Source organism: Dendrobates tinctorius, unplaced genomic scaffold, assembly GCF_039654945.1.
Source record: "Dendrobates tinctorius isolate UK_male_01 unplaced genomic scaffold, ASM3965494v1 ptg000159l, whole genome shotgun sequence".
NCBI lineage: Eukaryota > Metazoa > Chordata > Amphibia > Anura > Dendrobatidae > Dendrobates > Dendrobates tinctorius.
In genome coordinates, this window is record NW_027361826.1 from 10,720,405 (window position 1) to 10,844,630 (window position 124,226).

General features: G+C 46.7%; 1 protein-coding gene across 4 annotated transcripts; it reads left to right on the forward strand.

The window, feature by feature from the left end:
• The first annotated feature begins 9,184 nt into the window (after positions 1-9,184).
• On the forward strand, positions 9,185-97,980 carry TMEM184B (transmembrane protein 184B). Of its 4 annotated transcripts, none has more exons than XM_073549510.1 (11): positions 9,185-9,267; positions 16,076-16,228; positions 68,505-68,737; positions 74,555-74,720; positions 75,350-75,440; positions 81,532-81,607; positions 82,876-82,967; positions 83,197-83,366; positions 92,944-93,138; positions 96,294-96,317; positions 97,628-97,980. In XM_073549510.1, exons 3-11 carry the CDS (start codon positions 68,510-68,512, stop codon positions 97,864-97,866), a joined length of 1,281 nt encoding a protein of 426 aa, XP_073405611.1. In that variant the 5' UTR covers positions 9,185-9,267; positions 16,076-16,228; positions 68,505-68,509; the 3' UTR covers positions 97,867-97,980. The 4 variants fall into 4 exon arrangements, with proteins under 4 accessions (XP_073405611.1, XP_073405610.1, XP_073405609.1 ...); XM_073549509.1 differs by lacking the exon at positions 9,185-9,267 and adding an exon at positions 13,375-13,620; XM_073549508.1 differs by lacking the exon at positions 9,185-9,267 and adding an exon at positions 13,375-13,586.
• Positions 97,981-124,226: the final 26,246 nt, after the last annotated feature.

Consider the following 124,226-nt stretch of genomic DNA (forward strand, 5'->3'; position numbering starts at 1 on the left):
GCTACCATAGGCGATCACTCTCTCCCGGCCGCCATGCACCTGTGACAACACAGCTCCTAGTCCCTGAAGGCTCCCGTCGGTATGTAGGATGAACGGTTGCAAGAAATCCGCATATGCCAATACCGGGGCGTCCGAGAGCGCAACTTTAAGATCTTGAAACGCATCCTCTTGCAGTAGCTGCCACTGGATCTTCTGACCATTCGCCCCGGCGGGAGCCCCCTTCAGCAGGTCCTGCAGGGCTCGAGCTCGGCGTGCAAAATTTTTCACGAACCAGCGGTAGTAGTCGGCCAGCCCCAAGAAGGCCCGCACGTCCTTCACCGTCTCGGGGTAGGCCACCCCTGGACGGCAGCGACCTTTTCCAGGGATGGTCAGACGCCCTCCGCCGAGACGGTATGCCCCAGGTACTCGATTTGGGTGCGGAACAGGTGGCATTTCTGGGGCTTTACCTTTAACCCGTACTTCTGCAGCCGGCCGAGCACCTGCCCCAACCGCTTCAGGTGGTCCTCGAATGTGGCGGAGTAGATGATAATATCGTCCAGGTATATCAACGTGGCTTCAAACTTGAGGTCTCCTAGACACCGCTCCATCAACCGCTGGAAAGTTCCTGAGGTGTTGAAGCAGTCTTCGCGCTCTCCGGCACGCTGAGGACACTGGAGCCCCACAGGCCCTGGCGGAGTCCTTGGACGGATGGGCCACAGCGCTCGGACCTGGGCAGGCGGCAGCGATGTATAGTGGCGAGTGACAGGCCACCTGCGCAGCTAACGGCTGCGACGGGGAGTCCGCGACCAAGAGAGGCCCGGCTCCTGCTGCGGACTGAAGCGGGACAGTCGTGGCCGCTGACGGCGCGGTGCTGGCCGCGGCCACTGGTGAAAGCCGGGCGGCCGCAGGTGACAGGGAACAGGCTGCGGTCATGAGCTCAGGGGAGGCGGCCCGCGGGAGACCGCGGGTAGGCCGCAGCCGCGGGCAGAGGGGAGGCGACAGCGGCCGCGGGCTGTGCTGGGGCCACAGTGGCCGCGGTCTGGAGAGGGGCAACAAGTCTCGGACGGCTCTCTGGGTACCATCCCTCTGGAGTCCTCAGTCAGCGTCCTCCCTGGCACTGGTGAGTCGCTCTAGCTGGCAGTTGCTCCCACGCTCTCCTGCTGTGTCTGTCCCGGTCTGCTGACTCATCGTCTGGGGAATTCCCCGCCTCCTTTATACCGGTCCCTCCCCCAGCCCACCTGTCAGTCACAATGGTCCGTCCTCGAATCCTGTCCCCTGGGAACAGTTTCCCTCGGGACCCAGATGACGGCTCCTCCGGTTCCGGCCTGGACACTCGACGGGGGGCCGTTCCTCCCACACTCCCCCAACCTGTATGCGCGCCAGTCCTTGGGCGAGGGATTCTGTAGACTCGTGTTAGTTCCTTGGGATGACAGTCCTTGTCGCCATACAAACTGGTCCTGTTCGTAACGTTCAGGGGGTTTGCCAGCTGTTGACCGCTCGGAGCGTTGAAGCTCGGGTGTAGTGGAGTCTTCTGGGGTGGTGGAGGGTGGTCGACTAGTTGGTTCTAGTGGGATTTCCGGGTCTACGGTAGTGCCACTGCAGGGGCGCCCCGCAGATGTGACGGGGAAGTCCTCTTTGTCATCCAGGTCCCAGACCATAGGCAGGGGGTCAGGGACCTGGGGGTCGGTTCGGGTCACGGGGGATCGGTAGACGTACATGGTCGTAACATGTTATAGTGCACAACCCGAGTGATGGGCGCGTTGTTTCCTTCAGATTGTATTTCGTACACTGGCCCGTCGGGGCTTATTCGGCGCAACACTCGGTACGGGTTCGCCTCCCACTGGGGTTCTAGCTTGTTTTGGGGGCGTTGATCAAGTACAAGTACCCGATCCCCAGCTTGAAAGTCAATGGGTGGGGGTAGTGCTCCTCCTTGGTGTTCTAGATCCTGGAGCTTCGTATGGACGATACGGTGGAGGGTCTGCAGCCGATGCCGGTGGTTTCGGACCCATGAGGATACCCCGGTCCAGGGTTGTGGTTCCTCCGGGTTCAATTCCACCTCCGTAATGCCTTTGCCTTCTCGTCCGAAAAGCAATGAGTAGGGGGTGTAACCAGTCACTCGATGTACCCGATTGTTATACACCCACACAAGCTCGGGGACATATTCAGGCCAGCGGGCCTTGCGGTCGCTCTCTAGGGTGCGCAGCATTTGGATTAGCGTACGATTGAATCGCTCGCAAGCTCCATTTCCCTGCGGGTGGTATGGCGTAGTCCGCGATTTATCGATCCCGTAAAGATGGTGTAGCTCCTCCATGACTTTTCCCAGGAAGCACGCCCCTTGGTCCGAATGTATTTATTGTGGACAGCCGTACTCTTGAATAAAGTTCTTACAAATCGCATAGGCGGCCGACTCCGCTGTTTGGTCTTGGGTGGGGGTGACCACGGCAAACTTGGTGAAATGGTCCATCATAACGAGGCAATGTGCATACCCCTGATAGGCAGGACCTATGGTTAGATAGTCCACCATAAGAAGCTCCAGAGGGGCTGATGTTACAATAGTTTGCACCGGGGCTCGTTGCTCGGGGGGTTTAGCGAGCTCACACGAACGGCAGGTTCAACAAACTTCTTCTACAGCAGCGTGCAAGCGTGGGTGGTACACTATCTGCTGTAGCCATTGTAAAGCCATTGTAAAGTCTTTTGAGCATCAAAATGAGCCCCTTTTTCATGGGCTTCCCGGGCCAGTTGGTTGAGATGGGCTCCGGGCACGATCACCTGCCATATCGTAGCTGATGTGGTTCGTGACGTGGCTTTTCGATATAAAAGTCCTTTTTTGATGGCTAGTTTTTCCCACTGGCGCAACATCAGCAGCATATCTTGGGTCAACGTCTGTCTTTGTGAGCCCGTGGGCAATTTACCGGTGGCCACCCATCGGCGCAGGAGTCCAATTTCTGTATCTTCTTGTTGCGGGGCTGTTCCAACATCCCATCTAGGAGTCCTGGATGAGGCGCTTCCTGCGTGTTGATTGTAGGCGCGGCGGTGGTGAGGGCGAAAGGCGTCTCGTCTGCCTCTAATTCGTCGTCTCGACTTCTCCCTGGGGTGGTGTGTCGGATTCTGGAGAGCGCGTCGGCGTGCACGGTTTCAGCTCCCCGTTTGTAGATGATCTTATTGAATTTGGCCATCCAAGACACCCACTGTAGCTCGAGGGCCCCCAGTTTGGCGTTCTCCAAATGGGCCAACGGGTTGTTATCGGTCCGCACTACTACCTCGGAGCTTGCCAGGTACTCTGCGAATCACTCCGTCATTGCCTACACCACCGCGAGGAGCTCGAGCTTAAAGGAGCTGTAATTGTCCGGGTTGCGTTCTGAGTCATGCAGGTCCTGCAGGGCTCGAGCTCGGCGTGCAAAATTTTTCACGAACCGTCGGTAGTAGCCGGACAGCCCCAAGAAGGCCCGCGTGTCTTTCACCGTCTCGGGGGTAGGCCACCCCTGGACGGCAGCGACCTTTTCCAGGGATGGTCGGACTCCCTCCGCCGAGACGTTATGCCCCAGGTATTCGATTTGGGTGGCATTTCTGGGGCTTTACCTTTAACCCGTACTTCTGCAGCCGGCCGAGCACATCCCCCAACCGCTTCAGGTGGTCCTCGAATGTGGCAGAGTAGATGATAATATAGTCCAGGTATATCAACGTGGCTTCAAACTTGAGGTCTCCTAGACACCGCTCCATCAACCGCTGGAAAGTTCCTGGGGCGTTGGGCAGCCCAAACGGCATCCGATTGAACTCGAACAGTCCCATGGGAAGGATGAATGCCGTCTTGGCCCTGTCTTCCTCCGACATCGGCACCTGCCAGTACCCACTGGCCAGGTCAAGGGTTGAAAAGTACATTGCGTTCCCCAAGGCGGACAGAGACTCTTCTATGCGGGGCAGTGGATACGAATCCTTGATGGTGCAGGCGTTCAATTTCCGATAATCCACGCAAAAACGCAAAGTGCCATCTTTCTTCCGAACCAGGACAATAGGGGCCGCCCAAGGGCTTTGGCTCTCTCGTATGACCCCCTTTCAAAGCATTTGGGCTAACAGAGTTTTTATTTCCTGGTATAGCTGCGGTGGTATTTGCCGATATCGCTCCCGGATGGGGGCCGCTCCTGCCGTGGGGATCCCATGCGTGATGGCCGTGGTACATCCGAAGTCGTCCTCGTGGCTGGCGAAGACACTGTAAAATTGTCCAAGAAGTGTCTCTACTTGGAGAAGCTGGGCTGGCACTAGGCCGGACAGTTCTGCCCGCATTCTCTCCTGGATGACTCAACCTTTTTCTTGGGTCGAGGATGCGGCAGCCTGTTGGGTTTGTACCGTCACTGCCCAGGGATCTTCGGGTTGCACCCTCAACTGGACCGTGGGGTCCGGCAGCATCTCCTCCAATGGCCTCACTAGTTTGGTCATCTCGGCTCGGGGCTTCAGGGCGATATCCTGATCTTCCAGGTTGACACAACGTACCAAGACAGTCCCTTCCCGCACTGTGGCCAGGGAGCGGGCCACCAGGATGCCAGGGTGCAGGCGCTCCGAATAACATGGTTCGATCTGCACCTCCACGCCCTCCAGTGGTATCGGGGCGCGGATCGGCAGAGCCACCAACGTCTGCCCCGGAGGAAGCACGAGCGGAGGGGCCGCCGCTGCGATGACCTTGCCCAGCACCTTACCCTCCTGACACTCCTGGGGCACTCGCGCCTCCCACACCAACTGCTGGAAGATCTGCCCCTGGGCCGTGCGAGAACCCCACTGACCTGGGTCTCCTGCGTGGTATCGTTGAGGAGTAGACTGCAGAACTCCCACAGTATGTTCATGCCCAAGATGATCGGGTGACGGTTGTTAGTCTCTCCTTGGGTTGGACCACTCCCCGGCGACCGAGGGAATTTCCACACAATGTCATCTGAAGCCACACCACCCCGGCAACAGGTACCGGCAGTTGGTTTGCGGCCACTAGTCGTATTATGGGCCCCCACTGGGGCCTTGCCGCTTCCGGGAAATGCTGCCGGAAGTACGTTGCCGGCATGGTCGTCACCTGTGACCCCGTATCCACTAGGCACCGCACAGCACAACCCTCAACTTCAGCCCATACTAATGGGCACTTTGCGATCAGTTCTTCGGGACTTCCACCACCCCTCGTTGTGGCTTCCGGCTCCGAGTGGCGTCCCCCATGCCCGGAGCCCTCTAGTTTAATGTCCGCCGGGGTGGGTATCTCCCATGGAGTGGACACTCCCGTGCGAAGTGGCCCAGTTCTCCACACTCATAACACCGGGGTGGTGAGGCTTGGCCACCCCGGGTATTGCGAGTCCCCCAAGGCCCGGACTTGTAGCCAGGTCGGCCGGGCGCGGGCTCTGTTCTCTTCTTCACTTCGGCCAGCTTACCCCGGATACTCTTCAGTTCCTGTCTCATTTCCTCAATCTATTGAGGTTCTTCGACCACGCTTACGGAGTACTCCATGCTCCGGGCCTTCCCCACAGGAGCCGTCATCCCCTGCTCTTGCTCTCGCACCCGGGCCTGACTCCCCACTTCGGAGAAGGCTAAACGTGGGTTCACTCAGACCTGTTCCCGCATTGCCTGCTTGATTAGTGGGTCCCGGAGTCCTGTCACTAACAGGTCACGCAATGTAATGTCGATGGGCCCTACCCCCATTCCGTCCTTCCTTTCTATGGCGGTGTGTAGCTCCTGGAGGGCGTTCATATACTGGGTGATGGTCTCCCCCTTCCCCTGCATCCGACTGAACAACCGGGTTCTCAACTCCCCCACGTCTGTTGGATCCCCATGGGGTCTGTTCCAGGATCTGTAAGACCCTGGCGAAGGTGTTGCGACGCTCCGGGGGTCTCAACCGATTTCCGGGCCTCCCCATCCAGCGCCATAAGGGCCACCTCAGCCTCTAGATCGGGGGTCATGGGGTGCATACGGAAGAGGCCCCGCATGCGTTCGGTCCAGCTCCACAATAGGGTATCAGAGCCAGAAAACTGGGGCAAGTTACTTAGCATAGCCCCCAGGGAGATGCTGTAGCGGGGACCCCCATCATCTACAGGGCCCGCAGCCCTACTCTGATCAGGCGCACTGCCATCAGCGCTCGGAGACTGCATCCTGCCGACTACGCCAAATGTGGTGCTCGCAGGTATGCAGGATGCAGTGTCGAGTCACGAGACAACTACGGTGCTTTTTAAGAATACGTTTATGGGACTTGAGGGGACTTTCCTCAGTCACGGCCTGATCACCGAAACAGGAGAAACACTGGTTGCCCACGCAGGGGCTCTAAACAAGTAAACACAGTAACGCAGCACATGACTACTCCCGGCAACGGATGGTCACTATAGGGCCGCGGTTTGGCCGACTACGGGTCCTTAAGTCTAGAGTCTACTTAGCCGTTCAGATGTCCCTCGCCGTTCTGGCTGGTGGTCTTTCGGCGAAATAGTTGCTGGGCCCAGTTGTTGAGATGTTGACGCAGAAGCGAAACGCGCGTTGGGGCGACGGGGAAGAAAGCGCCATACACTTTAATCATGTAAAGAAAAAAGAGGGGGAGAAGCCAGCGCTGCTTGTGGTCAGAACGTAATACAAGAAGTGTGAAAACACACATAGGTTTCAATCTGTATTCAAAAATGAGACATTTAGCAAAAAATTGATCAATTGTTTGAGCTACCCCGCCACGTCAAGGCAGTCTCGTATGGGGAGTCCTACTCTACGTTTTTTATATTCGCTGTGCCATTACGGCCTCCTAAATGTATAAAAGCAAGACCTCATTACATGCACACTGTACCTCAAGCATTTCAGAATCGCTCCTATGGCACCAGAGAAGACAAGCGCAGATAAAGATTAGCCAGGTCCATGCAGACATTTCAGGTCCAACCTCCACACTGCCTGTCCAGCACCACATGATAAAGGACGATCCAGGCCCAGATACAGGTGCGTAATCAAATAAAGCCTAGGGCAGGGCAGGGCTGCCGTTTAATGTGAACAGCAGCCTAGATCAATCACTGAGAAAACAGAAAGAATGGCGTACATGACCCAGCGCGCACGGCTACAGTGGTGGTCAGCCACAAAACCAATATCAAGAAAAAAGAGGGGGAGAAGCCAGCGCTGCTTGTGGTCAGAACGTAATACAAGAAGTGTGAAAACACACATAGGTTTCAATCTGTATTCAAAAATGAGACATTTAGCAAAAAATTGATCAATTGTTTGAGCTACCCCGCCACGTCAAGGCAGTCTCGTATGGGGAGTCCTACTCTACGTTTTTTATATTCGCTGTGCCATTACGGCCTCCTAAATGTATAAAAGCAAGACCTCATTACATGCACACTGTACCTCAAGCATTTCAGAATCGCTCCTATGGCACCAGAGAGGACAAGCGCAGATAAAGATTAGCCAGGTCCATGCAGACATTTCAGGTCCAACCTCCACACTGCCTGTCCAGCACCACATGATAAAGGACGATCCAGGCCCAGATACAGGTGCGTAATCAAATAAAGCCTAGGGCAGGGCAGGGCTGCCGTTTAATGTGAACAGCAGCCTAGATCAATCACTGAGAAAACAGAAAGAATGGCGTACATGACCCAGCGCGCACGGCTACAGTGGTGGTCAGCCACAAAACCAATATCAAGAAAAAAGAGGGGGAGAAGCCAGCGCTGCTTGTGGTCAGAACGTAATACAAGAAGTGTGAAAACACACATAGGTTTCAATCTGTATTCAAAAATGAGACATTTAGCAAAAAATTGATCAATTGTTTGAGCTACCCCGCCACGTCAAGGCAGTCTCGTATGGGGAGTCCTACTCTACGTTTTTTATATTCGCTGTGCCATTACGGCCTCCTAAATGTATAAAAGCAAGACCTCATTACATGCACACTGTACCTCAAGCATTTCAGAATCGCTCCTATGGCACCAGAGAGGACAAGCGCAGATAAAGATTAGCCAGGTCCATGCAGACATTTCAGGTCCAACCTCCACACTGCCTGTCCAGCACCACATGATAAAGGACGATCCAGGCCCAGATACAGGTGCGTAATCAAATAAAGCCTAGGGCAGGGCAGGGCTGCCGTTTAATGTGAACAGCAGCCTAGATCAATCACTGAGAAAACAGAAAGAATGGCGTACATGACCCAGCGCGCACGGCTACAGTGGTGGTCAGCCACAAAACCAATATCAAGAAAAAAGAGGGGGAGAAGCCAGCGCTGCTTGTGGTCAGAACGTAATACAAGAAGTGTGAAAACACACATAGGTTTCAATCTGTATTCAAAAATGAGACATTTAGCAAAAAATTGATCAATTGTATGAGCTACCCCGCCACGTCAAGGCAGTCTCGTATGGGGAGTCCTACTCTACGTTTTTTATATTCGCTGTGCCATTACAGCCTCCTAAATGTATAAAAGCAAGACCTCATTACATGCACACTGTACCTCAAGCATTTCAGAATCTCCCCCTCTTTTTTCTTGATATTGGTTTTGTGGCTGACCACCACTGTAGCCGTGCGCGCTGGGTCATGTACGCTATTCTTTCTGTTTTCTTAGTGATTGATCTAGGCTGCTGTTCACATTAACAGCGGCCCTGCCCTGCCCTAGGCTTTATTTGATTACGCACCTGTATCTGGTCCTGGATCGTCCTTTATCTGTGGTGCTGGTCAGGCAGTGTGGAGGTTGGACCTGAAATGTCTGCATGGACCTGGCTAACCTTTATCTGCGCTTGTCCTCTCTGGTGCCATAGGAGCGATTCTGAAATGCTTGAGGTACAGTGTGCATGTAATGAGGTCTTGCTTTTATACATTTAGGAGGCCGCAATGGCACAGCGAACATAAAAAACGTAGAGTAGGACTCCCCATACGAGACTGCCTTGACGTGGCGGGGTAGCTCAAACAATTGATCAATTTTTTGCTAAATGTCTCATTTTTGAATACAGATAGAAACCAATGTGTGTTTTCACACTTTATGTATTACGTTCTGACCACAAGCAGCGCTGGCTTCTCCCCCTCTTTTTTCTTGATATTGGTTTTGTGGCTGACCACCACTGTAGCCGTGCGCGCTGGGTCATGTACGCTATTCTTTCTGTTTTCTTAGTGATTGATCTAGGCTGCTGTTCACATTAACAGCGGCCCTGCCCTGCCCTAGGCTTTATTTGATTACGCACCTGTATCTGGGCCTGGATCGTCCTTTATCTGTGGTGCTGGTCAGGCAGTGTGGAGGTTGGACCTGAAATGTCTGCATGGACCTGGCTAACCTTTATCTGCGCTTGTCCTCTCTGGTGCCATAGGAGCGATTCTGAAATGCTTGAGGTACAGTGTGCATGTAATGAGGTCTTGCTTTTATACATTTAGGAGGCCGCAATGGCACAGCGAACATAAAAAACGTAGAGTAGGACTCCCCATACGAGACTGCCTTGACGTGGCGGGGTAGCTCAAACAATTGATCAATTTTTTGCTAAATGTCTCATTTTTGAATACAGATAGAAACCAATGTGTGTTTTCACACTTTATGTATTACGTTCTGACCACAAGCAGCGCTGGCTTCTCCCCCTCTTTTTTACTTTAATCATGTAAGTGCTTTGTTGGAAACATCCTTTTATTCACATACTTCTTTTGGGTACATACTTTAATGCACTATGGTCGAGGTACTTAGTAATAGCTGAGTAGTACAATATGGATGCCTAGGATCCATATGAACTTGTTGATTGGCTATGCCTGTTTCCACTGTGGAAAGTTCTTTTCAGTTCAGATGCATTTTTATGGATGTAACCCCAATATGTGTTATTAATATAGCATATGTATAATGTTTTTTATGCACTTATTCAATTAGTATATGCTATTTTGGGCAATTGTGCAATATAGGCTCCCTTTTTGGATAGCAGTGTCCTTTTTTTATTAGTGTTCTTCATTAAGTAATGTATATTATGCTATTGCATTCAATAAAATTTGTATATTTGGCAATTTATACTTATTTCTTGTGGTGTATGAATTGAGCCTTACAATGCAGCCTAATCACCACCAGCGCCAGAGGCGTATCTAGGCTTCCTGGCACCCGGGGCAAGAATTTGGTTCGGCGCCCCCCCCCCACACCAAGTACATATGCGACTTGCACACTTAGCCATGTACCCACGAGCTGCTCTCCCTAATGCTCTCAATGTTCAGTAAAAAACTGAAAGCAGGAGGAGAAGCTCATTGTCAAGTATGAAAATCGCATATGAGTGAAGTGTCCGTGTGATGACTACTGGAACCTGCAGAGCTAAATTCTGACATTGCAGCTTCTGAATTCTCACAACGAATGCACTGCAAACTTTTAGGATTCTCCCTTGCTGATGTACAGTCATGTCAGCACAAGTATGTGATTTGTATACTTCTGGCCACACTCCGACTAGACGTGCCCGGCCTCGCTCCGTTCATTTTCATTGAGTGAGGCCACACATGTCTAGTCAGCATGTGACCGCATGTATGTAAATTACAGGCACAAGAAAATCCTAACAGCATTCAGTGCGCACTGTGAGAATTCAGAAGTCTGCAGTCACATAGAATGACAGCAGACTCATCACAAACCTGGACAACCCCTTTAATGCTCCTAACAAATAAAACTTGAGAACAAGTCAGTATCACAAATAACATTTACATCCAGGTACCTTATAGATGACGTCTCTGAAGTCGTTCTCCTTTTCTTCTTCTTGTCCAAACCCCATGATGAGTTTTCTCATCCACAGCGGCCTCTGCAGACTTCCATCTTCTCCGGTCTTCTGCAGCAAATCTCCACACGATCCCCTTAAAGATAGAAGTGTCATTATAATGCTCCTAAATAAAAATGTCTGCAATATACTGTCGCCTCACACTATTCCCCTCCCTCCTCTAACATCCCTCCTGTTCACCATACTGTCTCATCATATATTTACCCCCTCACTCTCTATACTGTCTGCTCACACATACCCCTGACTCCCTATACTGTGTCCACATACATTAACCCGTTCGCTCCCCATACTGTCTGCACCCAACCCCCATACTGTTTCCTCATACATACTCTAGGTGTCCTCAAATCTCCCCACACACATTAAATCCCCCATCCCCACTCCAAATCCCTCACACACATTAAATAACCCCCCATCCACACTCCAAATCCCTCAGACACATTAAATACCCCCCATCCATACTCCAAATCCCTCACACACATTAAATAACCCCCCATCCCCACTCCCAAATCCCCCCCCACACATTATGTACCCCCCACTCCAAATCCCCCACACATTAAATAACCCCCATCCCCACTCCCAAATCCCCCCCCACACATTATGTACCCCCACTCCAAATCCCCCACATATTAACCCCATCCCTACTCATTAACCCCCCAAACAATAACCCCCATCCCCACTCATTAATTCCATCCCCACTCATTACCCCCCGTCCATACTCCCAAATCCCCCAACACATTATGTACCCCCCACTCCAAATCCCCCACACATTAACCCCCATCCCCACTCATTAACCCCCCAATTAATTCCATCCCCTCATTAACCCTCCACAAATTAATTCCATCCCCACTCAATAACCCGCCACACATTAACCCCATCCCCACTCATTAACCCCCCACACATTAATTCCATCCCCACTCATTAACCCCCCCACACATTAATTCCATCCCCACTCATTAACCCCCATCCCCACTCATTAACCCCCCACACATTAATTCCATCCCCACTCATTAACCCTCCACAAATTAATTCCATCCCCACTCATTAACCCCCATCCCCACTCATTAACCCCCCACACATTAACCCCATCCCCACTCATTAACCCCCCACACATTAACCCCATACCCACTCTTTACCCCCCACACAGTAACCCCCATCCCCACTTATTAACCCCACTACACATTAACCCCATCCCCACTCATTAACCCCCATCCCCACACATTAACCCCCATCCCCACTCATTAACCCCCACTCTTTAACCCCCCCACACATTAATCCCCATCCCCACATTAACCTCATCTCCACTCATTAACCCCCCCCCCCACGCATTGACCCCATCCCCACTCATTAACCCCCATCGCCACACATTAACACCCCCCATCTTCGGTGGTTTCTTCAGCTCCACATTGGAGCACACTTACCACCAGCGCTGAGCGTTCACACTGGGCGCCGGGGAGTGACGTCAGCAGCGTGATCACGACATGTCACGCTGCTGACGTCGCTCTGGCTCGGCGGTCAGAGCTGCAATAGTACTGGCGTCTATACAGACGCCAGTACAATTGTTCCCTGGGAGCCGACACGCGCACCTTCTCTGCGCCAGCTGTCAGCTTGACAGCTGACACAGAGAACCGCTGACTCTCAGGCCAGGGGGGGCGGCAGAACGCAGCCACCAGGGAGGACACTGCGGACCGCTGCATTAGGCGGCCCGGACTGCGCCCCCTGCCGGCTGCGCCCGGGGCAACTGCCCCCCCCCCTAGATACGCCCCTGACCAGCGCTGCTGCACACAAAAATCCTCCCCTTTCACTGCACACTAACTGTACAGTGAAAAGCGCTAGCAGCAGAAGCAGTTTTTTATTTTCTTCTTCCCTGCCTAACGCTCTCCCTGTTCAGAATCAGCAGCAGCACCTCTCCGTATTGTAAGATCGGCAGTAGTAAGATGGCGGTCGGCGTTCACAGCCTTTTATAACCACTGTGACGCCACACAAAGCCAGCCAATCACTTCAATGCCCTTCTCTAAGATGGTGCTGGCCACTGCGCATGTCATCGCGTTGCCCACAGTGTGCGTCCTCCATCATTGGCTGAGAAAAGGCGCTGGAAGCATCATTTGAAACGCGACTTTGGCGCTCTGATCGGCGACCTCATGTTAGGGTTGGGTTTCGATCGGCGAAACCCGACTTTGGCGAAAGTCGGCGATTTTTTAATCTGACCAACCCGTTTTGCTCAACTCTAGTTAGGACCCCTCTCACTTGTGGTCGGGCATAATGCAGACCCTAAAGTTCCAGATCACTCGCTGTCATTTCTAATAGGAAAGCTGTTGCCCTTAGCAACCAATCACAACACGGCTTCCTTGCTTCATGAGTAACATAAAATGAGAGCTGCGCTGGGACTGGTCGCTATGGGCAACAAGACAGTTTAAACCCTCCAGCCCCATTATCTACACAGGAAGAGCACAGAGGGCTGCGGATGCGTCTGTCGCACGTCGCTAATACCAGCTACAATGACGTGACGCATCTGCTGCCTCACATAGATCTAACAACTGCAGCTATGCCAGCCATTACCATCCCGGCCGTCCGGCCACACAAGACACATTACTGTCATAGTAGTCACGGGCAAGGCACAGGCACAGCAACGTGCACATCCCTTTAAAAAGAAACTGACGTCACACTCTGGCCGCGCCCACCAGTGCGGGTGGGCGGAGACTGCAGGGAAGCGATGACGTCGCCACCTCCCCGTCTTCCCCTGACGTCGCCGTGTACACAGAGCCAGGCAGCCACGGGCTGTGGGATGCCAGCTTGCGGCGCATGCGCGGAATAGCGGATCAGGAGCCGCACATCACACACAGCTGCCTGGCTCCCGTACGCGCTGTTCGTGGCCGGGCGGTACCGCAGTGCGATTACTGCTGGGTGTGAGGGTCGCTGCTGCTGACGGTGAGGACAGACAGGATCTGTAGTGCGGGCTCAGGTGAGGGAGCGGCACGGGGGACGGCGCCTGATTGGCTGCTCCGTGCAGGCGACCTGTTGGCGCTTTTACTTGGGGTCTGGAGGAGCCGGGTGCCCCTTACAGCGCTGTGATTGGCTGGCGCTGTGCGGGGGCCGAGTCCGGGGTCACATCCCTCCACATCACCTGTGGCCGAGCTGCTACAACCGTGAGGAGCCCCCTGGGGGATGATGTCATATGGTGGGCGCCGCACTGGGGGGCTTCCTGGCGCTGTGGGCACCGCACTGGGGGCTTCCTGGCGCTGTGGGCACCGCACTGGGGGCTTCCTGGCGCTGTGGGCACCGCACTGGGGGCTTCCTGGCGCTGTGGGCACCGCACTGGGGGCTTCCTGGCGCTGTGGGCACCGCACTGGGGGCTTCCTGGCGCTGTGGGCACCGCACTGGGGGCTTCCTGGCGCTGTGGGCACCGCACTGGGGGCTTCCTGGCGCTGTGGGCACCGCACTGGGGGCTTCCTGGCGCTGTGGGCACCGCACGGGGGGGCTTCCTGGCGCTGTGGGCACCGCACGGGGGGCTTCCTGGCGCTGTGGGCACCGCACGGGGGGCTTCCTGGCCCCTGACCGTACACATCATTCTGGATTTTACAGCCCTCACCCCCCACAACCTGACATAACTAATGTCCAGATTCTCCTGCCCTGTAACCTACCATCCAATCAACAGTGATTTATCTGCATTCGACCAGCACTACAGGTGCTGGAACTGCCATCGCACTTCCCAGTATGCATTGTGCCTGTCATTTTGCTATGCCTTGACCACAGGCAGTGGACAACAGGTTAGAAGGGAGACCCCTAGTGGCTGCTGTGTTGGATGGATTTTTCTGGTGTGAGACATCATAATGTTGAGATAAACAACCTGCAGATCACGTTATTAAGCTGCCCATAATCTCAGGGACCATTCAGATTTTATTCACTCTGCCGCAGTGCCGTGATACGTCGTCCTGACTGCAGATCAGATCTGTTGGACAGGAACGTGGGTGAAAATGGACCCAAATCTCTCAGTAAAAATATCTGCAGACTGTTCGCCCTATCCTGGGAAGCTGCTGGTGCTGTGCGGGCACATGGAGGAGCAGTGGATGGAGCTGAACAGCTCTGCCAGGGGCACATGGAGGAGCAGTGGATGGAGCTGAACAGCTCTGCCGGGGGGGGGGGCACATGGAGGAGCAGTGGATGGAGCTGAACAGCTCTGCCGGGGGGGGCACATGGAGGAGCAGTGGATGGAGCTGAACAGCTCTGCCGGGGGGGGCACATGGAGGAGCAGTGGATGGAGCTGAACAGCTCTGCTGGGGGGGGGCACATGGAGGAGCAGTGAATGGAGCAGAACAGCTCTGCCGAGGGGGGGCACATGGAGGAGCAGTGGATGGAGCTGAACAGCTCTGCCGGGGGGGGCACATGGAGGAGCAGTGGATGGAGCTGAACAGCTCTGCTGGGGGGGGCACATGGAGGAGCAGTGAATGGAGCAGAACAGCTCTGCCGAGGGGGGGCACATGGAGGAGCAGTGGATGGAGCTGAACAGCTCTGCCGGGGGGGGCACATGGAAGAGCAGTGGATGGAGCTGAACAGCTCTGCCGGGGGGGGGCACATGGAAGAGCAGTGGATGGAGCTGAACAGCTCTGCCGGGGGGGCACATGGAGGAGCAGTGGATGGAGCTGAACAGCTCTGCCGGGGGGGGCACATGGAAGAGCAGTGGATGGAGCTGAACAGCTCTGCCGGGGGGCACATGGAGGAGCAGTGGATAGAGCTGAACAGCTCTGCCGGGGGCACATGGAGGAGCAGTGGATGGAGCTGAACAGCTCTGCCAGGGGCACATGGAGGAGCAGTGGATGGAGCTGAACAGCTCTGCCGGGGGGGGGGGGGCACATGGAGGAGCAGTGGATGGAGCTGAACAGCTCTGCCGGGGGCACATGGAGGAGCAGTGGATGGAGCTGAACAGCTCTGCCGGGGGCACATGGAGGAGCAGTGGATGGAGCTGAACAGCTCTGCCGGGGGCACATGGAGGAGCTGTGGATGGAGCTGAACAGCTCTGCCGGGGGCACATGGAGGAGCTGTGGATGGAGCTGAACAGCTCTGCCGGGGGCACATGGAGGAGCTGTGGATGGAGCTGAACAGCTCTGCCGGGGGGGCACATGGAGGACCTGTGGATGGAGCTGAACAGCTCTGCCGGGGGGCACATGGAGGAGCAGTGGATGTACCACGTCATCCAAGGCATGTCTGATAGCCTCTTGTTCCTGACCGCTGCAGCCAATCGCAGACCTCAGGGATCATCAGACTGAAATACGGGATGTCACTGCTGCAGAGATCGCCAGAGTGTCCTGTGCTGGAGCGGGAGGGGACACATTTGATCATTTTTTTAAGCTTAATTTTGTATTATTATTTTTTAGCTCTAGCTTTATTTTCGTCCTTGTTTATATTTTTTCTCTTCTTAGGCACCCAGGACAGCTTTCTGCAGTGAGGGGCATACTTTGGCCCCCGGTGATGGGGCCCTGATGTACTTAGGACGCAGGATCCGCTCTTGGCAGGGCTAACTAATGCTTTTCTTGCTCTCTTTGTGGGAACTGACTGAGCAACCAGACTTCCAGGTACGTTCCTACAGGGCCTGTCTTTGGCTCCCAGAGTATTTACCAGATTACATTGTTTTTTTTCATTCATTCCCCATTGATCATGATTCATATAACGTATTTTTACACAAACACGGAGGGCACCATCAAAATAGTAACACTTATTAGATGGGATCCAACCACAGTATGTCTTAAAATCAACAGACATAACAAACCAGAGGCAAAGAAGACATACATCCAAAGCAGGGATCACCATAGAAAATTACAATTTTTATTTCAAGGGCAATACAAAACACCAAAAAGCAGAAGAATATAAAACCATTAAAAATATACAGAGGTTTTTAACCAAGATCTGTATAAATGAAAGCAGCTACACACCCTATAAGTAATCCACTAGATGTTCATGAAGATCAGTGTATTTACCAGGTTACATTGTTTTGTTTTGTTTTTTTTCAATTCATTCCCCATTGATCATGATTCATATAACCTGATCATCAGTTTGGTTATTGGCATGGCAGCGGGTTCGGCTTTGTCTACATCCCTGGTACCAGCGCGGCTCACAATCTAAGTGCTTAAAACCTCAGAGATTTCCTATGAGATGGACCCATCGGCATGGTTCTGTGGCCTTGTGGAACGGTTGCCCCCTGTTCTCGCAGCCCTGGACTGATCCTTGTAGGTCGGTGGGTTGTGTATTGTCTTCCCATGGCGTTAGTGTCACACACGGTGTATGGTAAGTGACACACGTACAGCAGGAGGGACCTGACCTTGACGCTTGCGGCTCCAAGCTCTCTCATGATCAGAGGTGACCACGTCCACCCTCTTCACTCCGCAGTGATAATTTCAGGTTAGAAGAATACTTATCTCATGACCATGTGGATCTTAAGAGCCTGTTAAATGCTAATGACCCTTCCCCCAACTAAAATGTTCTGTGTATGAAGCTGCAAAATAATCATGAACAAGTGTTAAAACCGCTCGTTTTACGATTATGTAGCTGCCGATCACTGATCTACCCACTCGTTCATCTGACAAACTGATCCTTTGTGCAGCGTAAGAGATCTTTATTTTTGGAGGTGGATCGTCCTGTTTAAACAGGACTTGCATGGCCGAGAACTGCGGCGTAGATCGGGTAGTGAGCTTCGTTTGCTTTTGGGAATGACTGCCAATCAGGATAAGCTTACCAGATCGGAGGCCGCATCGTGCCGCCGGTTGGTTGGTGTAAACAGACATTAAAGGCTGTCATACACATTAGACGGCTGGTTGTTTGACCGACGTCCGTCTCGGCTGCTTCTCCAAAACACAGGAACGCTCGTTTAGTCAAGCACTCCTGCGTTCTCTACAAGAGTCGTCGCCAGGCGCGTTTTATACCGTCGGCAGGCCGAAATCAGACATGCCAGATCAGGATTTCCCCCTACAATAAGTTTCCCTTACACATAAGACTGTTGGCTGTATGGGAGGGCTTGACTTAAAAATCATTGGGGGAGATTTAGAAGAAGAAATACCTAGAAGATCAGCAGGTCTGTGTGATTGCGACCAGACGTTATGTTGAGCTTGTGCACACCCGCTCCGTAGAGCAGGCTGGGCGGACGTCATGGGTCAAGTCTTGAGTTGGATAAGACCACCCTTTTCAATATAGCACTGTAAGTGAAGAAACAGGAATCTGAAGCATTTATCGCCCACACACTGGACTGTTCAGATTGGTGGGGGTCCGCCAGCTCAAGCCGTTACCCATGGGTGCAGGATGGGTGAGCACGCGTATGGTACTGGCACTGATGGAAAAAGGGGAGCACCATCCTAGTGCAGAAACCAAGGCTGCAGAAGTATTCACACCCCACACTAGATGTCAGGTTTTATGTTAAAACATTTTGACGTTCATTTTTTATTCTTTTTAAGTACAAGTTGTACTCAGCACTTTCTTATAAAAAAAAAAAAAGAAAAAAAAATTATATATATATACACATTATATATAATATTCTGAGCTTTATACTTTCTATTAAGGAGATAAAATCCTATAGCTGATTCTCCCCCTAGTTCTGTGTAACCATTGTGAGTTTTGTGTCATGTATTCCCATTGTGTCAGGACAAAGCTGAAACGATGATCGGAGTGTTGTCTGGCGGCCGCGGCTTTAGCTCACCTGTCGGCTAATTGTCTCGTGTAGCTTTTATTACCTGGCGTCTCGGAGGTAATATGGAACAGGTCTGTATAAGTTACAGCGGCGCCTGTGTAAGCACTGCGCACTCAGCTGTGACCGGACGACAGAGTCCGCCTGCGGTTAATCCTCTGTGTGCGGCCTGCTGTCATCTCGCCCTTTGTGTGCACAGCATGTTTTTTTTTTTTTTAAAGAAAATATTAATAGAAAAGGCAAACTTTTTTTTTTTTTTCAGACGTGTTGGATATATTCCTGTTACCAGGTAACATTGGTCTGCTGTTTTTTTTTTTTGTTTTTTTCTTTTTGTTTTTTTTATTTGGCAGCAGGGATCTTTTGACAAAGCATTGTACCTATCCTTAGGAAATTCCCGGCCCAACCGCAGGTCTCCGGACTGAACTGGCAGCAGGCACAAAGGCATAAATGAGGCTGTTGGATCAGGAGGTCCAGAATTACAACACAAAATACAGCATTGAATGGCTAGGTGAATATTAGATCTGCTCAGATCAGGTCTGTGTGAATGGAGCGGAGGTCGATCTTGCACGTTGCATCTCCATTCATTCTTACGGGAGCGCCGACGACCAGCCGAGCACCGCTCTCAGCTCTCTGCGATGGTCTTGTTAAAGTGAATCCGGCACCAGGTTTTTGTTATGTAATATGAGAGTAACATAATATGAGGGAAGAAACCCCCGATTCCAGCCATTGGGTGCTGCAGTTTTGATATTACTGTTTACTCTGCTGCAGATCTAGCAGTTCTCTGAATGCTGAGCTCCAGGGTGGATTTGATTTAAATCAAAGTTTCTACCTAAACTAGTTCTTGCTACTTTAACATGCAAGTAGATGAAGATTTTTAGAATCACTTTTTATATTACTTTTTTCTCCCCAGTTTAATGGGTTAATCATTCATATTTGGACACCACTGTTCTGTTGTACTTAGGAAGGAGAAAAATAATCCTGACCTTAATAACAATTTAAATAGATTTATTCAACTGAAACAATAACAACATTACAGCATAAGTTATTTGCTTAAACAAACATCCATGTTTGTTAACTAATTTGGCTAAACAAAATATATATATATTTTAAGAAACTTAGACTGTCAGCCCAGCCGACACATGAAAAACTTAAATACTACTGTCCCTGCTGTCCTCTGCAGCTCACTTGTCGTCATCTTCATCATCATCATCTTCTTCTTTGTTCCTATTCATAATCTGGAAAAGAAAAACAAGCTTTCCTGCTTTATTGGGTCCCAACCGATTTCTCAATTTAGAATGAATGAGTCCAAAGGAAGAGAATATTCTTTCAACGCCTGCAGAAGAAGCTACTGCTGTTAAAAGTGAAATCATTACTTGAACAGTCTCTAAATCCAAGCGCTTAAGTGACTTCCACCAGTTTACTGGTGTGACCTTCCTTAAAATATCTTCAGCAAACATATATTTCTTGAATGGTTCCCCCTTAGCTCTGAAGTTTATTATAGTTGGCATTAAAGATGGATGATTGCTGGATACCCATGTCATAGCTAACTCCTCTTCCTCAGCACTTAGGTTTTGACCCTGATATTGGATATTGACAATATTTGCCAAAAAATGAGCTGGAGTCAGTGCTTGTCCCATTTGTTTGTTTACTGCTTGTAATTTAATTCTGTCCATGTGTAGTTCTGTTTTTAAGTGTTCACTCAGTTCCTTCCAAATTTCAACAGCATCCGCTAGAAAACAGCTATTTTTCTGTATTTTGTTTAAAGCTTGAGAGATGGGTTTCAGGAAGCTCAGCATATGTTCATCATTTCTCTTAAGCCCAATGTTGAGGATTTTGGCCGTGACAGTGCCATCTATTTTATCTCGATTTTCTTCACAAAGTGTCATCAGAATAGGCCAGTTTTTGATATACTGCTCAAAACAGTCCACCACAGAGTTCCATGTAACATCTTGTGGGAGCGTTAGCTTGGTTCCACCCATCCTTTTCAGAGCTGCTGCAGCAAAATGATTATTACGGAAGTATTTAGCAATTTCAACAACATTAGCCTTTATTTCTGGAACACTTAAGTCTTTGGCTAAGAGGTGCAGCAAATGAGCACTGCAACCATATGTTATTAGCAGCTTTGTATTCCCTCCCTGCTCTTCTAAATCTCTTCTCATCTTGGATACGTTTGCAGCATTGTCAGTGACCAAACTGCGTACTAGACATTTGAATTTTTGTTCACATGTCGTTATAGCTTTTACTGCCACTTCTTGTAAATATTCTGCTGTGTGTGCATTTCCTGACGTATCAGTTGTTTGTGCAAGGAAGACTTTACCTTCTTCTGTTGTTATACAAGCACATACAATAGGATCATTGTGGACATTACTCCACCCATCAATACTTAGGTTAACAATTTTACCCTCCAGAGCTGTTGCACATTGCTCCATTTCTCTGTCATACACTTGATCCAGCAGTTTCCCTGCAACATCAGCTCTGCTGGGTGGACTGTATCCTGGTCTCAGTGACTGAACCATATTAATGAAATGTGGGTTCTCAGTCAGACGGAAAGAAGAGTTCGTTGTATAAATAAACTGGGCAATTTTTTCATCAATCAACTCTTTTTCTAATCTGCAAGTTCTTATCACAAACCTATCTATGGTGGTTCCAGGAGGTAAAGGTTTTTTCTTCCTTTTGGGTGATGGTGATATGTGGCTGTGGGTGTCTGATGATGATGATGCTGCTGCTGCTAATGAAGCACTATCCTGGATGGATAACTCTGAAACTGTAGAACAGGATGATGGTGATCTTGGAGGTGGATAGTTTCCAGAATCCATGAATTCCCCTAAACAAAAAAAGTCAATGCTGTTATTTTATTGGTTATACAATTTCTGCTTATTGTACACAACACATCACTGCCCCTGCCCCAAAAGGAATATTTGTTTTTCTTCATAACTGTACCAAATGACAGTAACATGCAGTAATAATAAGAAATATAATTTTTCTCACACATGACAGTTCAGTCTTTAGAAATAGGATTCAATAAAAATGTTTACCAACCTGAAGATCCTGCCTGTTCAGAAGTGTTTCTTTGGTCATCTTCATCACCGCACTTCTCATGATGTTGCCTCATTCGCGCCACCAGGCCTTGCATCTCTTTGTTGCATCGTTTGCATTTTGCACGCATGCCTGCCTTACCGATAGGCGAAGGAGCTTCATTAAAATATTCCCAAACTGGGTCTCTTTTACGGCCTGCTGCCATTATAAGGAAAGAATGTAATAAACCTCAGATCGTACACACAAACAGATCCAGACTTGTCTGTCTGTGGCTATGCTGCAGTATTGTGCTCAAAGTTTCACTTTCATCTTCTTGTCTGCTTGCCCTTCCTCCTCCTCACACTTAGATTCACATTCTTCTTGTGTTGTGCAGATCTATTCCACTCCAAACAATCAAACATATTGTCTAACTTCTTGGACTTCCCACTGAAGGGGTTGATTCTGTATTCATAGGTTTGTAGAACAATAGGATTAAGGTCTTTTTCTCAACTCTGTTCATGTTGTAACATTTTTGCCGTGAAGAAGAGGCTGGGACCTCTGCGGAGTCAAATTCAGTTTTGAGAACTGCGTAAGTAAAGCGAGCGTCTGTGATAATATAGGAGAGAAACTGCCCACTAATCCTACAGAAACCTCTGGAAGAGCATGGCATTGTGAATGTTACACATATACAGCCTTTATTCTACTGAGTTAAACAACTCAGCTTTATCTCATGATGGAAGAACCTTTGGATGGTAAAATATTTTCCTCAAAAAGCAGTTTATTGTAAAAAATCCGATTTAAATAAAAAAAAATCCGATTTTTTTTTTTTTTTTTTTTATTTTTTTTAAAAAAAAACATTGATTTTTATCCACCCTGCTGAGCTCTGTATAACCCCGCCCACACCACTGACTGGCCACTTTCTGCTTTTGCAGTGTACACAGCTGCCAATCGGTGGGGGGCCGGGCAGGAGGACTGCATGACAGATGACATCTAGTTCTCTTGTGATAATCGCCTGCTTGATAAAACTGATTTTATTGAAACTACATCAAGCAGCCCTGTAAGTGACACATCACTGGAGTCAGAGTCTTTGCCCCTACATCAAGCTGCTCTCAATTAGGTAGTGAAAACCTGGTGTCAGATTCCTGTTAACAATGAATGGTGCTGCTGTGTGGATTATCAATCTGTGCTCCATTCACTCTTCCAAACGCCAATTCTTGGGATCTAGGGGAATCCCAAAAGTTGGACCCCCCGGTGATCGGGAAGTTATTGCGTGTATGGAGGATAACCTTCGAATTTGAGAATAACCCTTTAAGTGGACAATAGACAAACTTTTAGTAATTTGTTTCCAAACCTGAGGAAAACCCTGATTCTATGGTTGTTTACAAATGGATAACATTGGCTGCGTTCATACTAACGGTACTGTCACACTTAGCGATGTACCAGCGATCCCGACCAGTGATATGACGCGGTCAGGATCGCTGGTACATCGCTAAGTGGTCGCTAGTGAGCTGCCACACAGGCAGATCTCACCAGCGACATCGCTGGGGACGGGGGTCGCTACTTACCTGTCAGACGAGGCGATCCTGACGTCCTCCCGCCCGGCTCCACGCGTCGCTCGTCCTCACAGCAGGAAGCGCCACAGGAAGCTGACGACGAGAAACAGTCCTGGATGTTCTCGCGCGATCAGCGATAACCAGCGGGGGAGCGGTCGGAGGTAAGTATCAGACATAGCGATATCGCTAGCAATATCGCTATAACGTCACAAGTTATAGCGATATTGCTAGCGATATCTCTTAGTGTGACAGTACCTTAAGGTTTTGCCTCCTGTTAAGAGTTGCTGGATATTAGATAACATGCATGTTTTAGTGCAGGATACATCTGGATGGGTATCTCACTGCACAATGTTGCTGATGACTTAGATCTCCGCAGGACAGGAGCTAGTACCTTTCTGGGCAAAAAAACTCAGCAATGTCCTATACGCAGGGTGTGAGCCGTGCTGTGTGGATTGTAATGTCCTGTACGCAGGGTGTGAGCCGTGCTGTGTGGATTGTAATGTCCTATACGCAGGGTGTGAGCCGTGCTGTGTGGATTGTAATGTCCTGTACGCAGGGTGTGAGCCGTGCTGTGTGGATTGTAATGTCCTGTACGCAGGGTGTGAGCCGTGCTGTGTGGATTGTAATGTCCTGTACGCAGGGTGTGAGCTGTGCTGTGAGGATTGTAATGTCCTGTACGCAGGGTGTGAGCCGTGCTGTGAGGATTGTAATGTCCTGTACACAGGGTGTGAGCCGTGCTGTGTGGATTGTAATGTCCTATATACAGGTTGTGAGCCGTGCTGTGTGGATTGTAATGTCCTGTACGCAGGGTGTGAGCTGTGCTGTGTGGATTGTAATGTCCTGTACGCAGGGTGTGAGCTGTGCTGTGTGGATTGTAATGTCCTGTACGCAGGGTGTGAGCCGTGCTGTGTGGATTGTAATGTCCTGTACGCAGGGTGTGAGCCGTGCTGTGTGGATTGTAATGTCCTGTACGCAGGGTGTGAGCCGTGCTGTGAGGATTGTAATGTCCTGTACGCAGGGTGTGAGCCGTGCTGTGAGGATTGTAATGTCCTGTACGCAGGGTGTGAGCCGTGCTGTGTGGATTGTAATGTCCTGTACGCACGTTGTGAGCCGTGCTGTGAGGATTGTAATGTCCTGTACGCAGGGTGTGAGCTGTGCTGTGAGGATTGTAATGTCCTGTACGCAGGGTGTGAGCCGTGCTGTGAGGATTGTAATGTCCTATATACAGGTTGTGAGCCGTGCTGTGTGGATTGTAATGTCCTGTACGCAGGTTGTGAGCCGTGCTGTGTGGATTGTAATGTCCTGTACGCAGGTTGTGAGCCGTGCTGTGAGGATTGTAATGTCCTGTACGCAGGTTGTGAGCCGTGCTGTGTGGATTGTAATGTCCTGTACGCAGGGTGTGAGCCGTGCTGTGAGGATTGTAATGTCCTATATACAGGTTGTGAGCCGTGCTGTGTGGATTGTAATGTCCTGTACGCAGGTTGTGAGCCGTGCTGTGTGGATTGTAATGTCCTGTACGCAGGTTGTGAGCCGTGCTGTGAGGATTGTAATGTCCTGTACGCAGGGTGTGAGCCGTGCTGTGAGGATTGTAATGTCCTGTACGCAGGGTGTGAGCCGTGCTGTGAGGATTGTAATGTCCTGTACGCAGGGTGTGAGCCGTGCTGTGTGGATTGTAATGTCCTGTACGCACGTTGTGAGCCGTGCTGTGAGGATTGTAATGTCCTGTACGCAGGGTGTGAGCTGTGCTGTGAGGATTGTAATGTCCTGTACGCAGGGTGTGAGCCGTGCTGTGAGGATTGTAATGTCCTATATACAGGTTGTGAGCCGTGCTGTGTGGATTGTAATGTCCTGTACGCAGGTTGTGAGCCGTGCTGTGTGGATTGTAATGTCCTGTACGCAGGTTGTGAGCCGTGCTGTGAGGATTGTAATGTCCTGTACGCAGGTTGTGAGCCGTGCTGTGTGGATTGTAATGTCCTATACACAGGTTGTGAGCCGTGCTGTGTGGATTGTAATGTCCTATATACAGGTTGTGAGCCGTGCTGTGTGGATTGTAATGTCCTGTACGCAGGTTGTGAGCCGTGCTGTGTGGATTGTACTGTCCTGTACGCAGGTTGTGAGCCGTGCTGTGTGGATTGTAATGTATGGGGTTGTAATTCTCCGTTAGTGCTTTTAGGTAGTTAGCGTCTGTCCTGGGCCTCAAAGTGTTAGTTATTCGGTTTATTCCTGGTTAATTCAGCTCAGAGCGCCTTGTACTCAGAGCGTCTGTTATTGGCAGCCATGCGCGGTGTAACATCTTGGTGCTAGGCAGTGGCAAGGCTTCTGTGTATTGTGTGGCAGCGTGCCCTCTTGGGGATCTGTTCTCCTACAGGTTAGTTGTTCCAGCATCGCTTTGCTCTATTTACCCAAGGCTTCGGGGGGGCGGCTTGGATGTGTTGTGGCCAAGGGGCCTGAGTCCTCGAGGCATTGGAATATGTATGTATGGTTGGACAATGGCAGTCTTGTTAGATCCAGCTATAAGTTGCTTTAAGTTTCAATCACCATAATACTTGATGTTTTTTTTGTTTTTGTTTTTTTTAAATAAGGTCATTATTACATTTCCAAATTGGCATATTGCATAGGACTTGGAAGCTCTGTCCAATCTGCAATTATCAGAAAAAGTAGTTCCGAGCTTCACAAGTATGGCACCGCACACAACCTGAATGTGACTGATGAGAATATGGTGCGGATGCATGGATAATAATGTATCCATGTGCATGCACTGGGGCAATGGTGGGCTCTCCATTATCACATCGGGTACAAGCAGGGTCACATTCATGTGCTTTACAGCAGCCATTTTCAGTGACACGTTATTTTCCTGATCTATAGTCAATTGGAAAAGGCTGCTAGGTGCTGGCCCTGCCGCCGCGCACCTTGCCCCCTGGGCCCTGCCGCCGCATGCCTTGCCCCCTGGGCCCTGCTGCCGCATGCCTTGTCCCTGGGTATATTCTATTCTACTGTGTGTTAATAAGAGTTCATAAGGGCTCATGCAGACGTCTGTGCAACATGGTGTAAGCACGGATCCTAATGCTCAGCCTGATCCATGGAATTCCGACCTGAGCGTAACTGCTTCATATATTTCTATAAGGGCGGTCATGCTCTGGTTAGGAGTCCCCCCATGGCCAGTCCGGGCATTAGGGTGTGTGCACACGTTGCGGATTCTGCTGCGGAAATTTGTCTAAATCCGCAGGTCAAAAGACCTGGGGTTTATCTGCGGATTTATTGTGGATTAGCCTGTGGTTTTCCCATGCGGTTTGACACCTGTCATGGAGCAGGTGCCAAACCGCTGTGGAATCCGCATAAAGGATTGACATGCTGCGGATTTAAATCCGCACGGAAAATTCCGCAACGTGGGCGCTGCGTTTTTCAATTTGTATTGACTTAAATGGTACTGTACACTGCAGCAGAATCCGCAACGTGTGCGCACACCCTTAGGCCTGTTTCACACTTCGTTTTTTTTGGGTCAGATCAAATCCGCCAAAATGGTGGAAAGCGGATCCGTTGCTAACTGATGTGAATGGATGCCACCTGATCCGTTTTCTGACGGATCCGATGAATGAAGAATTTTAAAGGAGCCGCTGCCCGAGAAAGAGAGAGAGAGATTTTTTTCTTCCGCCAGAAAGGATTTCAGGGTTAAATTTCCGGCTGACTTCCTTTCTCCGGGCATGCGCACTGTAAAATGCGTATCCTGCAGCAAAAAAAACGTTGCAGGGTCCGTCCAGGCATGTCGGCGGACGCAAAAAACTTGGCGGATGCAACTCAATGGCGGATGCAACTCAATGGGGAAAAAAACGGATCCGCCAAAACAAATGGCGGATCCGTTTTTTTAAAAAACCGGCGCATTTTGACGGTCAAAAACGGAAGTGTGAAACAGGCCTTAGGGTCCATGCTCGGACAGTGTGGCACTGACATCTCCATCAGCTGTTAGAGAGTCACTCTGGAGGTTCAGCCTCGGAGACCATCACTGGTAGGAAGAAGACTGGGCTCGTACTCCTTGTGATCGGCTGGAGAGCGGAGGATGCAGGCAGTCTCTATTGTAGTTGATGGGAGTAATGTAAATGTATGAGACCATCAGGTGCTTATAACATGAATGTCTGCTCGTGAGCGTGCATGATAATCGGACTGATCCTGTCCTGCAGGAAGTCTTGTGGTAGAGCCACATTTCTGTGGCCATTACGTTGTGTAGACCTGGTATGGTACTTACTAATGTTATTATTCTGATCAGTCTGACTCCTGCATCGCCGCTCTACAGGATGAGTCACAGCCGGCGCTGCTGCTGATCTAAAGGAGCACATGATATTTCGTGTCTACTGAGGCTGATGAGGTTCTAGTGGGCTGATGCCACAGTGCATTGCTGGAGCTGCACGGCCTGTGCACATCCAGTCGGTAGGTGTAGACTGGGGCTCTGTACATTATACGTCTGCTCGCAGCAGCAAATGGATTACATGGGCACTTTACACTCTCTTGGTGGCACCCTTCTGTGTGTTTTTGTTTGTCTTGGGAATCTGTCAGCAGGTTTTTGCTACCCTGTTTGAAAGCAGCATGATATAGGGGCTGAGACCCTGATTCCAGCGATGTGTCACTTACTGGGCTTCTTGCTATCATTTTACTAAAATCACAGTTTTCCCTGCTGCAGATGTAGTAGTGCTCTAAATGCTAAGCTGTGTATAACCCCGCCCCCACCACTGATTGTCAGGTGTGTACAATATGCATAGGTCAGAAAGCTGCCAATCAGTGGTGGGGCCGGGGTGATGCGCCGCTCATAACTATGGAGGACTACCTGGCAGCAGGTTTCCTGGTGACACAGGATCCACCAATCACAGTAGGCAATGTCACAGCTCACCTGCTCCCTCTCCCCTCATCATGACCATTGCATATGATTGAAAAAAAATCTAATCCTGCAGAGGGTTTATTTCAGGTCCGTGATAAATGCAGCAGCTGACGTCTCGGGGCTTTCTCCTCAGCCCCAGCGTCCTCTCCTTTGTGTCAGTCCAGTTCTGGGTTAGTGAATGCTTCGATGCTAACGAGTGACAGCACTTATTGTGAAGAAGCCTGGAGCGCGGTGCTTGTTAGACTACATGTTGAAAGCTTTCCTCCGCTGCTCTGGGAGGGGAAGACTAAAAGAATTGTGCAATTCCTTGCTCTTCCGCCATATCTGACATCTGGTGTGAAGAGACTGTACGGCGGCCGGAGCCCTGCAGGTATTGTGCACGTGGCCTATTAGTCAGAACAGCACACGTGCATGACACCGACATACAGCGGCGTCTCTCCACGGCCAGTGTCAGATCAGGAAAAGTGCACTTTTTATTGTCTTTTTTTCTTATTTCTTGTCACTCTGATTCTCGCCCTCTTTATGTATGTACAGTGCTGATTGTAGTTACCTTTCCATTCTTTACAGCAACATTACAAAGCAAATTTCCAATGTTTATTACCTCTAATAATGTGGTGGCTTTACCTGATTTATATCCACAAGCTATTTTATTGTTGCCTCATTATTAACCCCTTTAAAAATTAACCCTTCTTTACATTTTAATAGATCACATGAAAATAAGAAGCGTTGTAATATATCGTCTCAGAGCAATCTACGGTACTTCTTTCTCCTCCTGGACTGATCATTTATTCTTCAGCGAAGACAGAATTTCATGTTGGCCAGATAGGAAGTTTCATTTGGTACTTCTAAAATCCTAGGGAGGAGCTAGACACAGACGGTCTGCCGAAATGGCAGTTACGGATCTTCATTGAACATCATAAGCACCAATGGTCATCTCCTATATCAATAATGGGAAAGTATATTCACTGAAGAGATATAGATATATACAGTTAGGTCCATATATATTTGGACAGAGACAACATTTTTCTAATTTTGGTTCTAGACATTACCACAATGAATTTTAAGCAAAACAATTCAGATGCAGTTGAAGTTCAGACTTTCAGCTTTCATTTGAGGGTATCCACATGAAGGGTTTAGGAGTTTCAGCTCCTTAACATGTGCCACCCTGGTTTTAAAGGGACCCAAAGTAAGTGGACAATTGACTCCAAGGCTATTTCATGGACAGGTGTGGGCAATCCCTTCGTTATGTCATTCTCAATTAACCCCTTCACCCCCAAGGGTGGTTTGCACGTTCATGACCGGGCCAATTTTTACAATTCTGACCACTGTACCTTTATGAGGTCATAACTCTGGAACGCTTCCATGGATCCCGGTGATTCTGACATTGTTTTCTCGTGACATATTGTACTTCATGTTAGTGGTAAAATTTCATTCAAATAACTTGCGTTTATTTGTGAGAAAAACGGAAATTTGGCGAAAATTTTGAAAATTTCGCGATTTTCCAACTTTGAATTTTTATGCCCTTAAATCACAGAGATACGGCACACAAAAAACTTGATAACTAACATTTCCCACATGTTTACTTTACATCAGCACAATTTTGGAACCAAAATTTTTTTTTGTTAGGAAGTTATAAGGGTTAAAAGTTGACCAGCGATTTCTCATTTTTACAACACCATTTTATTTTTAGGACCACATCACATTTGAAGCCACTTTGAGGGGTCTATATGATAGAAAATACCCAAAAGTGACACCATTCTAAAAACTGCACCCCTTAAGGTGCTCAAAACCACATACAAGAAGTTTATTAACCCTTTAGGTGCGTCACAGGAATTTTTTTGAATATTTAAAAAAAAATGAACATCTAACTTTTTTTCATAAAAAAAATACTTCAGGTTCAATTTTTTTTATTTTACCAAGGGTAACAGGAGAAATTGAACTGCAAAAGTTATTGTGCAATTTGTCCTGAGTACGCAGACACCTGAAATGTGGGGGGGAACGACTGTTTCGGCGCATGGCAGAGCTCAGAATGGAAGGAGTGCCGTTTGACTTTTTCAATGCAAAATTGGCTGGAATTCAGATTGGACGCCATGTCACGTTTGGAGAGTCCCTGATGTACCTAAACAGTGGAAACCCCCTACAAGTGACCCCATTTTGGAAACTAGACCCCCCAAGGAACTTATCTAGATATGTGGTGAGAACTTTGAACCCACAAGGGCTTTACAGAAGTTTATAACGTACAGCGGTACAATTAAAAAATCATATTTTGTCCACAAAAATGATCTTTTCACCCCAATTTTTATTTTCCCAAGGGTAACAGGACCCTAAAAGTTATTGTGCAATTTGTCCTGAGTACGCTGATACCCCACATGTGGGGGTAAACCACTATTTGGGCGCATGGCAGAGCTCGGAAGGGAAGCAGCGCCATTTGACGTTTTTGGCTGGAATTGAGATCGGACACGATGTCGCGTTTGGAAAACCCCTGATGTACCAAAACAGTGGAAACCCCACACAAATGACACCATTTTGGAAACTAGACCCCCTAAGGAACTTATCTAGATGTGTGGTGAGCACTTTGACCCCCCCAGTGCTTCACAGAAGTTTATAACACCCGGGCGTGAAAATAAAAAATTCGTATTTTTTCCACAAACATGATCTTTTAATCACCATTTTTTTATTTTCCCAAGGGTACCAGGAGAAATTGGACCCCAAAAGTTGTTGTCCAATTTGTCCTGAGTATGCTGATACCCCATATGTGGGAGAAAACTACTGTATGGGCACACGTCGGGGCTCGGAAGGGAAGTAGTGACGTTTTGGAATGCAGACTTTGATGGAATGGTCTGCGGGTGTCATGTTGCCTTTGGAGAGCCCCTAATGTACCTAAACCGTGGAAACCCCCCACAAATGACACCATTTTGTATACTAGACCCCCCAAGGAACTTATCTAGATGTGTGGTGAGCACTTTGAACCCCCCAGTGCTTCACAGAAGTTTACAACGCCCGGGCGTGAAAATAAAAAATTCGTATTTTTTCCACAAACATGATCTTTTAGTCACCATTTTTTTATTTTCCCAAGGGTACCAGGAGAAATTGAACCCCAAAAGTTGTTGTCCAGTTTGTCCTGAGTACGCTGACACCCCATATGTGGGAGAAAACTACTGTATGGACACACGTCGGGGCTCGGAAGGGAAGCAGTGACGTTTTGGAATGCAGACTTTGATGGAATGGTCTGCGGGTGTCATGTGCGTTTGGAGAGCCCCTGATGTACCTAAACTATTGAAACTCCCCACAAGTGACCCCATTTTGGACACTAGACCCCCCACGGAACTTATCTAGATGTGTGGTGAGCACTTTGAACCCCCAAGTGCTTCACAGAAGTTTATAACACTCGGACGTGAAAATAAAAAAAATCATTTTTTTCCACAAAAATGATATTTTTGCCCCCAATTTTTTATTTTCCTAAGGGTAACAGGAGAAATTGGACCCCAAAAATTGTTTTGCAATTTGTCCTGAGTAGGCTGATACCCTACATGTGGGGGTAAAACACTGTTTGGGCGCATAGTAGAGCTTGGAAGGGAAGGAGCACCATTTGACTTTTTCAACTCAGAATTGGCTGGAATTGAGATCAGATGCCATGTTGCATTTGGAGAGCCCCTGATGTGCCCAAACAGTGGAAGCCCCCAATTCTAACTCCAACCCGAACCCCAACACGCCCCTAACCCTAGCCCTAGCCCTAACCCTAACCCTAACCCTAGCCCTAACCCTAATGGAAAAATGGAAATAAATACATTTTTTTTATTTTATTATTTTTCCCTAACTAAGGGGGTGATAACGTGGGGTTTGATTTACTATTTATGGCGGTTTTTATGTTTGGCGGCTGTCGCACGCTAAAAGACGCTTTTTATTGTAAAAATAGTTTTTGCATCACCACATATTGAGAGCTATAATTTTTCCGTATTTTGACTCACCGAGTCATGTGAGGTCTTATTTTTTGCGGGATAAGTTGACGTTTTTATTGGTACCATTTTCGGGCACATGAAATTTTTTGATCGCTTTTTATTCCGATTTTTGGGACGCAGAATGAACAAAAACCAGCGTTTCATGAATTTCTTTTGGGGGGGTGCGTTTACACCGTTCCGCGTGCGGTAAAATTGATAAAGCGGTTTTATTCTTCGGGTCAGTACGGTTACAGCGATACCTCATTTAGGTCGTTTTTTATGTTTTCGGTTTTATGCAATGAAAACTATTTTATATAAAAAATAATTATTTTTGCATCGCTTTATTCAGCGAGCTATAACTTTTTTATTTTTTCGCTGATGATGCTGTGTGGCGGCTCGTTTTTTGCGGGACAAGATGGCGTTTTCAGCGGTACCATGGCTATTTATATGCGTCTTTTTGATCGCGCGTTATTACACTTTTTGTTTGGCGGTATGATAATAAATCATTATTTTTTGCTTCGTTTTTTATTTTTTAAGGGGTTCGCTAAAGGGGTTAACTAATGGGACAGTTTTATAGGGCGGGTCGTTACGGACGCGGCGATACCTAATATGTGTACTTTTATTGTTTGTTTTTTTTATTATTTCCAAAAAATGGATTTATTGGGGGAATATTTTTTTTTTTTTTTCTAATTTATTTGGCGATTTTTTTTTTTTTATTTTTTTTTTAAATTATTTTTACACTTTTTATTTTTTTTTTTTTACTTTATTAAATAGTCCCAGGTGGGACATCACTGTCCTGTGACAGATCGCTGACAGCGATCTGACACAGGCACTGCAGAAGGCTTCCTCATGCCTGCGCTTTGCAGGCACTGAGGAAGCCAGCTTCCGCAGGCCCCCGAAGGCCCCCGTTGCCATCTTGGATTCGGGGGCCTGGAGGAAGGGAGTCCCCCGCAGCAGCGCTGCACATTGCGCTGCCGTTGGGGGCTCAGGGAAGCACGGAGGGAGCCCCCTCCCTGCCGATGCTTCCCTTTAACCCCCGGTACACCGCGATCGTGTTTGATCGCGGTGTGCAAGGGGTTAACGTGTCGGGGGCGGTCTGTGACCGCCCCTGACACATTGTGCCGGGTGTCAGCTGTGATAATCAGCTGACACCCGGCCGCGATCAGTGGCGCTCACCACGTGGGCGCCGCTGATCGCGCCGACGTACTATCCCGTCCCCGGTCATACGGGCCCGGGTACCGTGGACGGGATAGTACGTCGGATGGCAGAAAGGGGTTAAGCAGATAAAAGGCCTGGAGTTGATTTGAGGTGTGGTGCTTGTATTTGGAAGGTTTTGCTGTGAAGGAAACATGAGGTCAAAGGAGCTCTCCATGCAGGTGAAACAAGCCATCCTTAAGCTGCAAAAACAGAAAAAACCCATCCGAGAAATTGCTACAACATTAGGAGTGGCAAAATCTACAGTTTAGTACATGCTGAGAAAGAAAGAAAGCACTGGTGAACTCATCAATGCAAAAAGACCTGTGCGCCCACGGAAGACCACAGTGGTGGATGATCGCAGAATAGTCTCCATGGTGAAGAGAAACCCCTTCACAACAGCCAACCAAGTGAACAACACTCTCCAGGAGATAGGCGTATCAATATCCAAATCTACCATAAAGAGAAGACTGCATGAAAGTAAATACAGAGGGTTCACTGCATGGTGCAAGCCACTCATAAGTATCAAGAATAAAAAGGCTAGACTGGACTTTGCTAAAATAAACATCTAAAAAAGCCAGCACAGTTCTGGAAGAACATTCTTTGGACAGATGAAACCAAGATCAACCGCTACCAGAATGATGGAAAGCGAAAAGTATGGCGAAGGTGTGGTACAGCTCATGATCCAAAGCATAGCACATCATCTGTAAACCACGGTGGAGGCAGTGTGTTGGTTTGGGCATGCATGGCTGCCAGTGGCACTGGGTCACTAGTGTTTATTGATGATGTGACACAGGACAGAAGCAGCCGAATGAATTCTGAGGAATTCAGAGCCATACTGTGTGCTCAGATCCAGCCAAATGCAGCCAAACTGATTGGTCGTCGTTTCATACTACAGATGGACAATGACCCAAAACATAAAGCCAAAGCAACCCAGGAGTTTATTAAAGCAAAGAAGTGGAATATTCATGAATGGCCAAGTCAGTCACCTGATCTCAACCCAATTGAGCATGCATTTCACTTGTTAAAGACTAAACTTCAGGCAGAAAGGCCCACAAACAAACAGCAACTGAAAACCACCGCAGTGAAGGCCTGGCAGAGCATCAAAAAGGAGGAAACACAGCGTCTGGTGATGTCCATGAGTTCAAGACTTCAGGCAGTCATTGCCAACAAAGGGTTTTCAACCAAGTACTAGAAATGAACATTTTATTTACAACTATTTAATCTGTCCAATTACTTTTGTTCCCTTTAAAAACAGGGTGGCACATAAGGAGCTGAAACTCCTAAACCCTTCATCCAATTTTAATGTGGATACCCTCAAATGAAAGGTGAAAGTCCGAACTTCAACTGCATCTGAATTGTTTTGTTTAAAATTCATTGTGGTAATGTCTAGAACCAAAATTAGAAAAATGTTGTCTCTGTCCAAATATATATATGGACCTTACTGTATGTATTTGTGTGTGTGTGTGTGTGTGTGTGTGTATGTATGTATATAATATTGTGAGACAGCGACCGGAGTCATATGTGAGGGTCGCTATGTGTCCCCCAGAATGCGCTCAGAAGTGTATTATATCCGCTGGAGTGCCCTGTCGTCGCAGCATTGTGCCTGTGACTCACAGCGCAGAATAAAAGTGAGTTTGAGCCTGGTCAAGTTATTTGGACCAAGGAGTTTATTCAGGAAAACCCGGCATGGGCTTTTATTTTTTAAATAGACTGCAGGAAGGTAGTGGGGTCCAGTCCGTTTCCTCCAGCCCAGGTCTTATAAGTAACATAGTAATTAAGGTTGAAGGAAGACTTTAAGTCCATCTAGTTAAACCCATATCCTATCCTAACCTGCCCTAACATGTTGATCCAGAGGAAGGCAAAAAAAACCCATGTGGCAAACAGTAAGCTTCACATTGAGGAAAAAAATTCCTTCCCAACTCCACATACGGCAATCAGACTTGCTCCCTGGATCAACGCAATAGTAAGGAAACTAGTGTATATACCCTGTAATATTATACTTTTCAAGAAAGCCATCCAGTCCCTTCTTAAATTTTAGTAGGGAATCACTCATTACAACATCATATGGCAGAGAGTTCCATAGTCTCACTGCTCTTACAGTAAAGAATCTGCGTCTGTGATTATGCTTAAACCTTCTTTCCTCCAGACGTAGAGAATGCCCCATTGTACACGTCACAGGTCTAAGAGTAAAAAGATCATTAGAAAGGTATTTGTACTGTCCCCGCATATATTTATACATTGTAATAAGATCACCCTAAGCCTTCGATTTTCCAAACTAAATAACCCCAAGTGTAATAACCTGTCTTGGTATTGCAGACCCCCTAGTTCCCTAATAACCTTGGTCGCTCTTCTCTGCACCCGCTCCAGTTCAGCTATGTCTTTCTTGTACACCGGAGACCAGAACTGTACACAGTATTTTAAGTGTGGTCGCACTAGTGACTTATATAGAGGTAAAATTATGATCTCGTAATGAGCATCTATGCCTCTTTTAATGCATCCCATTATTTTATTTGCCTTTGCAGCAGCTGCCTGACACTGGCCACTAAATGTGAGTTTGTTGTCCACCCATACACCCAGGTCTTTTTCAGTGACCGTTTTGCCCAGTGTTTTACAATTAAGCCCATAATTATACATCTTGTTCGTTCTACCCAAGTGCATGACCTTACATTTATCCCCATTAAAGCTCATTTGCCATTTATCGGCCCAAGCTTCTAGTTTACATAAATCCTCCTGTAATATAAAATTGTCCTCCTCTGTATTGATTACCCTGCAGAGTTTAGTGTCATCTGCAAATATTGAAATTCTACTCTCCATTCCCCCTACAAGGTCATTAATAAATGGTAAAAAGAAGCGAGCCCAAAACTGACCCCTGTGGTACCCCACTGCTAACCGTGACCCAGTCCGAGTGTGCGCCATTAATAACCACCCTTTGTTTCCTATCCCTGAGCAAGCTCTTTACCCACTTACACATATTTTCCCCTATCCCCATTGTTCTCATTTTATGTATTAACCTTTTGTGTGGCACCGTATCAAAAGCTTTTGAAAAGTCCATGTACACCACGTCCACTTCATTCCCTTGATCCGGAACTTACCTCTTCATAAAAGTTTATCAGATTAGTCTGACAGGAACAGTCCCTCGTAAACCCATGTTGATATTGGGTCATGAGGTTATTCTTCTTCAGATACTCCAGTATAGTATCTCTTAGAAAACCCTCCAGGATTTTACCCACAGTTGAGGATAAGCTCACCTATAATTTCCAAGTTCAGTTTTTGTCCCCTTTTTGAATATTGGTACCACATTTGCTATACGCCAGTCCTGTGGTACAGACCCTGTTATTATGGAATCTTTAAAGATTAAAAATAATGGTCTATCTATGACTGTGCTTAATTCCTGCAGTACTCAAGGGTGTATCCCATCCGGGCCCGGGGATTTGTCAATTTTAGTGATTTTTAGACGCCGCCGTACTTCCTGCTGGGTTAAGCAGGTGACATTTAATGGAAAATTTTTTTATCCCTGATCATGTTATCAGTCATGGGATTTTCTTGTGTAAATACTGTTGAAAAAAAGTCATTTAGCATATTGGCTTTTCCCTCATCCACCATTTCACCCAGACTATTTTTAAGGGGGCCAACGCTATCATTTTTTAGTTTCTTACTATTTATGTAGTTAAAGAATATTTTGGGATTATTTTTACTTTCTCTGGCAATGAGTCTCTCTATCTCAATCTTTGCTGTCTTGATTTGCTTTTTACAGAATTTATTTAATCTTCTGTATTTATTTAATGCCTCATCACTACCTACTTGCTTTAATTCTCTAAATGCTTTATTTTTATCTCTTATTGCACCTCTTACAGCTCTATTTAGCCATAGTGGTTTCCTCCTATTTCTCGCATGTTTATTCCCATACGGTATATATTGTGCACAGGTCCTATTCAGGATGCTAATAAACGTCTCCCATTTTCTTTGTGTATTTTTATGTCTCAGGATATCGTCCCAGTTAATTGCACCAAGATCATCTCTCATCCGTTGGAAATTTGCCTTCCTGAAGTTTAGTGTCCTTGTAACCCCTCTACTACACATCTTATTAAAGGATACATGAAAACTTATTAATTTGTGATCACTATTACCCAAGTGACTCCCAACCCTTACATTTGATATGCGGTCTGGCCTGTTGGTTAATATTAGGTCTAGTGGTGCCCCTCTTGTTGGGTCCTGAACCAGTTGTGAAAGGTAATTGTCTCTCATCGTTGTCAGAAACCCATTACCTTTGCTGGAACTGCAGGTTTCGGTTCCCCAATGTATTTCAGGGTAGTTGAAGTCCCCCATAATAATGACTTCTCCTTGAGTCGCAGCTTCATCTATTTGCTTTATGAGGATATTCTCTGTTGCTTCCATTATTTTTGGAGACTTATAACAAACCCCTATCAGTAATTTATTATTTTTTTCCCCCTCCCCTTATCTCTACCCACAGGGACTCTACATTTTCATTAGATTCATATATATTATCGCGAAGGATGGGTTTTAAGGATGATTTTACGTATAAACACACGCCTCCCCCTCGCTTATTTGTACGGTCATTTCTCAACAGACTCTAGCCCTGTAAATTAACCGCCCAGACATGGCTCTCATCCAGCCATGTCTCAGATATCCCCACCATGTCAATATTATGTTCCAACAAAATTCTAATTCCTCCATTTTTCTTGGTGAGGCTTCTGGCATTAGTATACATGCACTTTATGTATCTCTCTGTACCTCTGTTCTTTCTTAAATTATTAACTGTTCTAACCCCAACCCCCATGCCACCCCCAATTTCATTGTTTGTGCCCAGATCTCTATCTGCACTGTCTTCCCCTCCTATAATAGGAATACCCCCCGCCATCCCTACTTTAAACACTCCTCCAACCTTCTAGCCATTTTCTCCCCCAGCACAGCTGCACCCTCCCCCTTGAGGTGCAGCCCGTCCCTAGCGTAGAACCTGTAGCCAACTGAGAAGTCGGCCCAGTTCTGCAGGAACCCAAACCGCTCCTTCCTACACCAATTCCTGAGCCACTAATTAACCTCCCTAATCTCCCGTTACTTCCTGTACCACGCCAGAGAGGCATTTCCGAAATTACCACCTTGGAGGTTCTTGCTTTAAGCTTCCAGCCTAATTCCCTGAAATCATCTTTAAGGACCTTCCACCTACCTCTAACTTTGTCATTTGTGCCAATGTGCACCATGACCGCTGGATCCTCACCAGCCACTCCCAGTAATCTGTCAACTCGATCAGCGATGTGTCGGACTCGAGCGCCAGGTAGGCAGCACACTGTTCGACGATCCCTGTCTTTGTGACAGATTGCCCTATCTGTTCCCCCTAATAATTGAGTCCCCCACTACCAACACCTGTCTGGCCTGCCCTGCTCTCCTATTTCCCCCCTTACTGGAGCAGACACTCCTCCGGCTTTCAGAGGACATGCCTTGCTGTGCCTATGGCCACAGATTGGAGAGAGGAAAAAAAAACCCTGCAGAAAGGGTTTGGGTGTGTCAGTTCTGACGTGCACAGAGAGAGAGCAGTAGTCTGCAGAGCTCCCTGTGTGAGGCAACACAGGGCCAAGCTGAGCCAAGGTCTGGCACTCCTTTCATACCCGGGCAACGCTGTCCCTCACGGCAACTGGCCACGGACTGTTTTGTTGCTTCCCGGCTGCGATCCGGAGAATACAGCCTATTGTGCACTGTGAGTGTTTTTTTTGTGGACAGTAACCCCTTTCTGGCATCTGACGAACTATCCCGTCCACGGGACCCGGGCCCCTATGCCCATGGACGAGATAGTACGTCATAGCAATCAGCGGCGCTCAAGGGGTGAGCGCCGCTGATTGCGGCCGGGTGTCAGCTGATTATCACAGCTGACACCCGGCACTATGTGTCAGGCCCCCAACACGTTAACCCCTGGCACACTGCGATCAAAAACGATCGCATGATCGCTGCGCTGCTCCAGGGTCCTCCCTCCCTGCAGGTCCCTGGAATCCATATGGCGACGGGGACCTTCGGGGGCCTGCAGGGAGCCGGCTTCCTCAGTGCCTGCAAAAGCGCAGGCATGAGGAAGCCTCCAGCACTGCCTGTGTGAAATCGCTGATGTGTCACAGCGATCTGTGATGTGTCAGATCAGCGATCTCACACATGACAGTGATGTCCCCCCTGGGACAGTATAATAAAGTTACCGTATATACTTGCGTATAAGCCTACCCGTGTATAAGCCAACCCCCCTAATTTTGTCACAAAAGACTGGGAAAACTTATTGACTCGCGTATAAGCCTAGGGTGGAAAATGCCGAAGCTACTGCCCTTATAATGCTGCACAGTGAGCGGCCCCTTACAATGATGCACAGTTATTAGTGGCCCCTTATAATGCTGTACAGTGAGCGGCCCCTTACAATGATGCACAGTTATTAGTGGCCCCTTATAATGCTGTACAGTGAGCGGCCCCTTACAATGATGCACAGTTATTAGTGGCCCCTTATAATGCTGCACAGTGAGCGGCCCCTTACAATGATGCACAGTTATTAGTGGCCCCTTACAATGATGCACAGTTATTAGCGGCCCCTTACAATGATGCACAGTTATTAGTGGCCCCTTACAATGATGCACAGTTATTAGCGGCCCCTTACAATGATGCACAGTTATTAGTGTCCCCTTATAATGCTGCACAGTGAGCGGCCCCTTACAATGATGCACAGTTATTAGCTGCCCCTTACAATGATGCACAGTTATTAGTGGCCCCTTATAATGCTGCACAGTGAGCGGCCCCTTACAATGATGCACAGTTATTAGTGGCCCCTTATAATGCTGCACAGTGAGCAGCCCCTTACAATGATGCACAGTTATTAGTGGCCCCTTATAATGCTGCACAGTGAGCGGCCCCTTACAATGATGCACAGTTATTAGTGGCCCCTTATAATGCTGCACAGTGAGCGGCCCCTTACAATGATGCACAGTTATTAGCGGCCCCTTACAATGATGCACAGTTATTAGTGGCCCCTTATAATGCTGCACAGTGAGCGGCCCCTTACAATGATGCACAGTTATTAGTGGCCCCTTACAGTCATGGCCAAAAGTATTGACACCCCTGAAGTTCTGTCAGATAATATTCAGTTTCTTCCTGAAAATGATTGCAAACACAAATTCTTTGGTATTATTATCTTCATTTAATTTGTCTTAAATGTAAAAACACAAAAGAGAATGAAGCAAAACATTGATCATTTCACACAAAACTCCAAAAATGGGCCGGACAAAAGTATTGGCACCCTCAGCCTAATACTTGGTTGCACAACCTTTAGCCAAAATAACTGCGACCAACCGCTTCCGGTAACCATCAATGAGTTTCTTACAATGCTCTGCTGGAATTTTAGACCATTCTTCTTTGGCAAACTACTCCAGGTCCCTGATATTTGAAGGGTGCCTTCTCCAAAGTGCCATTTTTAGATCTCTCCACAGGTGTTCTATGGGATTCAGGTCTGGACTCATTGCTGGCCACCTTAGAAGTCTCCAGTGCTTTCTCTCAAACCATTTTCTAGTGCTTTTTGAAGTGTGTTTTGGGTTATTGTCCTGCTGGAAGACCCATGACCTCTGAGGTAGACCCAGCTTTCTCACACTGGGCCCTAAATTATGCTGCAAAATTTGTTGGTAGTCTTCTTCATAATGCTATGCACACAGTCAAGCAGTCCAGTGCCAGAGGCAGCAAAGCAACCCCAAAACATCAGGGAACCTCCGCCATGTTTCACTGTAGGGACCGTGTACTTTTCTTTGAATGCCTCTTTTTTCTCCTGTAAACTCTATGTTGATGCTTTTGCCCTAAAAGCTCTACTTTTGTCTCATCTGACCAAAGAACATTCTTCCAAAATGTTTTAGGCTTTTTCAGGTAAGTTTTGGCAAACTCCAGCCTGGCTTTTTTATGTCTCGGGGTAAGAAGTGGAGTCTTCCTGGGTCTCCTACCATACAGTCCATTTTAATTCAGATGCCGACGGATAGTACGGGTTGACACCGTTGTACCCTCGGACTGCAGGGCAGCTTGAACTTGTTTGGATGTTAGTGGAGGTTCTTTATCCAACATCCGCACAATCTTGCATTGAAATCTCTTGTCAATTTTTCTTTTCTGTCCACATCTAGGGAGGTTAGCCACAGTGCCATGGGCTTTAAACTTCTTGATGACACTGCGCACGGTAGACACAGGAACATTCAGGTCTTTGGAGATGGACTTGTAGCCTTGAGATTGCTCATGCTTCCTCACAATTTGGTTTCTCAAGTCCTCAGACAGTTCTTTGGTCTTCTTTCTTTTCTCCATGCTCAATGTGGTACACACAAGGACACAGGACAGAGGTTGAGTCAACTTTAATCCATGTCAACTGGCTGCAAGTGTGATTTAGTTATTGCCAACACCTGTTAGGTGCCACAGGTAAGTTACAGGTGCTGTTAATTACACAAATTAGAGAAGCATCACATGATTTTTTGCACAGTGCCAATACTTTTGTCCACCCTCTTTTTTATGTTTGGTGTGGAATTATATCCAATTTGGCTTTAGGACAATTCTTTTTGTGTTTTTTCATTTAAGACAAATTAAATGAAGATAATAATACCAAAGAATTTGTGTTTGCAATCATTTTCAGGAAGAAACTGAGTATTATCTGACAGAATTGCAGGGGTGTCAATACTTTTGGCCATGACTGTATAATGCTGCTGCTGCCTCTATTAAAAAAAAAAACCTATATACTCACCTCGTCCCTGCTGCAGCTGCTTTCTCAGCGTTGCCGGCTCTGCAGTGACTGTTCAGGCAGAGAGCGCCTGCTAACTACATCATGGCGCCCTCTGACCTGAACGTCACTGCCAGAGGAAGCAAGACAGCAGAGCGACGCGCAGCGGTGGAACGGGGGACAGGTGAATATGGATTCCTCCGCTATACTCGCCTCTCCTAGCATGTCTCTTGCAGGCCCTGTGCTTATTCCATCTTCTCAGCGCTGTTCTTCCTGCTTTCAGCGGTCACGTGGTTACGCTCATTACATATGTGCATATGTAATTAGCCGCTCATTACATATGTGCATATGTAATGAGTGGCACCGCGTGACGGCTGAAAGCAGGAAGAACAGCGCCGAGAAGATGGAATAAGCATGGGGGGCTGCAAGAGACATGCTAGGAGAGGTGAGTATGATCTCCTACACCCCCGCCCGGCCGACCCCCGGTATATGACTCACGTATAAGCCGAGAGGGGGGCTGAATATCTCAGCTTATATGCGAGTATATACGGTAAAAAAAAAAAAAGTGTAAAAATAATTTATAAAAGATCGCTAAATAAAAAAAAAAAAAATTCCCTAATAAATTCATTTTTTGGAAAGAAATAAAAAATAAAAGTACACATATTTAGTATTGCCGCGTCCGTAACGACCCGCCCTATAAAACTGTCCCATTAGTTAACCCCTTTAGCGAACCCTTTAAAAAATAAAAAACAAAGCAAAAAATAATGCTTTATTATCATATCGCCGAACAAAAAGTGCAATAACGCGTGATCAAAAAGACGGATATAAATAACCATGGTACCGCTGAAAACGTCATCTTGTCCCGCAAAAAACGGGCCGCCACACAGCATCATCAGCGAAAAAATAAGTTATAGCTCGCAGAATAAAGCAATGCAAAAATAATTATTTTTTATATAAAATTGTTTTCATTGCAGAAAAGCGCCAAAACATGAAAAAAGACAAATGAGGTATCGCTGTAATCGCACTGACCTGAAGAATAAAACCGCCTTATCAATTTTACCGCACACGGAACGGTGTAAATGCACCACCCAAAATAAATTCTTGAAATGCTGGTTTTTGTTCATTCTGCGTCACAAAAATCAGAATACAAAGCGAACAAAAAATGTCACGTGCCCGAAAATGGTACCAATAAAAACGTCACCGCGTCCCGCAAAAAAATAAGACCTCACATAACTCGGTGGGTCAAAATATGGAAAAATTATAGCTCTCAAAATGTGGTGATGCAAAAACTATTTTTACAATAAAAAGCGTCTTTTAGCGTGCAACAGCTGCCAAACATAAAAACCCGCCATAAATAGTAAATCAAACCCCCTGTTCTCACCCCCTTAGTTATGGAAAAATAAAATTCAAAAAATGTATTTACCGTATATACTCGAGTATAAGCCAACCCCGCTAATTTTGCCACAAAAAACTGGGAAAAGTTATTGACTCGCGTATAAGCCTAGGGTGGAAAGTGCAGCAGCTACTGGTAAATTTAAAAAATAAAAATAGATACCAATAAAAGTAAAATTAATTGAGGCATCAGTAGGTTAAATGTTTTTGAATATCCATATTGAATCAGGAGCCCCATATAATGCTCCATACAGTTCATGATGGCCCCATAAGATGCGCCATACAAAATACACCCCATATAATGCTGCACAAAGGTTAATAATGGCCCCATAAGATGCTCCATAGAATAGGCCCCATATGCTGCCCCCATAAGATGCTCCATAGATTATTCCCCCATATGCTGCCCCTATAAGATGCTCCATAGATTATTCCCCCATATGCTGCCCCTATAAGATGCTCTATCGATTATTCCCCCATATGCTTCCCCCATAAGATGCTCCATAGATTATACCCCTATATGCTGCCACTATAAGATGCTCCATACATTATGCCCCCATGTGCTGCCCCCATAAGATGCTCCATAGAGTATGCCCCATGTGCTGCCCCCATAAGATGCTCCATACATTATGCCCCATGTGTTGCCGCTGCTGCATTTAAAAATAAAAAAATGACATACTCACCTCTCCGTCGCTTGGGCCAGGTGCCGCTGCTTGCTGCTGTCTGGCACGTCATCTGTCAGTGACGTTTAGACTGCAGGGAGCGTGGCGCTCACTAACACGTCACCGCGCCCTCTGCTGTTTGAACGTCACTGACAGATGAGGTGCCAGACAGCAGCAAGCAGCGATGGACCCGGACAGGTATCGCTATACTTACCCGTCCTGGCGCTGTCTCTTCAGCCCCCAGCTTCTCCGCATCTCCCTTCCTGCCTTCAGCTAGCATGTGGTACCACTCATTACACCTCATGAATATGCGCATATTCATGAGTGTAATGAGCGGTACCATGTGACCGCTGAAGGAAGGAAGGGAGATCGTGGAGAAGCTGGGGGCTGCAAAGACCGTGCCAGGACCGGTAAGTATGACCTGACACCCCTGCCCCCCCCTCCGACCCCCTGGTGTATATGACTCAAATATAAGCAGAGAGGGGGACTTTCAGCCCCAAAAAATGGGCTGAAAATCTCGGCTTATATTAGAGTATATACGGTATTTCCATTTTCCTGTTAGGGCTAGGGTTAGGGCTGTGATTAGGGTTAGGGGTGTGTTTGGGGTTAGGGTTGGAGTTAGAATTTGGGGGTTTCCACTGTTTGGGCACTTCAGGTGCTCTCCAAACGCAACATGGCGTCTGATCTCAATTCCTGCCAATTCTGCATTGAAAAAGTCAAATGGTGCGCCTTCCCTTCCAAGCCCTGCCATGCACCCAAACAGTGTTTTACCCCCACATATGGGGTATCAGCCTACTCAGGACAAATTGCAAAACAACTTTTGGGGTCCAATTTCTCCTGTTACCCTTAGGAAAATAAAAAATTGGGGGCAAAAATATCATTTTTATGGAAAAAAAAAGTTTTTTATTTTTACGCCCGGACGTTATAAACTTGTGAGATATCAGCGTACTCAGGACAAATGCACAATAACTTTTAGGGTCCTGTTACCCTTGGGAAAATAAAAATTGGGGGTGAAAAGATCATTTTTGTGGAAAAAATGTGTGTTTTTTTTTTGTTTTTTTAAATTTTACGACTGTACGTTATAAACTTCTGTGAAGCCCTTGGGGGTTCAAAGTTCTTACCACACATCTAGATAAGTTCCTTGGGGGTCTAGTTTCCAAAATGGTGTCATTTGTGGGGGGTTTCCACTGTTTTGGCACATCAGGGGCTTTCCAAACGCGACATGGTGTCCGATATCAATTCCAGCCAAAAAAAGTCAAATGGCGCTGCTTCCCTTCCGAGCTCTGCCATGCGCCCAAATAGTCGTTTACACCCACATATGAGGTATCAGCGTACTCAGGACAAATTGCACAATAACTTTTAGGGTCCTGTTACCCTTGGGAAAATAAAAATTGGGGGTGAAAAGATCATTTTTGTGGAAAAAATATGATTTTTTAATTGTATGGCTGGACTGCTGTGAAGCCCTTGTGGGTTCAAAGTTCTCACCACATATCTAGATAAGTTCCTTGGGGGTCTAGTTTCCAAAATGGGGTCACTTGTGGGGGGTTTCCACTGTTTAGGCACATCAGGGGCTCTCCAAACGTGACATGGCGTCCGATCTGAATTCTAGCCAATTTTGCATTGAAAAAGTCAAACTGCACTCCTTCCCTTCTGAGCTCTGCTATGCACCGAAACACTGGTTCCCCCCACATATCAGGTATCAGCGTACTCGGGACAAATTGCACAATAACTTTTGCAGTCCAATTTCTCCTGGTACCCTTGGTAAAATAAATTGGACCTGAAGTAATTTTTTTAAATGTTCATTTATTTAAACATTCAAAAAATTCCTGTGAAGCACCTGAAGGGTTAATAAACTTCTTGAATGTGGTCTTGAGCACCTTAAGGGGTGCAGTTTTTAGAATGGTGTCACTTTTGGGTATTTTCTATCATATAGACCCCTCATAGTGGCTTCAAATGTGATGTGGTCTGTAAAAATAAAATGGTGTAAAAATGAGAAATCGCTGGTCAACTTTTAACCCTTATAACTTCCTAACAAAAAAATATTTTGGTTCCAAAATTGTGCTGATGTAAACATGTGGGAAATGTTACTTATTAAGTTTTTTGTGTGCCATATCTCTGTGATTTAAGGGCATAAAAATTCAACGTTGGAAAATTGCGAAATTTTAAAAATTTTCACCAAATTTCCGTTTTTTTTCGACAAATAAACGCAAGTTAATTGAATGAAATTTTACCACTAACATGAAGTACAATATGTCATGAGAAAACAATGTCAGAATCACCGGGATCCATGGAAGCGTTTCAGAGTTATTACCGCATAAAGGGACAGTGGTCAGAATTGTAAGGCTCTGTGCACATGCTGCGGATTTTTCCACGCGGAATAAAAAAAGCAGCATGCCACTTCTTTTGTGCAGTTTTGCTGCAGTTTTCCACCTGCTCCATTTTACAAATCCACAGGTGGAAAACCGCACAAAAACGGCAGTAAAACCGCAAAAAAAATGCAGGAAAAATGCAGGTAATTTAACCTGCGGATTTAGTAAAATCCGCGCGGAAAAATCCGCGGGAGGATCCGCACCGTGTGCACATAGCCTAAAAATTGGCCCAGTCATGAACGTGCAAACCACCCTTGGGGGTAAAGGGGTTAAACACATTTTTTGTTTGAACTTGCTGGGTCACTGCCTCATCTCTGCACAGTGTGGACACCTATATTATCGGGACACTAGAGACCCTAGGAACGCTCCTCCACTATAAACTGGACAGTGTAAATGAAGCTCATGTCTCGTTCAGGCCAATCTGGAGATTATTTTTTTTTAATGATCCTTAAACATTGGCTACAGAATGGGCTGACACCTGACGGCTTACCTCGTGTCCGCAGGTGTTGGATGTTTAAAGGGTCTGGAAAGCCGACTATTTCCACTCCTTACATTCCACACGTGTTCCATGAAGCTTAGAAAACGCTTTCTTGACCTCATAAGCCTGGCTCTAAATGTGCAGCCAGTACATGGAGACCTAATACACTAGTGTGTACAGACTCCACAATACGTGTTTGTTGGACTTGTTTTCTTCAAGAATAAACCTTTACTTCAGTGGATCCGCTGAGTGCAGAGTGTTAGGGAAGTGTCAGAGGGCCGTATAACTCAGGCGAGGATCACAACGCAATGCTCGGACTGGCCGGAAGCTCTCCCGACTGGAGCGTGGCAGCATGTATTCCTATGCAGCTGTAACGCTAGAGTCTGGCGAGCTGCTGGCCAGTCCAAGCTTTGCGTTGCGCTCCTTGTCTGAGTTATACGAACATTTTACCGTGATATCTGTTTTGAGGAGCTGTCTTCTACTCGGGCACCATAACCAAGTACCAAGTAGTGCCGCGTCCCCTACTTAAAATCTGTTTGTTGTGATACCAAGCACATGGATTTCTGCAGAAATCCTGCTGTGTGTAGAGGTACCTTTTTTTTCCCATTCATGAAAACTTGGCAGCATAGTGTGTGGACATCATAAACTGTTGGGCCGGAGTCACATTACTGTAGAATATGGGCGAGTGCCATGCAAGAAAACATCACATAGCACCCGGCCCAGTGTTAAAATATGGGGCAGCTCACATCAGCGTTTATTTTCTCGGCCGTATTCAGCGTGCGTGTAAAATCGCATCATGCTGTGATTGTCACCGAGACTCGACCAATGTAAGCCTGTGGGCGCGAGAAAAAAATCGCACAGCACTCGGACTATGCAAGTGCTGTCCGTTTTTTTGTTGTTGTTTTTTTTTTATAGGCATCGGTGTCCTTTGAAAAGCCAGCAATTCATGTGCCATGTACTGTAAAATCACACTGGTTAGAATAGAGTAGGTATATACACATAGAATACATAGCTATATAGTTGTCAGTGACACATATAGTATGTGTATATATGTATGTGTATATATATTACATAGACGAAAAGCAGGGAATTCAGCAGCCACGTACTGTAAAATCGCTGCAGTAGCTGACAGGTTAGAAGAGATGGATTACATACTGTAAATACTTATAGAATAGGTAGATATATACATGTCAGTGACAAATACAAATTAGGACAGTGTGTGTGCAGCTTACTGCACATGTATTTAATTAATAAAAGATTATTTTTTGAAAAAAAAAATGGCGTAGGCTCCCACGCAATTTTCGCAGCCAGCAGAGGAAAGCTAACGGCTGAGGGTCGATGTTTATAGCCTGGGAAGGGGGTAATACCCATGGAGCTTCCCAGGCTATTAATATCATCTCACCGCTGTATAATTAGCCTTTACTGGCTATTAAAATGGGGGACCCCCAAAAAATGACGTAGGGTCCCACTATAATTAATAACCAGCAAAGGCTATGCAGACAGCTGAGGGCTGATATTAATAGCCTAGGAAGGGACCATGGATACTGTCGTCCCCCCCAGGCTAAAAACACCACTCAGCTGCCCCAGAAAAGGCGCATATATTATATTCTAAAATTTCCTTTGAAAACGATCGCACTGCACTCGGATGTAAATTGGATGCAAGGCGTGAAAAATTGGATTGTACACTCAAGACGCTCGCATGACACTCGTGCGACTCTCGGCAGGGAGACTTGGACCGATTTTTCCATACGTTCAGTGTGACTCCGGCCTTACAGGTAGAAGTACCGTGCTGTTTTTTTAAAAGGGAGCAGCAGGTTTTTGCTAGGTTAGCTGAGAGCAGCATGATATAAGGACTGAGACTCTGATTAAAGTTATGTATCCCTTTATTTACTGGGTGCAGCAGTTATGATAGTCTCAATTTTTTTTGCTGCAGTTCTAGCAGAGCTCAGATGTTGAGCCCTGTATAACCCCGTCCACACCACAGCTTTTTGTGTGCAATGTATAGTGAGAGAGCTGCTAATCAGTGCGTAGGGCGGGCTTGGATCGGAGGCACAGCTCAGCTAGTCCTCTAGTGATAATCTCCTGCTGATTAAACATTAAATGTATTGAAACTGCAAAACATATTCCAGTAAGTGATACATCGCTGGAATCGGACTCTCAGCCCCTAAATCGTGCTGCTTTCAAATGGAGTAGTGAAAACCTGTTGTCAGATTCCCTGTAATCTTCTTGCTCTGTGCTATGCAATCCTCTGACATGTAGTGCCGGGCAGTGGGTCCTTCATATACAAGACCCTGAGAATGATTTGTCCTGGTAATTGATGCCAGTCAGGACTTTGCTCATCCCTTAGGGCAGAAGCTTCTCCTGGACACAATCACTATGGTTTGACCTTGGAGCAAGGTCACTCCTTTGCTTGTATTCAGATTTGGTTTCTTCTGCTGTAAATGTAAGATCTGACATATGGCCTCCAGTTAATGAATTGGCCTATGGAGGATGGGTGTCGGCTTACTGTTCATACCCCAGGATTGCGGTGGATATTATTTATGATGTTTTTTTTGTAATGTGCACGCTGATATCTTTGGGCCTTGGCTATAAAGAAACATAAGGATCTTGTGATCTGTGTTGTGTTTCTGCTCTAATAATTCTTGTTGGGTTGTTTTGACCCATATTTTGTGAGCACCGTAAACCCTGATCAGCAGTGACACGAGCCAGGCTTTCTACTTAATCCCCTCATGCTGAGTCTCTCTTACAGTGTTCAGAGGTCCCGTGGTGTCCGCTTATTTCTCAGTTTCTGGAAGGAGTTGTAGTTAAAGCCTTGTGCGTCCATTAGTGTGACGGTCTGACTTGTGCTCAGGGCCTTGGGAAAGGCGACATTGTAGCTAGACAATTCTGGCTTTTAATTTATTTTTCTTCCCAGGATTTCTCATTGGGCAAATAAGTCTGAATTGCGTTTCATTTTTTTTTTACAGGAAAGATGTATATCTTTGTACCGTGTTAGCCAGTAGCCCCTTCTTTTCAGTTAGCCATTAAAAGGTATCAACTACTGAGGACTCTCAATCCTGAATATTTTTTTTTTAGGTCTTTAAAGAAAATGCCCTATTGCAAACTATTTTGCAAGCTTAGGTTTAAGATGAAATCTAAGACAAAATGAACATTTTCCCTGCTGTAAGTAAATAAGTAAAAGTAATAGTGCGTATAAATAACATTGGGCATACCTCACAACTTTTGAAGAAGGGAAAGAGGGACAAAAGCTGCGGTGCGCCCAGCGCACCGTGGCAAAATTTAGGCCACACGCCGACCACACCCATTTCACAACTATTCACACCCATGTCCACGCCCCAACCACACCCATTTAGCACTGCTGATCGCACTGACTGGTACCGAGGGCACAGTGGCTATCATTATGGGTACCGTGGCTGGCATTATGGGCACAGTGGCTGGTACTCTTGGCACATTGACTGGTACTGAGGAAAAAAAAGAACAGAGAGAGAGAAAAAAGAAAATAATGAGAAAGAAAGAAGGGGAAAAAAAGAACAGAGAGAAAGACAGAGGGGAAAGAAAGAGAGAACAGAGAAAGAGAAAAGGGAGAGAAAGAGAGAGAAAGAAAAAGGGGACAGATAAAAGAACAGAGAGCGAAAGAAAGAGAACAGAGTGAGAGAAAGAACAGAGAAAAAGAAAGGAAGAACAGAGCAAGAAAGAACAGAGAAAGAAAGGGGAAAGAAAGAACAGAGAGAAAAAGAAAGATGAGAAAGAAAGATTAGAGAGGGAAAGAAAAAGAAAACAGGGCAAAAGAAAGAACAGAGTGGAAAGAAAGAACACAGAAAGAAAGAGAGAGAAAGAGAACAGAGAAAGAGGGGAAAGAAAGAACAGAGAGAGAAAGAGGAAGAACGAAAGAATAGAGAGAAAGAATGAGAGGACAGAAAAAAGAGGGGAAAGAAAGAACACACAGAGAGAGAGAAAGATTAGAGAGAGAAAGAAAGGGGAAAGAAAGAACAGAGAGAAAAAAAGAGGAGAAAGAAAGAACAGAGAGAGTGAAAGGAAGAGGGGAAAGAAAGAAGAGAGAGAGAAAGAAATAAAGATTCTATAAAGATAATATAGCAGCCCAGCTCATATTTTAGTGCCCACCTGAGCCTCCTGATGCAGGACATATCATGATCCGCTCACATGGTCAACATCCCTGAGTCCAAGATGATCGCGCTGTCGGAGGAGGACACGGTGATGGATCTGAAGCATTCCCTGAAGTGGCTCTATGGTTCCGTCACAATCTCCTCCCGAAATTACCTCATTTCCGGTCAACTTCCAGCACGTCATTTCCGGTGGAACGTCACGTGCGAATTTCAAAGTGCTCCTCGGGGCTCTGCCGTGTACTTCTGTGTCTGCGGGAAAAGTAATCTCCCGGCCGGGGCAGTGGGGCAGACTCAAAATCGGGACTGTCCTGCTGGATCTGGGACAGTTGGGAGGTATAAATGCTCCCCACCATACACCTTGTACACACATGGCGCAGCACACCTCCCACACACACGGTTCCGCTCCGTAAACCTCGCGCGCACACACGGCTCCACTGAGTACACACATGGCTCCACTACGTAAACCTCGTACACCTGCGGCTCTGCTCTGTAAACCTTGTACACATGCGGCCACGCTCTGTACACCTTGTACACACATGGCTCCACTCCGTAAACCTTGTACACATGCAGCTTTGCTCCATACACCTCGTACACAAGCGGTTCCACTCCGTACACACGCGGCTCCACTCTGTACACCCCGTACACACAAGGCTCAGCTCTGTACACTTTGTACACACAGGGTTCCATTTTGTACCCCCCGCACACATGTGGCTCCGCTCCGTACCACCCGTACACACATGGCTCCGCTCCATACACACGCGAATCCACTCGGTACACCCCGTACACACATGGCTCGGCTCAGCACACTTTGTACACACAGGGCTCCGTTCCGTACACACGGCTCCGCTCCGACGTACACACACGGCTCCGCTCCGTACACCTCGTACATACACGGCTCCGCTCCATACACACACACGCGACTCTGCTACATCCTCCCTGTAAACCCCTCCTGACCCCACACATAAACTTCACTCATCCAGCACCATGACAACCAGCACAGCAGAGTCCTGCACACACTGAGGCCCCTGATCACCGCAGCCCCTCACAGCCTGCAATGAACGCTAGGCTGTAATTAGTTCTCTTCTCTGTGCGCACAGTACCTGTGATGAGGTCACAGGAGGGGAGGAATCAGGAGTCGCATGATGATCATGTGACTCCTCCCCTCCTGTGACCTCATCACAGGTCCTGTGCGCACAAAGAAGAGAACTAACTACACCCTAGCGTTCATTGCAGGCTGTGACTGGCTTCGGTGCGTCTCTGGGAGGGCGAGTATGGGGAGGGGCGTGCGGCTTGTCTCCCTGCAGTGTGGGACAAATAGTGTCGGGGGCGGGACAGGGGGTGGCAGGGGCAAAAATGGGACTGTCCTGCGGAATCCGGGACGCTTGGGAGCCGCATATGTACGAGGTGTACAGAGCGGAGCAGCGCGTGTATAGGGCGTACGGAGCAGAGTCGTGTGTGTACTTGGTGTACGGAGCGGAGCCGCATGTGTATGGGGTATGTGGAGCTGTGTGTGTGTACGTAGTGGAGCCATATGTGTAATGGATGTACGGAGAGGAGCTGCACGTGTACGAGGTGTATGGAGCAGAGTCGTCTGTACTTGGTGTACGGAGCGGAGCTGCATGTGTATGGGGTATGCGGAGCCGTGTGTGTATGGAGTGGAGCCATATGTGTACTGGATGTACGGAGAGGAGCTAAGTGTGTACGAGGCATACAAAGTGGGCTTTTCCCACAGACACAGGAGTACACGGTAGAGCCCCGAGGAGCACGCACATGACGTTCCATCGGAAGTGATGTGCTGGAAGCTGACCGAAAATGAGGTAATTTCATGAGGAGATTGTGACGGAACCAGGAATGCTTCAGATCCATCACCATGTCCTCCTCGGACAGCGCGGACAGCCGGATCGCCTTGGAATCAGGGATGCCGGCCATGTGAGTGGATCATGATATGTCCTGCATCGGGAGGCTCAGGTGGGCATTACAATGGGAGCCAGGCTGCTATAGTATCTTTATAGAATCTTTCTTTCTCTATCTTTGTTTCTTTCTCTGTTCTTTCTTTCTCTCTATCTGTTTCTTTCTCTGTTCTTTATTTCTCTCTCTCTCTTTCTCATTCTCTGTTCTGTCTTTCCCTCTCTTTTTCTTTCTCTCTCTGTTCTTTCTTTCTCTCTCTCTGTTCTTTCTTTCTCTCTCTCTGTTCTTTCTTTCTCTCTCTCTGTTCTTTCTTTCTCTCTCTCTGTTCTTTCTTTCCCTTCTTTCTTTCTTTCTTTCTCTCTTTTCTTTCTTTACCTCTTTCTCTCTGTTCTTTCTCTGTCTCTGTTGTTTCTTTCCCTTCTCTCTCTCTCTCTCTGTTCTTTCTTTCTCTGTTCTTTCTTCCCCTCTTTCTTTCTCTCTCACTCTGTTCTTTCTTTCCCCTCTTTCTTTTTCTCTGTTCTTTTTTTCTTTCTTTCTTTTTCTTTCTCTCTCAGTTCTTTCCTTCCCCTCTTTCTTTCTCTCTGTTCTTTCTTTTTTCTCTGTTCTTTCTTTCTTTCTCTCTCTTCTTTTTTCTGTCCCTACTTTCTTTCTCTCTGTTCTTTTTCTTTTTCTGTTCTTTCTTTGTTTCCCCTCTTTATTTTTCTCTGTTCTTTCTTTCTTTCCCCTTTCTTTCTCTCTGTCCTTTCTTTCGCTCTCTGTTCTTTCTTTCCCCTCTTTTTCTCTGTTCTTTCTTCTTTCTCGCTGTTCTCTCTGTTCTTTCTCTGTTTTTTCTTTCTCTCTCGCACTCCTTTCTTTTTCTTTCTTTCTTTTCTTTTTTCTCTCTGTTTTCTTTCTTTCTTTTACTTAGTACCAGTCAGTGTGCCCACAGTACCGGCCAATGTGCCCATAATGCCAGTCACTATGCCCCTAATAGCAATCAGTGTGATCAGCAGTGCTAAATGGGTGTGGCTGGGTGTGGACATGGGTGTGACTAGTCGCAAAATTGGTGTCGGGGCGTGGCCTAAAACTTGCACCGCAGCCTTTGTCCCTCTTTCCCTTCTTCAAAAGTTGGGAGGTATGCTAATTATTTACCTATTCAAATTTACTATGTGGAGTGCTGCGGAGCCGTGGCGCAAGGAGGAGAGCAGCGCTGAGGGAGGCGCGCGGGAGCGGGTCCTGAGAGTGCGAGCGCCGGTGCAGAGGAGCCAGCCCTGAGGTGAGATCAGCGTCAGTGCTGTGCTGCGCTGCCACTGAGGGAGGAGACAGACTGACTGTCACTCACTGTGCGTGTGGCGCCGGCCGGCCGGTGGCTGCAGCGCTAGCGTCAGTGTGTGTCTGTGAAGTCACTGTGTGCAGTGCCCCATAACTAAATGCAGCTCAGGAATGTGCGGACAGTGGATGGATCTTCTTGGTCTGGCCTGCCCTGCCTGCTCCAGGTAAGAGTACCAGAGCTGAGCAGGACTTAGGGACTGGGACCGACGCAGGCATGATTTTGGGGGGCTCCTGGGGGAGAACTGAAGCATGGCAGCCATGATTTTTGGGAGGCTCCATCCTGGGGAGAACTGAAGCATGGCCTGGCTGCTCATGAATGGGGGGCCCCTGGCCTGGGGAGAAGTGAAGCATGTCCTGGCTGCTCATGAATGTGAGGGCCCCTGGCCTGGGAAGAACTTGTAGCATGGCCTGGCTGCTCATGAATGGGGGGCCCCTGGCCTGGGGAGAAGCATGGCCTGGCTGATCATGAATGGGGGGGGGCCCTGGCCTGGGGAGAAGCATGGCCTGGCTGCTCATGAATTGGGGGGCCCCAGGCCTGGGGCGAAGCATGGCCTTGGCTGCTCATGAATGGGGGGGGGCCTGGGGAGAAGCATGGCTGCTCATGAATGGGGCAGCTCATGGGAGGAGAAGAAACATGAATCGGGCGGCCCACATAGGGGGAGAAGCAGCATAAACTGGGGGGGGCACATGGGGAGAAGCAGCATAAACTGGGGGGCCACATAGGGCGAGAAGCACTATGCCAAAAGTAGACCGCATATGGGGGAGAGCATTATGAAACAAAGGGAAACGGGGGTGCATATATATATATATATTACCTGGAGGCTGTCTTGGGGGCTATATATGTTATTTAGAGGCTATGCTGGGCTGTATATATTACCTGGAGGCTGTGGTGGGCTGTATATATATTATCTGAAGGCTGTGCTGGGCTGTATATATTAACTGGAGGCTGTGCTGGGCTGTATATTTCTCCTTCGCCTCATTGGGGGACACAGATACTGTGGGGACACAGATACTGTGGGTGTATGCTTCTGCCGCTAGGAGGCTGACACTAAGTGAAAAAAAGAGGTTAGCTCCTCCTCCACAGTATACACCCTCGCCCCTATTACGGGCGGAAATCAATTTTTGCTTAGTGTCTGATGGAGGCACACGCAGTCTGGGTCTCTCCAGACTTTTTTTTTTTTTTTTTTTATATTTTCTCGCTATGAAGAGGAGACAGGGGCGACGGACCCTATTGAAAGGGTCCGATCTCCCCAAAACATCAACGGGCGAGCACACGCATGTATCGCCTCCGCGTATCCTTTCCCGCACCGAGGGACATCTCTGGGACTTTTCCCCAGACATCTATTTTTATTTTTTAAGAAGATATGACAGGGGCAACGCATCCTATTGAAAGGATCCGATTTCCCCAACCAGCAACGGGCGACCACGTGCGAGTGTCCCTCCACGTTTCCTCTCCCGCGACGTGGGACATTATGCCAGCCTTAGCCCTGTCCACCCCTAGGTAGTGAAAACATGGGCTTGCACAGAGGCACAAGACTAGTCTGTGCGCCCCCACTGCTCCACCAACGCATGACGGCGGTGCTGCATGGCGGCGGACGGTCCCTCTCCTCACCCCCTGAAGGGGTTAGATGGAGCTAGGGTGCCTGCACCGTCCGAAGATGGATTACCTCGTGGCAAGGAGGTATGGTTGGGCTGGGAGGGCCCCTGGGCAGCGAGTGGCTCCAGGCTAGCGCCGGCTTAGGGACAATCCGTTTTCCCCAGCAACTCAGGGCTGGAGCCGCAGAGTTACCATAGGGCTGTGATCAGCAGCCATCTCCCTCCTTCCTCTCTCCTTCCTCCCTCCCCTACCTGTAGCCAGGGTGCGTGGAGGCCCCGCGCGGGGCATAATGGTTGCCAGGGAGATTCCCCAGCTGGGGAAGGAGGGCGCCTCAGGGCGGTACCGGGGGAGTGCCAGGATAGCGCGCCCATGCTCAGGCGGGTAGTGTCAAATTTAGCCCGCGGTTTCGGCCTAGGCCGCGGGGGAAAGGCCCGCCCCCCTGCGTGACGTCAGATCGGGCGCCGCCCCCAGGTCCGGGGCGGGCGTTGGATTAAATCGAGGCCCCGGCTTAAGAACAGGGTAGGCCGCGATCAGGAGAGCATCGCAGCCTACCCAGAGAGGAAGGAACAGCAGGATCAGGAGCGCGGGGAGACAGCAGGAGCCGGGTAAGTGCGACCCCGTCCCGGAGCCACACTAGGGCAAGTTATCCTCCTTCTCCTCATTCCCCCTTATGCCTTAAAAAAAAAAAAAAAAAAAAAAAAAAAAAAAAGAGAGAGAGAGGAAATTGGCCTTTTTTCTGCAGTATGTCTGGGAAAAGGAAAAAAAAAAAAAAAGCACATGTTCCGAGCCCATTGACCTGGACACTCCAGAGTCACGTGAAACAGTGGACAGCCTCATAGAAGCCATCAATCAGACCCTGGGGTTTGATGATGATACCGCAGCGGCTACGGGGCTTAAAGTGGCATGTAAACGAGTGAAGCGGCCGCACAGAATTTTTTCCTCTCACCCTGAGTTTGAGGACATAGTGCAGCGGCACAGAGAACGTCCAGAACGGCGTTTTCTCGGGTTAAAAGGCACTCGAAACGAGGTATCCGTTTGCTCCGGACCTCCGTAAACAATGGATGGAATCCCCGATAGTGGATCCTCCGGTTTCACGCCTGGCCACTAAGACCCTGTTATCTGTCCCTAGAGTTTCCTCGATTAAAGATCCCACGGACTGCCTTATTGAGAGCCTAGCTCGTTCAGTATATGAGGCGTCAGGGTCTGCACTTGCTCCCTCGTTCGCAGCAACTTGGGTAGCCAAGGCTATGATATCATAGTCAGAAACATTAAACAAGGTCGCACAGGAGCAGGATCTACCTGCAGAGATCTCGGAGGTCACATGTCAGATTACGATAGCCGGAGATTATGTATTGAATGCGTCTTTGGATGCGGCCAATTGTTCAGCACTTGCTGCCGCTAATGCAATCTCTATCTGAAGAGTCCTATGGTTGAGGACATGGCAGGCTGATTCTACTTCCAAGTAGTCCTGGACTTCCCTGCCTTATCAGTGCGGCCGCCTATTTTTTGGATCAACTTATCTCCGACTCCACTGGAGGAAAGAGCGGGTTTCTCCCTCAACAGAAGGTTAAATCGTTTTTTTGTCACCCGGTTCAGGCACGTTTTCGAGCCTTTCGCAGTGCCACCGGCCATTCTAGGCCGGGCGTGACGGCATTGGTCAGGTGGCGGCCGCTAAGTAGCCGGAGCCGGGTCCGGAACCCAAATAGGAGACCGGTCCGGGGTCATGCGTTAAAAGACTCCGGGTGGACTACAGGGCCCAATTCCGCCACCTCAGGCTGCCCCAATCAGGATAGGGGGCGGCAGGTCATATAGAGCCAACCCACTGGGGAGAATGCTTGCTCAACAGGCCAGATCGAGGGGACCCAGATCCTAAGGATCATCGGCCAAATGACACAGCAAAGTGGGCGGCCGCCTACTCTGTTTTCACCACGTCTGGGCCAACGTCGCTCACGACGCATGGGTAAAAGAATTGGTGTCCTCAGGTTACAAAATAGAATTTGTCAGATACCCTCCAAGATGGTTTTTTTCTTTCCCGGCTTTCCAGGGTGGATAGGATACCCAGTTAAGGGCTCTATTGGGAGCCATCAAGTCGCTCCTGCACAACGGAGTCATTGTTCCAGTGACGGAACGCGGAAAAGCTCAGGGGTTTTATTCCAACCCTTTTGCGGTTTCCAAAAAGGACGTGTAACAACCCTGCTGGCATCACTTCATGGCCTCCCATCCCCCGCACACCAACTTACTTTCTGCTTCAAGCCATGCTGTGAAATCTGTCTGTTGCCAGCCCTGAGCTCCATGTGCTATGCCTCTTGTTCTCCTGCTTGCTCTCCATGTTTCCTGACTGTGTGTATAGGGGGGCGGCGCCTGAACTCTCTGGTTCTTATGCAGTCTGGGTGCACCTGGGTAATCTGTCCCTGACCAATCACCTGGAGCCCTTGACTATTTAGTTTTGCCACTCCCACTGAAACATTGCCTGTGCAATGTCTATACTCAGTTAGTGTCTTGCAGCTGAGGAAGCCAGGCCCTGTTCTGTGTATCTCCTTCTCTGGAGGAATACTTCTTGTCTTGCCTTGTACCTTGTCTGCCTGCCAGGAGGCTGAATATCCTGGCATTTGAGTCTTGTTTCCAGTGCCTTGTCTGTTCTTTGTCCGCCTGCCAGGAGGCAGAATATCATGGTCCTTGTGTCTTTGTCCCTGTGTCTCTGTCTGAACTCAGTCTTACCTCTGTCTGTCAGTCTCCTTGTTTGTGGTTCCTTCTCTGCCGTGTCTTTCCTTGTGTCCTCCCTGTCTGTGCATCTGCACCCTAGCAGCTTTATCTGTGCATCTGCACCCTAGCAGCTTTATCTGTGCATCTGCACCCTCGCAGCTTTATCTGTGCATCTGCACCCTCGCAGCTTTATCTGTGCATCTGCACCCTCGCAGCTTTATCTGTGCATCTGCACCCTCGCAGCTTTATCTGTGCATCTGCACCCTCGCAGCTTTATCTGTGCATCTGCACCCTCGCAGCTTTATCTGTGCATCTGCACCCTCGCAGCTTTATCTGTGCATCTGCACCCTCGCAGCTTTATCTGTGCATCTGCACCCTCGCAGCTTTATCTGTGCATCTGCACCCTCGCAGCTTTATCTGTGCATCTGCACCCTCGCAGCTTTATCTGTGCATCTGCACCCTCGCAGCTTTATCTGTGCATCTGCACCCTCGCAGCTTTATCTGTGCATCTGCACCCTCGCAGCTTTATCTGTGCATCTGCACCCTCGCAGCTTTATCTGTGCATCTGCACCCTCGCAGCTTTATCTGTGCATCAGCTCCCTCGCAGCTTTATCTGTGCATCTGCACCCTCGCAGCTTTATCTGTGCATCTGCACCCTCGCAGCTTTATCTGTGCATCTGCACCCTCGCAGCTCTGCCTGCTCAGCACTCCTGCGGCTCTGCCTGCTCCGCACTCCTGCGGCTCTGCCTACCTGCATCTCCTGTGTGAACAGGTCCAAACCTGTTCTCTCATATACCACTCCTTCCTGCCTATATCCATACCTGCACCTCCTGTGTGAACAGGTCCAAACCTGTTCTCTCATATACCACTCCTTCCTGCCTATATCCATAGCTGCACCTCCGGTGTGAACAGGTCCAAACCTGTTCTCTCATATACCACTCCTTCCTGCCTATATCCATACCTGCACCTCCTGTGTGAACAGGTCCAAACCTGTTCTCTCATATACCACTCCTTCCTGCCTATATCCATAGCTGCACCTCCGGTGTGAACAGGTCCAAACCTGTTCTCTGATATACCACTCCTTCCTGCCTATATCCATAGCTGCATCTCCGGTGTGAACAGGTCCAAACCTGTTCTCTCATATACCACTCCTGCTTGCCCTGTGTCTCAAGCCGTCACCTACCTGCCCAGTGTCTCCAAGCCGTGCCCGCTTGCCCAGTGTCTCCAAGCCGTGCCCGCTTGCCCAGTGTCTCCAAGCCGTGCCCGCTTGCCCAGTGTCTCCAAGCCGTGCCCGCTTGCCCAGTGTCTCCAAGCCGTGCCCGCTTGCCCAGTGTCTCCAAGCCGTGCCCGCTTGCCCAGTGTCTCCAAGCCGTGCCTGCCTGCCAGTGTACCAAGCCGTGCCTGCTTGCCCAGTGTCTCAGCCTGCTTGTCACTCGCACCTGTCCAGGTGTCCTGTTCCCGAATGGGATCAGCAGCCACAGCCAGACACCACCCTGGAGTGGCACCCGGCAGCTACCTGCCGCACAAGCCTGACCTCACCATCAGAGGCTCCAGTGAAGACCAAGGTAGCTGTCGCAGTCACGCCCCTTCCAGGGTAGTTTGGTCTGTGGCACAGTGGGGCCACAACCCCCGGCTCGCGCCATTCAGCCAAGGCGCGAGCGTGACAGGACGGGTCTGTCTGGCCTGTTTTTGGACCTAAAGCTTCTGAACAAATTCATCAGGATCAGACGTTTCCGGATGGAGTCTCCGTTCAGTCATAGCGGTCATGGAGCAGTGAGAATACTTGGCCTCAATTGACAGCCAGGACGCATTTCTGCATAATCCCAGTGTGTTCACAAAAGTTATGGCAATTGTCAGGGCCACACTGCATTCTTGAGGCATAGTCGTCTTGCCTTATCTGGACGACCTCTTGGTCCAGGGCCCGTCAATACGGTCATGTGAAGAAGGTGTCAACATCACGCTAGATACTCTTGCCGCCTAGATGGTTGGTCAATGCAAAGAAATCATCCCTTGTGCCAGCTCAGAGGATCTCCTTCCTAGGAATGATCTTCGACACTTGCTGAAGGTTGATAATTCTCCCTCAGGAAAGGGTGCTAGTCTCCGGTAGGGAGTCCGGACACTACGCCAACCAGTCCCTCACACCATCCGATCCGCAATAAGGATCCTAGGGAAAATGGTGGCAGCAATCGAAGCGATACCTTAAGACCAGTTCCATCCTTCACCCCCTGCAGCACGTCTCGTGTCAGCCTGGGACAAGAATCCTTTCACGCTCGATCGGCGGTGCAAACTGTCCTCAAGTCTGGCAGTCGCTCGGAGGGTGGATAACCAGTTCCTCTCTGGCCTAGGGGAAATCTTTCCCCCCATGTCATGGGCTGATAATGACAATCGACGTCAGTCTCCTTGGTTTGGGAGCGGTGTTTCGCCAACCACACAACCCAGAAACGGTGGTCGCCACAGGAGGCACGCCTCCCGATCAACTTATTGGGGATGCGAGCAATTCGACGGGCTCTGCAGAAGTTTCGTCACTTTCTAGCAGGCCGCCCCGTCTGGATTCCATCGGACATCGCCACAGCGGTGGTTTACATAATTTGTCAGGGGGGCACCCGCAGCAGAACAACCATGCGCGAGGTGGAGCATGTTCTTCAGTGGGCCGAAGCAAACCACTCGGTGATTTCGGCTGTCCACATCCCGGGCGTGGAAAATTGGGCGGCAGACTTCCTCAGCCGCCAGGGTCTTCCATCCAGAGAGTGTTCTCTACATCCCGAAGTTCTTCTTGTCAACTGTGGGGAGCTCCGGATGTGGACCTGGTGGCTTCCAGAGTGAATGCCAAGGTGCCCACATATGTCGCTCGGGCCAGGGACCCGCAGGCATTCGGGTGGACGCATTGGTTCTACCATGGAACCAGTTTCGCCTCCCATATCTATTTCCCCCAATGCCACTACTCCCGAGAGTCAGCAAAGGGATCAAGACGGAAGGAGGGCCGGCAATTCTGCTGGCCTCCGTCGAGCGTGGTATGCAGATCTAAGGCAGCTGCTCGCCGATGTTCCTGGGCGCCTGCTAGCGCGCCCAGATCTACCGTCTCAAGGGCTAATCTGCCACCCGAACTCAGGGACCCAGTGTTTGACGGCAGGGCCGTTGAATCTTGGATTCTAACCCAGGCAGGGTTCGGGAGCAAGGTGGTCGCTACTTCGATTAGCGCCCGGAGGCCTGCTTCAGCATGAATTTTACACCACACCTGGAAGGTGTTCTTTGCTTGATGTCGAGGCCGCGGTGTTTCTCTGCTAAGATTCTCGATCTCCAGCATCTTGGTTTTTCTCCAGTCGGGCTCAGAGAGCCCGGATAGCTCAGTCGGTAAAGCATTAGACTCTGGCTTTGCCCCAGGTTTCCGCAGGAGATAAATGTCGGCCTTATCCGTCCAGTTCCAGTGCAGGGTTGCTACCAATTTGCAGGTGAAAACTTTTCATCCGGGGAGTGTCCCACTTGATACCTCCCTATATGGCGCTGATGGATGCCTGGGTTCTTAACATGGTCCTAAGTGTTCTGCAGGAAGCTCCTTTGGAACCGCTTCAGGATATCGCTTTGCGGTACCCTTCCTGGAAGGTGGTTCCCTTAGTGGCCATCACTTCCATCAGGCAGGTTTCAGAGCTGGCGGCTCTATCCTTCGGAGCTCCGTTCCTCACTTTCCATAGGTATAAGGTGGTCCTCAGACCAGCCCCTCCTTTTCTGCCGAAGGTCGTGTCCTCTTTTCACATCAATGAAGATGTTGTTTTGCCTTCATTTTGTCCAGCACCGGTGCACCGTGTGGAAGAAGGCTCTTCACACGTTAGACCTGGTAAGAGCCCTCCGGAGGTACGTGTCGCGGACGGCACCCTTTTCTCAGACGGACACGCTGTTCGTGCTCCCTGAAGAACGCAGGAAGGGACTCGCTGCCTCAAAGACGACCATAGCCAGGTGGATTCGTTTGACTATTCAGGAGTCCTACTGCATTAGAGGCACGCCGATTCCAGCAGGGATCAGAGTGCACTCTACCCAGGCGGTGGGCGCCTCTTGGGCGCTTCGGCATCAGGCTTCGACGGAACAGGTTTGCAAGGCAGCAACCTCGTCCAGCCTGCACACATTTGCCAAACATAATATCCATTCTCAGGCCTCGGCGGATGCAAGCCTGGGTAGAAGGATTCTCCAAGCAACGGTGGCGCACCTTTAAACAGGAGGTGCATGTAGCTTGGATCGGTGAGTCAACTTCCCACCCAGGGACTGCTTTAGGACGTTCCACAGTATCTGTGTCCCCCAATGAGACGAAGGAGAAACATGTATTTTTGTGAGTACTCACCGTAAAATCCTTTTCTCCGAGACGCTCATTGGGGGACACAGCACCCACCCTATTAGCCAGTTGTCTCTTGTTTAAATGAATGTGTTTACTTATTTGATATAAGGGTGGTGTTTTCCTTTGGACATGTTGTACCTGTGTTAAGGCTGATTTGTTGTCCTACTACTGCTTTGGCACCAAACTGATTTCCGCCCGCAATAGGGGCGAGGGTGTATACTGTGGAGGAGGAGCTAACCTCTTTTTTTCGCTTAGTGTCAGCCTCCTAGCGGCAGAAGCATACACCCACAGTATCTGTGTCCCCACAGTATCTGTGTCCCCCAATGAGCGTCTCGGAGAAAAGGATTTTACGGTGAGTACTCACAAAAATCCATGTATTACCTGGAGTGGAGGCTATGTTGGGCTGTATATATTACCTGGAGGCTGTGGTGGGCTGTATATATTACCTGGAGGCTGTGGTGGGCTGTATATATTACCTGGAGGCTGTGGTGGGCTGTATATATTAACTGGAGGCTGTGGTGGGCTGTATATATTACCTGAAGGCTGTGCTGGGCTGTATATATTAACTGGAGGCTGTGCTGGGCTGTATATATTAACTGGAGGCTGTGCTGGGCTGTATATATTACCTGGAGTGGAGGCTATGTTGGGCTGTATATATCACCTGGAGGCTGTGGTGGGCTGTATATATTACCTGAAGGCTGTGCTGGGCTGTATATATTAACTGGAGGCTGTGCTGGGCTGTATATATTACCTGGAGTCTGTGCTGGGCGCTGTATATATAACCTGAAGGCTGTTGCTGGACTGTATATATTAACTGGAGGCTATGCTGGGCTGTATATGTTATTTGGATGCTGGGCTGGGCTGTATGTATTAACTGAAGGCTATGCTGGGCTGTATACCATATTTTATTTGGAGGCAATGCTGGGCTAGTGGGCTATATATGTTATTTGGAGGCTGTGCTGGCCTGTATATATAATTTGGAGGCTGCAACTGGCAAATAACAAATACAGCCCAGCAGCACCCTACATATATTATATCCAGCCCTGCATAGCCTCAATATTAGATAACAACAAATAACAAATAACTTTGTTGCCCTATGAAGGGTGGGGGGGGCCCGAAAAATTTCTTGCACAGGGGCCCACAACAGTCTGTGTCTGCCCCTGCCTTACCATATAACATCAGCCGTTCACATTACATGGCTGTCACTTAGACAGTGTTTTGCTTGATCATTCAATTGACTGTGATCTCGGCTGGTTCTTCCATATACAGGAGGGCTTACTCAACTAAGCTCTACTGCGAAAGCCATCACAGACATCACTGATGGCTGATCTCAGGGAGAACAGTGCCATCGGAAGTCCAAGATCGGACAAACCCGATGCAGACATATTTCCCAAAGATGAGTCTGCTGGTGCCCCCATACACATTAGTGACAAGCCAAACCTGGCAATATTGGTGTGAAGTCTAGGAAATATATCTGGATACACATTAAACTGTAGCTTTTTGCCTTGTTTGCTTCAAACCATTTTATCAAGTTTTTCTGAGTCAATTTTCTGGTAAAGTTTTGTGAGATAACTTGGTGGCTTCGATTTCAGTATTTGAGTGAGAGCAAGGGGTACGAAGGAGTGTAAGGCTATGTGCCCACGTAGCGATTCTCAAGCAGAATATTCCTGAGCAGAATCGCATACCCTGCTCCCGGGAAAACGCATGCGGTTTTTGACGCGCTTTTTTTAAGCGTTTGTCAAGTGTTTTAGCATGCGTTTTCAAGCGTTTTTGCCCATACAGTTGATGGTATGCGGAATCGCGGGCGATTCCGCAAAATTAATGAGCATGCTGCGTTTTTTACCGCTAAATGATTTTGCAGCGGTAAAAAACGCACTATTGGCACAACATGTGCGTTTACTATTAGGAATGGATGGAATGCTTTTTTTAAGCGTTTCCGCAGCAGAATCGCGCGTTTAAAATCGCCGCGGAAACGCTTAAAAAACGCAACGTGGGCCACAGCCTAACAGTTCATGTGAAGGTATGGATAGAGGAATATACAAACTAGGACTGAGCAGGTGACTTTGGTTTTGGTCCAATGGATATTGGTGACCTACCCTTGGGATAGGTCATGGAGATTGGAATGGTCCGGGCTCCAAACTCCTACCAATAAGCTGCTATTGGCTTCAGTGGCGGCCGGATGTACACACTGAACAGGGCTGCTCTATACAGCGGCCGCTGCTGATTGAGCTCTGCCGCCGCTGCTGATTGAGCTCTGCCGCCGCTGCTGATTGAGCTCTGCCGCCGCTGCTGATTGAGCTCTGCCGCCGCTGCTGATTGAGCTCTGCCGCCGCTGCTGATTGAGCTCTGCCGCCGCTGCTGATTGAGCTCTGCCGCCGCTGCTGATTGAGCTCTGCCGCCGCTGCTGATTGAGCTCTGCCGCCGCTGCTGATTGAGCTCTGCCGCCGCTGCTGATTGAGCTCTGCCGCCGCTGCTGATTGAACAGTGAGGTTGTTTTTCAAAATTAGAAAAAAAGGCATTTTTCACTTTTTCCTGGCTTGTGATGTGCATGTAAGATAGAAATGTAGGGAGTCTGCTCCAGAGCCAAGCCCACTCCATCCTTAGACTGTGATCAGAGATTATTCCAGTCTAAGTAGTTTAATCTCATAGGTGCCACCATCAACTACGACTTTTTTTACTTTGTTTCCATTATGGCATAATAACCAATAATCTACTGGGACTGGCCAAACCTTTTAGATGTCCTGGCTTTTCTTCAGTAATCCTGCTCCTGATGGGTCTAATGACACTTCCAGAATTGTAAAAATCATTGAAATCCCAAGACTGCGCTGAGTGTCCTGGGGGCATCACATGCTGAAGAGCTTCCCTGCCGCGGCCGCCGGGCACATACCCCGCTCTCTGTTGCATACACCCAGATAAGTCATGTCAGTCAAGCTGTAGGGGGGACGGGTAGTTTTGAGCTCTTGGAGCTTATCTTTACAGTATGATCATTCCATTTTATGATTTCTGTAACAAGTAACATAATTTCCATTTCCTCACTGATCAGTTAGATTTTTCTCATGAATCTTTGGTTCATCGTCCTATATATCTAAATGACAACTACTAGATGTAAAAAAAAATATATATATCTTTTATATTGCTTATCAGGAAAACTGCAGTAAAAACGGTACTTGTTTGGTGGGCTATGATCAGAGTTTTAGCCCAGCAGCAAAGCTTCTTTCCATGTCTGTGTTCTGCCTTTGACTATTAAAAGGAAGGGGTCATCAGATCAAAAAATGACCTATTGTTTAAAGGAAACTTGTCATAAAAAAAACGGAATCTATCTGGCTGGGGCCGTAGCAGTAATCTTCATGTTTGGCTGCAGGGAGAAAATGAAGTTCTTTTCCTCATGCAGCTGCTGGCTTCTTGGTATCTGGAAAGGTGCCAGCTGCTGCGGTCAGTCAGCGCTATGTACATAGTGAGCACTCAGTGATCATTGACGACTAATGGCACAGCACACAATATGGAGCAGAATGTCCATGAAGGAGGCAGGGTGCATGATTACAGCGCGCTCACCGTGCACGGATTGCCAGCAGCCTTAATGCAGACTTAATGTCTGAAAGTGAGGGCTGCAGGGAGAATATAATTTCATTCTCTCTCTGCAGCCCAGAAAACCAGCAAGACTGTGGTATTTGCTGCAGGTGACCTCTATGACTGCAGATAAACAATTGTTGTTTTGTTTTTTTTATGACTAGTTTCACTTAAATCTGCGTTTTTATTCTATATATTACATATAAATAAAAAAGTTTAATATTTTCAATTTTGCTATATTAAAACAATCTTGCATTTTCCCACTTACCACTAAGCCCTATTTTCCCTGTCCTGTACAGGCTGCTGCATTGACAGTAATAGACTGACTTTGTCTGACCTTTACATGACAGCTTATTTAGCCTGATTAGGGCATAGGTCAATGGGCAGGGAGGGGGGGGAAGTCGTCTGTGACATTTCCTCTTCTTAATGGTAAAATGGAAATTGGATACTGCTTCATTAATCAAAAGGAGCTTTTATGTGGTGGATCCTGTGTTATTTTACTGTGTATAAAGGTGTTTTCTGTCATGGTAATCCTGTCTGATGATAATGAGACTGCTGAAAAGTAATATTTGTCACGTTTTAGGCCTACTGGCCAGTGTGAGAACTGCAAGATTTCGGAGTTATATTTAAAAAAAAAAAAAAAAAAAATTAGATATTAATCTGAAAAATTACAAAAGAAAAAAAAATCTCAGTGATTTAAGCAATAAGTAATTTTCCGATGACGCCCTTCCTTCCCTTTCACACTTGTGTACGGACACACATTCTGTTGTTTTAGAAGAACCGTGTACAAATGTTCTGCTTTGACGATGGGATGTCCGCAGCTCGGAGCGGCCGATGATGATGCTTTGTTATCCTAAGAGGATCAAATGCCGTCTTTCCCTTTAAGAATCCCACAATCCCTTTCTCTGCACGTTAAAAGCTTCAGATAAATCTCTCTGAAGGATTAATTAATAGCACACAGAATTCCTCCGCTGAGATTCCTGTTGTATTAATCGCCGGCGAGTGAGTGACCTTTCTAAATCATTGATTATTCCTCTGTCTAAATGGTATTGCAGTAATCTCCTCTGTAACACCGCTTTCCTGCAAATACCATTTCTGAGGCTATAAATGACTCCCCGCGCCCTCACACGGCTCTCCTCCTAGTCAGGAGGGACACACGTGATTTACATGGTAACCGGGCCTGGCGTGGTGACACCGGAGAGTGATCAAATGTGGAGAAGACACATTAGTGACAAGCATCATGTCCTCTCCCCGTCACTGCGTGCAATACGGCTCTGGCACACTGAACACTAATGTATAGTGACGGGACGATGCTGGTTCATTTATTCATTCATTCATGTCTGGAGCTAAAAGTCCTGACCCAAGCCAGCAATGTATGAGAACGCCCAAAAATAATACTCCCATAAGTGCAGAGGCCGTGCATGCCCCCCATACCCGTGTACTCGCACGTCATGTACACATGAACCTAAGCAGGACGAAATCTCTGTGCTGTACATGCGGTATACCTTACACAGGCAGATCTCCTGCCATTAGATTGGCATTTGCTATTATTCTCCTATGCAGGATACTCATTTCACCCTGGATTTGGGTATAAAGGGGGGTTATCCTCTACTGCACGGCCCCTTCTTAACAGCTGCCCCGCCTATCCTAAAAAAAAAACAGACTGGTTCGATTCATCCAATCATAGCACTGACCCCTGGTAATCATGTGACCACTGCAGCCAGTCAGCAGCTGTTGATCGGCCGCAGTCCTCGGCATTTAGTCAGATCACACATCTGCTCTGATGGAATATTGAAGGCTGCAGCTGATCAGTGGCCGCTGATTGGCTGCAGCCGCTGTGTAATATAGCACTGCCACGTGACCACCAGGAGACGCAACGATGCGAGTGGGGGAGGCGTCGTCCGTGCAGGAGATGGCATGCGGCGTTTTCCATTTTCTGATGGTCGCCGGAGCGGTTACGGTGTTGTCCAGTTGTGGATAACCCCTTAAATCCCTGATATAATTTTAATTAAAGCTCGGCTACAGTGATATCCAGGCTCTAATTTATGAAATTTTATGTGTTTCCTTGGGAGTGAAAGGGTCACAGGGATTTCTGGGTTTCTATAAAGGGGCTCCTTTTTCCTTTTTGGTGCCGATATGACCAGCAGTGGTTGTCTCCTGGTGGCCGTCCATCGGCCTGTACACAGTCTGCATTTCTGCTGCAGCACGTCATTGGTTTCACAGTGTCCGTTGCCTCTTATTATGATTGATGGCGTGGTATTTGTCACCCCGTGCCCATGTCGTCCGTAAATGATTGCACGGAGTATTGATTGTACGTGGCTGTGCTGGTTACGGGGGTGAGTCACTGCTGCATATATTGTCTGCCTGTATCCGGCTCTGCTTCTCATTTACAGTAAAAAGCTAATTTCCAGCATCTTATTTTCTGCTGATTGACTTTTTTCCTCCCCCCAAAGGCACGATGACGATCTCCAGTTTGGGTGATCTCTCTCAGGAGGGGCCCGCCATGATGACAGGTCTGCCTGCCGCTACGGTTCCTGGCACAGAAACTCCTGTGAGTCCCAATCTGTCTCGGACGCCAGAGGAAGAACCCTTCACCTTGGAGCAGCCCATGTTCCTGATGACCACCACCGCTCAGGCCATCTCGGGGTTCTTTGTGTGGACGGCATTACTAATCACCTGCCACCAGGTAAACGGGAAGCGGCGGGCAGTCACCGGTCAGGGAGGCATGGGGTATACGAGTGTTTATGTAGGGTCTCTCTCCATTTCTTCTATTTTGGTCAAAAGTGTCTTCCATGTAACTTGGCTCCGGGAGATAGTCATCTGCTCCTGTACGAGGAGCACGGCTCCAAAGCCGTAAACGCCTTTATTCCACCCGGTCCGTAGACAGGTGCGTCCTTGTATCGTGTGACACTGCTGCCTCCCCAGCAACATAATAAGCACCCAGCAACAGAAGACAGGTGTGCCGGAGGTGGCGTGCTTAACCCTGTAACTGCTGACCCTAAAACCGGCACAGAGACGTAACTGGATATTTCTTGCCCTCTGCCACGAACCAGTGTACGACAGTGTCAAAGGTCTATTTTTTTATTTTTTTTTGGAACATGAAAAATCTTAAATTACCATCAGTCAGGACTTTTTTTTTTAAATATTATTCTTTACATTCTAGAATATGTAGATTTATATCTGAATTGTGAGCTCAGCCCTTTCCGCCATTACTCTTGTATCATTTTATGTCTCCATGTTTTCTGCATGTTCAACGAAACTGACAAAAGTAGTCTACTTGGCTTGTCTCCAGCTTTCAATCCTGGTGAAAATCCACCATAAGGCTTTGTGCACACTACGTCTCTTAAGCCCAAGTAAACCCACCGAGTTTTTCAAGCAGAACACGCTTCAGAAAACTATGGCATTTTTTTTTTCCTTAAGCATCTTTTAGGTTGTTTTTTTATTTATTTTCTTCCAGATAGGTGGGTTTTTTTTTGTTGTTTTTAGGGTTTTTCCCATGATTTTTTGTGAATTCATTTTTTTTACTGTAGTTTTTCTCACTTCATTGCATAATGAAGGAACCGCTAGCGTGTTTTTTAAGCAAAAACAATGGCAAATCTGTCCTCCAGGTGTCTTTTGAGCTTTCCTATTGACTTCTAGTATGAAGTACAGAGCATCTTTCGAGCGGAAGAATGGCAGGTCACTTCTTTAGCCTCTAGGCGTTTTTGAGAAACTTGAAGTGGTTTGAAGATACTAAAAAGTCTGAACATATAAACAACAAGTCACTTTTACATGTTGTGACTGATCGCACAGAAAAAGAGGGTGTCGACTTCACCCACCTCTGGGGAGGGGAGTGAAGGACCCAGCAGGGATCGGCTCTCTGGCGCCACTACTTGCCCCAGGTCAGTCAGGCAACTGCACCGAGGGCAAATAGTCACCAGAAAGGTTTGCGTTATTGAGGCGCTCCCAGTGAGGGGGGGATATACACCACCAGTCCAGGCTGGGGATATATATAAACCTCTCGGCCGTCACTGTCAAGGCTCCTCACTAACACCATATGGTATATTGCCACCAGTTACTCGTTCGATATAAGCCCCGTCCGACAGCAGGCTTATATCAGGTCAGAAACCATCCCGGGTAGCGTATAATAACCAACTGAGCGTGCAGACGTGGGGATTCGTGAATTGGGATAAAAGAGCAGCCCAAGAATAATTTTATATTTAATCGCCGAAAGGCGCACTAGAAATATACAGGTATATATTTACAAGAACAGATATGCAAGTATATAGTCAAGAGTGTAGCACAAGGGTAGGGTATAGATAGGCTGCAATTACTGTGTTATGTAGCATGTGACCGCAGGGAGGCGCTGATGGATCACAGGTCCTAATCTTGGATACGTGATTCTCTGGCCGCATCAGCTAACGGATCCTCCTGCCAGTAGAAAAACTTAAGTCCAAAATGAGGAGCTGCCTATTATCCCTAGGCTGCTCCCTCCCACACGCTGTGCCAACCCCTGGGCTGGGCAGCCTCCCTCCTCCCATATCTGAGAGTATGGTATCCAGGCCAAAACTGTGGAGGTTCATAACTTTCTGCCCGAAGCTCTAAATGGAATGGATTCTGCTCTATTTTTATCTGTGCAGGGAGACCAAATATGCCTACCATATGTAATTCCTGGTAGCTATGCTTTATAACTCAATAACGCAGAATTCTACAGGTGGCTGCAAGGGATGGGCATGTTGGGGAAGGAATGCCGATTATGTGCTCTGCTAGGCATTCTGTTTTTATCGTTCATTTTCCAGATTCAATATCTCAGAGCCCTGTGCTGGTCTGTGACCTGTAGTGCCACAAGGTCTAAGACAAACAAAGGAGCCAGCTGGCTCGTAGCTGTACGAGAGTTCACACCCCAGTGATAATTATGGAACTTGGTGATGGGAGGCACAGGTCTATGGTTTTTCTGCCCCCCCCCCTCCCCCTTGGGGAATCCCAAAGGTGGGGACTGAGTTTGGGAGCAAGTATTTTGGGCCACAGCATCTGACAGGGAATTCTATCAGAAATCAAAATATAATTTTCCAATATCTCACACATGTTTATGTTCATTATTTGAGCATTTTCTGATTTTCCAGTTAATTTCTGCAGCGAAATCCACCTGACAGACATTGGCCCGATTCATCAAGACCTGTATTGTTCATGGAGATTTTGGATAAGGAGAAGTGCTGGGGTAAGACTCTCCTGATTCATGGATTCATATGTCTCTACATAAATCAGGAGCGTTGGAGGAGTTACTGGCAGCTCAGTGTATGCCTCGCTACAAATCCTACTCCAGTCGCTGCTGGAGTTAAGATGTGTGTGATGAATCGGGCCCAATGTGTGCATATACCCTTAATCATCAGCTGAATTTACAAGCTGCCATTTAGAACATCATCGACATGAACTGATGCAGACGAAATTTGCAGTAATCCTGCATTATGTGAATTCACCATCATGACTTTTAGAGGATCGGCACAATGCAACGTACGAAACGCCAAAATTCTCCAGATTTCTTATTTCACGGGAAACGTCAATATTTACTAAAATGTACATGTCAGAAAACCGACAGAACCTTTTGGCAAACTACATGGCCTGTGGTGCTACTTTATATTAGATCTCCCCATACAACCCTGCGAATGATTCAGTGTAGCTTTACTGTGCGGCAGACAAAAGCTCTCTTTATGTGATGTTTTGGTCCAGTGAGGACATTTTTAAACCATTATTGCCATGCTGGTTATATGGATCACAGGAGTACGTAGCTGGTATATAAAGGATCAAGAGTGAACGGGACCTCAGTCGCAGTAGGAACCAAACCATGGCATAATGTTTTCTTAAAGGAAACCTGTCCCTACTTCTAGGGCCAATATGTAACTGGCGTTTAGTGTTCCAGATATGCCTGTGTCAAACATTACAGAGTAAAAGGGCTAACCATCCGATGAGTCTATAAGCATTAGGCACATGCATAGTACGGAGAAGAAGCAGAGAGACAGAACATTGCTGCACTGCACAAGTACAGCCGGGGCTGTCTTTTCCGCGCAGGGCCGGGCTGCCATCACCTGTGCAATGTGCGTGTTCTTTTTGCCGCTAGACTCCCCTTCCTTGGAAATGTGTAACTCATTTTACATCCCAATCAAGAAATGGATGGTTTTGACGGTGGCATGGATGAAGTGCTAAATGTCTGCCTCACGACAAGCGGTTAGTTTTGTTCTGATATCTTTCTGCACGTGTAGGTAGCAGTACATCTGTGTTACAAGGAAAGGCTTATATTTGTAGTCAGATAATGAAGCTCTGGAGACTTTTAATTACAATCCATGTCCTCAAGAGCAATTGATGTCTTCAGAAATTAGAACCGGTCTGTAATGAGAAAAGTGGAATGTTTCATAAACTGCCTAGCATGTCTTTAATGTGCATCATACCAAAACCTTTCCTGTGGGATGAGGATATCCAGTGTTTAAAAGGAATCTGTAATCGAGATCAACCCCCACACCTCCCAAACCTTTAATGTTGACATATCGGTTATTAAAAGATAAACTTGTTGGTGCTTTTATATCCATTGCCATGAATCTGAAGAAATCCACGACTTTCTCAATATGAAAATAAGATGTTAAGTGCCTCGACATGCCCAGAGCATTTAACGCAACTCTGGCTCCTGAGGTTATTTCCATCCTCGTTGCCTCCCTCTGTGTGACTGTCAATGTGTGTGTGATGTCAGGTGACGGCCAGGAAATCTATCATCTGTGTAGATCAGTGCTCTCCTGGCTTCTACGCGCTAAAGTGCCTGGCTAATGGGACTAGCATCAACAGGAGAAAGCTATAAGATAGAAAAGCGTTTTCAAGTTGCTCTTTCCTCAGTTCTAAATCTAATTAAGAAATGGCAGTTATTAAGAAAAGTGGGGGTCAAATTAAGGCCTGGAAGACCAAACAAAATTTCAGTGAGAGCTGCTCATAGGATTGCTAGAGAAGCAAATCAGAGCCCCCCGCATGACTGCAAAAGACCTTCAGAAAGATGTAGCAGATTCTGGAGTTGTGGTACATTGTTCTGTTGTTCTGAGACACCTGCACAAATGTGGCCTTCATAGAAGAGTCATCAGAAGAAAACCTCTCCTGAGCCCTCACCATATAATTCAGCGTCAGAAGTATGCAATAGAACATCTAAACCAGCCTGATACATTTTGGAAATAAGTCCTGTGGACTGATGAGGTTAAAATAGAACTCTTTAGTCGCAATGATCAAAGGTATGGATTGAGAAAAGAAGAGTACAGAATTTCAGGAATAGAACATCTTACCACCGTTAAGTATGGGGGTGGATCAATCATGCTTTGGGATTGTGTTGCAGCTAATGGCATGGGGAACATTTCACCGGTAGAGGGAAAAATGGAGTTAATGAAATTTCAACAAATTCTTAATGCAAGCATAACATCATCTGTAAAAAACGCTGAAGTTGAAAAGACGATGGCTTCTACAAATGGATAATGATCCTAAACACAAGTCAAAATCCACAATAGACGACCTCAAAAGGTTCAAACTGAAGGTTTTACAATGGCCCTCACAGTCCCCTGATGTGAGCATCAGTGAAAATCTGTGGCTAGACCTCAAAATAGCAGAGGATGCAAGACGACCCAGGAATCTCACAGAACTGGGAGAATTCCCCAAGAAAGAATGGATGAAAATCCCTCAAACAAGAATTGAAAGACCCTTGTCTGGCTGCAAAAAACGTTTATAAGCTGTGATACTTTCAAAAGGGGGTGCTACTAGGTACTAACCATGCAGGGTGCCCAATCTTTTGCATCAACCCATTTTCCTTTTTTTAATTTTTAAAATGTAAAAGATGAAAAAAATATTTTATACTAAAATACAAAGGAAATGTGTCATCTTTAACTTTATGCATTTTAGAGATCATTTCATCTTTATCTTGCTTAACTGTTCACATTAACAGTAATTTTGTCCAGGGGGGGCCAAACTTTTACTTGCCACTGTAGTGACAGTTATCTGGTAGTGATTGTAGCCATGGATACCTAAGCTGCTGCAATGCCCTGCACATAGGGTAAGAGACATGGCATATAAGAAGAACTATACTACATTTCTAATTGGAGGTGTTTGCTATTATTATTACACCTACTAAATATCGAGATCGGATCTTGGAGATGGGAATACTCCTTTAAAGAAGTGTTGTGAAAGCAAACCTTTCTCACCTCCCTACTGCACAGGTGATAAATATTAGACTGCGATGAGTTGGGGTTTGTATGGAGCGGCAGATGAGCCTGCATGGTGCCACCTCATTTGACTTTATGGGAATGATGGAAATGGCGCTGTTCAGCCCTCCTGTGGCCAGCGATTGGGCGCAGTATCTCCATACTCTGCTATGGATGGCTGAGATTGGGAAGACCCTTCAATTAAAAACATATGAGACAATGACCTGTAATTATCGGTGATCTCCGTACAGCGCTGATGGTGATATATAAATAAATCTCTCCCGGTGATTGATTTCCCGCCTTAGATCTATATGCACCTGCGCTCCTACAGCTGCCCCAATGAGCAGAGGCACATCGTCCGGATCCTCTTCATCGTTCCAATCTATGCCTTTGATTCCTGGCTCAGTCTTCTCTTCTTCACCAATGACCAGTACTACGTGTACTTTGACACCGTGCGGGACTGCTACGAAGGTAAGTGTAATTCGTAATGCCCAATATAGTATTCCCCCTATGGGGAAGATCTGCTGTTCCGTGTACCTGCAAAAAATCTGACAAGGATAGAATTTTGTGATTTGTGCATCTTCAGAAAAGGTTAGCATTTCTCACGTGGGAAACTGCGGGCAACTGACCCGCCATTTTTATCCACGGGCGCATTCTTCTTCCTGTGCTGTCTGTCCCAGATGACCCAGGAGGTCCCTTCCAACTCTGCCATTCTATGATTCCCTTGTGCGGCTTTGTTTTCTAGGTGCAATCCCTTGGGAAAAGCAGATAATTACTGAAGAGATGTTGGGCGTTCTTCTGATCTTGCCTTCTTATTATATGTGTGACGCATGACATTCACAGTGTAAATGGCCGAGCGCGCCTGTCATACGATGGCTGCATTTTATTAAGGCGAGCCGCCACCTGTGTCTGTCACCGGGCCGGGAGCTCGAGTGCTTTTTTTTTTTTTTCTCTTTCTTTTTATCTTCATAATTTAGGATTTCCTGGGCATTGCTTGTCTCCATGAACATAAGTTTGGGTGGAGACCGTTTTTATTCTGTTAGTTCTTATTTAATTTGCGATGCTTGGATTGGTGAATTAAGACCCCTTTGTGTTTGCAGCGTTTGTCATCTACAATTTTCTGAGCCTTTGCTATGAGTATCTTGGAGGAGAGAGCAATATCATGACCGAGATTCGGGGGAAACCCATTGAGTGAGTATCGGGACGTGTATTGAATGTAAAACCGCGCACAATTGTTGTTCCGACAGCATTTATTATAATTCCATTCCTAAAGGAAAAAAAGTATTAATTCTGACTCGTATATTAGAGTATGGTCCTGTGTACTTATTATGAGTAAAACACATCCATGCAATCACACTGAATGTATATGTAGCAGTCAGATCAGGACATAAAGGGGACCTCGGCCCACCGCGTCCCCCACCAGAAGATTAAAGGGAATCCATCAGTAGGATTAACCCTCCAGAGAAATGGGGTATTACCAATGTGAGATATGTCTCACACTGGTAATGCCCCCAATAAGCTCGGGGAGATCTATGTCCTGCCCATAGTCCTGAACAGCTCATTAACATGTTAAGAAAAGTGTAAATTTCTCTAGAATAACACACCAAATCGTAGATATCATCTTATTCAGCTTCCTATGACCTACAGTGGCTGCAAAAGTATTCAACCCTTTGCCTTTCTACCTATTTTGTTATATAACAACTGGTGTTTAAATATTTTTGTAATCTGATTTGTGTGCGATGCATCAGAACTAATTTGTAAAAGAAATAAAAGAAAAATATAGGCTTATTCAATGAGATCAAATAACTAAAAATTGGCATGGGCATATGTATTGACCCCTTTTGCTATGAAGCTCCTAAAAATTTCTCGTGCAAGCAATTCCTTTCATAAGTCACATGCTTAGTGACAGGACGTCCACCTGTGTGTCACATGGCTTTCAGTATATACACTTTACCTTGTGTGAAAGGCCACAGAGACTGCAAAACCATCAACAAGAGGCCCCACTAACCAAACACCATCAACAAGAGGTCCCACTAACCAAATACCATCAACAAGCGGCAACACTAACCAAACACCATCAACAAGAGGCCCCACTAACCAAACACCATTAACAAGAGGCCCCACTAACCAAACACCATTAACAAGAGGCCCCACTAACCAAACACCATTAACAAGAGGCCCCACTAACCAAACACCATTAACAAGAGGCCCTACTAACCAAACACCATCAACAAGAGGCCCCACTAACCAAACACCATTAACAAGAGGCCCCACTAACCAAACACCATTAACAAGAGGCCCTACTAACCAAACACCATCAACAAGAGGCCCCACTAACCAAACACCATTAACAAGAGGAGCCACTAACCAAACACCATTAACAAGGGGCCCTACTAACCAAACACCATTAACAAGAGGCCCCACTAACCAAACACCATTAACAAGAGGAGCCACTAACCAAACACCATCAACAAGAGGCCCCACTAACCAAACACCATCAACAAGAGGCACCACTAATCAAACACCATCAACAAGAGGCCCCACTAACCAAACACCATTAACATGAGGAGCCACTAACCAAACACCATCAACAAGAGGCCCCACTAACCAAACACCATCAACAAGAGGCACTACTAACCAATCGCCACCATGAAGACCAAGGAGATCTCCAAACACATCAGGGACAATGTTGCTGAAGTACAAGTCAGGGTTGGGTTATAAAGAATATCCCAATATCTGATGATCCCCGGAGCACCATCAATTCCATTATCATCAAATGGGAACAACATGGTGCCAGGACAAATATTCCAAGAGCGGGCGCCCACCAAAACTCTCAGCCCGGGTAGGGAGGAAATTAGTCCAGAGAGGCCGCACGGAGACCAAAGGTAACCCTGAAGGAGCTGCAGAGTTCCCAAGCAGAGACTGGAGCATCTGTCCATATGACCACAATAAGCTGTACACTCCACAGAGGTTGCCTTTATGGAAGAGTGGGATGAAAAAAGCCTTTACTGACACACAAAAATTGTAAGGCTCTTTTTGAGTTTGCCAAAAGACATGCGGGAGGCTGAGTATTTTCCATAGTTAATAATGTCACTGTTTTCTTGTGCTCATTTGTAAAGATTTCAACAGGAGCAATTGTGGCCGCAATACATGTGGCACAGCCAAAGATTAATGTATGACGCCGTTACATCACAAAGTAATGTAGATGAATGGGGTCGTTGACCGTGACTGTAATAAGCTAATTGCATAAGACCAGAACCACATGGATTTTTGAGACTTGCTTGTCACAGAGGCCGGGCCCTGCATGTCACAATGTGATGCCAATCACCTGCATTACGCTGCAATGTAACAGCGGCATACAGTGATCTGTGCCTGTGCTGCGGTCAAAGTCACCACTTCGGCCCAGCCTTATTGGGTAAATGCCCAGACATGCCACACAAGCTGTATTGTGAACATGGCTTTATTCTCCACTCCTATCATAAATAACAAAACTGAGGCTCACTTTGTCAGAAGATGTAAATTCAACCAAAATCTAGATCTGCTGGAAGAGAGGACAAAGAAAAGATGGATATCCTGGAATTCAGAAATGATTGGTACACTTGTAGAAATAAGAACACCGTTTACAAGAACACTTTTCATGTCATAAGTCTCAGTGGGCTATTAAATGGGCTGAGTCCACTACCTAGACAAAACACTTTTTTTTAATAAGGTACAAAATTAAAAATAACATATAGTCCTCTCCCGTATCAGTATCAGGTCACCCAGGGCTGGCATGACATTATTATGCCATGTGAGTCCTGCAGCCAAGTGTTGTCCAGATTTAATACTATTACTATGATGATGTTTTCTTCACAAGCCCCAAAGAGATGAAATGTTCACCTGCCCTTTAATTACATCTGACATGAGTTAGCGCTTCTCAGTTAGCGGTTGGGTGAAATCGGTCGTCATTTTTTGCTCAGACTTCGTAAGAAAATTATTGACCCACTAGCGTACGCTGCATTGCCGAGAATCGTAAGGTTACAACAAATCCAGGGCCGGCTTTAATTTTAGGCAAAGCAGTCCTGTGGCTAAAGGCTGCTCGTTCCCTGCACAGCAGGAGGGTCAAACTGATTTTCCCTTCTTCGGCAAAGAAAAGTGAACCGAAGCTTTGTTCGTTGTATCGGGATATGTTAGATGGTAGACATGTAAAACGCTCATAAGTCAAACGAAAACATCCGACCACCCTCTAATAACAAGTGTGTAACTAGGACAGATTGTATAACCAAATAATCTGCAGACAGTGGTCGGTACAAAGAAGTTTAATCTAAAAAACTTTGTTTTCTGAGTTACTAAAGAGTTCAGAATGTTGCCTCATTCAGATGTCCGATCATGGACCGCAATGTATGGACTGGCCGCGGCTCACACGACCCAAGCGGGAGAGTCTCATGGAAATGCATGAAGCGTTCACACTCCGGTCAGGAGACACGTGGCCAGACCATGCAGTAGCGCTCCGTGCTAGGATCCATTTTCACGGCCGTTTGCAGGAGCCCTTACTAGGTAGCGGCACAACTCCTAATGTGTATGCAGAGCCCATCCTGCTTTTTTATGTGAGGACTAAGTAAAGAGAAGATTTATAGGAAAATCTTGTACTGGACACGTCTTCATTTTGTTTTCTAAAATAAACTTCCTGACCATTAGGGCTTGTGCACACACGTATGAATTAGATGAGTGCCATCCAATAGTTTTATTGGGCAGCACATTGACGCATGTTATTCATTTGACTCTGAAATCGTAAGAGACTCTTGGTAAAATGATCTCGGTAAAACATCAATCGCCGCTGCCATAAGAAAACGAATAGCACATGGATGACAAGTGAGAAAAAAAACGTTACCACTTTTTTGGATGAAAATCGGACTGATATTTATTTTATACTGCCTGTGTCCCTAGCCTAAGGGCCCCGTCACACATAGCGATCTCACTAGCGAGATCGCTGCCGAGTCACAAGTTTTGTGACACAACAGCGATCTCACCAGCGAGATCGCTGTGTGTGACAGCGATCAGCGACCGGCCCCGCTGCCGGTATTGCTGATTGCTCTTGTAAAGCCCTGAACATTTCTTTGATCGATGGTCTCCCGCTCGCCAGCACGCATCGCTGCTTGTGACAGGCGGGAGACCAGCGATCAGCTGGTAACTATGGTACACATCGGGTATCTAAGGGACGCGCGTCACTTAGAAACCCGATGTGTACCTTAGTTACCAGCTCCCTGCATCAGCGCGCTGGTAACTAATGTACACAGCGACGCTGCGCGCTCGGCGTCGTTGGTGCTGATCGCTGGTGAAGTTGCCTGTTTGACAGCTCACCAGCGATCATGTAGTGACTCACCAGCGATCCTGACACGATATCGTTGTCGGGATCGCTGGTGAGTCGCTATGTGTGACGGGGCCTTTAGACTTCTTCTACTTTAGTGCACTAATAATTCTTAAGAGCAAAAGTGTGGACCTCATGTGTGACAACTACCAGGAAAAGCCACCGAATACATTGTAGCCAGGCCCTGAACAGCTACTGATAATATAAGAGGCGCTCGAAGTGAAGAGTGGACTTTGATTTGTTTGTTTTTTATCAACAAAAAATAATAAAAGCATCCAAGCCACCATCACGGATGAATCAAGGAGTATCCAAGAATACATCAGAAGAATGGCGCCAGAAGATGAGAGAAAGCCTAAGGCAGGAAGAACAGGAGCATGAAGAACCATGGCAAGACAAGCCGCTGCATGGGATGTACCATCGACAGATAATGAAGGTGGCAGACATGGAGAAATCCTACCAATGGCTGGAGAAAGCTGGACTCCGAGACAGCACAGAGGCCCTAATCATAGCGGCACAAGAGCAAGCACTAAGTACCAGATTCATAGAAGGAGAAATCTACCACACAAGACAAGACCCAAGGTGTAGACTATGCAGAGAAACCTCAGAAACTGTCCAACACATAGTGGCAGGATGCAAAATGCAAGCAGGAGCAGCGTATACCGAACGCCACAACCAAGTAGCGGGAATTGTATACAGGAACATCTGCACATCATATGGGCTAAGTTCCCCCAATTCCAGATGGGAGACCCCAAGAGAAAGAGGTGGAGAGTGAAAGGGCTAAAAATCCTGTTTGACTTCAAGATCCAGACGGATAAGCAGTTGTTGGCTAACCAACCAGACATTGTGATAGTGGACAAGGAGCAGAAGACAGCAATGATAATAGGTGTGGCAGTGCCAAGTGACAGCAACATCAGAAAGAAGGAAGATGAGAAGCTGGAGAAATACCAGGGCCTCAAAGGAGAACTGGAGAAGATGTGGAAGGTGAAGGCAACAGTGATTCCAGTGGTGATAGGAGCACTTGGAGCAGTGACCTCTAAGTTGGAAGAATGGCTGCAACAGATCCCAGGAGCAACATCTGAGTTCTCTGTCCAGAAAAGCGCAATGCTGGGAACAGCTAAGATTCTGCGCAGAACCCTCAAACTCCCAGGCCTCTGGTAGAGGACCCGAGAATGAGAAAGGACACCATAGGATACCTCCAGTGGGGGTGAGAAGGAAGATATATAATATACACACACACAAAATCAAAGCACGATGGCACAAAATTTTTAGCTCAATCTAAAAGAAAGTCTGTGACCTCCAACTCACATACATTTATGAACTGTTCTAATACTGGGCCATACACGTCTTCTAGTTAAACCAAGTGGCATCTTACACACATTTCCCACTCTCGGTAGCATCAAAAGCGCAAGGAAATAATTTTATTTTTAATTTATATAGGTTTGTAAATAGAGATGAGCAAAAATATTCTTATGACCCTGGTCTAACAGCGACGTCAGTGGTTACTGAACCAGAGCCCCACGGACCACCTCCTACTTAAAGGCTTCCACGGCGCCTTCTTTGATTTATTAGTAGGTCCGATGCAACGTCATAAGTACATCATGATGCATAAATTAAATTGTACTGGACCTACTAATCAGATGAAGCATCAGGATTGGCGTCGGATATTAGGAGGTACTCGGGGCTCTGGTCCAGAGGCCACGGACTACTGACTTGGCCATTAGACCAGGGTCTTACGAATCATTTTGCTCAATTCCAGCTTTGAGGAATTCTGAAAGCTTTGATGTGAATTGGATTTCTACAGTCATGTGTGGAAGAGATTTTCGGTTACAGCAAACTTGCCGTGTATGAATATACAGCAAAAATCGCCAGCCACTGATGAGAATGTATACTGTGTGTTGTTTCTGCTTCTTATAGTTTTTCTTCCTCTACCCGCAGGTCCAGTTGTATGTATGGCACTTGCTGTCTTTGGGGGAAGACTTATTCTATAGGTTTTTTACGGTTTTGTAAACAGGTGAGTTCTTGCAGTAGGAGATTGATGAAATTTAGATGTCAATTTAGTGATGTGTGTTTGTCAGGGGTATGAAATTACAGCCCCCCGTGAATAGTCGTCCCACCCCTCTAAAATGCACCAAAATATTTTACATCAAGTTGTGTTCTCAATGATAAAGGTACGCGATGCTGATTCTCTTCTATCAGACATTTGTAAGCATCAGGTTAAGTTCATGAATTAGTAAGAGAACATCTATTTTAAAATGTAAATTATTGTATTGTTTAGAGTATAAGACACATTTTATGGCATTAATCTTATAGTTTGGAGTTGGCTTTCTGTGATCAAGGAGAACACAGACAAAGTCCTTTCCGATCACTGAGAGAACTATGCAGCGCGGCACAGATCTCTCTCCTCTGCCCCACACTGATCAGTCTGATCTGTGCAGGGCAGGGAGCGGAAGCCACCAGAACCTGCACGGATGACCCTTAAGGTTATTTAATCAGTCTAATTGCTATATGGAACTTTTAAAATATGTGTGTTTGTTTTCATGATGTAGCTGAGCTGTGTGTGTGTGATGTAGCTGTGCTGTGTGTGCATGTTGTAGCTCAGTGCAGTACGCGTGGTAGGGGTAGAGCTGAGTGTTCATGTTCTTTGCAGCGTCGTCGTGTACATATTGTGCACGCTGCAAAGCTGTGTGCATAACACACATGCTACAGACTAACCGTAATAGGAATGATAGGACTATTACCTCCCAATTCAGCCCTAGTGCATTAGAATTACCGACATTGACCCTCCACTGTTTTGCTCTGACAAGAAAGTTTTAATTAGTAGGAAATATATTTTTCAGATTTTTTGCTTTCTAAACCAACAAATATGGTACTTATTATTATGTGAACTATATTGAGGGCAGCACGGTGGCTCAGTGGTTAGCACTGCAGCCTTGCAGCGCTGGAGTCTTGGGTTCAAATCCCACCAAGGACAACATCTGCAGGAGTTTGTATGTTCTCCCTGTGTTTGCGTGGATTTCCTCCGGGTACTCCGGTTTCCTCCCACATTCCATAGACATACTGATAGGGAATTTAGATTGTGAGCCCCATCGGGGACAGTGATGATATGTTAGCGCTATATAAAAATAAAGATTATTATTTATTATTATTATTGAGGGGGTGTAAGAATTTGTGATTTGCATAATTACTTTTCTAATAAAGTGACGTTTCTGTATCGTGCAGAATGCAGGCATTTCTAATACATTGATCATTAATATGATACGTAATATTTTATCCTCACAGGCGACCCTGCAGTTCTGTGTGGTTAAACCATTAATGGCAGCAATCACTGTCATACTTCAAGCTTTTGGCAAATATCGGGATGGTGATTTTAAGTAAGTACTGACTGTGCATATTGTGGCTGTGATACGGGGCAGCTTCCCTTTCTGTATCGCGACTTCTATGGAGATATTCCTATCTTGGGAGCTGACGTGAGATCCTGCTCCTTGCAGCCCATATCGTAACTTGTTACATAGTAGCTGTCCTCTGTTCTCTCACTATTGTTGGTAGATGCAGATGTTTGGTGTCTGTGCACATTATAACCCAGCCTTTCTCTCGTTGCAGCGTGGCCAGTGGTTACCTCTACGTGACCATCATTTACAACATCTCGGTCAGCCTGGCGCTCTACGCTCTATTCCTCTTTTACTTTGCCACACGAGAGCTGCTCAGTCCCTATAGCCCGGTGTTAAAGTTCTTCATGGTGAAGTCGGTGATTTTTCTTTCCTTCTGGCAAGGTGCGATTGTTTCTTTAACATGAATATCCGCAAGAGTAGTCTGATAGACATGTGAGCGCCTCTGAGCAGGGGCATAAAACATGGCACCGCACTGTGCAGGTTGACAGATCGGACTGGGTTGTGGAGACTTCTAGGTTTTTAGGTTACAGTTTACTGGTACAGAACATACCAGTAAAAGTTTGTTATTACTGGGGAAGTATTTGCACTTTTTTCCCATAGTACTGTTGTAGTACACTTACATCAACATAGATACTAATGGTGACTGAAGATTAGTTCATCAGAATTGCAAGTCTTGGTATTGTGCCTGCTTTACGGTCACTACAATGTCTAGGAGCCACAATTCAAGCCACACCTATCAATGGCGATCGCATCATTTAGAAAGCTGGGAGAAGGAGGGGGTTCCAACTCCTTTCAGATCGGCGTCATTGTGAGGGCCTGATCATTGTCCTTGGTAACTCGAGGTCATCATGACAACCACCGGGGTCTGCCTGTTACGGCAAGCCTGTTGGACCATGCCATGAGCATGGTCTTAACAGGCTACTGTCAGTGCAGCACTGACAGGAATAATGCATCACAATGCTGGAGCATTACAATGCATTATACCAGCGCCCAGACTTATGGCCACTTGACTAAATGGCCACTTCCGGAACGACCTGATCAATAAAATGATCAAACCAGTTAACCGATCAGTGAGCACCGTAGAAAAAACATTGCAAAAAAAACTGCTTTTTCATCATGCCGGCAAAAAAAAGTGGAATAAAACACAAGAATGCAACTGTAAGTAAAAATGGTATCGCTGAAAACATAATCTTGTCCCGCAAAAAAACAAGCTGCTATACAGCTCCATCAGCGGAAAAATAAAAAAAAAAAGTTATAGCTCTCAGAATAAAGTGATGCAAAAAATGCTTTTTTCGATAAAAAAATTTTTGTGTAAAACCAGCAAAACATTTAAAAAAAACTATATAAATGTGGTATTGCTGTAATCGTACTGTTCCAAATAATAAAGCTGTCTTTTCATTTTTACGACACGGTGAATGGTACAAAAAGCAATTCCTGAATTGCAGGTTTTTGTTCATGCTGCCTTCCAAAAATCGGAATAGAAATCGATCAAAAATTGTTACCGTATGTGCCAGAAAATGGTACCAATAAAAGGTCAACTCTTCCCATGAAAAACCAGCCTTCATATGACTGTGTCAGCAAAAATATAGAAAAATTATAGCTATCCTAAATATGGCGATGCAAAAACTGTTGTTTTTTTTGTTTTTTTCCAAAAAGAAAAACGTCTTGTAATGAGTGACAGCAGCCAAACATAAAAACCCGAAGTAAATCTGGTATTGCTGTAATTGCACCGACCCGAAATTTAGTCACCTAATCACCTATACCAGACGAGAAACGGCGTAAAGAATAAATAAAACCAATTCTTCACCTGCTGTTTTGTTCATTCTGCGTCCTAAAGATCGTAGTAAGGGTCGGCGCACATTTATCCTGCTCTCTACACTGAGCGCTTACATCGGGGTTTCTGTGTAAATCTCTGAAATACGTGATTCAGACGGAACCCCCGGCAGAAGATTCCCTGTGAAAGCTTCAACTCAACCCACAAAAAAAGTCCCCACTCAGGTCCGTCATCTGTGATCAGAAATAAAGGGGCTTTCACATTTCCAGTAGCATAAAGGCTCTGGAAAAGCGCTATGGCTCCTTGCCCCCAAAAGAAATCCAGGAAATTCTGCACTCCCAAATTCAAATGGCGCCCTACCTTCTGACGCCCACAGTGTGCCTAAACCACATTTAGCGTTCACCTAGAGCCCGCCTAATTTACAGGTGCATGTCTCCAAGAGAAAGAGCTGGCCATAAAGTATGAGCACTGCAGTGTTTTGGGCACTACAACATACTGGGCACTACACTGGCAGAAATGCAATTTTCACTATGTAACATTCATTTCTGATTGTTTCTGGAAAACATCCATGGAGTCAAAATTGTCGCTACACCTGCAGACAAATTCCTAGAGGGGTGTAATTTGCAAAATGGGGTCACTTGAGGGTTGTGACTGGGGAATTATGGCACTTAGGAGAACTGTATATGGAGTCCACAAACTATTCTATGATCATTTGTTCTTGAAGAGTCAAATAGCGCTCCGTCCCTTCCAAACCTTGCCTTATGGCTAAAGAGTACTGTACGGCTACATATGTCGCATTGCCACGTTTAGCAGAAATTCTGGGACAAATTTTGTAGCCAGTTTTCCTCATTTCTCAGTGTGAAATGTAAAATTTTAAGGCTAAAACATAATTTTTGTGGTAAAACGTATTCATTTTTTCTTCACTGCCCAATGGTATAAATTTCTGGGACACACCTGTGGTGTCAATGTGATCACTGTACCCCTAGACAAATTCATTGAGAGGTGTAGTTTGTAAAATGGGCTCACTTATGAGGGTTCTACTGTTCTGTTGCGGGAAAAATTGATTTTTTTTCTTTTTCAATGCTCAACGTTTTAAAATTCTGTGAAGCGCCTGTGGGTTCAAAGTGCTCAACACATCTCTAGCTAAGTTCCCTGAGGGGTGTAGTTACCAAAATGGGGCACTTGTGGGGGGTTTCACAGTTTAGGCACATCAGGGATTCTGCAAATGCGACATGGCGTCCGCTATCTCTTCCAGCCAATTTTGCACTCCAAAGTCAAACGGCGCTCCTTCCCTTCTGAGCCCTGCCTTGCACCCAAACAGTAGTTTTTCTCCTTCACCTCATTGGGGGACACAGGTACTGTGGGTGTATGCTACTGCCGCCTGGAGGCTGACACTAAGTGGAAAAAAAAGAGGTTAGCTCCTCCTCCGCCGTATACACCCTCGCCCCGACTGCGGGCGGAAACCAGTTTTTGCTTAGTGTCTGTTGGAGGCACACGTTGGTCTGTCTCAAGACTGACCTTTTTCTTTTTTTTTCTTTTTCCCCATGAAGATAAGACAGGGGCGACGGACCCTATTGAAAGGGTCCAATCTCCCCAAACCAACAACGGGCGAGCACGTGCGAGTGTCCCTCCACGTATCCTCTCCCGCAACGTGGGATATTGTCAGACCACGGAGGTGAGATACGGGCGACGGACCCTATTGAAAGGGTCCGATCTCCCTAAACCAACAACGGGCGAGCACGTGCGAATGTCCCTCCACGTATCCTCTCCCGCACCGTGGGACATGATGCCGGACTTAGCCCTGTCCACCCGAGGGTATTGAAACTCCAGGCTGCACAGAGGCACAAGCGTAGTCCGTGCGGCCCCCACTGCCCCACCAGTGCTAAGACTGCGGTGGGGCAAGGCGGCGGACAGTCCCTCTCCTCACCCCTTGAAGGGGTTAGATGGAGCTAGGGTGCCTGCCCTGCACCGTCCTTGTTTCATATGGCCCCCCTCCCCTCTACCTGAGATGGATGGAGGTGGATGGCCAGAGAGGGCTCCTGCAGCTGCACAGGGCTGGAGCCCTTGGCCTCTCCCAGGCAGCAGCAGAGACGGGCGTCCGGCAGCGGCGGGTCCGTTCCCAGCCTTGATTCTAGAGTCCGGCGGTTCGGCCCCCCCGGGCAGATTGTAAAAATCGAGGCCGCGGCTTCAGCCAGCGCTAGGCCGCGGCCCCGCCCCCCATAGCCTGGGCAGACACCGAAAAAATTTAGGCCCCGGCTTCAGGTCGAAGCTAGGCCGCAAAAGGAAGTACCGTCCGGGGGCCTGCCCACAGTGCTGGCGCGCAGATAAAGCGACCCCTCTCACACTTAAGACACAGGACAGGACTGGGGTAAGTGCTGGCCCCACAGAGAGGCTACGCTAACCGAAGCAAAGAGCACCTTCCCCCGGCGGATGCCTGACAGGTACAGCATATCAGGAAAAAGCTAAGACGCATACGTTGTTATACGCTGCATGCATCTCCTGTCGGTCCGTTTTTTCCACGGGCGCAGAGCGAAGTCTGCGAGTCCGAACGCCCTCAGGAACCCTCCCATGTGACCGAGCCCCAGAATGGGCATTATCCCTGTTGCAACCTATGGCGTCACAAGAGGTTTTGAGTCCCTTCGGGCCCCAGATAGGGCCAGGGACAGTGGCTCGCCTGTCTTAGAGGGGTTCTCTACCTCACAGGAGCCTCCGGCCTGCAGGGGCCGCTCTCACTCCATGCAGACCTGGGGGGAAACGAACCCATACGGTGTCTCCCGCTCCATCCGGTGCCTCGGCATCCGTGAGCTCTGCTTCTCGCTTCCCGTCACCGGCAGTTGATAGCGAGCAAGACTCGGACGGGCCCCTTGACCCAGATACGCCGCGTGGTCAGGGAACGGTTGACGGTCTCATAGAAGCTGTCAACCACACTCTGGGGATTGAGGATGATTCCAGTCTGGCTTTGGGCCATAAGGTGTCATTTAAGTGAGTCAAGCGTCCCCATAGAGTATTTTGCACTCACTCGGAATTTGTGGGCATAGTGCAATGACACAAAGAACCGCCGGACAGGCGGTTCTCGGGCCAGAAGGCACTCGAGGTGAAGTATCCTTTTGCCACGAAGCTCCGTAAAGAGTGGACAGAATGCCCAACGGTGGGTCCACCTGTGTCACGCTTGGCTTCAAAAACTACTATCCGTCCACTGATCGTCTCATAGAGAACTTGGCTCGCTCAGTGTTTGAGGCATCAGGATCAGCACTCTCTCCCTCGTTAGCAGCAACGTGGGTAGCCAAGGCCATGGGGTTTTTGGTCAGAATCATGGAAGAGAGCCTTGCAAGACATAGACCTACCAGCTGAAGAATCACAAATCAGATAGCCAGGGCGGGGGAAGACGTGATCAATGCATCTTTAGATGCGGTCAACTGCGCGGCTCTTGCAGACGCAAATGCAATCTCCATTAGGAGAGCGCTATGGTTAAGTACATCGCGGGCTGATTCAGCCTGAATGAAGTCCTTGACAGCGCTACCATACCAGTGTGGCCACTTGTTCGGAGAGATGTTAAATCAGCTCATCTCCGACTCTACAGGGGGCAAGAGCGGTTTTCTTCCTCAACAAAAGGTCAAACCACCGTTCGTCTCAGGCGCGTTTTTGGGCCTTTTGCAACCTCGGGGGGACTATAGCGGCTAATTTCGCCGCATCAGGGTGCCCCAACCAGGATAAGGGACCGACAGGTCTCATATAGAGCCAACCCATTGGGGAGGATGCGAACTAACCAGTTCAGATCGAGGGGATCCAGGTCCCAAAGATCTTCAGCCAAATGAATCGTGGCATTTGACAGGCGGCACCAGCAAGATGGGCGGCCGCCTACTCCGGTTTCACCACGCCTGGCTTAATGTCGCACACGACACATGGATGAGAGAGCTGGTGTCCACAGGGTACAAGATAAAATCTTCTTGGGGGATACCTGACAAATTCTTTCTTCCCCGTCTTCCCAAAGTGAATACCCGGACAAAAGCTCTACTAGGAGCCATCGATTCGCTCAGCCACAACGGAGTCATCATTCTGGTACCGGAAAACGAGAAGACTCGGGACTTCTATTCCAATCTGTTTGCAGTCCCCAAAAAGGATGGGACTGTCAGGCCCATTTTGGATCTAAAGCTCCTGAACAAATTTTGTCAGGATCACACATTTCCGGATGGAGTCCCTCCGTTCAGTCATATCGGCAATGGGGCAGGGAGAGTACTTGAACTTTATCGATATTCAGGACGCCTATCTACACAGCCCCGTTTTCCCTCCTCATCAAAAGTTCCTACGCTTCCCAATCAACGGTCTACATTTTCAGTTTGCAGCTATGCCCTTCGGGCTATCCACTGCCCCAGAGTGTTCACAAGACTCATGGCAGTCCCCATGGCCATCCTGCATTCCTGGGGCATAGTCGTATTCCCCTACTTAGACGACCTCTTAGTCAGGGACCCTTTAAGGCGGGCATGCGAGAAAAGCGTCAGCATCATGCTAGATATTCCCACTCGCTTAGGATGGTTGATCAATGTAAAGAAGTCATCCCTTGTTCCAGCGCAGAGAATGACCTTTTTAGGGATGACCTTCGACACTTGCCGAGGGTTGGTAATTCTCGCTCGAGACAAGGCCCTAGCCCTCCGGCAGGGATTGCGGGTACTGCGCCAACCAGTCCCTCACATCATCCGTTTCTGCATAAGAATTCTAGGAAAAATGGTGGCGGCGATGGAAGCGATCCCGTTCGCCCAGTACTATCTTCGCCCCCTGCAGCATGCCCTCCTGTCATCCTGGGACAAGAACCCATTCACACTCGATCATCGGTGCCGGTTGTCCTCTCAGGTTAGACAGTCACTAGAGTGGTGGACGATCAGTTCCTCCCTTCAGGGGAAACCCTTTCCCCCAGATCAGTGGCTGGTGGTCACAACAGACGCCAGCCTCCTCGGCTGGGGGAGCGTTTTTTCACCAGCACACGACCCAGGGGCAGTGGTCACCGCAGAAGGCACGTCTCCCGATCAACTCGTTGGAGATACGGGCGATCCGACTGACTCTGCAACGGTTTCATCACCATTCTAGCAGGCCGCCCCGTCCGGATTCACTCAGATGACGCCACTGCGGTGGCTTACATAAATCACCATGGGGGCACCCGCAGCAGGGTATCCATGCGCGAGGTACGGCACGTGCTTTGCTGGGCCGAGGGGAACTGCTCGGTGATATCGACAGTCCTCATCCCGGGGGTTGAGAATGGGGCGGCAGACATCCTCAGCCGGCAGGGGCTTGCATCCGGGGAATGGTCGCTACACCCGGAGGTTTTTCAGCAGATTTACCAATGGTGAGGAACCCCGGATGTGGATCTGATGGCCTCCAGGGTGAACGCTAAGGTGTCCGTATTTGTCGCTCGGCCCCGGGACCCGCAGGCAATCGCCGTGGATGCGCTGGTTCTGCTATGGAATCAGTTTCGCCTCCCATACCTATTTCCCCCGCTCCCACTACTTCCGAGGGTTATCAAGAAGATCAAGGCAGAAGGGGTGCCAGTGATTCTGCTGCCCCCAGACTGACTTTGTTGGGCGTGGTACGCAGATCTAGTGCAGCTGCTCGTCGACGTGCCATGATGACTGCCAGAGCGCCCAGATCAACTTTCTTAGGGGCGATCTGCCCGAACTTAGGGGCCCTGGGTTTGATGTGGCTGTTGAATCTTAGATTCGGACTCAGGCGGGGTTTGGGCGCAAAGTGATCGCTACAATGGTTAGCACCCGGAAGCCTGCCTCGGCATGAAGTTACCACCAAACCTGGAAAGTTTTTCTTTGCATGGTGCCGACACCGCGGTTATTCTCCACTGAGATTCTCTGTCCCTAACATCTTAGTTTTTGTGCCAGTCTGGCCCAGACTCAGGCTTAGCCCCCAGTTCTCTCAAGAGACAGTTATCGGCTTTATCCGTCCTTTTTCAGCGCAGGATTGCTACCAACCTGCAGGTAAAGACTTTCATCCGGGGGGTCTCCCACTTGGTACCTACCTATAAGGCACCTATGGACACCTAGGACCTTAACCCGGTCCTAAGTGTTCTGCAGGAAGCTCCATTTGAGCCGCTTCAGGATGTCTCTTTGTCATACCTTTCCTGGAAGGTAGTGTTCCTGGGAGCTATAACATCAATCAGGCGGGTCTCTGAGCTGGCAGCACTAGCTTGTTGAGCCCCGTTTCTGACCTTTCGCAAGGACAAGGTGGTTCTTAGACCAGCTCCTCCTTTTTTTGCCAAAAGTCGTTTCCTCGTTTCACATTAATGAGGATATTGTCTTGCCCTCTTTTTGTCCAGTACCGGTACACCGTGTGGAAAAGGTCCTGCATACGTTAGACCTGATGAGAGCACTCAGGAGGTACATGTCGCGGACGGCACCCTTTCGTCAGTCAGACGCGCTGTTCGTGCTCCCTGAAGGTCGCAGAAAGGGACTTGCTGCCTCAAAATTGACCATAGCCAGATGGATTCGTTTGGCTATTGAGGAGTCCTACCGCAGAAGAAGAGCGCCGATTCCAGCAGGGATCAGAGCACACTCTACTTGGGCAGTGGGCGCTTCGGCGCAACAGGTTTGCAAGGCAGCAAGCTGGTCCAGCCTGCACGCGTTTACTAAACATTGCAATATCCATACTCAGGCTTCACCAGATGCGAACCTGGCTAGAAGGATTCTCCAAGCAGCGGTGGCGCACCTTTAGACAGGAGGTGCATGTACAGTAGCTTGTATCGGTGAGTCAACTTCCCACCCAGGGACTACTTTAGGACGTCCCACAGTACCTGTGTCCCCCAATGAGGCAAAGGAGAAACATGGATTTTTGTGATAACTCACCGTAAAATTCTTTTCTCCGAGATGCTCATTGGGGGACACAGCACCCACCGTGATAGCCAAGTTGGCTTCTGTTTATTTAAGTAATATGCTCTCTGAGATTAGGATGGTTATTTTCTAGACAGGTTGTTACCTGCATTGAGGTTGATGTCTAATTTTTGTTTGATCTCCTACTGCTTTTGTACCAAACAGGTTTCCGCCCGCAAGCGGGGCAAGTGTGTATACGGCGGAGGAGGAGCTAGCCTCTTTTTTTTCACTTAGTGTCAGCCTCCAGGCGGCAGTAGCATACACCCACAGTACCTGTGTCCCCCCAATGAGCGTCTCGGAGAAAAGGATTTTATGGTGAGTTATCACAAAAATCCATGTTTCTCCACATGTGGGGTATCTGCGTGCTCAGGAGAAATTGGAAAAGAAACTGTGTCGTCCATTTTCTCCTGTTACCCTTGTGAAAATACAAAATGTGAGGCTAAATCAACATTTTTGTGGGAAAAAGTAAAATTTTATTTTTTTTTCCTTCTATATTGGTTTAATCCTGTAAAGCACCAGAAAGGTTTATAAACTTTTTGAATGTGGCTTTGAGCACCTTTAGGGGTGCAGTTTTTAGAATGGTGTCACTTTGGGGTATTTTCTGTCATGTAGCACCTCTAAAGTGACTTCAAATGTGATGTGGTCCCTAAAAAAAATTGTTCTGTAAATTTTGTTGGAAAAATGAGAAATTGCTGGTCAACTTTTAGCCCATATAACTTCCTAACAAAATAAAATTGTTTAAAAATATGCTGATGATGTAAAGTAGACATATGGGAAATGTTATTTATTAAATATTTTGTGTGATAATGACTCTAGTTTAAGGGCATAGAAATTAAAAGTTTGAAAATTGCAAAATTTTTGCCAAAATTCCGACATTTTTACAAATACACATCAAAAAATATCCTAAATTTACCAATAACATGAAGAACAATGTGTCACAAATAAACAATCTCTGAATCAGTGGGATACATTGAAGCACGTAAAGTAACATTGGTCAGAATTGTAAAATTTGGCCTGGTCATAGGGTTGAAAACAGGTTTGGGGGCTTAATGGGTGAAATCTGGTGAAAATGTGAAACTTTTTCACAAGATAAATGACTGTGGAATAAATGAGCAAATCCTCTTTTACAAGCTAATATTTTCTGCTGCTGGTAGATGAATATATGTTAATTGCTAATTAATATTGATAATGTGTTAATTGCTGCTGATCTGCTGGGGTCTTCTAGATTGTGGGAACAGGCCGATCCTGTACCCCGCGCTCTTCAGCCCATCCCAGTGACTGGTTACTTCGTATTGATGGTTTTGCTTCCATCCTGCAGGCATGCTTTTGGCTATACTTGAAAAATGTGGAGCCATTCCAAAAATCCATTCAGCCGAGGTTACCGTGGGTGAGGGCACGGTGGCTGCTGGGTACCAGAACTTCATCATCTGTGTGGAGATGTTCTTTGCAGCCATAGCTCTGCGCTATGCGTTTACTTACAAAGTATATCTAGACAAGCGGCTGGATGCCCAAGGTGAGTGCTGACATTGCTCACTTCCATGAATCCTATACACGTACAGTGCTGTGGAGAAATGTTCTGTAAAGTAGAAATGTTTACAGAAATAGAAGAGTTTAATAGTTTATTTTTATCAATTAACAAAATGCAAAATGAATGAACAAAAGAAAAATTCCATCCATGTTTGGTGTGACCGTCCTTTACCATCAACACGGCAGCATCAGTTCTTCTAGGGATACTTGCACGGGTTTTGTAGGTATATTTGCTGTAGCAGAAGACAGTTTTTGTTAAAGGGCTGGAGAGTGGTACAATGAGTGTCTGCAGTTAACAGTGAAGCATGGTGGAGGATCTTTGCAAGTTTGGGGCTTCTTTTCAGCAAATGGAGATGGGTGTTTGGTCAGGATTAATGCTGAGAAATACAGGTAGATACTTATTAGTCATTCACATACCACCATCAGGGAGGCGTCTGGCTTTGAATTTATTCTGCAGCCGGACAATGACCCCCAAACGTACAGCCAATGTCATTAAGGACTATCTACATCATAAAGTATAAGGAGTCCTGGAAGTGATGATACGGCCCCCACTCAGCGTTCTCATCCATCCTGTGTGGGATTACAGAAAGAGGCATAGGGATTTGCATGAGCGAAATCCACAGAAGATCTGTGGTTCTCCAAGATGTTTGGAACAACCACCCTGCCGAGATCCTTCAACTATGTGCAAGTACCTAACAGAATTTATGGCTTCTGAAGGCAAAAGATGTCCACAACAATATTGATGTAATTTAGATTTCTCTTTTCATTCACTTTGCATTTGGTTAAGTCATAAAAATAAACTATTAATGCACTAAAAGTTAACAAAAGCTCAGATAGGGCATTAACCAGATAACGCGTTTTTTGTGCTTAACTTGTGGTGTTGTGAGTCCCAGCATTTAGAGCTCAACCAACAATGATCCGTTTGTTGGAAAAACCTTCATATCTACCCCCAAAATGGTATAGATTATAAATCTGCTCTCGCCATGCTAAAAATTAGCCCTCCTGTAGCTTCATCAACGGAAAAATAACTGTCTTAAAAATGCCAATGGAAACCAATAATTCTTTTTTTTTTCTTATATACAAACCTTTTGAATTTTTTTTTCTCCGCTTAAATAATAAAAAATATCTGTAAGTTTGGTAGCGCTGCAACCGTACAGAGCTGGAGAATCCTGTCTCCAGGTTATTTTTACTACATAATATTCGTCGTAAAAGCAAGACACAATAAAACTTTGCAGAATTGCAGTTTTTGTTTCTAGTTATAGATTTGCCACATTTCCCTTTCCAGCAGTTCTGTGTAATGGAGGCATTCTGCCACCTTGTGGTTGTCATGGGAGTGATATGCCTTTTTTTTTTTACTACATTACTTTGCAGTCAAATAAAAAAATAAATATATTTTAAAGGGAATCTGTCACCCCTTTTTTCGAATATGAGCTACCGACATCAGAGGCTTATCTACAGCATTCTGTAATGCTGTAGATTAGCCCCTGATGCAACCTGAAAGATAAGAATAACTAGTTAATTATACTCCCCTGGGGGGGCGGTCCGGTCTTGTTCCGATGGGTGTCGTGGTCCGGCACCTCCCTTCTTCTTACGATGCCGTCCTCTTCTTCACTTCCTGGCGTGGCTCCGGCGCACTGCTCTGCCCTGTTGAGGACAGAGCAGAATACTGCAGTGTGCCAGACCTCTCCCGGCACCTGCGCACTGCAGGACTCTGCTCTGCCCTCAACAGGGCAGAGCAGTGCGCCGGAGCCACGACAGGAAGGAAAGAAGAGGACGGCATCATATGAAGATGGGAGGCACTGGACAGCAACACCTATCGGACTGGACCGAACGCCGGGGTGAGTATAATCTAAGGGGTCCTTCACACATAGCAATATCGTTAGCAAGATCCCTGAAACGTCACAGATTTTGTGACGCAACAGCGACCTCGCCATCGATCTCGCTACATGTGACACATAGCGGCGACCGGCCCCCGGCTGCGATATCGCTGATCGTGCTCGAATGTCCTAGGCCATTTTTTGATCTCTGTGTTTCACGCCATAACAACGACGAGAGACCTCGTTGGCGACTCAGAACTTAGGGACGCAGGCGTGATTTTGCTTTGTCTTTTCAATGCCCCCTCAGCTCCGATTGGTGGTCTCAAATTAGGATTTTGTAGCGTTTCCTTTTCTAGGTCAGCTATCAATTATATGCAGTCATAACATTTAACATGTACAGTTATAATAATCGCGTGTCCCCGTGTCAGTGACTGTGGATCCACGAATAAATAGTGCACTAGCGACTCAGACAGAGATGCTGAAGCAAACCACGTAGTGATAGCGCAGCGGGGCGTGGAAAAGGCAACGCTGAAGCACGCCTATGGAGGTCTGAGTCGTCAGAATAGCTGCTGTGTGACAGGGTCCCAACGACCGCCGAGGTCGTTATACGGATCGCTGTATCATTGCTGCGTCGATGAGTAGATCTGCCTGTTTGACAGCTGCCTAGCGACCATGTAGCGACGCACCAGTGATCCTTACCAGGTCGTATCGTTGTTGGGATCGCTGGAGCGTCGCTATGTGTAACGGGACCCTAGCTCGTTTTTCTTATCTTTCAGGTTACATCGGGGGCTTATCTACAGCATTACAGAATGCTGTAGGTAAGCTCCTGATGTTGGTGCCGGCAGCTCATATTTGAAAAAAGGGTGACAGATTCCCTTTAAATTCTGTAAGAGATAAAGCAATAAAAGCTCCATTGTTCAGATGCGACAATTCTTTCTTTCAAACAAAAAGTTTTTTGTTTGTTTTTTTATGTTAGCTCTACATTGCTAAGTCAGCACTTGTGTGAATCAAGGGGGAGGGGAACTTTCTCAGCAGCTTCTGGTAATGTTAATTCCAGGGAAGTGTGTGTTGCGTGCAGTGTGTATTTGTGCCCGGACGCACCACCGTGATTTTGGAGAAGTGCTGACTTATCTCGGTGAGCAGACGGCTCGGGTGGGGAGAACATGAGCTGGTTAGGATCCAGGCAGTTTGCTTGTGTGACTCGTGAATATTGGCGCTTTCCACGATGCCCGCTGTATTCTTCCTCTGCGATCTCTGTATTATAACCTCTGTGTTTCTTGATCCTGTCCTTTCTCTTTTGTTTCCCCTTGCTTTTGCCCTGCAGCCGTCCCAACGTACGGTCCATACGGTAGGTACAGCTCTGTCTGCTGCATTATTTTTTTTTTTCATCTTTATACATCTATTTTATATACTACTTCTTTTCCTTCTTCCTTTCTAAGCTATGATTATCAAAAAGTGAACTACCACATTTATTACCGTGTCTAATACTGGATTCTATTTTTTAGTCGAGCTTTACACCACCTCTTGGTTACTTAGCTCACACGTCCGTATTTCAGGAACATGTGCCATCCGTTTTTTCCATGGATAATACACGTACCCATTATAGTCTATGGTGCTGCACACATGTCCGCGTGTCTGTGCAAACCCCCTGGAGACATGTCCCTTTTTTTCCAGTATCCCTGATGAAACGAGCCAATACAAGGATAAGGGTCCGTGTAAAACGCGTACAGCACAAGGGTGGCATCCGTGTACCGTCTGTGTGCCATTCGTTTCTGGCTGACCTCGCTGCTGCTGGAAAAGTAGTCATAACACGTCTCTTTACCAGCATGGAGTCCCGTTAGGTGGGAAACGAGGAGATTTGGATCTTCAGATAAGGTTTTTATTAATACCAAAGCGTTTTGGCACCAGACCTGCACCTTTCTCTAGGTAAAAGAACAAAACAAATGTGATGTTTAGTTGTTTTTTTTTTTGTTTTTTTTTAAGCTTTTAAGGCGCCAAAACGCATTGATAGTAATAACCTTATCTGAAGATCCAAGGCTCCTCATTTCCCGCAGCACAGCCCACCTAATGTGACTCTCCATTCTGGTAAAGAGGCGTTGAATGACTATTTTTCCAACAGCAGCATTGTCAGCTAGAAACACTATCTCTTTATACTCGTCAATTAAAATGCAATTATGCGGGACAGGTATGCCAGTTTTTTGTCTTTTTTTTTTGCTCATTGCTCCACTGTTTTGTAAAATTTGACCTACAAGCATAGCTTTCTGCATGGTGAACCTGCTGATAGATGTAGAATGCACTTCAACACTGGGGGGTGAGGAGCGCTGATAACATCCGGGACGTGGGCAGGACACTTGTTTGCAATGCACCTGTCCTTGTAGGCACGGGACATGAGTGCCGCTCACACCATGATGCAAAAGTGAGCGGCACCGGAGCTGCCCTGTATGGGTTTTCTCATGTCTGTATGGCATGTCCTCTCTGCCTATTCCAGGCAGTCCCATAATCAGCCATTACAGTCAGTGGTTGTCCATGTAGTTGCCCAGAATGAAGTGGATCTGGCAGAGGATGCAGTATGTAGGATGTGTCTGCTATGCATTGGTTGTACATAATTGTATTTTTCCCTTCCGCTTCCTATCTGAAACCGTATCTTTTGCTTCTCAGGCCGCTGCGCCCCCATGAAGAGCATCTCAAGTAGTTTGAAGGAAACCATGAATCCTCATGACATTGTCCAGGACGCCATCCACAACTTCTCACCAGCCTACCAGCAGTACACGCAGCAGTCCACCTTGGAGCAGGGCACGAGCTGGCGCAATGGACAAATAATCTCCCGCTCTCAGAGTCTGTCGGGGGCTCGCGACACAGAGAAGACCTTACTGTTGAGCTCCGATGATGAATTCTGATCTGCAGGAAGAGACAGCCTGACTGGCTAACCTCTAGGGGCGAGGACTTGGCTGCAAGGGTCTGTTCCGATCTGGGGCTTACTCTCCCAAATAAATGTGCTGCCTTTTACTATAGATGAGTCCAGGGAATTCTGGTAAGATCAGGGTAGAATTGGGTTGTTGCAGGTTGCGATCTGAGTTTTGGATCAGTGAAGGGTGTGATGTCTCCTGCTGCCAATTTCCGATTTTTTTTTTATAAGTATGTGTAAGGGCCTGAACCATATTATTGCTGGAGCTAGCTGATGGTGTCTTCTGCGTTCTCCAACCTTACTACGGACGCAGCGTGCTTGGACCCTGATCATCTCTGTCTGAGGCTGAATCAGTCATTATAGGCAAAGGACCTCCTGTAGCATCCATCGCTCCCATGGAAGTCTATGGAAAGGTCAGCGTAGCTCTGGAAACCTTCCAGACGTAAGCGCCAAGGGATGGATCGCAACCTGCAACAAGTCTAGAAAGTGCGTCCCACTTCTCCTCATCCAGCTCCACTGAGGCAGCTCTGTGGCCCCATCAGACACACGGACTATTCTGTCCTGTTATTTCCCAACTCCTGTGACGGTTTAACTCCTCCGTTGCATAGTAATGATGATTTCAGCACTTTTTTTTTCTTCAAAAAATTGCCCAAAAATACTGCTGTCTAGGAAGTTCACTGGGGTCACTTATTTTACATCCTTGGTGATCGTCCTTTGGTTACACTTCCAACTTCCCTTTGTCATATGAATAATCCAAGGGGGTTTCCAGTTTTGGCAAACCATGCTGATCTGTTGTATAACGGATGTTTTCTGTGGTTTTGTCATGTACTTTTTATATGAAAATATGTTTATATAATGTATGAAAGGTCTCCGCTCGGATCTGACCGTCCTGGTCATATGATGGACACATGGCTCGTTATAGTCTGATCTGTGCGTCACATGATTAGGACAGAGTGTCAACCAATGACAGCTCCTAGTCGGTGACCACAAGCAACACACGTGAAAATCAGGGAAGGAATTAACACACAAAGAACTCAGGGCTGTGGAGTGATTAAAGGGGTATTCCCATCTCAACGATCCTATCACCATATGTAGTAGGTGTAATAATATTAGCAAATACCTCCAATTAGAAATGTAGTATAGTTCTTCTGATTCACTATGTTGTTTACCCCATGTGCAGGGCATTAATTGCAGTAACTTGTGTACCTATGGTTATGACCACTAAAAGCTAAGGCTGTATGCACACGCTGCGGATTTTGCTGCGGTTCCGGCCGCTGCGGACCCGCAGCAGTTTTTGCTGCGGTGTACAGTACCATGATTCCCTATGGGAATCAAAAACCGCAGTGCAGACGGTGCGGAATTTTCCGCGCGGATTATCTGCGGTTTTCAATCCGCAGAAAGAATTGACATGTCATTTCTTTCTGCGGATTCTCCTGCGGTTTGCCATCTCCTCCATTGAGGAGATGAAAAACCGCAGGGCAAAACCGCAGAGCAATCCGCAGGTAAAACCGCAGGTCTTTTGACCTGCGGTTTCACCTGCAGATTTTACAAAATCCGCGCGGATGAATCCGCACATAATCCGCAGCGTGTGCACACAGCCTAACTGTCCCTACGAGTGGTCGTAACCATAGATACCTAAGCTACTGTAATGCCCTGCACATCTGGTAGGAGACATAGCTAATTAAAAGAACTACACTACATTTCTAATAGGAGGTACTGGTATTTGCTAATATTATTACATGTTTGGATAGAATTTTGGAGATGGAAAACTAAACAATATTAATAAGGGAAACTATATATATATATATATATATATATATATATATATATATATATATATATATATATATATATATATATATTTTTAAAGTTGTGGTTCGTTGGTACTATCTGCTTCAACACAGCCTCCAAACAAACACTGACTCTACAGCCCCGATGTGAAGGATGTGTTCCTTATCTATTGATTTACTCTTTATCTTCAGAAGCTGGACTATATCCCCATTATGGCTCGTTCAGAAGAGCGTATTATACGGACGCGTGCTGTATTTTGTAGAAATCGGACGGCACACTGACTGCACAGTCAGTCAATAAGGCTGTTCAGGTGATAGGTGAAAAAAAACACAGCATGAACTATTCTCTTCTGTATCCCCGATGAGGCTCGCCTAGTCAAGTCTTTGGGTGCGCAAGATAAATTAGATGTCATGATCATCGTCCTTGCGTCATCCAATGCTTACAGATGTATTGCAGTTACTAGCACAGGAAACTGTATCTGATCATGTGCATGTAAAATGTTGATGCCGAAAAGCAGATGTCACATAGATGGAATAAGGATGAAAATAGTCTGTTTTCTGGATGATTTTTCATACGCTCGTGTGACCCCGGACTTAAAGGTGTATTGTAATCTCTAAAATCCAATCCCAATATGTAGTAGGTATAATAATATTGGCAAATACCTCCAATTAGAAATGTATAGTTCTTCTGATTAGGTATGTTGTTATCCCCTTGTGCAGTGCATTGCAGCAGCTGAGGCGTCCATGATTACCGGCACTCAGAGAGTGACAGCTGTTAGTGGTCATAAGCTACTACAATGCCCTGCACATGGGGTAAGTGACATTGCAAATCAGAAGAAATACCTGCAATTCTAATTGGAGGTATTTGCCAATATTATAATTATTACACTTGCTACATATTGGGACAGGGTCTTTGAGATGGGAATACCCATTTAAAGACTGTTCAGGCCTAAACTGCTCTTTAGTAATTGCCAGAACACAGAGAGAGAAGTGGTAACACAGAGAGAGAAGTGGTAGACAGGAAGTGGAGCTAATTTATGGCTGACCGATGAAGAGGTTTGCAGTGTTCACGTTTGCAAAAATGTTCTGGTGGTTGACTGCGAGGAGTACTGACATTGCTGGACCAGAGCCATTGCAGGAGGCGAGGATACAGTATTGGGGGGCCTGAATGGATTTTATGCTGAGGTTGTCCCATAGTGGACTGGCCCTTTAAGCTGACAGATGTGCTTTACACAAAGCAGCATATAAATGATCACATTTAGGCTGGGGTCACACATTGCGGGAATAAATCGTAAAGCAGGGGAAAAAAAAAAGTTTTTTACCCGGGCTTTGTGTTGTCCATACGCCGCTATAAAGCACCTATGGTTGTGCTCCATGTGCTGTTTTTTCTGTTTTTATAGACCTTAATACAAATAAGTGTTGATCGTCCTGTGATCAGAACCCATCAAGGCACCAATTTGGCATCGGCGCGAGGCTGTCAGTTTTCGATTTTACGCTTTAAAGTTCGGGTCATAAAGTAGATTTGTACCGTTAAAGGAGTTACTTGTCTGCCCCTTGGAGCTGGGGAGATGCCTACATAGACTTTCTAAGACCTGCACCCCTGTAACATACTAGCCCTTCTCAATGGGCACCATTATCTGCCATATTGGACAAATGCTGGAATAGTGGGACCACACAAGGTATTAGAGTCCATAGGTCCATAACTGAGGCACAACCTACAGTCAGGCTGTCTTCCTTCATCTTCCATTTGCTTTTCTGTGTTTAGAAAATATTTATATTTATTAAAAAGTGGCGAACAGACATAAATTGCCCATTATGCCCTTTCGCTTGTCCCCTGTTATATTTCCCTTCCACCGGCGGGGGGCAGCCCTTGTCCGCTCTGGCGGCGGAGGAAATAAAACAGGTATATTTTTATAAATATTTGTAGATATTATTTTCTCTACCGCGTTGCAGTGATGAGTGATACTAATCGTTCGGATTTCTGTGGTCACTGCAGACATGTAACCTTCCTATACACTTGTCGGTGCTGGATGTGGGGAGTCGGTGAGCTGTTTGCAGAGAAGGAGGGAATGGTCGTACGCACCTCAGGACTTTTGTATCCTAGAAAAACATTATGTAGAACACTATCCCTTTTTAAAAGTAGAGAAATTGTGAAAACTGCTTGGATCAAGAGGTCCTTCAAAGATCCTATTTAGGTGCAATATCGTATGTATGTCGGGTTTGGGAGATGTCAACGATTGTGTGGAGTTTTATTTTTTTTGTGTTTCTTTAAAAAATAAAAAAATTGTTAATGGAAAATGTTTGGTGAATTACTTAAACTATTTACTTGGTCTTTAATTCTGACACGATGGGTAAATTGCTGTTCAGGGATTTTCTGCAAATACTCATATGGGGAGACCTACTGAAATCTTCTTTTCTAATAAAAGATGAAAGTTTCTAAGCAGCAGCTCTCCAAGATTCCGAGGCCTTTCCAAGATCCCCGAGGCCTTTCCAAGATCCCCGAGGCCTTTCCAAGATTCCGAGGCCTTTTCAAGATTCCGAGGCCTTTTCAAGATTCCGAGGCCTTTCCAAGATCCCCGAGGCCTTTCCAAGATTCCGAGGCCTTTCCAAGATTCCGAGGCCTTTCCAAGATTCCGAGGCCTTTCCAAGATTCCGAGGCCTTTCCAAGATTCCGAGGCCTTTCCAAGATTCCGAGGCCTTTCCAAGATTCCGAGGCCTTTCCAAGATTCCGAGGCCTTTCCAAGATTCCGAGGCCTTTCCAAGATTCCGAGGCCTTTCCAAGATTCCGAGGCCTTTCCAAGATTCCGAGGCCTTTCCAAGATTCCGAGGCCTTTCCAAGATTCCGAGGCCTTTCCAAGATTCCGAGGCCTTTCCAAGATTCCGAGGCCTTTCCAAGATTCCGAGGCCTTTCCAAGATTCCGAGGCCTTTCCAAGATTCCGAGGCCTTTCCAAGATTCCGAGGCCTTTCCAAGATTCCGAGGCCTTTCCAAGATTCCGAGGCCTTTCCAAGATTCCGAGGCCTTTCCAAGATTCCGAGGCCTTTCCAAGATTCCGAGGCCTTTCCCAAGATCTGAGACCTCTATAATAGTAGACGCAATGAATTTAATAGAAATAGATGTCCTACTTTATTTGCAATGCACAATGTGTGTATATATATCTATATATATATATCATCAGGACGGTAATCCTTACATCCAAGAGATTTTGGATTGAGACCCGTTGGCAATTGATATGGCCAGAGGAGGCTCTGGACCTCAACACAGAGGCAGTCAGCAGAGTATAGATGGGCTGCAGGGAGGGTTTATAGGGATCTCATTGACAGGTCAAGATGAATAAGGAGCTTGGTGTTTCTTCAGTATCAGGGCTGGAACATAACTGACCACTAGTGATGAGCGAGTATACTCATTGCTCGGGTTTTCCCGAGCATGCTCGGGTGTCCTCCAAGTATTTTAGTGTGCTTGGAGATTTAGTTGGTATCGAAGTAGCTGCATGATTTGTGGCTGCTGGACAGGCTGAATACATGTGAGGAATGCCTGTTGGGGAATTCCAGCATGTATTCAGCCTGTCTACAAGTCTCAAATGGAGCCAAGACGACGAAATCTAAATCTCCGAGCACGCCAAAATACAGAGGACACCCGAGCAACGATGCTACTCGTCCATCACTACTGACCACCTATAATGTTTCCAGACGGTGATTGTTGACTTCAAAGTTAAAGCACATTTGACTGCTGCAGCCAATCACTGGGCTTTAGTCTAAGTGTGCATTTAGCCTAAGAGTAAGGGAGGACTAAGGGTGAAGAGAAAGTGAACCCATTGGAAATACCTACAATTCTGCATTTAATTACTGAAAAAATCTGGCCGGATATCAATCACCATTATAGGAAAACTCCAACTACAGTAGTAGAAGTCATGTCTTTTAGCACATCGCATCGAGGAAGTGTTCACCGTGCAGGGAGAAAATGTGTTAATATCCAATAAGTGCTCCTTCCCACCTGCTTGTTTTTGCTCAATCTCCACCCCTCTCTTCTTTGATTGACAGCTCCGCCTTCATAGAGCCAGAGAAGGACGGAGATAGATGGAAGTAGATGTAAAGGTGCAAATAAATGTTCGGCCCCACCATGAAGCACAGAGCGCCTGTGCTTGAACAAACATTCTGTGCTGACAGTCCTTTTAACACTAGAGAAGAATCACAATAAGATAGAATAAGGAGAGAATATTTGTCCCCTTCAGGTGGTGGTCTCGCTGTTCCTCTCCAGCGCTCTTGTTGTCACTTTCATTTTCACCAAAGCAGTTGAGATTGATTCACAATTGATTTGTATGCTCCGAACTTGGAAAGATTGATATTTCTGAAAGGGAAGCTAACATCAGAAAGTGACCTATGTTTAATTTTTGTGTGTGTGTTTTTTTTTATCTTCATATCACAATCTGCATGAAAAATAGAAATCTTGTACTTTTCACATCAGATTTTTTGATGTTATGGTGTTTCAGTTTTCAAAATAGTGAGAAGCACCAGTCAGGTCAAAAACTTCACTTATGTATAACATGGACCCTTACAGCAATTTATAGATATGAGTTAAAAGCTAAACCTTTAATAAAGCCTAAATGTAAGACAACACAACCACACAATATAACAACCGTGTCACCTACTGCACCCTACAATGGGGTCCTGATATCACAACCTGCCTATGTGGCACCCTAAACATGATCGAGGTTGGTGCCCCCTTTCCACAGCGGCTGTACCCTATAACTCCTAGATAGCCCTGAATACGTGCCACATATAGTCAATCAATTATTCAAAAGAGGAGAGTATAGGGGTTGCCAATTAGGTACTTGGGTAGGCAACAATAGAAAAAGTGCAAAAAAGACAAGACAATAAAGTGACATGTGCAATTGGAGTACCTAACTATCTGTTCCCTGCATCTATACACCTTCCTGTCAGCAGAGGTTGGCACCCTACTGGTCAGCGGAATGGCGCTCGCTCCACGACAGCTTACCCTAAAATGCCCTGATATGGCTATTGATGAAACAATAGGGTAACAAAACAATGGTTTTGGAAGGCAACATCATACAAATAATCCATAATGCAACAATATACAAAACTTGTTGATAACAAATAGAGGGGTACTCAGATTTTGATGATGGATAAGCAAAAACCTCAACGCGTTTCTCCTAACAGGATCATCAGGAGGTGGATAGATGCTGTGTGGAAGAATGACCAAACACCCCCTATATATAGACACAGCAACCAATCAATCAATAGCGCCCACTTCCTGCATACCATAGAGGTCACAATAGATTTAAAACAATAGATTTAAAACAGACCTCATACTGCAGGGTACACACCGACTTGTGCTCTATCAACCAGAGCAAGTCCCTCCTAATTGGCCAATAAGTCCATCACTCAATCTCATAATGAATAATCCAGAGGGATGATGCCGCCATTCCTCTAGCGCCAAGCATGCATTCCACCTCAAACACACCTGCACATCAGCTGATGTTACTCCCAGCACCGCGATAGACCGGCGTGCTTTCCACAAGCAGCGCTGCAATAGGTGGGTGTGCGTTCCAAGAGATGGTGTTTCAGGAAACAATGTATGTACATAGCCACAATAACCACACTCAGACCCTATGTCTTGTTTTGAAGCATCTAATGAGCGTGTGCAAAGGTCACTGAAGGTGTATGGGAGCTGGGTCAGCTTGTGGATCCTGCAAAACAGAAGCCGCGGAGACACCATCACGTGTTTCTCAACGCAAGCAATGACCAGCCAGGTCTTTGTCCGGGAAGGAACAACCACGGGAAGGGCAGTCTCCAATGAAGGAAACCACCTATGCCAAAACATGGTATCCATCCACATACAGCTGTTTCGGGGTATTGCCCCTCATCAGTGTGGAGTAGGAAACTGGCTGGTAGGAGCAATGCCTAGTAAAAAGACTATGAAGAGGAGGATGAATGAACTCATGGAGATCAACATCCGACACTGCGGAGACACCATCATGTGTTTCTCAACGCAGTGATTCTAGAGCACTGCCCCCATCCCATCTTCATAGTCTTTTTACTAGGCATTGCTCCTAAGAGAGATTTTCTCCACTGCCGCTCTGCACACCTCGAGCAGCGCTGAAGAAAGCGTGTTTGCGTTGTGTGCCAGGGCTGCCGTTGTCTGTGTCGGGTCTTTCTGTGTATAGAAGGTGCTGCTTCATCTAGGGCATTCTCCATTTGTCCCAGAGGACCTGTCTGCAGCGTCGGCCTAACACCACACTTGCCGAGCACCACAGGTGGCGTCACGAACTATTCATCTAATTGCATTCCCCGCCATTACTTGGGCGCCCAGGTCCACGGACCGGGTCACCGCTGCTGTGACACATCCCGCTGACACCGATCCGGTACCGAGTACCCCACAGCCCTGGGAGGGCGACCCACAGGCCACTTAATAAATCTGATGTGGTCTTCTACTCTCCTAAAGTCAGAAAATGAAGTTTACATGTCCTAAGAGCAGATGCAAATTTGACCCCAAATTTGCAACATTTTCAGATGTATAACGAAGCGGTCTAAAAATTGTATATATGGCATTTTGTATGTTGATGCAGAGTTAATTTCTCTTGGAGTAAGATGCATCAATTTCATTAGGAATGTTCCTCTATATACACTTGCTTCAATTTCAGAGACAGAATTACTCTAGTCATGGACTGGAGAACATTTCTATATTTGACACCGCTTTTGTGGAATAAATCATAATGAATTTGTCAGGCCACAATACAGCACGCCCTCTCATTAAACTAAAAAAAAAATTGGCAGAGCTGGAGTAAAACCCTCCAAAAGTCGCAATATTTTGCAGATCTACCTGTTGCACAAAAATTTTGCAAGTTTTAACAGATTGGCACCTGATTTCTGGCACAAAATGATGAATCGGGCCCTTTTCCTGGTTCAAACTGTAAAAGTACAAAAAATCTTTGGTATTCAAAAAACCCCAGACAGATACAAATATAAAAATAATCACAAGTTACAAAAAAATCAATGGTAAAACCAGGCAGGCAATAAGACAACCGTGAGGCTGCACAATGGGCAGGTCAAGACATGCAGTAAAGGACATAAATAGAAAGGGTAGAGTTTTGGATATGTCATTCAAAGTGAATGTAACATAAATCCAACTGAGCATGGCCCTGATATTGAACAAGGTGGCCTCTGATACAACATATAATGCCAAGACAGCCCTGTTCTAAAGTGATCAGGCCAAAAAACCGCACTCGGGCATGATAACCCCACACTCACCCTAACCCTGTCAACATCAGAGCAGTCAAAAGAAAGTCCTCTTACCCATGGCCAAGAGCGCCCACGTGCCACACCCGAGCCCTTTGTTTAAGGATAGTCATAGGACATGTGCACACAACGTCTATTAGACACCGGCATACGCACTAAGTTTTCCAAAATAAAGGTGCTTCATCACAAGTCTGAATTTTTTGTCCTGAAGCAACCTTTTTTTTTTGCGTCCTTTTGGTAATTTCCTGAGTGCTTGCTTTGTTATTTTTGAAAGCTGACTTTTTTTTAAGCATTTTTTAAATAACTTCTTCATAGCATCACTGCAGGCGCGATGTAGGGTCTCATACTCACAGGCACAGCCTGAATGATGGATCCCAGAACCTTCAGCTCCCTGATCCACCATTCTATTCAACAGTATCCACGTCCTGAAAGAATGATGGGTGTGAGAGGGGGCCCAGTGCTAAGCAACACCAGCCCCCCCAAAATCACGGGATCCATAGCGGTCTTGTGATCTGCCGCTATGGGCAGTATGCCCTTGCTTCCTATGTACACACATGAAGTGAATGTATGGAGTAAAGCAAATGCAAATAATAAACCAGTAGGTAGCGAATTACAGTGTATGAGACATGCACTTTTTTTTGTTTCAGTATATCAGAAATAACCAAAATGAAGCAACTTTGCAAAAAGTGTTCCTTGTGTCATGTATCACTTTCGTCCATCTGCTTCCTCTTTTCTAAGCTTTGGAGTATCACAAAGCTGCAGGATCAGACAGGGCTTGTTACCATGAAGGCACATGCCGTGCTCAGCATAAACTTTCGAAATGTAAAAAAAGTAAGATTTTAATCAATATCTCAGTGAACACAAGAACAATTTCCAAACTTTTGACAAGACTGCGCTCAATAGAACTTTTTCAACCCATAACATGAAAGTAAGGTGAATATAACTTTCATTACAAAATCTTCAGTTTCATTCAAATTAGTTGATGTAAAAAGGAATAAACCTCACATAAAAAAACCTGCTACATCTAGTGTTTTGTGTTTAGAAGAAATGTTGGTGGACATCCTCTGCACTGCTGAATGGTGGAAAAGATGTCAGTCCGAGATTGAATTTAATGTTGTGGTTTTTATTCAACATGTTTCAAAGTTACAAGAACTTCTTCAGGAAAAGTAGGAAAGGTCCAATGGCAAGATGTTCTAAAGCAGGGTTCTCAAACTCCAGTCCTCAAGGCCCACCAACAGATCATGTTTTCAGTATTTCCTTAGTATTGCTCAGGTGATAATTGCTTCACCTGTGCAATACTAAGGAAATCCTGAAAACATGATCTGTTGGTGGGCCTTGAGGACTGGAGTTGGGGAACCCTGCTCTAAAGGACAGAAATGTCCAAGAAGGATGAGAGATTTTACTAAATGAAGTTCTCACCATACAACATGTAACAATGCCGAATAGAAAAAAGAATTAAAAGCATTTAAAGAGAGCAGGATGGATGAACACAGAGCTTAAACTTTTGTTAAAAAGGAAAAAAAAAGAAATGTATAGTACATGGAAAGAGGGGGACATGTCTAAAGAAGAATATAATGCTGTCTGCAGGGAATGCAGGGCAAGAGGTAGAAGAGCTAAAACCAGTAATGAAGTGAGGCTTGCAAGGGAGACCAAAAGCAGTAAAAAAAGGATTTTGGGGTTATGTCAAAAGCAAAAGAAAAGTCGAAGAGGTTCTAAGATTTTTACAGGATGAAACAGGTGAAGTGGTTAAAAATTATGATGAGAACTATTACATTTGTATTTTGCATCTGTGTTTTCTAAGAAATAAATTGTAAAATCAACTGATCTTCACAGTGACATCAAAGGAATAAAAGAATCCACTCTATCTATATACAGAGAGATGGTAAGGAAACAATTAGCTAATTTAAATGAATTTAAACCTCCTGGCCCAGATTAATTACATCCTAGGGTACTGAAAGAGTTAGCAGAGGAAAGTGCAGAACCACTAGCTTGAATCTTTGAAAAATCCTGGAGAACAGGAAAAGTCCCAGAAGATTGGAGAAGAGAAAATATTGTCCTCCTATTCAAAAAAAAAAAGGAAAGAAGATGGAGCCAGGAAATTACAGGCTAGTGAGCCCAACTTCTATACCAGGAAAGATCTTTGAACAAATTATTATTAAATAGCATGTATGTAACCACTCGGATAAAAATACAGTAATTAACCAGAGCAAGCATGGGTTTGTAGCAAACAAGTAATTCCAGACTAAATTAATTTCCTTCTATGATGAAAGCACTGACTGGGTGGATCAAGGAAATGGGGTAGATATAGTATATCTCAACTTCAGTAAAGCGTTTGATAAAGTATCTCATACTATCCTTATTGAAAAAATGACCAAGTATGGGATTGACAAGGCTGCGGTTAGGTGGATTCATAACTGCCTCAATGATCGTACTCAAAGAGTGATAATAAATGGTTGCACATCCAATTGGACGAGTGTTTCAAGTGGGGTACCACAAGGTTCTGTCCTGGCCACAGTGTTGTTCAACGTTTTTATAAATGATCTAGATAATGGAACATTTTAAAAAAGAAATTAAAAAACTGGAGCAAGTTTAGAGAAGAGCTACCAGGATGGTAAGCAGACTTTAAAGTACGGTATGTTCTGCGAGGAACGATTAAAGGATCTGGGAATGTTTAGCTTGCAAAAAGGCTAAAGCTAAGAAGAGACTTAATAGTGGTCAACAAATATCTGAAGGAATGTCACAGTGTATAAGGATCATCCTTATTCTCATTTTCACATGGAAACACGACAAGAAATGGAATGAAACTGGAAGTCAGAAGATATAGATTAGATATTAACAAAAACTTTTTGACAGTGAGGGTGATCAATGAGTGGAACAGGCTGCCACAAAAGGTGGTGAGTTCTTCACCAACGAAAGTCTTCAAACAGAGGCAGGACATACATCTGTCTGATGTGGTTTAGTGAATCCTTCATTGTGCAGGGGGTAGGACATGATGACCCTGGAGGTCCCTTCCATTCTAACATTCCATGATTATATGTTCACACATTGCGTTCTTTCCGTTTTGTTCCACAGGCAAAAATTGGTCTGTTGGCTGCTTGCAAAAAAACAGGTTTTACTACATTTTTTTGCTGCGTTTTTATTGTCTCTTGTGAATGCTGATAAATTTTAGTGCCCACCGAAAAGAGATGATGCAACTTTATTAAGGTTTTTGCAACAATAATGCAGCAAAATCTGTTACTTGCAATTTTTGCACTTACCCATTACTTTCTATGGTTGAAAAGGTGGAAAAATGCTGCACAATGGCTGAAAGAAGAGACATGTCAAAATGTGTAAAACCACAGCAGTTTTCCAAATCAGTAAGAAGAAAAAAAAGCGATTTGTGTGCATGAGATTTCTGAAATATCATAGCCCTTGATGGTACTGTGAAACACAGCTTAACATTTGCATTAAAAGGCGGGTAAGGGGCCATGGATATAGCAACCTGCAGCCTAAAAATAGCAGCCCGCAGCAGCCCAGAAAATGCGCATCTATTCTATTCTATCTATTCTGGTGCTTTGCCCAGCTCTTTCCAGTTGCCTTGTGGCAGTGGCAAGAGGGGTAATATTTGTGGGGTTGATGTCACCTTTGTATTGTCTGGTGACATCAATCTCATGAGTTAGTCTATAAGACGCCTATCCTTTGTTAATCCTATGGTCATATTGTAAATGGACACACAGCAAAAGTAAAGTCTTTTATTTAAAAAAAGACACTGTTTTACTTTATTTAAAAATAACAAACACAATTATACTGATTTAACGCCCATTCCATTGAAGCCCTCATCTCCTGTAAAAAAACAAACAAAATAATAAACAACAAAAATTTTCACCTAACGCCCATTCCATTGATGCCCTGGTCTCCTGTAAAAGAACATAAAAAAAAAAAAACAATATCCCTCACCTGTCCGACTTTATGTCCCACACCATAATCCATGTCATGCGATGAAAGGTTTTCAACCTGGATGGTGCCAAGATGTGACCATCCAGGCTGAGAACCACGAGAGAATGAGCTGCTGCAAGCGCATCATCAGTGTCTAGCGGTGAAATCATAGAGGTTACCACAAGTGACTAAGACTGTGCTCCCAGCCGGGCCAATGAACTGCAGTGACCTCAGAGAGATCACCGCTTGCACCCTTAGAAAAAGTCTCACAGTGCAGCGCTAAGCTCAGTGAGTTCAACGTGAAAAATTTCCCGAACATTCATGGATGCCCCCATCATTAAGAAGATAGATATCTTGAATGTTGTCATCTTCATAGAGGTCTGCCACCAGGAATTTCAGGGCCCTAAACTGACAAAGATTTTAGGGACACCTTCAGACTCATCCCAGGCTCCACCCCAGCTCCGCCTACACTCCTTGAACATTCCAGAGTCCCACCACCCACTCTTGGAAAAACTTCACAAACACATTAAACACCATATCACAGCCATCAGCTTTCGATTTGGCCAAAATATTTTTTCAGCCTGCCAATACTCATTTTAAAGGACAACTACCACCACACCTTGACAAGACCACATATTACCACCACATAGTGACAGCAAAATACCACATACAAGGGACAAATACTACCACAGCATGACCAGACCACATATTACCACCACATAGTGACCGAATAATAACACATACAAGGAACTACCACCACCACACCATGAACAGAATACATATTACCACCACATTGTGACTGAATAATACCGCATACAAGTAACAAATATTGCCACACCATGACCAGGCCAAATAGTACCACTCCATAGTGACTGAAAACTACAATACTGATCATTAAGAAAAACTATACTAATATTTACCATAAGTGCCTTTATAATCAGGAGCTCTCAACATAGTATACAGTGTATAGTGTAAGTGTACAGGTAATACAGTGACACAAAAGCTCTGTATAAAGTATACAGTGTATAGTGTCAGTGCCTAGGTAACACACTGACTCACCAGTAACATTATACACAGGAATTTTGTATATAGTGTATAGTGTCAATGTACATGTAACACACTGATTCACCAGTGACATTATACACAGGAGCTCTGTCTATAGTGCCAGTGCGCAGGTAATACAGTGATCACGTTACATTATGCACAGGAGTTCTGTATATAATGTACAGGTAAAGCAGTGATCACCAGTGACATAATACCCTGGAGATCTGTATATAGTGTACAGATAATACAGGGATCACCAGTGCCATTAAACACAGAAACTCTGTACATAGTATATAGTGTCAGTGTGTAGGTAATATAGTGATCACCAGTGACACATTATAAACAGGAGCTCTGTATATAGTGTACAGGTAATAGTGATCACCAGGGACATTATACACAGGAGTTCTGTATACTGTATAGAGTACAGATAATACAGTCATCACCAGTGACATTATACACAGGAGCGCTGTACATAGTGTCAGTGTACGTGTAATACAGCAATCACCAGTGACATTATACACAGGAGCCCTGTATATAGTGTCAGCGTACAGGTAATACAGTGATCACCAGTGACATTATACACAGGAGCTCTATATATAGTGTATAGGTAATACAGTAACTCACCAGTGACATTATACACAGGAGCTCTGTATATAGTGTATAGTGTACAGGTAATACAGTAATCACCAGTGACATTACACACAGGAGCTCTATATATAGTGTATAGGTAATACAGTGACAAACCAGTGACATTATATGCAGGAGCTCTGTATACAGTATATAGGTAATACAGTGATCACCAGTGACATTATACACAGGATCTCTGTATATAGTGTCAGTGTACAGGTAATACAGGCACTCACCAGTGACATTATAGACAGGAGCGCTGTACATAGTGTCAGTGTACATGTAATACAGGGATCACCAGTTACATTATACACAGGAGCTCTGCATATAGGGTATAGTGTAAAGGTAATACAGAGATCACCAGTTACATTATACACATGATCTCTGTATATAGTATTAGTGTACAGGTAATACAGGGATCACCAGTGGCAGGAGCCATGTATATAGCATATAGTCTATAGTGTATAAGTGTAAAGGTAACACATTGACTCACCAGTGACATCTCTAGTCGATGTCCTCCATCTTCGCTTTTCTACATCCAGCACCATCAATTCTTCCAGCCACGACTTGTCTCTGCAGAAAATAACACACAGTTATCTAGAGTACTGCTTCCAGGGCACATTCCCCACTTTCTCCCCAACTTCTACACTACGTCAGATGAATAAAAAAAGTGCGACAGTACCACCATGAACAGTATCAGGACCCCCGTCAATTCATCATTTGCTCTCCCCCATCCTCATTTCCTCATCATTTGCTCTCCCCCACAACCCACTTACAATTCATCACGGTTTGCTGTTCCCCATTCCCAGTCTCATTTTATAATCATTTGCTGTACAACAACCTTGAGTCTCAATTCATAATCATTTGCTGTTCCCCACCCCCAGTGTCAATTCATCATTTGCTGTTCCCCATACACCAGTCTTAATTCATCATTATTTACTGTACCCCATCCCCAATCTCAGTTCATCATTATTTGCTGTTCCCTACCACCAGTCCCAGTTCATCAGTATTTTCTGTAACTCATCCCCCAGTCTCAGTTCGTCATTATTTATTGTACCCCATACCCCAGTCTTAATTATTTACTGTAGTCAATCTCCTAATCTAAGTTCATTATCATTTGCTGTTCCATACCCCCAGCCTCAATTCATAATAATTTCCTGTACCCCATCCCACATCTCAGTTCATCATTTGCTGTTCTCCCTCAAGTCTCAATTCATCATTTCCTGTTCCCCCTCCCCATCTCAATTTATCAACATTTACCCTCCCCATCCTGTCTCAGTTCATCATTATTTGCTGTCCCCCATTGCCCAGTCTCAATTCATCTGCTGTTTCATATCTCCCAGTCTCAATTCATCATTTGCTTTTTCCCATCCCACAGTCTCAAATCATCATCATCATTTGCTCTCCTACGTTCCCCAGGCTCAATTTGCTCTCCCCCATCCTCCATCCTCCATTATTTGCTGCACCCCGTCCCCAGTCTCAATTCATTATCATTTGTTGTACTCCACCCCACAGTCTCAGTTCATTATTATTTGCTCTTACCCCATCTCCCAGTCTCAATTCACCGTTATTTGCTGCACCCCTTCACCAAGTTTTAATTTATCATGATTTGCTGTTCCCCATCCTGCAGTCTCAATTTATCATTTGCTGCTCCCCACCCCCAAGTCTCAATAGATCATTATTAGCTGCACTCCATCCCGAGTCTCAATTCATCCTAATTTGCTCCCCCACCTCCTTACACCTATTTAATTCATTTTATTAAAAAAAAAAAGTTTTTCATACTTGCACCTCATATGATTCCCTGCAGCTCGACATCCAGTGTCATCATCACATAAGGCGCTGTCACAAAAGCGGCACAGGGAGCTCCGAGCTGCGCACTCTACCGTTCTATTGACAACTGTGGTGCTCCAGTAAATCTTTCGCTGATGAGATATGCGTGGTAACCCACCCCTGCCTCTGGGGCCTGGTGAGTATAAGCAAAAGAGGGGATGGATCCGGGCCCCACTCTTTGCTTCTGCTCACCAGACCCCATACACAAGTAAACGCAGTAATGCCCTGATGGCGGCCCTGTCTTCATACCATGATCAAACGTGGCATTTTTCTAGTGACTTGCCTAAGGATTTTCAGTGAAATCTGCACATAACAAGGATAAAACATTGGTGACTTTCAGTTGCAAAGACATAGTGTTAGAAGCCAGGAATAAGTACATCAGAATAGAAAATCATGCTTCCTTCTTACCCCTGGTAACATTGTTTCAAACAAGGAGAGCAAATTACAAAATGTTCAGTGTCCCATGAGTCATCAGATGCAGACAATTACAAGCATAATTTGTTATTTGTCATAAGAGACATAAACTCCAACCACGTGACTGTGAATTTGGGAGTTTTTATGTTTTTAATGTAAATGGCACAATGTGGTGGAGCTGATAGTTTGTAGCCACAGTTTCTTGAAGAATCTCCTCTATCTGTGGAAGGAGTGGGACAGAAGAGTGTAGCGCACAGTCACTATGACACAGCAACTTGGTGAGGAGTCCTGCCCCCGGGCCCCGACTGTGGGAGTCCTAATGCTGTTTACTAATGAAAGAGGAAATAACTTTTACATGGAAATTGACAGATTCTCTTCTCAAATCAATCTATTCCAGTCTATAAATAAGCAATTGTGCTGTTAGAATGTTAACAATTCTCTGTTTTTACCAGGTAAATGTTGAATAATTAATGAGGTCCACTACTAGGACAATCGCTTCTTAAAGGGAACCTGTCAGCAGGGTTGTGCTGAGTAACCTACAGACAGTGTCAGGGCTCTCAATCAAAGACTGTGACTAAGGTTTTTTTTTCTGACAACCTCAGAAACTGATTTCGTGTGAGCAAATTTAGCCTAAGAAAGCAAATATGGCCAACTGTCCTGATAAGCATTGAAGAAAATCCAAATATATTGTTCCAAAGACAGATTGATGCTCTCAGTTTGCATATTGCTTTGGGGGTGGTAGTCAGAAGAGAAATGTAAAAAGATTTGGAAGAGTTTGAAAAGCTCCTTCTAAAACCTTGACGCTGCACGTCCTGCTTTGAAACTATATGAGCATGAAGACCGTGGAAATGGTAAATGTCTCTAGAGAAAACTTGTGCCTGCTGTGGCACATATGGCAGTCTTGGTAAGAGAACAAAGCAGAATATCTTGTGGTAGTGAGCTCTTGTCAGTAACAAAGGTAATAGTAAGCTCAGCCCTGGGTTCTTTTGGAATAGGTAATGGCTAAAAATGGTCAAGCGGTAACTGATGAGAACATTTAAATTGGGCACATTGATAGCAAGATGGTACAAACTCTAAATCCATCTTATTTAACATAGGCCACTAACAGAAGCAAGACATGAGTTCAGTGTTGCGTTTAACTATAGAGTTAACCATATAGGAATGAAAAAAAGGCCCAAGATAAGACCTGTGAAATGGTTTATAGTCCCTTTGGTGGAGCTAAGCAAAAAGTGGCAAACATCGCACATGTACGAGGGAAATAATACCATTAGTTAAAGGGCAAATTGCCACCTACCACTCAAAGGTGTATATTAATGGATACGTATAGGGTCAACTGCAGAAAGCATGCTGAGAAAATAGGAAAAGGATCTAATTTGCACTGAAGGTAACCATCCGTCCACGTAATGTTGGGGACACTTCTGCAACTATGCTATCATAAGAGCAAGTGCTCATGTAAGAAGATGCATTATATTGCAGGGACACTCAACCAAAGAAAAGGTGCATAAATGCTATCCTAAGTCCCAGCATTTAGGAGTGCAGCAGAAACAAGGTTACTAATGCTTCAATCAGCCAAGCATCATCACAAAATGTTATTACATGGATATGACAGGAGGTGTTAGCAGAGGAGCAGGACTGTCAGCCCTTCCCCGACGCGCGTTTCGGAGCAAGCAATCTCCTTCCTCAGGGGGCGTGGAGACAAACACAAACCACCAGGCAGCACCATGGGGACACCGACTCCACCCACCTGCCTGGGTACGTCCGCCTGTATAAGCAAGTCCTGCTCCCCAGCAGGGACTCCACGGCACATCCTCGCCAAAGCCGTATATGGACCCTCTAGTTGAGGCAGAGGATAGGCCTCAGACTCATAATTCCGCTGCAGGTGCAGCTGAACCGCATCATTCAACTCCTCACTAATCTCAGTGAGGGCCAGCAACAACTGCTCACTGGTCTGAACTTGGCCCATGGCTCACCAGAGGGATAAAAAATGTTATGGTTGGTGATAATGTCACGTGGACCCGTCCTGTGTGACGCGACCAGCAGGCCGGTAACTGAAACAACAAGACACGGCACGTGAAACTGTCCTGTGTGACACGGCCCGCAGGCCAGTAACTAAAACAACAAGACATGGGGAAAGGGGAAACAGTTACAGCGGTGGGCCCTGCGATAGGGAACGGGGACGTGGAGACTTCCTGCACTCCCCTGAGTCAGTGTCCCTCACACTCCTAACGTTCCCTAGGCTGGTTCCGCAACGGGCGCCGATCAGGATACCTGTCACCATAGCACACCCTACACCTACCCCTTGCTAGGGAGTTGGGTGGTGCAGGCACTGGCCCCACCACTGTACTAATACACACAAAGGAAAAACACAAACAGGGAAACACCACTTAGCTTTAGTCTGTTGCACTTGCTCCTGGCAACAGAGTCCACCACCAGAATGCAGCTCTCCTCCTGAAACGCTGCCACCAAGCTCTGTCAGAGCTGCAAGGAAATCCCCTATGACTCCTTCCACACCAGGGCTAAGACAGTGCTGCAGGGAACGTTCTCCAGCTCCTTCCTCCACCAAGGATGGTTGAAATGAATACTATCACCAATGCTGATTGCAACACCTGTGACTCTTTTATAGCAGAGCCAGCAATCACACCTGCATTATAACATGTGCACTTAACTAAAGAAGCAGAGTGCAATGACGCTCACCACCACAGGGGGCAAACTTAGAACAAACGACACCACAGTGCAATAATCCTAATGGCCACCGGGGGCAAAAACTACACTTAAGCACAGCTTAGGAAAAAAAAGGTTACCTGTGCTTTTATCTGTCCTGATCCCGCATGGATCATGACAACGGGTCCACGTGACACCTGGGTGATGGTCTGGCGCCGGCCGCCCTCAGGTGACGTCAGCACACCAGGGATCAACGCCACATCCTTGTTCGCAGTTACCAACATGACACATGTGCAGGGCTCTCCCCTCTGATTGGTACACACCAGTCAGGTGACCGCCTCGAGCCAGGTATTTAATTGGGACATTTGCATCCTTAGCCATGCCCCCCGAGGAAACGGTTTGTATACCGCGAAACGCGCGTTGGGGTACACAAGCCGGCGCCTGCAACTTATTAGGATATGATGGGTATGTTTACCTCTGTTATTTTCTGCTTTTCCTCCATGGACATTGTGTAATACGCTGGTAACGTGTTTTCTTAGCGGTTCACTGCTGTGTTTACTCTGCACTTGCGCTAGAGGCTATATTGCATTTGATCCTATGGTGGAGTCTGTTTACCTCAGTTTACATAAAGTACTTACAGGCAATTGTGCTAGCAATCAGATTTCTTTTTGGCCGACAGGGGCTGCCCTCTCCACTGCAGCATCAGTTGCTTACATTTAACCCATCATTATATGGATATCATTATATATCACTGTCCGGGCTAAGTGCAATTTACTATAGGACTGATCATCCTCAGCAGAAACCTCTAGGTATTATTTAATAATACTATTCAACTGCACAATTTTTTCTGGAGTGTTTTTTGAGGGACTTAATACTTACTATCAGGCTGCTGACTTGTTTTTCTTTTTGGCTCCGGGTTATTTATTTAATTACCCATTTTACTGGTTTTCACTGTCCTGTTTCTGTTATGTGCCTTTTGCTACTAATAAAATGTATATTGCTTAAAATGGATGTGGACTCTGTTTTTCCTCCAGTTTTTCTCTATGTGAAACATTGTCCATTTGTGGTAAATACACAGGGATTATGTGCACACCAAAATGTTGCAGATTTTTGAAGAAGGAATTGGTGAGGACACTCAAATATTATATCATCTTCTGCTAGGTTTTTTAGATTAACCACCATTTTAATTTTTAATTAAGAAATGGATAGTTCATATGAAAATAAGAAACTTTTCATTATTTCATACTAGAGAAATCAACTTTTTTTTTCTCCTCTTGGATTGATCTGCTCACAATTAATGGGCACATTCTGAGTTCAGTGAAGACAGATGTTCACATTACTCAATATTAGATGGCAGTCTCAATATTAGATGGCAGTTGATGCTTTTAATCCTTAACGACCAGACGTATTTTTGTTTTTGCGTTTTCGTTTTTTGCTTCCCTTCTTCCCAGAGCCATAACTTTTTTATTTTTCCGTCAATATGGCTATGTGAAGGCTTGTTTTTTGCAGGACTAGTTGTACTTTTGAACGACACTATTGGTTTTAACATACAATATCATGTACTGGAAAACAGGAAAAAAAATTCCAGGTGCTGTGAAATTGCAAAAAATAGTGCAATTCCACAGTCGTTTTGTTTTGTTTTTTGGCCATGTTCACTAAATACTAAAACTGACCTGCCATTATGATTCCCCAGGTCATTACAAGTTCATAGACGCCAAACATCGCTAGGTTCTTTTTTATTTAAGTGGTTAAAAAAATCCAATGTTTGGTAATAAAAAAAAGGCACCATTTTCCGAGACCTGTAGCGTCTCCATTTTTTTTGGCGCCAAGCTGACTTTTTTATTGATACCATTTTGGTACAGATACAATCTGTTGATCGCCTGTTATTGCATTTTATTGCAATGTAGCGGTGACCAAAAAAACGTAATTCTGACATTTTGTATTTTTTCCTCATTACTAGAGTTGAGCGACTTTTGGTTTTTTAGGGTCGCGTTTCGTTTCGTGAAACCCGACTTTTCCAAAAGTCTGGTCGAGCAAGATCGTCCGATTATAGGGAAAAGTCGGGGTCGTCCCGAAACACGAAACCCAATGTAAGTCAATGGGGAATAAAAGTCGGCAGTGAGAGGAGGACAGGAAACACACCAACAATGCCCATTTGAATGCGAAAAGCATCAATTCTTCTTACTTAAGCTTGTCAACCTTAATTAACTTCATAATACAAGTAACGCACTGAAAAATGGGGGTTATTTGGCTACAGTTGTGGGGGGGGAGGGCTGGCTCCAGGTTTTCATGTGCCCTGGGCGAAAGAGCGCCCCTTTAACACATACCACAACTCATCATGCTCCGATACGGCAGAGAAATAGCGGTATAGTACAATGAAAAATACTTCACTTTTTACAGCTCATGACAAGGCCCATCTATTTCTCCATACAGAATCATTGGTCCCATATAATGTTTGAAACAGTATATGATGAGCTCCACATAATGCTACAGTATATGTTGGTCCCCATGGATGAAGCTCCACTGTCTTATGGGCCCAAATAATGCTCCAAACATAATGGGCCCCATTTCTAATGCTCTAGTGTATAATGGGCCCTGTAAATGCTGCTCCAGTGTCTGATGTTCACCTTTGGAATGTTCCAGTGTATGGTGGGCCCCATCTATCATTCTCCAGAGTATAGTGCTCCCCAAAAATTGCTGTCCCAACATTGAAAACAATGAAATAAGTCTCCTCGCTAGGGAATCCCTGTAGTAGTCTGGACTCCTCGTCGTTCCCATCTTCCATCTCACTGCACAGTATTTCAACCTTGCAAGTGCTGTGATCCTGAGCAAGCACTGGGGGCCCACTCGTTGGCGACGGCACTGGCACAGGGCCCCTGATAGTACGGTGGTGTGTCTGATGGCGGGTGGCCCGAACCTGCACTTTCATCTGCAGCTTCCTCTTTGTCACCGTGTAAGATGGAACTGTATATGGGAAGGGTAACCTGAGTTTCATCAGGGTCAGATTCAGGCCGTGTAGCGTGCGAGGGGAATGTAGTGGTCTGGGTCAATGTACCAGCAGATTCATCGAGCAGTGGCTGGGCATCAGTGCACTTGTGTCGCCCCCAGGAGTACGGTCGCCACAGTGGCATTACCTTCCTCCTAGGGAGTATGATGTCATGCTTGGGAGCAACGAAGGATCTCTCTAGCAGGTTAGCTGATTGGGCGGCGTTATTCCCATGAGTCATGACCCTCCAAACAGCGTTCATGAAGGCAAAGTGTTTGTTTTACGTGGGCAGTATGGTTGCAAAGCTGAACCTTAAAGGAATGTCCAGAAGGGAACCACCAGGAGTGGAGCCTACGGTTTAATTCGACTCCACCTGGGAAACCTCAACCATGCAAGCTACAGAACAGATGCACACATTGCAAGCTTAATTCCGTTAACGAACGAGACTCCGTCATGCCCCGCGGTCCGAGTCCGGCTTACTAGAGGGACACGTGAGGCTCTGGCACATGAGATTGGCCAATAACTGGTGTGTCATGCCCTTACATGTCCGTGGCTGCATGTGCGCTACACAGAAAAGGCCAGCGTTTGTCGCTTACAGGTGCAGATAACCCGCTGAACAACGTTAGTGATGGGGATCTGTGATTACAATTATTACCCGCGAACGATGATTTCCCAGTAAGTGCAGGTCAACCGCAGTTCCGGAATTAGGCCTAACCGTCATTCCTGAAAAAATGAAAAACTTACGTGTGCAAACCACAGGTGCTGTAGCTTGCTTAACAGCTTGCCAGCCGTTCTCAGGCCCAGTATGGATTACACGTGATTGCACAAAGGTGAGAAAGGGTACCGTATCCCCGGATAACATGTGTGGATAGCATAGTGTACACATTCAAAATATATGTCTATACATCAGGAGGCAGGCTCAGACGGTGTTAGGCCCAGTATGGATTGCACGTGATTGCACAAATGTGAGAAAGGGTACCGTATCCCCAGATAACATGTATGGATAGCGTACACATTCAAAATATATGTCTATACATCAGGAGGCAGGCTCAGACGGTGTCAGGCCCAGTATGGATTGCACGTGATTGCACAAAGGTGAGAAAGGGTTCCGTATCCCCAGATAACATGTATGGATAGCGTACACATTCAAAATATATGTCTATACATCAGGAGGCAGGCTCAGACGGTGTTAGGCCCAGTATGGATTGCACGTGATTGCACAAAGGTGAGAAAGGGTACCGTATCCCCAGATAACATGTATGGATAGCGTACACATTCAAAATATATGTCTATACATCAGGAGGCAGGCTCAGACGGTGTTAGGCCCAGTATGGATTTGACGGCCCAGACTACACAGCGGAGGAGCAGGGAGAGGTAAAGATTGCAAATGCTGGGGCCCTGCCCAAGCAAGGGGGGCCCACTCGTGGGCGTCGGTACTGGCACTGGGCCCCTCATAGTACGGCGGTGTGTCTGACGGCGGGTGTGCACCACCACCATCAGAGACACTTGATTGCACTATGAGGGACCCTGTGCCAGTGCCCGCGCCCAAGAGTCGGCCTACCCACCTGTCCAGGGCAACGGCACTCGCACGGTGTCGTGCGCTAGGTGGTGACCCCGGCCATGGGGGGGGAGGCAGCACAGTTAGGGAGTTTTAGAAAGTGGCATATGTTGATGTTGGACATTCAGCTGATGCAAAAGGTGAAATAGGTCAAGTCCCAGGAAGAGGTGGACCAAAGCAAGCCATTTTTCTGTCACCCTATGTGTCATCAGGGGAAGGTGGGACAAAATCCTTGGAAACCCATGCGTGGTTCATTTTAATGAAGGTTAGATCATCCACATTTTGGGTTGACAGACGGGTCCTTTTTTCTGTCAGGATTGATCCAGCTGCACTGAAGACTCTTTCCGATAGCACACTTGCAGCTGGGCAAGCGAGCTCCTGTAAGGCATATTGTGCCAATTCAGGCCAGGTGTCCAGTTTAGCGGCCCAATAGTCAAAGGGGAATGACCTGTGTGGGAGAACATCGATATGGGAGGAAAAGTAGTTTGTAACCATAGTTGACAACTGCTGTCTCCTGTCACTTTCCATCGATGCAGTATTACCAGTTGTGTGAGCGGTACTTGAAAAATCAGTCCACAACATTGTCATGAAACCCCTGTCTCCAACGCCACTTCTGCTGTGTGCACCACGAACACCTCTGCCAAGCTGACCGCGGCCCGTACGGCTCGTGTGAGAACCATCACCGCTGCTGTGTGCTGGGAATGCCTCAAGCAACCGATTTACCAGAGTTGCTTGTTTATTAGCCAATATTAGGTCAAGGTTCTCCTGTGGCATGATGTTTTGTAATTTGCCTTTATAGCATGGATCCAGGATGCTGGCCAACCAGTTGTCGTCATCGTTCATCATTTTGGCAATGCGGGGGTCCCTTTTTAGGATCTGCAAGGCATAATCTGACATGTGGGCCAATGTTCCCGGTGTCAATGATGCACTGCGAGTGCTGGTTGGAGGAGCACTTTCTGGCAAATCCACATCCCTCCAGTCACGCACAAACCCTGTACCAGACCTTGCCACGCCAACATTTTCACTTGCCCCACGAGATGCATCCTCCTCCCCTAAGTAATCATCCCCATCATCCTCCTCCTCCTCCTCCTCTTCTTCCTCCACCTCATCCAGGAGAGGTCCCTGAGCAGACAATGGCTGAATGTCATCAAGGATTCCCTCCTCCTCTTCCTCCTCATCAACATTGGCTGCAGAAGCCTGCTCCTTAAGGTGCGTCAAAGTTTGCATGAGCAGACGCATAAGTGGGATGCTCATGCTTAGGATGGCGTCGTCTGCACTTACCAGCCGTGTGCATTCCTCAAAACACTGAAGGACTTTACAGAGGTCTTTCAGCTTCGACCACTGCACACCGGTCAACTCCATGTCTGCTCTCAAAGTGCCTGACCGTGTATCCTCCCACAAATGCATTATGGCCTGCCTCTGCTCGCACAGCCGCTCCACCATGTGCAGGGTGGAGTTCCACCTTGTTGCAATGTCGATAATGAGGCGGTGGTTGGGAAGGTGGATCAATCGCTGCAGCTTCTGCATACGAACGGAGTGTACAGACGACCGGCGGATGTGCGCGCACAGTCTTCGCACCTTCTGGAGCAGGGCTGTTAACTCCGGATAATTTTTGAGGAAGCACTGCACCACCAGGTTCAAGGTGTGAGCCAAGCAAGGTATGTGGCTGAGTTTTGAAAGGGCTATGGCTGCCACAAAATTATGCCCGTTATCACTAACTACCTTGCCTGCCTCAAGATGTACACTGCCCAGCCATGACTCAGTTTGTCGCTGAAAGTACTCGGCCAGCACCTCGGCGGTGTGTCTGTCGCCCAAACACATCATCTGCAACACAGCCTGCTGACGCTTTCCACTAGCTGCTCGATAGGGGGACACCTCGTGTGCAACAGTGGCAGCTGCAGATGGAGTGCTCGTACGACTGCGCTCTGTGGACGAGCTTTCGCTTCTGGAGGAGGAGGAGGAGGAGGAGGGTCGAACGCCTACAGCCAACTGTTTCCTATACCGTGGGCTAGGCTGCACTGTCCCACCACCGCTGTCCCCTGTGGACCCTGCATCCACCACATTAACCCAGTGCGCAGTGATGGACACGTAACGGCCCTGGCCATGCCGACTGGACCATGCATCAGTTGTGAGGTGCACCTTTCCGCTCACTGACTGCTTGAGTGCATGGACAATGCGGTCTTTCACATGATGGTGGAGGGTTGGGATGGCTTTGCGAGAGAAGAAGTGGCGACTGGGTAGGTCATAGCGTGGTACTGCATAGGCCATGAGT

Bases quoted from the DNA above. Each gene is read 5' to 3' on its own strand.
- TMEM184B (XM_073549510.1), top strand. From the start codon at position 68,510: ATGACGATCTCCAGTTTGGGTGATCTCTCTCAGGAGGGGCCCGCCATG. The intron at 68,738-74,554 runs GTAAACGGGAAG...TTCCCGCCTTAG, and splicing joins TACTAATCACCTGCCACCAG to ATCTATATGCACCTGCGCTC. The intron at 81,608-82,875 runs GTGAGTTCTTGC...TTATCCTCACAG, and splicing joins TTTTACGGTTTTGTAAACAG to GCGACCCTGCAGTTCTGTGT.